General features: G+C 41.8%; 1 long non-coding RNA gene across 1 annotated transcript; it reads right to left on the minus strand.

The window, feature by feature from the left end:
- Positions 1-64,292: 64,292 nt before the first annotated feature.
- On the minus strand, positions 64,293-112,033 carry LOC106731979 (uncharacterized). The gene is made up of 3 exons (XR_001368216.4): positions 111,909-112,033; positions 70,322-70,465; positions 64,293-66,908 (listed from the first exon to the last, which is right to left on the minus strand). It is a non-coding gene; the product is annotated as an uncharacterized LOC106731979 (long non-coding RNA).
- Between the last annotated feature and the right edge of the window lie 32,146 nt (positions 112,034-144,179).

The raw sequence follows: 144,179 nt of genomic DNA on the forward strand, positions 1-144,179 counted from the left end.
TGTAGTGGGACACCACTAAGGAGGCTGAGGTCATGGAAACACACAGCAGCGCTGCACACGGCACAGACTCATGCCTGCAGTTAGGTAGCATCAGCTCCCAGTCAAGAGCAGGGATGTAATAGAGATTGATCCCCTGCATGTGAACCTGCTGGGGGAGGAGGAGGTGAGGACCCCAATAGCACTCTCTCTGACAAACAACCTCTACAGCTCGCAGACACCTCCCCCAACAGCCCTTCCACTCCTGTGGGAAGGGATAGAAGTTCTCTGTCTACAGGATGCCGCTAGTGCTGGACCAGCCACGTGTGGGACATAGAAGGAGGTCGAGCTGCCCCATCCCCTCCTCCCACTCACAGGCTCCTGGCTTGGCCAGCACCTTCCAATGCCTGCTTTTCTCCAGGCCGTGGATGTAGCAATGTTCCCCTGGGACATCCATGTCAGTGCACGAAAGTTAAGGAAGGATGGCCTTGCTTGAAGCACATTGCCGTCATCTGAACGGAGACCTTTGGTGTTAGCTCAGAGATTAGGGCAAGGCTTTATACACAATGTCTCATGGGCTGACTGCTTTTGTAACTTTTCTTCACAGCTGGGCCAGCTGTGAGCATGGCACATCCACCACCTCCCATGCCATACTCCACAGGATCCACTGAAGGTAACACACCCAGGAAAACCTTCTGTGGGAGTGGATGTCCAGTCTGTTGTCTGGGGGGCTCAATGACAAGTGCCAGGATTGGTAGCTGGGAGGAGTGTCAGGCTGACTGGGAGCAGTGGAAGGCTACCTGGGACCAGCAGTCAAGCCAGCACTTGGCCATGTGCTCCCCCCTCACCTCAGTGATGGAGCATCTCAGTGATGGAGCACATGGCCTAGTACATGGAGTGAGACACTGGCCACCTCTCCACCCCCACCCATACCCCTGGGCTTCCCCTCATAGCCCCTCCAGGGACTGCCCAGCTCCCCTGAACATGGGATGGTAGGACTTCAACTGCAGTTAAAGCTTCACAAGCTGACCGAGGCAGGTGACAGTCTCAGCCCTATGCCTGAGCCCCTCCCCTCTCCACATCTCTCCTCCATTCCAGTTTCTTTCCCCTGTTTTATATTTGCCAAATAAAGAGACATGTTTGTTAACAAAAAAACCCTTTGTATTTGCTCTGCAGGGGAGGAGGAAGATGGAAAAGGAGGGCAGGGGAAGGGAGTGTGAGAAAGGAAAAGCACACAGGGGCAATGCAGTGATCCCTTGTGGAGAGACGTGGGGGAGAGTCTCACAGGTGGCCTTGTCTGAAACTCTTCCTCAAGGACTCCCAGATGAGCACTGCCACTTCATGTGCTCGTGGAATTGCAGTGGTGTCCGTCTGCTCATAAGCCCTGGCCAGCCATTCAGCCTTTGACCCACACCCTGGCAGGAAAGTCTCCCCCTTGCTTTCACATAGGTTGTGGAGCACACAGCAGACTGCCACCATGAAGGGGGTGTTGCACTTGCTGAGCTCCTGGTGGGTGAGAATGCACACTCCATGACCATGCGGCACCTGCTCAGCCTGGTATTGAAGTTTCCCTTGGTGGGTTCCAGGCTGCCCACATAGTCCAGGGCAACAATGGATAGGCTGCATCACTCAGGATGATGATTGGTATGTTCATGTCCCCAACCCAACAAAGAAGTGCTGACGTGCATCTTCTAGAACAGGCAGGAGTTTCGGAAGATGCACGTGTCATGCGCCTTCCCCAACCACCCGAACTTGATGTCCATGAACCAGCCCTTGTAGTCCACCAGGTCCTGCATCACCGAAAAGTACCCTTTCCTGTATATATAGTCTGAGGCATGGTGGTTGGGAGCCAAGATAGAGATATGAGTTCTGTCTATACCCCCCAACAGTTTGGGAAGTCCAGGGTGGCAAAGCCATCAACAATTGTGTCAATGATGCCCAGAATGGCTACCTGCAGAAACACAGCCCTGACTGTGGATTTTCCCATGCCAAACTGATTCCCAAAGGAGCGGTTGCTGTTCAGCATGGCGAGCTTTCACATGGCTATAGAGACATGCTTCTGCAGGGGGATGGCGGGTCACAGTCAGGTATCCTGTTACCTGAGGGCAGGGGTAAGCCATTTGCAGAACTCGAGGAAGGTGGCCTTCCACATGTGGAGGTTCTTTAGACACTGCTGATTGTCCCATTACTGCAAGATAATATGGTCCCACCAGTAAGAACTGGTCTCCCTCCACCAGAAGTGTCATTCCATGGTGTCCAGGAAATTGAGGGTCATTTGCAGCAGCAAGAGCACCAGGACCTGGGTGAAGAAGTCCTCTGGTTCAGGTTGCTCATTGTCATGCTAAAGTAGCATGCGGAAAGTTCAGATGAACGGCTCCATGAGGTGCAGCATAAGGCCTGTGAGCCTGGTGCTGATTTGCAGCATCTCTAGCTCCATGAATTAAGTGCTGTGGCATCCGCAGGGCACACAGTGAGTGTTTAGTGTCCCTCTAGGGGTTAGGCAGTGGAGGAGTGGTGTGTGATGTGGCCATAGAGAGGAGCCCCTGAAAGCATGTGTGTCAGCTTACCTGACTAAGCAGCCACAAAAAGTGCCTACCCTCCTAATTCTGACCTATTTCAATGGTCCCCCATAGTGTGAACACACTGTTTAAATTGTGTTATTTCAGGAGTTATTATTTCAATTTTACTTATTTTGAAATTATTTCCTAGTGTAGACATTCCCTACATCAGCTATCTAGGTCAATTTTGACAATGAGAGTTAAGTTCTTAAATCACCGAGGCATTTTTAAAAAAAATTCTCTAGATGACAACAGGATGCAAGTTTTAATACTGACAGCTATAACAACATGGCTTGATGGCTTTAATACGGCAACAAGGCATTCAAATATAACATGTCAAGAAATCTCAGTTGTTGATAGCTTCCCAAATGAAACCACTTTGGAGTGATACAAATATAATTATTCCAGATATAACCCACCCGTACAAACACTATTTGGCTATTCTCATAAAGGAACCCAGTGATTCTTGATTGCCCTGAACAATGTTTAGTCATTTTCATTATTGCAAAATGAGTTTGAAGTGATTTTAAAGTTTTATTTAACCACATTAGTACACATTTACATCCACTTTGCCATTACTTCATGTTGGTATAAATGAATACATAAGGGCTGTGTCTAGACTGCCAAGTTTTTCCGCAAAATCATCTGCTTTTGTGGAAAAACTTGCCAGCTATCTACACTAGCCGCTTGAATTTCCGCAAAAGCACTGACGATCTCATGTAAGATTGTCAGTGCTTTTGCGGAAATACTATGTTGCTCTCGTTCGGGCAAAAGTCTTTTTCTGAAAAACTTTTGCGCAAAAGGGCCAGTGTAGACAGCAGAGATTTGTTTTCTGCAAAAAAGCCCCGATTGCGAAAATGGCGATCAGGGCTTTTTTGTGGAAAAGCGTGTCTAGATTGACCATGGACGCTTTTCCGCAAAAAGTGCTTTTGCGGAAAAGCGTCCTGCGAATCTAGACGCGCTTTTCCGAAAATGCTTTTAACGGAAAACTTTTTCATGAAAAGCATTTCCGGAAAATCATGCCAGTGTAGACGTAGCCAAGGTGCAAGGTAATGAAAATTTGGGCCCTCAGTTTTAGTTCTAGGTGGTAGAAGCACGGGCTCATTTTGATAAAACAGTGATTACTTTACATGCTTTTACTTATTGTACATTGATATTGTATTATTGACAGCCTGGAACACCAAACGCTCTTTTTTTATTTTACACATGAATGTAAGTAGATAAGTTCAAATTTCTAAGATCCATCTAGCTCAGTATCCTCGCTATGACAGTGGGTAACACTACGTCTACATCTATACTGCGCTGTTTTGTGCAAGAAATATGCAAATGAGGTGAAGCGTGGAATATCGCCATGCCTCATTTGCATAATTAATGAGCGGCCACTTTTTGTGCATAAACCCCTCTATGCAAGAGCCATTCTTCCTGAAAAAAAGTGGAAGAACAGCTCTTATACAAAAGGGGTTTTTTGCACAAAATGGAGCCGTATAGACGGCTCCTTTTTGTGCAGAAGTCTCTTGCACAAAAAGTGGCCGCTCATTATTTATGCAAATGAGGCATGGTGATATTCCACGCTTCACCTCATTTGCATAGTTCTTGTGTAAAACAGCGCAGTATAGACGTAGCCTACATGTGTCAGAGGAAAGTATAAAAGTTTCATAGTAAATTGAGGCGAAGTAAACTGTCCTTCAGTGGTGGCTCTGGGCTGTTTTAAATTCACTAGAAACATGTTAAATGTGTTTCTTTCCATACCCACCAGCAAAAAAATAAAATATTAAAAAATATCCTTCAAATATTGTGATGGTCTTTCCACTTTGTGCACATCCTTCCTCAAAAGTCATCATAACGATGCCTCTCTGCTAGGATGGAGAGCACATCTAGATGGTCATGTAGCTCAGAGTAAATGAACATCACAAGAGATCATATTATACATCAGTCTCCTTGCACTCAGGGAAGTTGGATACACCTGTCCACCATTTTTACCAATAATCAAGGACAAACATATAAAATTCATAACAGACCACATATCATGCCCGTTTTATGTCAATTGGCAAAGAGAAGCAAGATTCACCCCATCCTGGATGCCAAGATTGAGTGTATATACACTGTATCTACTGAATCACATCTGTCCACATGTTTGTTGACTTCATCAAATAATTTTAATAGATTGGAGAGGCATGATTTCTCTTTACAAAAGCTGTTGACTCTTCCCCTACAAAGCATGTTTGTTTATGTGTCTGATAATTTTGTACTTGAAACTATAGTAAAAAAATGTGCCTGTTACCAAAAAGGGATGTAAATGGCCTTGATACCAACTAGACACTGAGCTGTTGATCACTACTTATTAAGCCCAACAATCTAGCCAGCTTTCTATCCTCTTTATAATCCATTGATCTAAGCCATACTTCTTTAACTTGCTGGCCAGAATATTGTGTTAATCTATATCAAAAGCCTTCCTAAAATCAAGGTGTATCATATCTACTACTTTCCCCATATCCACAGAACCAGTTATCTCACCATAGAAAGAAAAAGAAAATCTGATAATCTCAAACCAATGGACAAGATCTGTCTGTTTGTGTGACCTCAAATATATTTCACCAGTGACCTCAAATATAGCAGACTATATCTTAACATTAAAGTTCTAGGCTACCCTTATCACTATTAGGCTATGTCTACAATGAGGAGCCATTTCTGGATATCGGAAGTATCCCAGAATAGCTATTCCATATCTTTTGAGCGTGCTCATTATTTCAAAATATAATGGGCTCACTATTCCGACATCCCTGTAAACCTCGTGCCACAAGGGTTAAGGGACTTTTCAGAATAGCACTTTATTTAAAAATTACCTCAAAATAAGCTATGCAAATTGCGTAGCTTATTTCTAGGTAAGAGTGCAGTGCAGACACACCCTTTTAGTCCATCTAGCAGCCATCATGCCTTTCCATTCCCAAATAAAGTATTATTCCATTTTTGCCACCCTCTGATGATGAGATTTCTCATGGGGCTCTGAAATCTCTATCTGCCAGTCAAGTAGTTTATGGCAGTTTAGAATTGCATTCTGGTTCTTAAAAGCCTTATAAGACCAACCTGCTCATTTCTCCATATATTAATAAAAACTGCATTCCTGATGTCCATGATGTCACTGTGATATGTTGGGGAAATAAGGGGTCTTATGGCATGCATCCCTTTCTTAGTATTTTAAGGACAAGGCCACATTGCAACCTCATCCTACATTTTTACCTAAAGTTTCCCCCAAGTTCTATATTAACCAACCCATTCACCTACCAGTCTTCAACCCTAAACCTCACCTAGATAAATAATATGCACTGTGGCACCCCCAAGTGGTGGACCACACATCCCAAAGAACTACAGTTACTGAACAGAGATGAATGAACATTGCTATGTCTCTCCAATCAATCAGATGTGCAACAGGCTCAAGCGCACCGAAGTGGAGCACCAATAGGGACAAACATCTCAAAGGCATACTGTTACTACATAGGCTGAAAGTAATAATTTCTTCTACCATCTCATAGAGTTTACTCATAACAATAGGTAAAATAACTTTTCCTGGTGGAAATATACTTTGAATTTGTCCCTTTTTAAATACAGTCCTTGATGGGATGCCTTTTTACCTCTTTATCACTAATGGCTGAAGATATAAAAGGCAAGAAAATGAAGGAGCAGAAAAATCGGACTACAAATCATTGGGTAGAGAAAGGAGCAGATTATTGAAATTTACTATAGACAGTACTTGGTAAGAAGGCAACCCATTCTCACAAAAGGCAAGAGTCAGATATACTTATTCACACTGAGTAGTACCTTAACTGTGAAGCTGTCCCACTGAAATAATTTTACAGATCCTACTGAAGTCAATGGAAACATGATTTTATCCATAGTCCTTATTGGTTGTTAGACTGTGCTGAAGCTTTGGAAGGCAGACCATTGACTAGGCACTTACTATCTGATAGCAGCAAAGTACAAAAATGACATATATCAATGCAAATGTGCAAAACACTCAGGTATATATACCCTCACATGAAGACAATTTGACTTCTATTATGAAAGGATTTAAATCATATGCCAACATATAGATTCTTGTCCAAAACCACTACTGAGTACCATATGCTGCTTGCTTTATTCACCCATGTAATCCCTTTGACATAAGATACCTTCACATATAAGAGTATTTTCTACACAACTCTAAATTCTGGCTCACCCTCAACAACACTTACTTGTTTGCAATCCTGGTATTATTTTATGACAAAGGACAGAGTTGCAGAGTTGGATTTATTTGGGCAACATGAATTTGGTGAACTGATGGATTTGTTTAGTGAAGATGAGTGCTTTGTTGGAATATGGAAGTGATTGGTTTTGTTGGTGGAAAGTTGTAGATTTCTTTTGGTGAGGAGTTAGTGGTGATGAAGAACAAATGGATTTGTTGTAGCAGGGGTAGGTATCCTGTCTCTCTCTGTATATCTTGAGCTGTTGAACATTATATACATGGTGAATGCGTACTATGGTCTCCCCTGTACATTCACTATGATTGGTTATCCTGAGTTGTCATAAACAACGAGAAGTCCTGTAGCACATTATAAACTAAGAAATTTATTGGAACATAAATAAATCTCCTGAGTTGTCCTGTTCATCAACTTGCACCTTTTCACCTCTCACTTACATGCAACTTTTAATATGATTGCTTTTAGAATATCAAAGGCACTCAAATAAGATGATTTTAAGTATGGCATAACAGCATAGGAAATAGATAGGTAGATGGCTGACAGGAAGATGCAACAGACTGCACCTGGCCAGTGTAGGATCAAGTCCAATTTTTGTAAAATCAAACAAAGTATCAGTATGGTAAGGGCAAGAGGAGGTAATACTGAATATGAGATTTTTCAGAAGGAAACAGCGAGGGGGTGGGAGCAAACTTGACGAGATGTGAGGTCCCATAAGGTTGTGTTGCACTCTTGGAATGCAGCAAAATTACCTGAAAGTCATCCAATGTGGGCAGCAGAGGATTCCTCCAAGATGGGCCTGCCTTGTAGGCAAGATATATTTAATGGTGAGGTGGGGCTGACAAGGTGCAAGAAAGTGGCATTCTATGATATGGAAACAGGGTGACAGACTGGAGAGTGAAGAATGGAGAATAATGTACTCTTCCAATCCTTGGCTGGCATAGGAGTCCCAAGGATATTACTTTTCTATCCATGGTAATTTAGAACTGTTCTGTGGCTTCTCTAGCTTGTGCTGAAGGTTTCTTTGGGCCCCTATCTTCCTTGCTGGGGCAGGATTGCAGGTTTAAAGGCACCCTTGTCTCAGTGCAGCTAATGAGTTAAATTAAGTATATTTTAAACATTTGTTGGAATAAGGGACACTATATCTGATAAAAACTTATACAACTAACCTTAGTGTCTTGGAATTGTGTTCTGTTTCTGACTGTTTAAAATTTAGAGAAGCGAGGTGGGTTAGATAATATCTTTATTATATCTACTTCTGTTGGTGAAAGAAAAAGCATTCCAACTATACAGAGTTTTTCTTTAGGTCTGGGAAATGTACTCAGAGTTTCACAGCTAACTACAAAGTGGTACAGATTGTTTAGAAAGTTTGTATAGCTTCCACATAAACAAATGAAAGAAATCAAAAGACCAAGAAGAGAACTTTACAACTGACTCAGATTGCAGCTGAAGTCCCCTATTTATCATTCAGATGTTATAAAGTTTTCAAGGTTTGGAACCAAGAAGGAATTGGAAGATTCTAGACATAGATGACTGAGACTACAAGAAGTCTAAACGATCTGGCAAAAGGTGGGGACTGGAAAATATATTACTTTGTGTCCTAATTTGGCAATAAGTGACTAATTATGTATCATTTCCTAAAGTTCAGGAACTGGACTTGGAACTGCATGTGTGTCACAAGGAAGGACAAGTATTTGTATTTTCTAAGTTGGAAAGTTTATCATATAGATATGTGTACCAGACACTGTAAATGCAAAGACCAATTGATTATACATAATTTGATCTGATTGTTCTTACTATTAACTTGTTCTCAGTCATACAAATTTAAGGTATTGTATTCTCTAAATTGACATTAGCTCTTAATTAATAAAAGATATAGTGCCAGATGTTAAATACTATAAGTAAAACAAATGGATTACAGCTCAATACTCCAATGTGTTATATTACAGAAATCAGAGTTCGAACAAGCTATTTAGATCATATAGTCCAGGGATAGGCAATATTTTTTGCCCAGGGGCCACATCAAATATTTTTGAAGTAGCCCCAAACCACCTCGGAAGAGTCAGGACCTAAACGGGAAGGGGCAGGGCTACCCCCAGACCATGATTGGTCTGGGGGTGGGAGAGCCCCTTTGACCCCCCTTCCCACTAGGCACCCATGTGGGAGGCTGGAAGAGGCTTGGCACGCTCCCTCACCCCCAGGCCAATCAAGAGCCTGTGGTGCTTTGAAGTGCCGCAGGCTCCTTGTAGGGCAGGGCAGAGCAAAGGAAGTTTCATGCAGCTCCCCTGCCCCCAGGCCCTGATTGGCTTGGGGCAGGGGAGCACACGAAGCCTCCTCCACTTTCCCCCCCACCCTGAGAGCAGTGCATGGCACTTTGAAGAGCCACATGCTTCTGGCAGGGTGGGAGGAGGCTTTGGGCACTCCTCTGCCTCCAGGCCCTGATTGGCCTGGAGGTGGGGGAGCAGCAGGGCCTCCGCGGGCCAGATTCACCTGCTTGGTGGGCCGGATCCAGCCCACGGAGGCCCTTTTGTCCTCCCCTGATCTAATCTATCTCCATACAAATTCAGGAACATTCCCTAAAATATATTCTCTGGTGCTTTATTCTGTCTAGTATCAAAAGCCCCTAAGTGAAGGGCTTCTTGTACTTTCATTTGGAGACAATTCTACAACATAATACATACCACACTATCAAGGTTTTCTGATGGCCAACATGCATTTTATTTTTCTTAATTTCATCTCATTGATCCTGGTTATACAAAAGTGTCCTCCTTTACATAATAGTTCCCAATTCTTGGCATGGAAACCTATAAATATTTGTTGAGTCTTATCATATTCCCTTCTAGTCATCTCTTAGGCTACGTCTAGACTACAAGCCTCTTTCGAAAGAGGCTTTTTCAAAAGAATCTTTCAAAAAAGCTTCTTTAGAAAGAGAGTAGGTTGTTAAAAGCAGTCTGGATGCTCTCTTTCAAAAAAGCACTGTTTGCATTCAATAACACCTTTTTTCGAAAGAGCACTTAAAAAAAAGCGTTATTCCTCAAAAAACCTGTCACGTTCTTTCGATTTAATTTCAAAAGAACATGGCAGCAGTCTAGACGCAGGTGAAATTTTTTTGAAAAAATGCCATGTTTTTCGAAAAACCCCTGTAGTCTAGACACACCCACAATAATAGTATACATATTTAGCACTTAACATCTTTTCTTGCAAGGCTTTCTCTCCAACTCCCTTACCATTTTTGTTTTGTTTGCTAAGTTCTCTCCAGTTTATTGGGGTATTTCTGATAATGTAGGACTAAGGACTGAAGTTCATATACTTATGGCAAGAAATTCAAATAGAAAGGGCACAAGAAAGACGAAATGGTGTATCCTTAATCAGTATAATGTGAATTCGAAAGGTAAGTGAGAGAGTCACTCAGTAGAGTAGAAATATTCAATAGCAATTAAAAAGAGGAATATCCATGAGCATCCACATTTTTCTGGCATTCCAAACAATCAAGGCTCTTGAAAGGCTCTTCCAAAAGAGGAGATTTTTCCAAAATTTGGCCCAGTGTAGATGGGCCAAATTTAAAAAAAGCCTCTTCTGACAAAATTATCGGAAAAAGGTACGCAAATTGAGTGCAATTTGTGTACCTTTTTCCGATAAAAAGCAAAAGTCTATACATAGCCTTAATTCATGTCTCGGGCATAATTCTATCGAGTTTAGTGGGCACTGAATCTGAAATATAATGCTTATTTCCATGAATAGCCCCATAATCTTCATGCTTCCTACTGAAATATGGAATATAATAGGCTAAATTCTTCTTTGATAGAAGCAGTTCTGTAGGTCAAATATAAACATGAATCAGTCAGAAAACTAAGTCAAGTTGGTGAATTTCATATTCCACCTCCAACCTTTTTAAGGGATCTACTATGATTCTGTACTCATTCACAATCCTTCTGAGTGTTAACTGCTTCCTCTGTTTTTAGTCATATCTGAAAATTTAATGATCTTATGTGTTATACTAATTAATAGTGTTTTACAACTTCAAAATGCTGTACAAAAATTAACTAATTAATTCTCACAACATCCTGTGAAGTAAATAATTATTCCCATTTTTACAGAAGAAGGTAACTGAGACACAAGCATTTAGTAATTTGTTCTAGGTCAAGCCCAGTGATAGATAGAGGAGTGGCAATCAGGACTTCCTGGTATGCAGTTACTTCCTTGTTTGATTTTGACTGTGTAAGGTAAATTTAGAGATTGCGATAGTTTAAATTTTGTCCCACAGATATAGTAGGAAAATAATATAACAGTTTTGAAATAACGATAGCTCATGTAAGGGGTTGAACAGCACCAGTTCTGTAATGTATATTGTTGAACTGGAGATGATAGTTAATTTATCTAAAAGCACAATTTGTATTTTCACTGTTGTTAAAATCATCATTATTTACAGGTAACTAATCACTTTGAGTTCTCTCCTGGCAAGTCACCACATATAGGAAAGGTGTAGTAATTACTAAAAAACCCTCAAAAACTTTAAATACAGAACAACCATGAGATGGGAGCTTACTATAAAGTAGGAATACCAGAAAGAAGGTAGGTTTCCTTCAAGAAGGAGTGTGGGATTTTCAGTTTTAAATTCTGAACTCAATGTACAGTACAAATCAATAGACATGGGTATGCAAAATTTTATGGATATACTAAATAAATAGTATGGATATACTAAATAAAAAGCCTTGCAACCACTTTCTCCTGCAAAGCATCCTGTGTGGAAATTCAGTTCTTCAAAATGAGTGTCCTGGTGGGCACTTCACTGTAGATGTTTAGGCACCCCAACGTTTATAATCAGAACTTTTTAGTAGCGGTATTCCCCCGGGTTGCCGGCATGGCACCACCCACCAGCAAGCGTGCTGACATGCATGTGCCATCAACCATCCCCACAGTTCTTTCTCAACCACTCCTGGTTTGGTCGGAACACAGCTGCACTCCATGCTAGAATTCAGTTACAGTAGTGTTAGTAATTCGAGTTTAGAGTTTAAAATAGTTTATTCACAGTTTTCCCCCCTCCCCCCACCCTCTAGTGTTAGTTAAAAAAAAAGTTTTTTTCTCTTTAGTTACTATAGTATTTGGATAGGCATGTCAGGCTCACCAGGATTTAAACGGTGTATGATGTGAAGAATGTCTATACCCATTTCAGATGGGCATGCCCAGTGCGTTAGGTGCCTGGGCCAGGGCCATTCTCCAAAAAAAATTCATCATTGCAAAAATCTGTCAGGTAGGTTGTTAAAAGCAAGGGAGCTATGGCTCAAGCTCCTCACTATGGAGAATGTGGAGAGATCTGCCTCAGAACTGGCACCGACTGTGTCGCCCCTCCCATACCCTGTGGTCTGAAAAAGAAGAAGACTGCCTCTGTGCCATCTGTACTGAAGGCTCTGGCACTGAGGAAATCGGCACCCAAACCACCATCAGAGACTCTGGAGAAAGGGCAACCGGCACTGACCATACAACTACCCGCTCAATCTGTACCAATTGTATGCACCGAAGGTTCCCCAGTACCGATGACATTTAAGGCGTGTAATGAACCAGTGGCTTAGTGGTCACAGGCCTCCACACTGACGGTACCCATCCTTTTTTCCATCAAGACCACTTACCATGCAACAGGACTTAGTGGTCACGTCAGTACCGGGCACACCTGTCTTCAGCTCCAATGCTATGCCATCATCAGCGAGGCTGAGTAGATTGGCGATGCCTGTAAGTGCTGTACCTCACTTTTCCAGTGACAGTGAGGACAACCAGGAGATTCCCTTTTCACTATGCCACTCATCTCCAAAACCAACCTCCCAGTTGCTGCAGCAGCAACAGCTAGTGCAAACCCAGATATGGCAGCCCTTTCCATGGCTCCCTCCGATCCCATTCCCACAACCTTGGCTGGGATGGGATCCCTGGAGCACCATGAAGGCCCAGGTGCCATGACCAGTGATAGCGAGACCTCAACCATGGGCACCCACCCCACTTGCACCCACAGTATCAGAAGTGACACAGGACAACGCTGAAGACATGGACGATACCCAAGAGGGAGGATACATTACCTTTATCCCATATTTCTTTATTGTCCCTGGACAAATCCATAATGCCTCTGCCTCCTACTATGGGTGATGACTTTAAGTTCTTTCAGGACTTGTACAAGAAGGTGTCTGACTCCCCTGATACATCACTGGTCAAGGTCCCTAACACTCAACATAAACTAGCTGCTATATTACAAGCCTCGCCTTCAGTGAAAATAGCCCTGCCGGTCAATGAGGCCATACTTGACCCAGCAAAGATTTTGTGGCAGACTCCAGCTTCCATCACCCCCACCTCAACAAGGGCAGATTTTAGATTTAGAAGACGGAAACATTTAGTCCCAGCTAAAGGGGCTGAGTTCCTCTTTACATACCCTGTCCTGAATTTGCTGGTTGTCGACACTGCAAACAACAGGAGTAAGCAGACCCAGTTCAAATCTATCCTGTATGACAGAAATTGGAAAAAACGTGATCTCCTGGGTAGAAAATCCTACTCATCAGCATCCCTCCTCATCAGGATTGCAAACTATTCACCATTATTGGCCAAGCACACCTATAACCATTTTGAAAAAATGAGCCCATTTATTGAAAGATTACAAGACGAAGACAAGGCCACATTTAAATCAAACATAGAGGAGGGCATCCTTATACCGAAAACGGCACTGCAGGCATCCCTCGATATGACTGGAATGACTGCCAGATCCCTCACCACATCCTTAGTGATGCATCGTGTCTCCTGGCCGCACCTCTCTGGGTTTCCTAGGGAGGTACAGAGTACATTGGAGGACCTTCTCTTTGAAGGTCAGAAATTATTTTCTTCTACTACAGATGCATCCCTGCATTCCCTTAAAGACTCAAGGGCCACTTTAAAAACTCTGGTGATATATGTCCCTCAACCAATGAAAAAAATCAATCACGTGTACATGCCTCATGGCCAAGCAACATCCCCAAGATTTAAGACATCATCAGAGGCAGAACAAACACAAACAGCCTCAAGACCAGAAAGTAACCTCTCAATCCCCCAAAGGCAAGCAAATATTTTGAACCATTGGTTGATGGTTTGACGTCATTTCCACCAGCCACCCAATACAAATTCAGTCTGCAACCAGTCTACTATGCATGGTACAACATAACAAACAATAAATGTGCTCTAGATGTAATAGCAAAGGGCCTAGCAATATCATTCCTCACATTTTCCCTAACCCAACACCCTTCCACATCCTTCTTCAGGGACCCCTCTCATGAGTCCCTATTACAAGAAAAGATAAACAAGCTGTTACGCGTGGGAGCAATAGATATTGTCTCAGCATATCACAGGGGAAACGGGTTCTACTCCAGATACTTCCTCACGCCAAAAAGTCAGGAGGATAGAGACCATACTGGAACTGAGCAGACTGAGAAAATACCTAAAAAACCCAACAATTCATGGTAATGCTGGCAAAGATAATTCCTGCATTGGGAAAAGGAAACTGGATGTCATCCCTTGACCTGCAGGATGCATACTTTCACATAGCAATACAACCATTTCACAGAAAGTTCCTCAGGTTCACTCTAAAGGATCAACATTACTAGTACCAAGTCTTACTATTCAGCCTGTCAGCAGCACCCAGAGTTTTTTTTCCAAGGTTCTTGCAGTAGTAGTGGCCCATCTAAGAAAATCAGACATAGTGATCTTCCCTTACTTGGACGATTGCCTGATAGTGGCTCCAACAGAGCAACAGGCCAAATAATTCACTGAGGTCACAATCAGACTTTTTACAAGGCTGGGGATCCAAATAGACATGTACAAGTCAAATCTCACACTCCAGTCTCAAGAGCTAGAGTTCATAGGTGCCACTCTGGACTGCATATAAGCATAGGGTTGGCTACCTCTGCCAAGAGTTCATGCCCTAGCTATGCCAGCAAAAACAATCGTAAACAGCCCCATGGTATCTGCCAGGCAATGCCTGAAATTACCCTGACATGTCACCAGTGACATATATAGTTCCTCACACAAGGTTACACATTCAAACTCTCCTACACACGTGCTTTCACCCTCAAAGCCACCCATTGCACAGGATGCTCAGTCCTTCAAACAAGGTCAGGGAATCCCTCACATGGTGGCTACATAAAGACGACCTCTGCTAGGGGGTTTCTTTCCATCAGCCAAACCCATCTATTCACATAACGACTGACACTTCACTGGAGGGCTGGGGGGCACACACCTGTGGATACAGTATGCACGGAGGATGGTCTCCCATGTAGTCAAATCTACACATCAATGTTCTTGAGCTACAAGCTGTAAGAAGAGAGTCCAAACACTTTCTTCCCCTAATTCAAGGCAAAACAGTGAGAATATACACAAACAGTACCACCTGCATATTCTACAGAAATCTACAGGGCTGAGCCAGATCATAGCATCTTTGCAACGAGGCCTCATCACTATGGAGGTGGTGCATCCTCTATCACATCAACATATCAACGGTATATCTCCTAGGTGAGCAAAACATCGCTGTGGACAAATTGAACCACATATTTCACCAAAAACATGAATGGAAGATACATCTACAAGGCCTCATGCCATTTTCCTTAGATAGGGCTTTGTGGAAATAGACTTATTCACCACATCACTCAACATCAAGAGCCCCAGGTGTTATTTCAGGGCAGGTTTGGGCAAGGACTCCATGGGGGATGCCATGTTGAACAACTGGTCTCCCAACTTACTATACACCTTTCTGCCTCTTCCCTCTTTGGGAAAGTCATACACAAGATAAAACACAACTGGGCCAGGGTGATCATGATAGCATCCGCATGATTCAGACAAATCTGGTTCCCTTAGCTGTTGCAGATGTTGGTTGCTCCTCTTATTCCTCTTCCACGATGGCTAGACATAGTATATCAGGACCAGGGATGAGTTGTCCATCCAGGAGCACACAAGCTTCATATCATGTCATGGCTCCTTTAGGGTTAATAATGCAGCCTAAATCTGCTCAGAGGAAGTACAAAGGATAATCCTTAACTGTCACAAACAGAGCACAAGACTTACCTTTACAAGAATTGTGATGCTTCTCCAAGTGGGACAACCACAGAGCACCTCAACCTTGGTCAAAACAGCTGGCAACGGTCTTGGACTACCTCATTTCACTGAAAACACAAAATCGTTCTAATGTAGCCATTAAATTTCACTTGGTGGCTATATCAAGTGAACATGACACGGTGGATGGCCAAATTTTATGCTCTCACCTGACAACCAAGAAATTCCTGAAAGGTCTTAACACTACCTTCCCTCCAATAAAGCCAGTAGTCTCATCTTGGCATCTCAACCTAATCCTAAACACATTGACTTGTCCTCCATTTGAATCCATGGCAACATGCTCCTTGGCACACCTTTCCATGAAGGTAGCATTTTTTATAGCAATCATAATAGTCAGAAGGGTCAGTAACCAAGCAGCCCTCATGGACGACCCATCATTTACCATATTCCACAAAGATGAAGTCATACTAAGACCACATCCAAAGTTCCTTCCAAAAGTAGTCTCACATTTCACCTCGATGGACCAGTTTTTCATCAAAAGCCTCATCCGGATGCCAACATGGCAAGACTCCACTCCTTGGATGTTAAGCGTGCTGTTGCTTTTTTACCTAGATAGAAGAAAACAGTTTTAGGCAGTTACACAGGCTGTTCATTTCAATAGCAGACTGCTCTATAGGAGAGACAGTATCCAAACAAAGACTTTCAAAATGGATAGGAAACAGCATTCAAGAGTATTATGACATTAATAAAGTGGCACTGCCTACTTGCCTACGGGCACATTCCACTAGGGGATGGCCACATCTACAGCCTTCCTACACAATGTACCTATCAGGGACAATTATAGGACAGCAATATGGGCCTCCATGCATACCTTTGCAAAACATTACGCCATAGATACTTACCCTTCACAATGTACCACATTTGGTACTGTAGTCCTCTCAGTGGCCCGCCAGTGAGGTCTGAAGCCCCTCCTTCTGAAATCTCAGGGTACTGCTCCACGGTCACCTACAGTGGAGCGCCCACAGGGACACTCCTCAAAGAAGAAAAGGGAGGCTACTCACCTTGTGCAGTAACTGGTGTTCTTCGAGATGGGTGTCCCTGTGGGTGCCCCACAACCCACCCTCCTCCCCTCTGCTTTAGAGCTTTAACACCTCTCTGTGGTAGAGAAAGAACTGAGGGGATGGTTGATGGCATACACATGTTGGCACACTCGCTGCATTGCAGGTATTGATGCTTGTGTGTGCTCCATCCAGGGGAATACTGCAGCTAAAAAGTTCTGATTAAGCGCAGGAGCGCCTGCACGCCTACAGTGGAGCACCCACAGGGACACCTATGTTGAACACCAGTTACTGCACAAAGTGAGTAACCTCTCTTTTATTGTTCATTCTAACGTTAATACAATGCATTATTTTATTAAAAATAGAATGCGACTGCCAACTGGCAGTGCTCTTGGTATTGGGTATCCTCGTCCAGAAAAGTAGAAATAATGGTACATGGAAAACATCAATATAGATTAATCTGTGGGTCATGGAGTGGCCATTTATTAATTTGGTTTTAACATATATTAAAGTGAGATAAATTCATAATTCACATTTCATTGATTTAGCTAATTCCATTGAGAATTGTTATTGCTGTTCTGTATTTCTGTATCCCTATATTTGTAACTAGAAGCTTAATCAGTGTAAGCTTACATGGTCAATACAATCTGGTATGAAAGCTTGGATCTTAAATGCTGTACAAAAAGCCATGCTACTCGTCTAGAAAATTTGCTGCTGGCCAGGAAAAGAATTATGAGGAAAATTTTCAAAATGTCATCAAGCCATGTACATGGAAGATTACATACACACATATAAGTGGTGCCCATGGTATAATTTGTACACTGTAAATATTCTAATCCTCTGTGCGCCTTTTTAATAGCAAGACACTGTTATTAAACCAAATTGTCCCAGGCATTACAATTGCCTAATGCAAACATACAAAGGTACACACACAATATGACAAGTAAACTGGTGGGGGAAGCCACAGACTTTTTTCCCCTATTTTGCATTTTGCAAACTATAAAAATTATAGCAGACAGTATAGTAGTAATTCTTAATTGCCTTAAATCCCAAACTAAAAATGTTATAGTTAGGTCACCTTAGCTTTTTCACTATGTTTCTTACATTATAGTTCTGTGGTACTCAGACAATGGCTTACGAGCCCCAAGGGGCTTTTTCATGTGTCTCCTATGGTTCTTTGCAGCACATGAAAATATAACATTATGTTGTCCCCTTACCATAGGAGCCCGTGACTTTTACTGGGAGGATCCTTTGTGCTGCAATCTATCCCTAGAGACTACAACTCCCATGAGCCCTTGGAAAAAAAAGGAGGGGAAAACTCTGCTCTCTTCTGGGCATGGAGAAAGAGGGTTGCCGGGCTCCATTTTGGGGAGAGAAGCCAGATTGCTGGTGTGGAGCCTTTTCCAGTCCAGGAGCTGCTGCTGGAAGCTAGAGCCTGCTGGGGCATGGATCTAGCAGGCTGCTTCAGGGATTGTTGGTGATTGGAGGGAAGAGACTGGAGGGAAGAGACTTTGGCTGTTACTGTGACTGAGAAGGGCCTGCATAAACCTGCTGAGAAGGCACTGTGTGTAACTATGGCTGTTTGAGAAAGTGCTGCCTGGGACAGAGCACTGAAAACAGACTGACATCTGAGTCCAAAGAGAGGCAGCATGATCTACCCAGTGAACCAGAGCGGCTGGACTGCTTTGCCAGGACTGGCTGCTTAGCTTGTACTGACACACACACAGCCTGCACAGTACTGTCTCCACTGCAGCTGCAGACCTTCAAGCATGTCCATGCAAGTGTTTGGGACTTTGAATCCAGAGGAGTGCACACTCTGGGGTGGGATAAATGGTAGCAGGGATAAATGCCAGTTAGATAAGTTTCCTTTATTTTTGTGTACTTTGTTAATTGTTTTTATTAACTTTTAATCTGTTAAACCCTATTTCTTTAAGTTGTTAAGTAAAGGTGTGTTAATTCTAATTTAATTAATTAGATGTATATTATTTAAAATTGTTGTTTTGGAGTTAGATACTAGAATAATTTTATTCCTGCAGGATCCCAAGGCATACCATTAAGTGTGTACAAGGCCAGCCAGGTGCAGGCACCACCATTGAGTATTCCTTTAGGTACATCTACACAGCAGCATTATTTTGAAATAACTTAGTCTGCGACTACACAGCAGGCAGTTATTTTGATATAATGTCAAAGTACTGTCAAGATGGAGGACTTCTTACTCTGACTCCTGTAACCCTCATTGTACGAGGAGTAAGGGAAGTCAGAGGAAGTGTGCTCTATTTTGAAATAAATGCTGTGTAGATACTCCCAATTTTGAAATTGATGTAGCTCAATTTTTGTAACTTATTTTGAGCTAAGCCCTGCTGTGTAGATGCACCCTCAGGAGCAAGGGACTGCAGCATGGGGGTAGACAGGGAATCTCCAATTATACAACATCAACACTGGGATACTTGGGATCTCCTTTTATGTTAAAAACATCAAGCACCCAGGTGAGCATGGCCTGCTCCCAAGTAACCCAGGAAGGAAAGAGGGGTTACAATTGTGTAATTTAATTATTAGCTGTTCAGGATGGTATTATTGTGTAAGCTAATTGTATTTATTTTGCTGTGAAAATTATATCGACTATATATTTTAGAGAGTTTGTTTGTCTATCTGATCAAGAACTCCTCCTAAATGGTAAGAGCTAGGACCACCACATTTGGCATACCACTTTCTTTTATCTTAAGGTAAAGCAACATAAGAGTTTGGTTGTGCCAGGAAAACAACGTATGCCTAGAATGGAATTGCTTTTCATAAACACAAACAGAAAAGAGACAGAATTGTCAAATCACATACAGTCCTCAAAATTGACATAATTAGCAAATGTTGATAGAGACTGAACCAAGATGAGCCATAAAATAGGATAAATAAACCTCAATAAACCTCAATAAACCTTACAGAAAAGAGATACAGGTTGGGCTTCCCTGGTCCTGCACCCTCAGGACCTGACTGGTCCTGGATGAGGAATTTTGCTGAACCAGAGGAGGTCATTTATGGATCCCTGCCACTGCCCACCCTGACCAGATTGCTGGCCTCTCAGCCAGTGGCTTCTCTGGGCAGCTCAGTGCTGGGGCTACAGGCAGCCATGTGCACCGCATGCTGGGACTCTGTGCAGCCGTGTGTGCTGGGGCTCCCTGGGCAGTCCCACATTCCATGGCTTCCTAAGCAGCCATGTGTGCCATGCCAGGGCTCTGAGTCCCTTTGGGCAGCCACATGCTGAGTCTCCCAACCTCATTGGGCAGCTCCTTGTGGGCAGCCCACTGACCTGTTGCCTCCACAGGGATCCTTACTGATGGCCCTCCACCGGGAGTGTCTGGTCCTGCAACATCTGTGCCAGACCATGGATGTTGCCAGACCAAAGAATCCTGGTTAAGAGAGTTTCAACCTGTACCATAGATAAGTTTGAAGCAGTGCTTTGTTTTGGCATAGCTAAATCAATGCAGGCAAGTTGAAACTAGGAAATTATTTTGAAATAATTTATTTCAAAATAATAGCTCCCAAAATAACTATTTTGAAATAGCATGTCCACACTACAGGGAAGTCTTGAAATTAGTCCAAGCAGGCTCCCTTCATGTGGATGTTCTATCTTGACTTAGAGCCTTAATAGAGATGAAGACTCCCTACTATATCATGCCTTGATGCAAAAAGATGCTCTGGGGTTGAGTGTACACCGTAACAGGAACAGGGGGAAAAACCCTGCTACAGGAGGGAAATGGGTTTTGGGAGAAGGCTTGCAAGGAATCCATGAAATACAGGGTGATGGAAAGATTGCACAGAAATCTTGGGGTAGGCATTAGCGGAATGCAGCGTGCCCCTGGTGTGTGCACTGCACTTGGCCTACAGAGTAAATAAAACGTCTGACCCTATCACAGGGTACATCACTCACCTCTTATCTGACACCTCCTCCTGGTTACTCTGGAGATAAGCTTAAGGCTGGCACCCTCACAGGAGCAGTTTGTACACTCTGCCCAGTTGTGTGCTGCAGCCTCTCTCTCAGCCTCAGGAACCACAGTATCCTCTTCGTGGATTGGACCTTAAGCCATGTCACCATCCACAAGTTAGTTTTGCTGTTCAAATCCTGCCACTTCTCTTGGATGAGTGTGGGACTTAGTCCTGCCCATTACTCCAGGTTCTAGCCCATTATTCCAGGTTCCAGCCCAGTGACCCATACGGCATGTCTACACTGCAGGGCAAATGTCAAATTAAGATACACAACTTCAGCTACATCAATTGCATAGCTGAAGTTGAAATAGATTAATTACACTTTTGGCACTGTCTACGCAGCAGAAAGTTGTAGGAAGAAAACTCTTCCTTCAACTTCCCTTACTCCTCATGAAATGAGGGCTATAGAAGTCAGAGTAAGAAGTCCTCCATCTTGACATTATTTTGAAATAATGGCTTGCTGTGTAGATGCACACTTTGTTGTTCCAAAATAATGCTGCTGTGTAGACTACCCATAGATAGTAGCCTCTTGCTCCATCTCTAACCTCTTCCAGTGTTACTATTTCTCTCTGAGCTACTTTTCCATGGCCCCACCACCTTGTTCTTCCTAGTCTCAGGTTATACAATTAGCTATTTCCAGCAGCCAGCCACCTCATTCTTGCTCCATCTGTCCCAGTCAGCAATTGCTCTGTGCAAACGCTGCAGGATTCAGACTTCTAGAGGCAGTTCTCACTCCCTGAGCTCCCAGCAAGAACTGGTTCTACCCAGCCCTATACCTTTTCTTATCTGAGCTGACAGCTTGGATTGGTTGCTCTCTGCAACTCTTCTCTGATTAGCTACACCTCACAAAGACTCTCTGGGCTGCTCAGAGGACTAACCTCCACTGTTCCCTGCTAAAGTTAATGCTTTCTATTTCTGTGTGAGGCAGACACCCCATCACAGACCCTCTTGTTAATAAAGAATAACAATAATGTTAATGGGTTATTCACTCTGGTATTCACCAAACAGTTGAGCTTCAGATTAATAAATACTAAAATTAAATTAATGTGACACAATGTTGATCTTACAAAACATTCTTAGAACGGACTTTGATTCCATGAGTCAAGAAAACACAGCATATTTCTAAAATGAAGTTCTAAAATTGTATCAAATGGATTTCATTAGGAAATCCACGTGAGTATCCACCCACCATTACTTTAGGGTTTTTTTTCTTTTCTTTTGTTTTTGTTTCTTTAGTTAGATTTTCAGCTTTACTCTGGGTTTCAGCTAGTGCCCTTTTAAGGCTCTAGGAAGGACTTTTCCCACATCATAGAATGGCAGCTACTAGGGTGGAGTTTTCATCTTCCCCAGTGCACTCAGAGATTTTGCTTTGAGGGGCATTATGTTATAGTTATTTGTCTCAGCTGTGCAGCAGGTGTCCTGTTGGGTGAATTGAGGTAGCTGTAGGGTCAGAATGACTGTTGCAATTCCAGGCAATTTGAGTGGTTGGGTAGTATCTGGCGGGCCCCCTGGTTTTCACGGCATAGCGAAGGGAGAAAGAAGCAGCTATTTGGTGCAGAAAGAAGCAGCTCTCAGTTCATCCCAGAAAGGTAAAGTGGGGATCTGACAACTTCTTTGTCTTGATACCTAGGTGGATTTCACATGAAGGTGTTTGCAATGCCTTCCTCTTAAGGACTGCTCTGCTTTTACAACTACTTCTTGGAAACTGCATTAGGTTTATCCTGCCTGATGCCTTGCAAGTGCACAAGGCACCTGGCACATCTTCCAGTTCTTTTGTCTTAGTTAGCAAAAGTTGTACCTTTACTTTAGCTAAATCTCTCTGTGTTGTCTTACTCATGGTGCTTTCAGGACAATGAATCTGTATGAGCATCCCACTGACATTGACGTCAATGCCTCTACATGCAAGTGCAGTGGTATGACCCTATTGTAACATAAAGGCCCTTATGTGTTTTATTATGATCTGGGTTCTCAAACTTTCTTTTCCTCACAGGCCTCACTCTCAATGTATAAATATTGGCAGCTGACAGACTGTTTCATCCCATGCCTGAAAGTCATTGCAGTGAGTTAGCAAGATTTCCCAACCCAGCCTAGAGTTTGAATCTCTGGCAAATAATTGAAACTCTATTTAAAATACATGTTAAATAAACCCTGACTTGTAAGAATGGAATCCAAAGGGAAAGAGGAAAACAAACAAACATGGTGACGAAGCTTCCTGGACAAAGTAAAAGCAGATTTGATCCATGTGGGATCAAATCAAGACTATCACTAAGGATCACAAGAGATGGAGAATGACTGTGGAGGCCCGATGCTCCATTAGGAGTCCAAAGTACAAACAGATATTTAGAAATATGAATCTGCTTTTTTAAACACCTGGGGTCTTTATACCTTCAACTCTTTGCTAACTGTCCATGAATCAAAAATATCAAAGCATCGTGTATGGTATTCTTTTGTTTCTACATGTCCAATAAATTCTTATGATGCAAATTGTAAAAACACATGTGTTTACAATACCTAATTTTTATCAACGGCTCATGCTATGGCATTTTAGAACATCCAGTTCAACTTTCTGATATACAATATATTGCAAGCCATCATACAGTACCATTCAATTGAAATATGTGTCTGGGTTAAATTATATTGTTTATTATTTAATAGTGACATAAATGTACATGGCACCTCAAAAAAATAAACAAAGCAAGGAGCCCCAAATAATCTGACATTTCAATGTTTCAATATAATTTTAAAATATGAATATGGCAGAACAGTATGACAAATTATTTTTGTTGAATTCGTAATAAAATAAATAATATGACAGAGATATAATAAAATTATACTATTTTATAGGCATACCATAACTTTTATCCAAGGATCTCAAAACATTTTAAAATTTTAAGGACAAGATTAAAACAAATGGGAGCCTAAAGTTAGGTTCCTAAGTCCCGTTTAGAAACTTATATAAGTATCCTTATTTTATTTTCAGAATTCATGAGCATCAGTTGCATTTCTTGAATTTGATGGATCAGCAATTTTGAAAATTAGGTCACCTATTTTAGAATTAGAGAGTAAAATAAAACCTAAAGTATAACTTCTGCTTGCATGCATGGCTTCTACTAACTTTAATGAATACTCTTTGTAATTTGGCCCTAAGGATGAAAGACATCCCTGCCCTCCCAAAGTCAGAGAATTTTCCATCAGTTATATTAGAAAGGAGCCAATACCAGACTGTCAGGACTGCATTGTAGCCCTGCTAAGGGTACTATTTTAGGAACAGGGTCAAATACCCACGGCCTTCTCCCATTCCCCATCCCAAAATGAGGTTTGGGGGTAATGCATTTCTATGACCTTGAATCTAATGGAACTTTCCCAAGCTTGCCTCCCCTTCCCTCTACCTGCTCTAGACCTTCTGTTCCAAAGTCAATTTCAACATAAAGATGTGAGCGGATATAATAGTAAATTCATACACATGAACAACTGTTGCCAACTCTTAAAATTTTATTTCAAGTTACACAACATTTGGAGGTTTAATTAAAATCTTAGCTCATGGTCTCCTGTGAGTAATCATTGGGGAAAATAATTAGTTACCAGCCTTATAGGTATGGATAAAAGCTTGAAAACATGAATCCTAAATACTCAAAATCCAAAAAACAAAATAAAAAGAGATCACAGTTAATTATTTTCAAAATCTCATTATTTTTAAGCAAATCTCAGGATTTTGGGGATCTGAGTCACAATTTTTGAATATTTAGGGTTGTCAGTAGTTAAACACAGTGAAGGCTGAGAGCTATGATTTCCCTAATGTTACAACTGGGAATAATATTGACAGGATTAAGCAAACTCTAAATACTAGAAGAGGGACATTATATACCTCTTTTTGATGCTGGAGAGGAGTAGATAGTAAAGGGAGATAGGAGGGAGGCAACAGATGAGATGGCAAGATCTCTTCAGAGGAGGAAGGAAGGTTACCAGGAATGATGAGCAAAAAATTCTTGTTCCAAAACCTGCAATGATAGCCAATCATAGTGAATAGAATGCCAAGAACAGTCACAATTAGAGAAAGTGTACTGGGAAGGCAGGGACATAGAGGTGAAGAAAGCGAGGAGGAGGTGAGAGGAAAAATGGCTATCTGGCAACACCAGCTTCTACAAAGGTTATGTTGAGGGTTACAAAGGATAAGCTCTTTGTATATGGTAAAGAATGATTGTTTAGCTCCGTGTTTCTCAAAATGTGGGTCCCGACCCCCCGGAGGGTTGCAGCAACGTAGAGGGGGATCGTGAGCAACTTAGAGGGGGGTCACGGTATCACAAAGTTTGAGAACCCCTGGTTTAGCTAAAGGTACACTAGGCCTGAAGAATCTTAACAAGAGTTCCATGACAGCAGACTATGATGGGCATTTATGATTCCTCTAATTGCTATAGGAATGGAGGGTTGCTTATTTCCCCTGTAATTTGGCAGACATATTAGCCCAGAAAAAAGCTCCTGCTCAAGTATCAGATGTTGGTCAGGGTTATGTGTAACAGACAGAGAGACTGAGCCAACATTCAGTCACCAGTATAAAAAACACATAAATAATATTTACCTCAAAGAAAAAGGTTTCTCCAGGATGGGGTGGGCTAGTCACTGATTTTCATTAGATTACCACTAATTTAATTGCCAGAATTTTAACAGCTACAGTTAATCGGGTACAGTTGGTTCTGTTCTACTCATGTTCTAACAGAGGTGGTGCTGGGCCATGGGCAATCTAAGCAGGAGTATTTTGGGGAAGGGTTCCCCTATACAACATAAAGCAAACTGGAAGCCCTCTTGAACTTCACAAGTCCATAAATAACTGTTTAGCTTGTTTTTGTCTAGTGCTGGCTTCTATAAAGTACAATCACTCTGGCATACCAGCACTTTCACATTCTATTACATTATTGTACAGTAATTCCTCATTTAACACATGCCCACTTAACATGTTTTCGTGATAGCATGTTTTTTTTTTTTAGGGAACATTTTTAGAATTACATGACCTTCCCTGGAATAACATGATTTCCCCAGCTGGCTCATTGCCGGTGGCTGCGTGGGGCTTTTCCCCGCCGCCCTGCAAAGCAGTGGAGGGTTCGCCGCTTGCCACGCTGTTCCCTGGCAACCCCCCCTCACCAGACGCAGTGCGGGTCCCGGCAGACCCATCACAGGGGCATACTCCCAACCCAATCCCCCTCCCTTCTTCTCCCCTTCCCTTTCCCAGAGCCAAACACCTCCCCTCCCTGCTGTGACCCAGTCCCCTTACTCCCCCAGCCTTATTTCCCGGTCCCAACAGACACCACTGCTTGAAACACAACCCCCACCTTTTCCATTATATTCAGTGGGAAAATTGACCCTGCATAACACATTTTCACTTAATACGATCATTTTCTGAAACATATCTATAGTGTTAAATGAGGAATTACTGTACTGGGAATGGAACCCATAGCCTTTAGATTTGTTAATGAAGCACAGAGCAGTGCCTGTTTCTTATAAGTACTTAAGTAGAAGCTGTACTGTAATTGTTAAGATTAAGGGAGTTCCCTGTGTCGTCTTCCAGCTCATTGGTCTGTTAATTGCCAATGTTTGGTGTTAGGATGTGGGAGAACTCTCACAATAACTGTTATTCCCACCCATTCTCTTCCCTTGAGGATATGATAATAAAATATATATTTATTGGATTAAAATGTGGCTATTTTACCTTGTGGGACATTTTCTGGTAGCCGATGATGATATTTGTAATGAATCCTTATTTTGGTGGGCAGAAATTTAGAGCCTGATCTAAAGCCCACTGAAATCAGTGGATCAACACTTGACTTCAATGAGCTTTGGCTCACGAGCTTACTTTGTTCCTTTTTTATGAGGTTCTTTGATTTTTATCTTTAAGCTTTTAGGCTGTGAGCAACTGGGCTTGAGTTTCTTTTGTTGGGGACAAATAACAGGTCTGCTTCAGGCTTATTGATAACCTGGCCAGATTCTGGTACATAGAGGAATATCCAGGATTTTATTTTATGTGTGTTCTTTTAAACAGTCTGGTAAGTAATTTTGCTTTGTTTGTCCTTGCTGGACTTGGAAAAAAGGACTGTGAGCTATGAGCTGTCTTTAGTGGCCAGAGGTATAAGGGCTTTTGAGTTGTAGCATAAAGGATGAGGTGGGAGACGGGGGGCTTGAGGTTTTATGGTAGGGTATCCCTGTGTATTTTTGTATGTTTTTACCAACTTTTTAAGTTTAGCCTTGTGGGTTTCTGGTGGAGGGAATTCTAGAATCATAGACTCATAGAACACTAGAACTGGAAGGGACCTCGAGAGGTCATTGAGTCCAGTCCCCTGCCCTCATGTCAGGACCTAGTACTGTCTAGACCATCCCTAATAGATGTCTATTGAATCTGCTCTTATATATCTCCAAGGATGGAGATTTCACAACCTCCTTAGGCAACTTATTCTAGTGTTTGACCACCTTGACAGTTAAGAAGTTTTTCCTAATGTCCAACCTAAACCTCCCTTGCTTCAATTTAAGCCCATTGTTTCTTGTTCTATCCTCATAAGCCAAGATGAACAAGTTTTCTCCCTGCTCCTTATGACACCCTTTTAGATACCTGAAAACCGCTAGCATATCCCCTCTCAGTCTTCTCCTTTTCAAACTAAACAAGCCCAATTCTTTCAGCCTTCCTTCATAGGTCATGTTCTCTAGACTTTTAAACATTCTTGTTGCTCTTTTCTGGACCTTCTCCAATTTCTCCACATCTTTCTTGAAATATGGTGCCTAGAACTGGACACAATACTCCAACTGAGGCCTAATCAGCACAGAGTAGAGTGGAAGAATAACTTCTCGTGTCCTGCTCATAACACACCTGTTAATGCATTCCGGAATCATGTTGGCTTTTTTTGCAACAGTGTCACACTGCTGACTCATCTTTAGCTTATGGTCCACTATGAACCCTAGATCCTTTTCTGCAGCACTCCCTCCTAGACAGTCGCTTCCTATTCTGTATGTGTGAGACTGATTGTTTCTTCCTAAGTGAAGTACTTTGCATTTGTCTTCATTAAACTTCATTCTACTGGTGTCATAGTAGATCAATAAAAGATATCAATCCTGACCCTGAAGGGTGAGGGGATAGATCAAGATCCTGCCCTGTTTATTTCTTGGTCCCTATATTGTCTCCTAACAATGTCAATTAGAATGGAAGTTTTTCTCATATGGACAATTGTCACTTGGGTGCTGATTAATCATAAAGCACAGTTTAAAAAAAATTCTTCCCAGACTCAAATCTTTTCTTTCACTTTTGTGTATTTTATTCTTCTATTTAAAACAAGAGCAAATCATAATGTTGGTGATGGAGTGAAAGGTGGTACTTTCCTTGCAATGTTGATCTTAGCCTCCATTTTTATATTTTGTGTCTATGCTCAACAGACAGCTCTATCCTCCCCAGCTAGTGAATGTGTAGCCAGTTGTACAGGCATTGAAAAAGAGAAAATGTAAAATGGGTTTCCTCTTTTAGCAGTAAACAATGTTAACCTGTGCTTGGTAGCTAAATGCAGTACATGCCCCATCCCTAATGTCTGTGTTATCTAAAGGGAAAATGAAAAGGAGTTATTTAGAAAACCTCATTAGAAGTGATTTATTTACCAACCGATGAGTATATAAATGCCTTACTTCTAAAACTCAGCTCTACAAAGATTATTAGTTTAAAATTGTGTGTTTTGATGTAATATACCTAATAAGTTTTTTAGAAAAAGCTGCATTCTTAAAATAAACTACTTACATAATAAGGTCCAACAACTCTAACTCATGATTCTTCTAGCTTTTGTCCAGACAATAAGGTCTGATCTACACTAAAGGGGAAAGTTGACTTAAGATACACATCTCCATCTGCATTAATTACATAGCTGGAGTTGAAGTATCTTAAATCACATTTTGTCACCATCCACACAGTGGGAGGTTGATAGGAGCAAATACTCCCATTGGCTTCCCTTGCTCCTTGTGAGGAGCAGGACTATACTATACTCACTAATCTGAATCCCAGAAGACTAATTGCGGCAGCGTCGATCTTCCCCATAGTTTAGACAAGCCCTAAGTCAGCCTCATCCTATTTGGGCAAGGTATGCTTTCTTCATTAAACAAACTATTGCCATTTGAACAAAATAAGGATGAAAAGGAAATTCCTATTTCATATACCTGGAAGAGGACTCATTAAAAATGTTAACATTTTACCACCTGTTCTAACAATCATTAAAACACATAGACCCTTGCAAAACTGGAATGATTGGACTACAAAGCTATTTACAATAGTAGTTGTGATGCTGTGCCCCCACAACCTGTCACTGTTGTGTTCACAAAAATAATTAGACAAGTGACAGTTGGATAGTCAATTTTGCCTGCATGCGATCAAATCCAGCGTAAGTCACCTGAAGAACCAAGTTGGAATAGGATTATTCCTCCTGGCTCATAATGTAAAGCAAGTGTGTTCTTTGGAAAATATGTGCCCTGTGGAATCCTTGCGCAAATTCTGGGATGTACTTTGGCTGTTTTGCCAATATAAAGCAGCACTAAACTCCAAAGATCCAGTTGTTAGAGGATCCTCTCTGGACAGTAGCATCCTTAAGTGATGCAGAGCCATTGTACTGACACTTATGCTAGTCTGTCTCTGCTGCTACCTTAGGGGAGATGGTTGCGGTTCCCTGACACCTTTCTAATCCACAAAAGTCATTGTGGCCCTATAGGATAGTCAAACCTATGCTCGAGTATCAGCTTGGTATAAAGTTCTCCATAGATAAGGAATGTTCAAAACACAACTTTAGTGTACCTTCCTTCCTCACTTTTATATCTTGTGCCACAACTGAGGCCCTTCAAGATCAGCGTTTTCTGCCACTCTCTTTCTCCAGAACAAAGGTTAGCAACTGCAGACCTTTATTGCTGGTGAACTCAAACATGTAATTTTGGTTCATTTAGCAGCAGCAATATTTGTATGTTTTATTTTTCATTTACAATAATATGTAATTTCTAATACAAATTAGGTGCAGCTCTCCTGTTCCTGGCAGGTTGTCAATGTACCAATTGGTCTTTAAAGGCTTAGTCATCCTCTTTTAATTACAAATGTCTCTATTTTTAAAGTTGTTTGTTTTCAAAACTTCCAGACATTTGACTGCAGGAATCATGTGTATTATAGACTGACAAAGTAGAGCATATGTGGTATTTCTGCCTGTTTGCTTGGTGTTTAATATATGTGGATACTTTCCATTTTATTCTTGATTTCTAGAGCAAAAGTATGGAACTTCTGAAATATAGTTTACTCTATTTTTTCTAATGGGTCAGCTTTATTATTTTTATATAATATTCATGTTTGTAAATTACTATTTGTAAATTAGCTCTCCCTATAGCATATTAACAAAATGCAACATCATAGGACTTTAATACCAGTTCATACTCTTGAGACTTCTATGGGACTATTCACATGAGCAAATTAAGCAGAATCTGATCCTTATTTTGAATTGTGTCTTTCATAAAACTTTTTCATAATAATTTAGAGCTAAATATTATCAGTTGGAAAGAGTTATAGGCAAGGGAGAATATATAAGTTTTCGGGGAAGTTTTGAGAAGTAATATGAGAGTCAATGAGGTGAAGAGACAGAGAGTTTACTTCAAATGTCTGAAATTGCTTTCTCTCCAATTGGAGGGGGGAGGGGAGAGATGCAGCAGTCAGTGACAGGGTGAGGTAAGAAAATCTGCCTTATGCTTTGGGTTTTACCTAGCCAAGAGAGGCCAGGAGTGTGTGAAAAGGGAGGAGTCATTAAACTGCTTACAGAGATTTACAATTAAGCATTAGCAGCATAAAAGGGGTCAGCATAGTCACAAAAGTTAGGAACAGTTAGACAGAAAAGATCAGTGAGTTCTTAAAAAGGCTGAGATAGTAGAAAAGGAAACCCAGATAACTGGATCTCTATGGAAAACAAATCTTCTCACAGAGCAAGATCCATTGTTGACAAAGTGAACGTATGGATAAGTTAATAGGTAGGAGTAAAACTGGGTACAACTGGGACAAGAAGGCATTAATGTAGCTAGAAAAGAAGTGCAGAGAAGCAGAAGGAGGAAGTCACTAACTATAAAACTAACCCAGTCTGAAATTGGTCAAAAGTAATAGTGTAAGACAGGTGATTGGAATGGTTGAAGGAGGAAATTTTCTTGAGCATTTTGTTATGAGCTAAAGTTAAAAGTCTGTGAAGCGTGGTATTTGGAAAAGGTTCTTTTCTAATGGATCATTTTACGATGGTGCAGGGGAGCAATGAAAAGCAAGAAGGAAAAGAAAGAAGGTGCACAAGCAAGGAAAAAGAAGATAGCAGTCTGGAGACATTATCACAAATTAGAGAGGCCTTAGATTGAATGAGAGAAACTAAATTCTTTTCAACTGTACAAGAAAATACTAGGAAGCAAGAGTAAGCAGACTGGATGGAAAAGAGAATTACTGATATGGAAATAGAGCAATGGTTACCAGCACACTTAGAAGTAAGGAAGGAAAAGAAATTAGACTGAATTTGCAATGGTAGAGCATCCCTGTGGAGTTGCTGATGAGATTTACAGCTCTCCTAGCAGACAGAGATGGGACTGGAAAGGAGATGAATACCTGATTTGGATTCAATTTCTTCACAAATCTACTGATAATGAAGGGATTCAGAATTATTTGAATAATAATTTGGGAATGTCACAATGAAATGCCACTGTCTGTTAAGTCCTGTTACTAGCTTCTTTAGAGTTTAAAATTAGCCAATTAAGCTAGTTTTGGTACAAATTCCTCCCTTTTCAATTTATCCAGGATGCTGTGGAAAAAAAAGTGAAATACTGTCTTCTGAGAGTTATCCTTAGTTTGTGACTAGCTGAAAAACAGCCAACTCCAAAGGCAAGGGGCACAAAGCCATAATCTCTTGAGGCAATGCAATGTCAGACTACTCCATGTCAGATATGAGGAAACATGTAGAAATCAGTCACCTGGGGGAATGGCAAAATATTATATAGAGGGGCGGGGAGCATCATGTCTTTAGAATTGCCATCCAGCCTCAAGCAAACACAGGTCAGAGAACTATAGAATAATGTGCAGCTCATAGATGGCCTTGGGAAAACTGATTTCCCACAGGCAAAGAGAATTCACATTGCCCTACAGTAGGTGAGCTGATGGCTGTAAATAACCAGTTAATTTTACTATGTATGCTTTGGGCAGTTTCTGAAGCTACTGGAGTCTCATTACTGGCTCTTCTCTTGCAAATTCTTTGCTAACGGTGTTATCCCTGATACCCATGAAAAAATTCATCAGCAAATGAAATTTCTGGTAAAGACCATTACAAATTCTACAAATTATTAAGACTATGGAGGGCATAGAGGTACAAAAAAGAAAAACACCATCATGAGACATTGATTGTTTTCCAAGGTTCTGACATGTACAGTTGAAGGTCGTTAGACCAAGGAAAGCTTGAGGTATGGGAAATGGAATACTACAGGGATAGGCTGAAAGTAGTAGTTAGGACCAGTGCAAATAGGAGGAAGTTTTCTGAGGAGCAATGAAGAAGTGTTCAAACAGTCAGGAAGTGCTTGGTGATGATGAGATCAAGAACAGCACAGAAAATTTTGATGCTAGATTTAATGAAAGAATGGGAAGAATGCATTGAATAAAGAATGTTGCAATTGATTTAAATTCAATAGAATAAGTATGGGTGAGTCCTTTTCAAGTGCAAGAGGAACAGAGGTCCTGATTAATTTTTCCAAATGATATGGTCAAGTAGAGAAGTTACTCATCTTGTGCAATAATAGAAGTTCTTTGAGATGCGTCCCTATGTACATATGCCCTTGCACGTTGGATCAGAGATTTCTGCAAGCAATCCCCCTCCTTTTTACATGTGCATGCACTCTATACAGCCTCATGCCCCATTGAGAGGACATATAGGGCTGCACAAGTTACACCCCCTGCTCCTACTCTACATCAAAGCCCTGGTTAAAAGACAGGAAACAAAGGGTAGGAATAAATGGTACATTTTCAGAATGGAGAGGGGTAACTAGTGGTGTCCCCCAAGGGTCAGTCCTAGGACCAATCCTGTTCAACTTATTCATAAATGATCTGGAGAAAGGGGTAAGCAGTGAGGTGGTAAATTTTGCAGATGATACCAAACTGTTTAGGATAGTCAAGACAGAAGCAGACTGTGAGGGACTTCAAGAAGATCTCACCAAACTGAGTGACTGGGCAACAAAATGGCAAATGAAATTTAATGTGGATAAATGTAAAGTAATGCACATTGGGAAAACTAACCCCAACTATACGTACAATATGATGAGGGCTAATTTGGCTATGACAAATCAGGAAAGAGATCTTGGAGTTATCGTGGATAGTTCTCTGAAAACTTCCACACAGTATGCAGCGGCGGTCAAAAAGGCAAATAGGATGCTAGAAATGATTAAGAAAGGAATAGAAAATAAGACCCAGAATATCTTACTGCCCCCGTATAAAACTATGGTATGCCCACATAGACTTATAGACTCATAGGGTGTGTCTACACTGGGCCACTTATTCCGGAAAAGCAGCTGCTTTTCCGGAATAAGCTGCGAGCTGTCTACACTGGCCACTTGAATTTCCGGAAAAGCATCGACACTGTACTGTACAAAATCAGCCGCTTTTCCAGAAACGCTACGCTGCTCCCGCTCGGGCAAAAGTCCTTTTTTCCGGAAAAGCTTTTCCGGAAAAGGGCCAGTGTAGACAGCTTTTCCGGAAAAGCAGAAGAAATGGAAAAAAGCGGTTTGGACGGCAGGAGACCCCGTAGAAGCCGCGGACTTCTGGGTAAGCCGAGGTCTTAAAGAGCGCGGACGCTACTGGCCGCATGTGGCAGAAGCCCCCCGGAGACCACCCTTCCCAGCTCTGCCACGTGCCAACTGTGCTGCCCAGCCACCTCAGCGCAGGCATGGCAGCTCCAGGTGCTCGTCAGCCACCGTCACCCGGGGCAGGGGAGGAAGCCCCCAGGGGCCGCAAACGCAGGGCCCCATCCTGGACCCCCAGGGAGCTGGAGACCCTCCTGGACTTGTGGAAGGAGGAGCAGGGTCTCCATGACCTGCAGTCCCGCCGCCGGAACGCTGACGTCTACACCCGTCTGGCACGGAACCTGGCCCAGCAAGGACACCCTAGCCGCAATTGCGAGCAGGTGCGGTCCAAGGTGAAGGAGCTACGGCTGGGGTACGTGCGGGCCACGGAGGGGAGGGGAGCAGGACCTGATGCCTGCCCCTATTTTGAGAGGCTGCACTCTTTTCTGGGCGAGCCAGCCCCGCAAGCCCCAGCTGTCCCTGTGGACACCTGCCAGCACCCCCCCATCAACCGTTCCACCGAGCCGGAGGAGGGAGATGACAGTGGTGGCGAGTCAGGAGAGGAGGCCAGCATTGCCACCCAGCAGGCCCCCTCCAGCAGCTCCTCTGAGGCCGGGGAGGAACCCACTGGTGAGTCTTTGCAGGTTACACTCCCAAAGGGCGGGGGGCGGAGGGCGGGGGGGAGGGAGAGCCAGGTGCCCGGAGGGGCGAGGGGGAGAGCATGTCACTCAGGCCACACGAGCTGCACGCTGCGTAGCATGAGGCAGTTAGCAGCACGTGCAACCACATGCAGCCTGGTGACCGAGCGGCAGGTGGCCGTGGCAGGCAGCTGCAGGGCACGCCTGGGACCGTGCTCCTCGCACACGTTCGGCAGGACCAGGGGAAAGGGTGGATGCCGGCTGGAACCGGCCAGAGCCCCAGGAATCTGCCCAGCGTGGGCAGGTCCGCCCCCGGAGGGGCGCTCACAGGGGCCACCCATCACAGTAACTGCCCCCCCTCCGTCTCCCAGTTAAAGGTCCCCCCCGTTCCAGTTAAAGGTCCCCCCTATCCTTCTCCCAGTTAAAGGTCCCCCCCCCTCCTTTGTAAATAAAAAGTTCTGTTTTCACTTGAATCTTGTGTGGTTATTGTGTTCCTCTAGTAACTGTAAAGAAATTATGTGAGATGCCAATTAGGCACTTCAATTTAATAGGGTTACAAACTGAGGACAACAAATTCATGACTCTATCATCGGGGGGGGGGTCATTGGTTTGCGGCGCATAAAGAAATATTGAGACTTTTCAGTAAAGATGTAAACTACAAACTATATTTACATAGCAACAAACAAGCACAAATGGTTAAAAGATGCATAGTACAGATTCTAAAACATAGTCTAGGCGCAGGGAGGACGATTGTGGTGTTGCTGGCCACCTCAATCCTTTGGTCCTTCCGGGCCTCAGGAGAGGAAGAGCCAGGAGATCCCTCGACGGACAATGACAGTGAAGCTGGCCACCTCAATCCTTTGGTCCTTCCGGGCCTCAGGAGAGAAAGAGCCAGGAGATCCCTCGACGGACGATGACAGTGAAGCTGGCCACCTCAATCCTTTGGTCCTTCCGAGCCTCAGGAGAGAAAGAGCCAGGAGATCCCTCGACGGACGATGACAGTGAAGCTGGCCACCTCAATCCTTTGGTCCTTCTGGGCCTCAGGAGAGGAAGAGCCAGGAGATCCCTCGACGGACGATGACAGTGAAGCTGGCCACCTCAATCCTTGGATCCTTCCGGGCCTCAGGAGAGGAAGAGCCAGGAGATCCCTCGACGGACAATGACAGTGAAGCTGGCCATGTCAATCCTTTGGGCCTTCCAGGCCTCAGGAGAGGAAGAGCCAGGAGATCCCTCGACGGACGATGACAGCGAAGCTGGCCATGTCAATCCTTTGGGCCTTCCAGGCCTCAGGAGAGGAAGAGCCAGGAGATCCATTGAAGATGGCACTGACGTGAGCCTTCCGCACAAGTCCCAAATCCTGTTGGCTGTTCTTCAGGGCAGGCGATGGTGGCCTAAACCCTAGCCTAACTTAAAAGAAAAACCCTAATTACACCCGACGCACCCGATGAACAGACACGATGACGGCCGATGTGCTGTGACCCGACGCTTTACTATTGGGGGGGGGGTAAGGGGAGGAGGTGGGGAAGGGTAGGAGCTGGGATGGAGTAGTCTGGGGTGACCCAAGCGACCCTGCTACGGGGATTGGGCAAACATGTCCACCAGGGCCTCTCTAATGCGCACCGCCTCCTGGTGCGCCTGGCGGATGGCAGCTGTGTCGGACTGGTCCAAGGTCTGTGCCTCAGCTGCCACCCATGCAGGGAGGAAGGCCTCCCCACTGTGCTCCACAATATTGTGGAGCACGCAGCACGCGGCCAGCACTTCTGTTGCATTCTGCTCACCCATGTCGAGACGGGTGAGCAAACAACGGAAGCGGGCTTTTAAGCTTCCAAACGCCAGCTCCACTGGGTTTTGGGCCCGGTTGAGGCGGTCGTTGAACTGGGCCCGGTTCTGGTCCGGCTGCCTCGTGTAGGGCCGCATGAGCCAGGGCATCAGGGGGTAGGCCGCGTCCCCGACGATGTAGATGGGCATTGGCACATCCCCGACAGTCAAGTCCCGCCGGGGGAAGTAGGTGCCCGCCTCCAACCTCTGAAACAGTCCTGAGTTCCGGAGGATGTGGGTGTCGTGTGCCCGGCTGGATCAGCCGCTGTAGATGTCCAGGAAGCGGCCCTGGTGATCCACGAGGGCCTGCAGGATGATGGAGCAGTACCTCTTTCGGTTCATAAAGTGGGCTGCTCGATGTTACGGGGCCCGGATGGCGATGTGGGTGGTGTCCAGGGCTCCCCCGCAGTTGGGGAACCCGAGGGCAGCGAAGCCGGCCATGGTCTCATCGACGTCACGCAGGCGGATGATTCTCGGGAGCAGGATATCATTGATGGCGTGGACAACCTGCAGAAGGGTGCAGAGAAACACAAGGGAACACATTACATACAGCCAGGGGTGAGTGTGCGCTCCCTTGGGTCCCCCCCTTGATTCCTTCTGTCCACACACACACACACACACACACACACACACCCTCCCCCCCCGGGCCCTCCTCGCCCCACGCCCCCCCCCCACCAGCGGGCCTGTGCAAGGGAGGGACGGCCGAAACCCCTGGCCGACCCAGCCTGGAGTCTTGGGTGTCCCTGGGCCTGGAGTGGAGCACCCTCCCCCCATCCCACTCCCCCTGGGACTTACCTGGATGACAATAACTCCAACGGTGGATCTTCCCACCCCGAACTGGTGTGCCACTGAGCGGTAGCTGTCTGGTGTGGCCAGCTTCCACAGCGCGATGGCAACCCTCTTGTTCACGGGGATGGGTGCCCGCAGCCGGGGTGGCAGTTCTCTGCAGCGCGGGGGTGAGCCAGGTGCACAGCATCATGAAGGTCCGTTTCCTCATCCGAAAATTCCGGATCCACTGGTGGTCGTCCCATTGTCCGAGGATCACACGGTCCCACCAGTCGGTGCTCATCTCCAAAGTCCAGATGGGCCGGTCTATGGTCAGGTGCTGATGCCACACTGTGGCCAGGACCTCCCTGGTGAGGGAGTCCAAGGCAATCTCTGCCTCCTGGTACATGAATGCCAGGGCACCAGCCTGCAGCATGAGCTCCAGGCACCTGTACAGCTCCAACAGGGGCCCGAGCAGGTACATGACCACCCACGGCTCCATGGCAGATAGAGCAGGGCAGACAAAAGAAAACACCGGGAAAAGCAGTTGGGGGCCAAAGAGTGGTGTCCCCAAAACTCACAGGGCAACCACCACCCTGCGAAGGGTGCCAGTCCCTGGCAGAGGCCCCAAGGCATGGGAGCACGAGACCAATGGCTGCCTGGCGAGACCCCTTTAACCACGCGTCTGGACGGAGCTCCGGCCCCGCCCCCGGAAAGGTCTGGTGGCCTTTGCCCTCTTCAAAATGGTTCCGGGCTTTTGCTTTTCCGGAAAAGCGCACCGCCAATGTAGACTCGCTTTTCCGGAAAAGCACATCGTTATCACGGAAACTCCGCGGCCAATGTAGATGCTCCTTTTCTGGAAAAGTTAAAATGGAATAGTATTCCGTTTTAAGCATTTCTGGAAATTCATGCCAGTGTAGACGTAGCCATAGACTTTAAGTTCAGAAGGGACCATTATGATCATCTAGTCTGACCCCCTGCACAGTGCAGGCCACAGAATCTCACCCACCCCTCTTAGAATAATCCTCTCACCTATGTCTCAGATATTGAAGCCTTCAAATACTTTGAAGGCCCCAAGATGCAGAGAATCCTCCAGCTGTGATCTGTGCCCCATGCTACAAAGGAAGGCAAAAAACCTCCAGGGTCTCTGCCAATCTACCCTGGAGGAAAATTCCTTCCCGACCCCAAATATGGCGATCAGCTAAACCCTGAGCATGTGGGCAAGACTCACCAGCCAGACACCCAGAAAGTTCTCTATAGTAACTCCATTGACCTGTATCCCACTGATAATGAATGGTCAATTAGTTACCAAGATCATGTTCTTAAACCATCCCCTTATCATAGAACTGGAAGAGACATCAGAAGGTCATCAAGTCCAGCCCCCTGCTCTAGGCAGGACCAATCCCATCTAAATCAACCAGGCCAGGACTTTGTCAAGCCGGGACTTAAACACCTCTAGGGATGGAGACTCCACTACTTCCCTAGGTAACCAATTCCAGTGCTTCACCACTCTCCTAATGAAATAGTTTTTCCTAATATCCAACCTGGACCTCTCCTACCATAACTTGAGACCATTGCTTCTTGTTCTGCCATCTGTCACTACTGAGAACAGCCTCTCTCCATCCTCTTTGGAACCTCCCTTCAGGAAGTTGAAGGCTGCTATCATATCCCCCCTCACTCTTCGCTTCTCCAGACTAAAAAGACCCAACTCCCTCAGCCTCTCCTCATAAGTCATGCGCTCCAGCCCCCTAATCATTTTGGTTGCCCTCCGCTGGACCCTCTCCAATGCGTCCACATCCTTTTTGTAGTGGGGGGCCCAGAACTGGACACAATACTCCAGATGTGGCCTCACCAATGCTGAATAAAGGGGAATAATGACATCTCTGGATCTGCTGGCAATGCTCCTCTTAATGCAACCTAATATGCCATTAGCCTTCTTCGCTATAAGGGCACACTGTTGACTCATATCTAGCTTCTCATCCACTGTAACCCCCAGGTCCTTTTCTGCAGAAATACCACTTAGCTGGTTGGTCCCCAGGTTGTAACTATGCTTTGGATTCTTCCGTCCCAAGTGCAGAACTCTATAGTTGTCCTTGTTGAACCTCATCAGATTTCTTGTGGCCCAATCCTCCAATTTGTCTAAGTCACTCTGGACCCTATCTCTGCCCTTAAGCGTATCTACCTCTCCCCCCAGCTTAGTGTCATCCGCAAACTTGCTGAGGGTGCAATCCAACCCCTCATCCAGATCATTAATAAAGATATTGAACAAAACCGGTCCTAGAACCGAACCTTGGGGCACTCCACTAGAAACCGACCGCCATCCTGACATCGAGCCATTGATCACTACCCGCTGGGCCCGGCCTTCTAGCCATCTTTTTACCCATCTTACCATCCATTTATCCAATCCACATTCCCTTAACTTGCTGGCAAGAATATTGTGGGAGACCATATCAAAAGCCTTGCTAAAGTCAAGGTATAGAACATCCACTGACTTCCTCATGTCCACCGAGCCAGTTACCTCATCATAGAAGCTAATCAGATTGGTCAGGCACGACTTTCCCTTTGTGAATCCATGCTGACTATTCCTAATCACTTTCCTCTCATCCATCTCATCTTGAATACTGTGTACAGATGTGGTCTCCTCACCTCAAAAAAGATATTTTGGCCTTGGAAAGGGTTCAGAAAAGGGCAACTAAAATGATTAGGGGTTTGGAACGGGTCCCATATGAGGAGAGGTTAAAGAGACTGGGACTTTTCAGTTTAGAAAAGAGGAGGCTGAGGGGGGATATGATAGAGGTATATAAAATCATGAGTGGTGTAGAGAGGGCAGATAAAGAAAAGTTATTTATTAGTTTCCTAAATAGAAGAACTAGAGGACACCTGTGGAAGTCCTCGCCAGAGGAGGCTGTGAAAGCTAGGACTATAATAGAGTTTAAAGAGAAGCTAGATAATTTCATGGAGGTTAGGTCCATAAAAGGCAATTAGCCAGGGGATAAAATGGTGTCCTTGGCCTCTGTTTGTCAGAGGCTAGAGAGGGATGGCAGGAGACAAATCGCTTGATCATTATCTTCAGTCCACCCTCTCTGGGGCACTTGGTGCTGGCCACTGTCGGCAGATAGGATACTGGGCTAGATGTATCTTTGGTCTGACCCAGTACGGCCGTTCTTATGTTCTTATGCAGAGGAAGCTCCATAGCATAGGCTGGCCTTGAAGAACTCTAATTACTGCACAAGGTAAGTAGCCTTCTTCATTGAGTAGTGTCCTCAGAGGCATTGCACTTCTGGTGACTCCTGAGCAGTATCTCCACAGGGAGGTGGGATCTTGGATCTGAGTCTAATATTGAAGGCAACCCTGCATTGCTAACTTCAGCATCTGATTTAGGGGCATGAATCAACACATTGGGTACATCTAGACTACAGGGTTTTGTCGACAGAAGTTTTGTCGACAGAATCTGTCGACAAAACTTATGTCGACATAGAGCGTCCAGACTACATCGCTTTGTCGACAAAGTGATCAGCTTTGTCAACATAAGAGCGTCCAGACTGCAGGACGCTCTGTCAACAGAAGGAGGCACCCAGAAGTGCTTCTGAAAGGTCACAAGGGCAGCCATAAAGCCCTGGCACTGCTGCATGCTCTCTGCAGAGATGCGTGCTTAAAGGGATACTCCTGGAGAGCCGTTGCTCTGCTCCTGCTTCTAGCTTGCCAACCTTTACAGGGAAAGCAAAGCTGCTGCAGTTTTCTTGGCTCTGGTTGCCTTGCTTTGTCGGACACCACAGCTGTGTATTATCTGGTTTGTCTGTTTGTTTGTTTGTTTGTGTGTTTGTTTGCTTCTGTGTGTGTTTGCTGGTTTGTTTGCTTGGGTTTAGACTTTTTTGGTTTTTTTGTTTGTTTGTATTTTTGTTCTTGTGTGCATTTGTTTATTTTGGTCTTTTGTTTGTGTGTTATTTTGGCTTCCTTGGGCATGGAGCCTGAGCTGCCCCTGGGCAGGCGATGGCCCCACACCATGCTGCTGGAAGCTCTGCTTCATGCTCAGGAGAGCATGCTGACCTTTGCAGAAGAGCTGGATCCTGAGGCCAGCTTTGAGCCCCTCGCTCAGGATCCAGCTGCAGCCCTGCTGCCCTTGCCCCCCAACTTTTTCCTGGAGAGGCGGGTTTGGAGGCTGGACACCAGTTCGGACTGGTGGGACCGGCTAGTGCTGCAGCAGTGGGACGACGATCAGTGGCTCAGAAACTTCCGGATGCGGAAGGCCACCTTCCGGGAGCTCTGTACCTGGCTCGCCCCTGCCCTGCAACACCAGGACACCCACTTGCGGCCTGCCATCCTCCTGGAGAAGCGCGTTGCCATTGCGCTCTGGAAGCTGGCCACCCCCGACAGCTACCGCTCTGTGGGGCATCAGTTTGGTGTGGGGAAGTCTACCGTTGGGGCCGTCTTGATGGAGGTAAGTCACTCTCGGGGGACAGTCCAGGGGGCAGTCAGGACCAGGCACAGGGAATTGGGGATAGGGTGGCACAGGCAGAAGTCCTCTCAGCCTCCCCCTCCCATGGTGCAGGGCAAGGGAAGGGATTGTCTGGGGGACAAAGGGGGGAGCACTTCTCATCAGGGGAGCCAATCCCTCTAAAGTCCTGTGCTGTGTGTTTCTATTTCTCGCATTCTGCAGGTGGTGACGGCCATCAATGTGGAGCTGCTCCACAGGACTGTTCGCCTCGGAGACCTGCAGAACATCCTGGCTGGATTTGCGGGGCTGGGGTTCCCAAACTGCGGTGGAGCACTGGACGGGACGCACATCCCTATCCGTGCCCCACCCCATCGAGCAGCACAGTACATCAATAGGAAGGGCTACTTCTCTATGGTGCTGCAGGCTCTGGTCGACCACAGAGGACAGTTCACGGATGTTTGTGTCGGGTGGTCAGGCCGTGCACACGATGCCCGTGTGTTCAGGAACTCCTACCTGTACCGCAGGCTTCAGACTGGGGCATTCTTCCCAGAGATGAACCTGGCTGTCGGGGATGTGCAGATGCCTACGTGCATTGTGGCCGATGCAGCCTATCCCCTTATGCCCTGGCTCATGAAGCCCTACACCGGCCACCTGGATGCGAGCAGGGAATTGTTTAACTCCCGCCTGAATAGGGCTCGCTTCCAGGTGGAGTGCGCCTTCGGCCGTTTGAAGGGCAGGTTTAGGTGCCTGCTGACGTGGCTGGACATGGGGGAACACAACATCCCTGATGTGGTTGCAGCATGCTGTGTGCTGCACAACCTCGTAGAGAGGAAAGGGGAGGCCTTCCCCCCTGCGTGGAGGACACAGATGGAGATGGAGGGGAGGCAGTTTGGGCAGCCCCGGACAGCTGCCACCCAGCAAGCCCACCAGCTGGGCCTGTGCATTCGGGAAGCCCTGAGGGAGCAATTCTCACAGGGGGGCCCCTGATTGTTCCCAGGGCCTTCCACATGTGGGTTTGCCCCATACCCCTGGTGCCTTCCTCCCTGCAACCCCTCCCTGCCCCACATTCACCCATTCTACTCAGTCCCCACTCAGTGAGAATGGAGACAGGTGATGTTGAAAAATACAGTACACTTTATGTAACTGTTTTTTTGTAACAATTGAAAATAAATAACTCTTGGATTCAGAGACAAAATAAAAATGCTTGCTATAGAAAATAAAGTGCTTAAAAAAATGCTTCCCTCAGTTTGTGTCACTGGTGGGAAGGGGGAATGTGAATGTGGAAGGGGGGAGAGAGGTTCAGGGCTGAGGGGGCTGCCTGGAGGCCGAGCTCCTGCTGTTTGGACTCTGGCAGCCTTGTCGCGCCCGGCTGCGCGTGCGGGATGCCACAGAAGGGGGCTGAGCAGGAGGTGGGGCTGGGGCTGGGGCTGAGGAGGGGGCAAGCTGAGGAGGAGGGGCAGGAGAAGGCAAAGGACCAGGGAAGGCCATGGCCCGCTGGATGGCAGCGCAGATATCCCTGCACTGCTGCCTAAATTCTAGCAGCAACTGCCGGCGCCACTCGGCATCTGCCTCCAGCCTCCTTTCCATGGAGTCCTTCATCTTGTGAAGGACTCCAACGTGCTGGTGCACCAGCTCTAGATAGGTGCGCCAGTGCCTACGGGTGCCCTGCGGCCATCTGGGTGGTCGGGCAGGTGGGGTGCCCCCCTCCTGGTCAGCTGGTCCGGCTGTGGAGGACAAGAGGGAAAAGTCATCAGTCATGCATGCTCACCCTTTCCCTGAGAGGGCATGCCCTCCTTCTTTTCATCAGGCAGTGCCTGTGCTAGGGTCAGAGGCTGCTCTGTGTGTCTCAGTAAGGCATGGTGCGGCCTGGCCCAGGCAGTGTGCAGGCCACTGTCATACCCCCCCTCCCCCACGCATCCCCCATGGCTGAGCAACACGGATGAGTGTCGGGCCATGGTCAGGGTTCCCACTGAGTGCTGAGAGGCCTGCAGCTGTGAGGCTGTCCCAGCATCTCCAGCCCATGCCTGCATGTGACATCCCTGCCTGCAGGAACAAGCGGTGCCTAGCAGCCGTGTGGATGTAGGGGGGTAGCACGGTCCTCCCTGAGGGCAGCCATGGGTGTGCCCTCTCCCTCCCCCCTGCCCTTGCTCAGCATGACATGTTAGAGCACTGCACCATCCCCTTTGCTCCCGCCTGCCCTGCCCTGCCCTGTGTGTGTTGGACCCTCACAGCACTCACCTGATGTTCCCTCCCCGGGGTCCGAGGTGGTCTGTGAGGCCTCCTGTGTCTCGAGGCCTGGCTTCTGGGTGCTCTGGGTGCTGTCCTCCTCGTCTGCCTCCTCCTGGAGCTCATGGTCCCCCAGCAGGTGTTCCAGCTGCTGTACAACCGGGGTCTCGAGCCCAGACTCCACCAGTCTCTCAGGAGGCAGATGATCCCCTGCCCCCAGGATCCTGTCCAGGTCCTTGTAGTATTCACAAGAGTACGGCTTTTCCCCAGAGCGGGAGCTCTGCTCACGGACCCGGACATACCCCTGCCTCAGCTCCTTAACTTTCGCTCTAACCTGCTCCAGTGTGTGGGGATGGTGGCCTTATTTGGCCAGGTCTTCTGCCATTTTGGCAAAGATGTTGGCATTCAACCTCTTGGTAGAGTGCATGGCCTGGAGGGACTCCTCCTCAGCCCAGAGGCCCAGGAGGGCTTTTATCTCCGGCCCTGACCAGGAGGGTGCCCGGCGCTTCGAGCCCCGGGGTTCCCGGGGGGATGATTCCCTGGAAGGGCCGGAAGGGTTTGGGGGGGCTGGTCCCTCTGACATAGCTCACCCACAATTGAGCAGTACAGTTCTGATCTGCTCTGGAGCTCGCTTGCTGCCAGAGTGCTGCTCCTGGGTGCCTGTGCCTTTTAAAGATGGCTATGGGCAGGAACAATAGAGTTGCAAGCTGTGGCAGGAGTGTCCACCAGGGGTTCTCCCTGGAGGCCTTTTATGTCGACATAACTTTTCCCCTGCACCCACACTGCTGTTTTATCGACAGAACTACGTCGACAAAGGAGTTATTCCTCGTAGAATGAGGTTTACATACGTCGACAAAACTGCTGAGTTCTGTCGACGTTATGTCGACAGAACTCAGCGGTAGTGTGGACGCAGGTATAGTTTTGTCGACAAAAGTCCACTTTTGTCAACGAAACTCTGTAGTCTAGACACACCCATAGTGACTGTAGAGAGTATGTACTGAAGTCCAAACTGCAGCTCTGCAAATTGCAGCTACTGTTACCATCTTTGAGTAATGTCATAGAAGTAGACTGTGATCTAGGATGGGCTAAAACACCAGAAGCATATCGAATATAGGAAGAAACAGAACATGAAATAATATGCCCAGAAATCCATCCTGAAAGTCAGTAGTTCAAAATTATTGATTCCTTAGAGCAACTGAAACAGACTGAAAAATTTTCTAAATGGTTTTCTAAATGGTTTCTAATTAGAAAGTGAATGCCCTTTTGACATCCAGAATATGGCAGGCACATTTCTGACTAGTCTGATCTGGTTTCAGGGCAAAACACTATGCCATGAGTGATCTGATTAATATGAAATTCAGAAGACACTTCAGGTAGAATTTGGGATGTGATTGCAAAGATGCCTTTTCCTTGAAAAACACCATAAAAGGAAGGTCTGCCATTAAATACCTGCAGTTCTCTGATCCTATGGGCAGAAGTAGTGGCCACCAAGAAAAGTCTTTTAATGGATAGATGGAGCAGCAAGCATGAAGCTAATGACTCAAAGGGAGGTAGCATAAGATAGTTATGGACAAAATTCAAGTCCCATACTGGGGCTGGCTCCCTAATCTGTGGGAAAAGATTTATTAATACACTGAGAAATCTTGATGTTGTAGTGTGAGTAAAAATCCCCAAACCTTCCACAGATGAGTATAAGACTGTGACAGCTACAAAGTGAACCTCTATAGAATTCAGAGTGATATCTGATCTTTTAATCCCAACAGGTGGTCCAAGAAAATTGGGAGAGAAAATTGAACAGGATTGATGTGTCTTTCTGTTATCTAACAATATGTGTTATACCTCTGTTGGACAGGAAGTCTCCAGCCCCAAGAATAATCTAGGAACCATCACTAAAGTTGCAGAATTTCTAGGTTTGTGTAAAAAATCTGGTTGTGATTCAGACACAAAAGACAGGAAATGACAGGAAATCTTAGTGGTGCACAAGAAGCAAGTTGAATTAGATAAGGCCACCAAATTTACCTTGGACAAATAAAATGACCTCAGTCCAGTGTTGTTTGGACCTTTTTCAGTACCTTGCAGTGATGCTGAAGCTATTTTTAGCATGGAAGTGCTGCTCCCATTCATGCCCCATTCACCTCAACAACCCAGGCTACGGTCACAAATAGGGTTGCTTACTTTCCCAGAGAGGAGTCAAATGGCATCAAATGGTATTGGGTATGTTCGGTCGCAGAGAGTTGACAACCCTAGTCATAGCTGGAAGTGGCTGCAGAGCCGTGGGCCAGCAGTGGGACCCCAAGCCACAGTGGAGTCTCCAAGGCTGATCATGAATCCTAGGGGAGCCTGCGGGGCCAAAGGTGCCATTTTGTGAGACAAAGCAGGGTTCAGCCACACATACTGGATTGCTGCTTGCTCTTCTTCTCATTCCCCTCTCTGGAAGTGAGGGGAAAGTATACAGATTGCGTTAATTACTCACTTGTTCCCCTCTCCTCACCAGCCAAGAGTGAGAGGAATACGCTCAAACTGTGTACTTTCTCTTTGCTCCCTGATTGTGAGGGGAAGGGGAAATGGAAGAAAAGCAAGCAGCATCCCAGTACATGGGGCTGAAAACTCCTCTGCCCTCCTGAAATGGTGCCTTTGCCGAGGATGGTGTGCTGTAGGTCCCTGGGGGTAGTGGAGCTGGTGGGACCTGGAGCTGGTGGGCTGATGGAGGGTTGGTAGTAGGGATGTCTGCTGGGTATGGGGATGCCATGTGCAAAACCTGGGGCTGCTGCAGCACCTCCACTGCCTGTACTTATGTTACCTTAAAAAGTAATGATGTTGGTTGAAATGTGAAAAGAAGATTCTTATCTATGAAATAAATAGGGTCAAGCTGTGCTCTCAAGCAGCATTTCTGTGCACTTTGTATCAGTGGCAAATGGAAAGAAGTCCACTTCTGGAATCTTCTCCAGGTTGGAAATATGCGGCTGATGACTCATGAATCCAACAGCATTTATAATTCTGGGATAAGTGCCTGCTGAGGTCACCAGCTCTAGTGTTCTGTATGCCTGGAAGATAAGAAGCTTAGATGACAATCTTGTTGGCTATGCACCAATTCTGGAGTTTTATTGCTTCTTCATAAAGTGAGGGAAACTAGACCCTAACAGTCCTGATGATTGCTCTAGAACATGCAGTCCATGAGGGCCATCATAATCTTGAGAGATTTGGCTCTGAGCAGATGAAGGAAGAAAATGTAAGCATTCCTGACTGCTCCCAATTCCAAAAGATTCATATGAAGAAGATGTTCTTGGAATGATCATTTGGGCTGGCTTGTGCGCAACCTTAGATGCTTCCCCTTCGTCCCAAGAAGGATGCACTTGATGCTGTAATGATGGTAAGACGATCTTGGAGAAAAGGAACTCTTTCACAGACTTGGGAGGAATTTTCTACCAATTTAGTGACTACAGAAACAAATGGAGAACAGACACCTCCATTCTGGTAATGGTCATGGTAGCTCTCTGGGGACCAGTGGGGCCCCGCTGACTATTCTGCAGAACAGAAGGAATATGAAATGTGGACCCTTCACTACAAAGAAATCTAGTGGGGGGTGAAGGGGTGAGGAGGTGGGAAGGTGATATTAGCAATGATCATATCCCTTGGAAGAGACATTCTACCTTCTCTCAGCTCATTTTCATTGGGAAGGCAGGAGAGGGCTGTCTGTCAATATACCCTAACTAGCTCCATAATGGATTTGTTAATTGGCAGAGACCACCGATATCACACTGTCCACCAAATTGTGAGACTTTTTAACGTACCTCCTCTTTATGAATGTTGAGCACAGAGGCCATTCTTCTCAAAAGATCTCAGTGAGCTCTGTAGTCATCTGATAGTGGTGTATCACAGTCCAGATTCATAGCTTTAACTGGTGACGAGGAAGAGAATGCCACAGGCTTTTGAGGTGGTGACTGATCTGTCTCGTCATGAAGAAGTTGCCTGGGTGAATTCTTGTTGGTCAGTGACAACATCGTTTTTGGGAACTCTTGGTGCTGATGACCTCATAGCTCTCTTGAAGACAATGAATGAAACTGTTCAGAGGAAGTCTTAGCTAGTGAGGGGATGCTGCACTGTTTCCAAAACAGCCAAGTGACATGGACCTGGGACTCATTCTTGCCCTATCCCTTGGTCCTTAGAAGGAGTCCACTGCTGAAGTTGCTGCATGGCAAATGGTCCAAAAGATAATGATGGGGGATATGTTCCCTGTCCTCCATGGGATGCAGCTAACCTCACCACAAAGTAAGAAAAAGTGTCTGATACTTCTGATAAAGGAGGGGCACAACCAGATGGAAGTGGAGAGAGGTAGCCAGAGCCAGGGGATGGTTGTATCAGAGATACTATCAGAGGCTTGCCTCTCAACTGCACTAGATTTTGTGGATGCTTGGAAGATGTGGTAAGGTAGGAATTGCAGGCACTGGTTACCTTCTTGTACTGCCGGCAATACCAGTACAGGGAGACTAAGAAGGTTTCTGGCAACTGTGTATGTCTCTGCACTATCTGATGGCTCCACAAAGATCTTCCCAGGGACAGACTCAGTGGACTTGGCACAGGTTTCAGAGGCAGCAATTCCCAATTCCTTGGTGATGTGTGCTCCAAGGAGAGCCTCTCCTACAAATGGTTTGCAGAGTCTCTGCCTGCACTTGGCTTCAGTACTAACACACTTGATCAAAGCACCAAACCTGACCAAGGCCTAAATCTTTTCTTCAGTACTGATGAATGGGACCAAGAAACAGTTGTTACTAATATGGGCTTCCACCAAACATTTTAAGTAAGTTGGGTGTGGGTGGTTGCCTGGCAGAGTGTTAATGTATGTATGGCAGGACTGAAACTCCAGCAAGTGAAACATTCTTCCAAGTCTGGTAAAAAAAAAAAAAGAAAGTAGCAAAAAAAAAATATTAAACACAGCCGCAGCTGTAAAAATGAGCTAAAACTAACTAGAACTCATTTCTAGTAACAACAGAATATATATTGAAAAGAGTGAAGGAAGCACTTGATAGAAGAAGTCTGAAATTGCTTCAACAACTGTTGCTGGAGTTAAGAAGGAACTGCAAGGCATCAGGAGCAGCTCCGCCCACTTATATCAATACAAAGGCTAAGTCTAGATGGCACTGCTTTTCCGGGATACCTTTGGATAGTCCAAGAAACGCGTCCAAGAAATGCCACGTCCAAGAAACGCGTCCACTTTTTCAGAAACATTTTCGAAAAAGCAAATGCACTCTTTTGCCATCCCTGTAAACCTTGTTTTATGAGGAATAAGGGATATGTCAAAAGAGCACTATTTTTTCCAAAATTTGGTGCTGTGTAGATGCACCAAATTTTGGAGAAGCCTTTTTAGATAGTAAAGCGGATTTCAAATTGCGTTTCTTTTTCTGACTTACCATTGCAGCATAGACCTAATATTAGTGGTTTTGAGGGGATTCAATGACTACAGTACTTTTAATTTCAGAAAGAAATTCTGAATAAAGTTACATCAAATTAACATGACTGCTTAGGAAGTGTCACAGTAAATGTGTGTGTGTAATCCAGGTGCCTAACAGGGTGATATCTTTCTAAGAGACCAAATGTGGGAGGTAAAAGTGAGTTGTGTCTGGGTCATTGTTAGTAGGCAGATTTAGCACTCCACATTCAGAACCTTCTGGAACTGGGTATGGTCGCTTTGGGTCTGCTCTTATAAGTTCCATGTAGCTGGGGTCAAATTACATGAGGTCAAGTGGTCAGGGCACCCACTTTAAAAAAAGTCATGTGCACTGTGTGAGCTGGGAGAAGCAAAGCCAGGAGCAGAAAGCAAGCTGTTGTCCCTAAATGAAGCATTTTACGGCATATTAGTGATATTATTAACTCTCTAACAGGAAAGCATGGATCTATCATAGCAAGGGGAAATTGGGAGGCAAAAATAATTCCTTGTAGTAATGGCTTGCTTTGAATTTTTAATTTTAGCCAAACTATTTTAGTTAAATTGTCTCAACTAGTATTAGGGTGACCATATTTCCCTATGCCAAATATGGGACACCTGGTAAAATTGCATGGATGTGAGTTTAACATTTATCAATCAGAATTATGCAGTATAAACATCCAAAATAGCATTAATTTGATTGAGAACCCATTAAAAAGACATGCTACATTATTATCTATTTATATATTTTAGAAATGTGCATCTGTCTGTCCATCAGTCATTTGTTCAAGATCTCCTCCTAAACAATAAGAGTTAGGACCACCAAATTTGGTATGCCACTTCCTTTTATCCTAACTTAAAGCAAGGTCAGGGTTTGGTTCTGCCAGGAAAATGGAATATGCCTGGAATTTGATTATTTTCCACAACATGAAAAGGGAGAGGTCTGATTGGAGGAGAACTATACTGCAGGGTGACCACTGGGGTCAGCCACACCAGCAAGACAGTGGCCAGCTGTGGCTGAGGCTCACCATCTTGCTGGCCATCAGACCAGGTAAGTGGCTTTCCTGGACCAAATTCCATCCTGCCCGACCCTTGGACCACGGCCAGGACCATTCAGTGCTGTTCCAGTCCCATGAGATGCTGTGGGAGAAACTGTGGGGGACCAGAAACCCCAGCCTGGCCCTACCTCCTCTAAGGGAAAATGCCAGGGGGTCAGGGAACCACAGGCTCATCCCGGGAGATCCTAGGGAACCACAGGCTCTTGCATCCTGGCCACACTCCCATGCAAGAGACACCAGGAGGGCCAGGAAGCATGGCCTGTCCTACACTCCCACAGGAGTACCTTGGGGGGGGGGGATAGAAGCTGCAGCCCCCTCCTGGCCCTCCCATCAGTAGAGGCTGGGGTGGGTGGGAAATGCAACCTGATTTCCCCCCTCCCCCATGAGTAGAGGATGGGAGGGCTGGTCAGTCCAGCCCTAGTCCTGACTCCCTCACAAGTAGAAGCCAGGGAGGCAAACAGCCCTCCCTCCAGGAACCACTGGCTGGGGGAGGGGCAATGAATCTCCAGTCTCATGCGACAAGCTGCTGGCCCCTCCCACCCTTGCTGGAGGAGCTGCTAGAGTAGCATAACCCCAACCCTCTAGAAAGAGATGCACCTGGAGCAGTGCCCACCTTGCCACCATGGGTGGTCCTGGGCCCCCCTGCCCTGATTCATGCAACCCCAGTACCCTGAACTGCCACCTCCTACCTTGACTCCTGCTTCCCTTGCCCTGCCCTCAGCCCCACCCCCCGCACCTACCAGCCCCTACCCTGAATCCTCTGCCCTGCAGCCTCCAACCCTTTGCCCTGAATCCTGCACGTCCCAACCTCCTGCCCTGAGCCCCCACCCCCAACCTCACAGCCCCTACCCTGAGCCCTCACAAGGACCCAGGCAATACTGGGTAAATCCTCTAGCATCTAATAATAGGTAAAAAAAATAACAATATATACTTACAATTAAGTGGTTACTGCTCTTTAGAAGTGCCTTTCTTGTCCTCATCTTGCTTCTTCCACAGTGTGATGTTTCTTGTGGTCTGTATTTGTCACACAAAGCAATTTTTTGAAGGATTCGCTTGTTTTTCAGGAATGCAGTACTGTCTAGGGCAACATTCTCTCACACAGACAAAACAGCCTTCATGGTAGAAACACTGAGATATGATTTTTCAGGTGACCAAACTGCATTAATTACTGAAAAGACACATTCATTAGAGGTTGTGGCACCTGGCGAATACACTGCCTTTGCCAGATCTGAGTATTCTACTGCCTTTTTGTCCATCTCTTGAAAAATGTTCCACCATCTTTCAGAAATGGGGATTTTCTGTTCCAGTCAGACATGTGGCAGGATATTACTGGTTTTGCATTTGTCCATTCATCAAAAAGATGATTTTCATCTATCAAATGTGGGGTGAGAATTCTTGCATGGCAAAGGCAAAACTGCTTTGTATATTATCCCACACCAGCATGCTTCTCAACAGGAACCAATCAAGCTTTTCTCAGAGGCAGGTTTCCAGCGCTCCACATACATCAGGGATGTTGAATTCTCAACTACATTGTAAAATTCCTGTTCCTTAATTTCTATCCACCCCAACCAAAGACTGCAGCAGGGTCCTGGTGTGTGATGTGACAAATCTTTTTCTGAGACTCATGCTAAATTATTTTGAAGGATACGAACAATCTGTGCAACTTCCTGTCACTGATGAGTCATTTTTCTCAATTGCCTCTACTGTCTTCACCCTGCCTGAGAGATATTAGCCAAAGCAAGACACAGTTCTGTGCAAGAGTCACTGAAGACTTTCTTGAAAAGTGTTGGGCATGTGTCTTGAGAGAGAATATATACCTTTTGCCCATCAAAAAAAGCTCCCTTGCTCTAGCAATTTAAAGGTCAACAAATCAGCAAAAGTCTTTCTATTCTTCAACATGAACAGTGTAAATGTGAAACTATTTATAAACTTTTGTGGAAAAGGACTCCAAAACAATTAGAAGACAGTCAGCTGCTGCTTACAGATAGTTATAAACAATGTGAGCACCACAACCAAAGCCAAACATCTCTTCCCTTAGTTTGAGTTTCAGTTTTTCCGTAAATTGTTTTCCCCAGCATGTTTAGCAGCACCAGAGTTTGTATTGGCATTGTCTGCACACAATCCAACAAGCTTTTTACTAAGAGAATGCGTCCTAATCAATTGATATAGAAATCTGCACTGCGTATCAGAAGTTTCACATGGTAGAGAAAAAAACTGAATAACATTTGCGTTTACCCCATCAGAGGGAGCAGCTAGGGACTGTGTGAAGCCAGGTGGGTAGCTCCGTGGGCAGGGAGGAGGTAGCTAGGGACTGTGTGTGGCTGAGAAGTAGCTTGGGGGCAGAGAGGCAGTAGCTAGGGCTTGTGTGTGGCCAAGAAGTAGCTTAGAGGGCAGAGAGGCAGTAGCTAGGGCTTGTGTGTGGCTGGGGCAAACTAGGGGCTGTGTACAGACAGGAGTATACCTCAGGGTTCAGAGAAGGAGTATCTTGAGGCTTTATGCCAGGAGGACTTTGTGATCCCCCTGTTCCTTTAGGGCTCTGTCAGCCATGAAGCCACATTCCCCCACCCCTGCAGTTTTTACTGGCTGCATGGGAGCATGGGAGCAGTCTTCCCATGGCTTGGGCTCCTTCCTCTGACATGGCTGGGTCAGAAAGAGAAAGTTTTACCCCAGATCATGGTTTTCAGCCTGGAGGGTGCTGGGAATCCAGAGAGTCACTGCAGACAAGGGCTCATAATTCAGTGCACCAGCAATCAAGATTTCAGCCCCACAGCTTGAAAGGTCTGGCAGACTCCTCCCTGCTTTATGGTGCACATAGGGAGAAGTGACATACACCCTTCAGCCCCACACATCCTTACACTCTGTCACATACAGGTTGCCTCTCTTCCTACTGGTTTCCTGTCTTTCTGCACCCTGCCTGAGAACGCCACTTGCTGGCCACCACCTGCCACTTTCACCGGTTGTTGTGGCTGCACTGACATTGACTGATGGGCAGGAGGAGTGTCAGAGCAGAAGATTCAGGACAATTTCTGTTTTTTTAAAAAAAGTCAGGACATATGAAAAGGGGCTTAAATAAGGGACTGTCCTATTAAAAACAGAACTGATGGTCACCCTAACTAGTATAATTCACCAATTTTTCTTTAAATGTAGTAATGAGAAAAGAGTCATTTATATTTTGAAACAAAATACAGGACTATGTAGCACTTTAAAGACTAACAAGATGGTTTATTAGATGATGAGCTTTCGTGGGCCAGACCCACTTCCTCAGATCAAATAGTGGAAGAAAATAGTCACAACCATATATACCAAAGGATGCAATTAAAAAAATGAGCACATATGAAAAGGACAAATCACATTTCAGAACAGAAGAGGGATATGGGGGGGGAGGGAGGAAGGAAGGTGAATGCCTGTGAGTTAATGATATTAGAGGTGGGGAAGGGTAGATGTCTGTGAGTTAATGGTATTAGAGGTGATAATTGGGGAAGCTATCTTTGTAAAGGGTAAGGTAGTTGGGGTGTTTGTTCAGCCCCCTGCAGAGACTGTCGAAGTTTAGCATGAATGCCAGTTCAGAGGATTCCCTTTCAAGTGCAGATTTGAAAGTCTTCTGAAGTAGGATGCATGTGATTAGGTCATTAAGACAGTGTCCTTTCTGGTTGAAATGGCAAGAAACTGCTTTTTCTTTGTGATCCTGTCTAATGTCTGTTTGTGGGCATTGATTCTTTGGCGAAGTGTCTGAGACGTTTGTCCAATGTACACATTATTATGATAATATGATAATAATATGATAATGATAATATTGTTAACCTCTCCAGCTACAAACTCAATCCAGCAGAAGAGTCTGTCTTGTCCAACGGTCTCTCTTTCTTCCCCATGTCCCCCACAAACTGGATACAATTTTGTGGTGACCTTGAAGCTTTTTTTCGCCGCCTCCGCCTCCAAGAATATTTCCAAACCACCAATGAACACCAGTCTGACCTACCAGATCCCCCCTATCAACACAAAAGGAAGAATAATTCTATATGGACTCCCCCTGACGGTCGGAATTACAATCTGGATTTCTATATACAAAGCTTCCGCAACAACGCACAGACTGACATTATTCGCAAACAACAAGCGACACACAATCTCAGCCACGCTGAACAACATGCCGTCCAGAGTCTCAAAAACAACCTGGATATTATAATCAAACTAGCTGACAAAGGTGGTGCTGCGGTCATTATGAATAAGGCCGACTATAACCAAGAGGCAACCAGACAACTCTCCAACACCACATTTTACAAACCTCTCTCCTCTGATCCCACCTCGGAATACCAAAAGAAATTACTCTGTCTCCTTAAAAGCCTCCCTACAGCTACTCGGGAACAAATCCACACAGAAACACCTTCTGACCCCTGACCAGGATTTTTCTATCTGCTTCCCAAGATCCATAAACCAAGACACCCCGGATGCCCCATCATCTCTGGTATTGGCACACTTACTACTGGTCTATCAAGCTATGTAGACTCTCTCCTCAAACCCTATGCAACCAACACCCCCAGCTATCTCCGAGACACTACTGACTTCCTAAGGAAACTACAAAACATCGATAACCTCCCCAATGACACCATCCTTGCCACCATGGATGTAGAAGCACTATACACCAACATCCCACATGAAGACGGATTACAAGCTATTAGAAACACTATCCCAGAGGACACCACTGCCAACTGATAGCAGACCTATGTAACTTTGTTCTCACCCACAATTATTTCCAGTTTGAGAACAACTTATACCTCCAGATCAGCGACACAGCCATGGGTACATGCATGGCCCCACAGTATGCTAATATCTTTATGGCTGACCTAGAACAACGTTTCCTCAACTCCCGTCCCCTTTTAACCCTTCTCTACTTACGCTACATCGATGACATCTTTATGATCTGGACGCACGGCCAAGAAACACTGGAGACATTCCACAGAGATTTCAACAACCTCTACCCCACCATTAACCTCAGCCTGGACCATTCCACATGAGAGATCCATTTCCTGGACACCACGGTACAAATGAACACTGGAAAATTAGACACCACCCTCTACAGAAAACCCACTGACTCATACAGTTACCTACATGCTTCCAGCTCCCATCCAGCACATACCATACGATCCATCATCTATAGCCAAGTCCTTCGATACAACCGCATCTGCTCTAATCCCACTGACAGAGACCAGAAACTTCAGGATCTCTACCAAGCATTTATAAACCTCAACTACCCACCCGGAGAAATAAAAAAGCAAATTGAAAGAGCCAAACGAATACCTAGAAACCATCTACTACAAGACAGACCCAAGAAAACCAATAATAGAACACCACTTGTCATCACCTACAGCTCCCAACTTAAACCTGTCCAACACATTATCAATAAATTACAGCCTATACTGAAACAGGACACTAAACTCCAAGAAGTTCTGGGAGACAGACCCATAGTCTCCTATAGACAACCACCTAACCTCAAGATGTTTCTTACCAACAACCACAGAATATACCACACTAATACCAACACTGGTACTTTCCCTTGCAACAAACCCCGTTGCCAGCTTTGTCCACATATTCACTCTGCTGACACCATTATTGGGCCTAACCAAGTGAGTTATAAGATCAAGAACACATATTCCTGCGCATCCAGAAATATAATCTATGCTATCATGTGCCGAAAGTGTCCGTCTGCTATGTACATTGGACAAACGTCTCAGACACTTCGCCAAAGAATCAATGCCCACAAAACAGACATTAGACAGGATCACAAAGAAAAAACAGTTTCTTGCCATTTCAACCAGAAAGGACACTGTCTTAATGACCTAATCACATGCATCCTACTTCAGAAGACTTTCAAATCTGCACTTGAAAGGGAATCCTCTGAACTGGCATTCATGCTAAACTTCGACAGTCTCTGCAGGGTGCTGAACAAAGACCCCAACTACCTTACCCATTACAAAGATAGCTTCCCCAATTATCACCTCTAATACCATTAACTCACAGACATCTACCCTTCCCCACCTCTAATATCATTAACTCACAGGCATTCACCTTCCTTCCCCCCTCCCCCCCATCCCCCTTCTGTTCTGAAATGTGATTTGTCCTTTTCATATGTGTTCATTTCTTTTTTAATTGTATCCTTTGGTATATATGGTTGTGACTATTTTCTTCCACTATTTGATCTGAGGAAGAGTGTCTGGCCCACGAAAGCTCATCATCTAATAAACCATCTTGTTAGTCTTTAAAGTGCTACATAGTCCTGTATTTTGTTTCAGCTACACCAGAATAACACGGCTACATTTCTATCACTAATTTATATTTTGATATTCTGTTTTGTTTTTCCTTTTAACATTTTTTTAAATCTGTACACTTAAGTGAATGGCCAATTAGTTAGTTGTCTGCATGATTCCAACTGGAGATTCCTACAAGTAAGTGGAGGGAAGATGTTTCAGACACAGCAGACTGTATAGGTTTGGTTGTCAAAGAAACTAACTGAGACATAGGTGAACTCAACCTAAGCTTCTGGGATCTCTGTCACTTCTCACTGTGTGACTGTGGGGACTAAACTGTTAAGATTTTAATTTGTTTTCCTTATTTATGTTTATGTATAACTTGTGATAATATTATACAAATTATACAATAACAATGTAATTCTGTAAACATATATTTTACAAAGTTGTTTAATTAAATTCCTTTCTTTCATTCTGTTGAGAGTGGGGAGACTGACCCTGTGCAGTCCTTGCTGAAAATCCTTAAAAACTAAATTCTGGGTCTCCACCACAACTATTTTTCTGTGAGAAGTGGGTTTCTATTTTTGGGGTACTAGAGAAGGGCAAGGAAATAATCTTTAGCCTACCCAAAGATTACATGGGCATTATGCACACACAAATAATTGATGAATGAACAAGATTCATGTAAGGCCTATTAGTATATTTCCTTATATAACATTGTAATTCATTTATTCATAGTTTTAACCTTTGTAAGAACATCAGTTATTTAAATGAGTAGACAGGTAAACTACATCAACAAAACTGCAGTATTTAATGTTGAAGATAACTGACATGCATGAAGTCATTGTATTAAAATATTGTTTTTTCCTATTGTTTAGCACAGATGGTGCTGGTAATTAATATTGTGCTATTTTTTCATCAGGGGATTCCCTGATTACAAAATTCACACAGTAGGTATAAACTGCTACATTACACTTCATGAATACATTATTTATATATTTATTGATAAATCCATTATCCAAGATGCTAATTATGTAATGCTTTATAATTTTAGAAGTTGTATTATTCAAAATGCTTCTTTAATAAATTCCAGTTTGTGTAATATTGTACTATAAAATATGTTGTGTTGTTTACCTCTGTTTTTTCCAATGGTTCTGTTTAAGTGTTCTCTCATGGAAAGACAACTTCTTAATCAGAGAACGCTTCTATTTTAACAAGATCTTTTTCAAACAGAAATGCTACATGGTCTTATTTGCCATGTAAGGTATTGGAAATGGTTTCTGATAAATATTAGGCCAAGCTATTCAATAGGAAACTCAAGCAGGGCATGAAAATATCTTTGTTTTTCTGATACTTAGAAAAGGCATCATGGGCAGAGGGCATTATGGATAGAGAATTAAAGCAAAATTTCTCTTCCTTTACACTTCATGAGCTTAATTCAGGAGCATCAAAAGTGAACCATATGCCATCAAAAGATGATTTTATTCTATGGTTCTGTTTAAGTATCAGTTTACTTTCAAAATATTTCTTAAAAGTAAGATAAAAATTCTTAAAATGTTTCGTACTTTCTTAAAAGTAAGTTCTATTACTTATCTTCCAGACGAGCATTTCTAACTTTATGCCTCCAAGAAATCACCAAATGGCACACTAGGGGTACGTCTAAACTACATGCCTCTGTCAGCAAAGGCATGTAGATTTGTTTGTTCAGCAAAGGCAAATGAAGCCACGATTTAAATGATCGCGGCTTCATTTACATTTACATGGCTGCCGCGCTGAGCCGACAAACAGCTGATCAGCTATTTGTCGGCTCGCACGCTAGTCTGGACATTCCCCCTGTCGACATCAAAGCCCTTTGTCGGCAGCCCCGGTAAACCTCATTCCATGAGGAATAACGGGACTGCCGACAAAGGGCTTTGATGTCGACAGGGGGAACGTCCAGACTAGCGAGCGAGCCGACAAACAGCTGATCAGCTGTTTGTCGGCTCAGCGCGGCAGCCATGTAAATGTAAATGAAGCCGTGATCATTTAAATTGTGGCTTCATTTGCCTTTGCTGATCTGTCTAATCTACATGCCTCTGCCGACAGAGGCATGTAGTCTAGACACAGCCTAGTGGGCTGTATCTAGACCGGCATGATTTTGCGGAAATACTTTTAACGGAAAAACTTTTCCATTAAAAGTATTTCCGCAAAAGAGCGTCTAGATGGGCACAGATGCTTTTGCACAAAAAGTACTTTTGTGCAAAAGCGTCCGTGCCCAGTATAGATGCACTTTTGCACAAGAAAGCTCTGATGGCCATCGGGCTTTCTTGCGCAAAAAATGAAGGTGCCTGTCTAGACTGGCCCTCTTGCGCAAGAATTCTTGTGCAAGAGGGCTTATCCCTGAGCGGGAGCATCAAAGTATTTGCGCAAAGTATTTTGCGCAAAATCTTGCCAGTCTAGATGCACCCAGAGTGTATCTACATTACAGGATAAGGTCAAATTAAGATATGCAATTTCAGCTACATTCTTCTTCAAGGAGTGTCCCTCATCGGTGTTCTACCTTAAGGTGTGCTAGTACTGGCTCACTATTGATCAGAGACTTTTGATAGCAGTGCCCTTTGGTTGGCTGTGCACACGGAACGCTAGCGCACGACACTTGAAACGGCCATCCCGTGCGCACAGCCAACTGCCTCCTCAGTTCCTTTCTGACCTCTGCATGCTTCAGTTGCAGCAGAGCAATTGCCCTCAGTACAGAAGGCATTTGCAAAGCTGTCACATGGGGCTCAACCCACACATTCATGCAGCATACGCCATCCAGTTATTTGCAGACACAGTCACATGTTTTGGCTGGACTATACTTGCAGTTACCGAGTTAACACTACTGAAGTACCCACCACCAAGCATGAATACTGCTTTGTAGTCATCTTAAGGTGGAGCCCCCATGGGGACACTCCTTGAAGAAGAAGGGAAGGTTACTCACCTTGTGCAGTAACTGGAGTTCTTCAAGATGGTTGTCCCCAGGGGTGCTCCACCAGCCACCCTCCTCCTCTCTACTTCATACTTAACTACATCCAGTTGGCTGTGCATGCAGGATGGCATTTCAAGTGTTGTGTACTGGCATTCCACATGCACAACCAACCAACGGGCACTGCTACAAAAGTATCCGACCAATAGTGCAGTGGCGCTAGCACACCTTAAGTGGAGCACCCATGGGGACAACCATCTTGAAGAATTCCAGTTACTGCACAAGGTGAGTAGTCTTCCCTTAATTGCATAGCTGAAGTTGAAGTACCTTAACTTGACTTTCGGTACTGTCCACACTGCAGGAAGTTAAAGGGAGAACACTTTCCCTTTGACTTCCCTTACTCCTCGTGGAAGCAGGATTACTGGAATCGACCAGAATGCCCCTCTTAGTTTGAATACCCATGTTTTCGCTAGTGGCTCTTCTCTCCAAGCACTCTGTGATCTGGTCCAGGTACGCTGCCCATGAGGGCGTACATGCAGATCATTTGCACATGGAATATGGTCTCCTTTGTGCATTTTAACTTGTAAATCTGAGCTTTTTCTGTTCACCAGGAAGATCAGTAGAGATGGAAGTTCTGGTTAGAGCAGTCAGGGTGGGGAACTGTGGGAGGCCTCTCAGAAGCCAATAGCCTCAACTTTCTGGCAATGCTATATCTACACTACCATAAATTTGACTGTGCAAGCTTGGGAATAATGGTATTTCTGGTGAAAAGCAGGAGTAATAAAATTGACTTCCATAACCGTTAAAGTTGATGTAACAGTCTTGGTAGTGTGGATGCATCACTTAGAAAATCAACCATATGTGGATAAGTGTTAAAAGACAGGAAACAAAGGGTAGGAATAAATGGTAAATTTTCAGAATGGAGAGGGGTAACTAGTGGTGTCCCCCAAGGGTCAGTTCTGGGACCAGTCCTGTTCAACTTATTCATAAATGATCTAGAGAAAGGGGTAAGCAGTGAGGTGGTAAAGTTTGCAGATGATACTAACCTGTTTAGGATAGTCAAGACAGAAGCAAACTGTGAAGAACTTCAAAAAGATCTCACAAAACTGAGTGATTGGGCAACAAAATGGCAAATGAAATTTAATGTGGATAAGTGTAAAGTAATGCACGTTGGAAAAAATAACCCCAACTATACGTACAGTATGATGGGGGCTAATTTGGCTATGACAAATCAGGAAAGAGATCTTGGAGTTATCGTGGATAGTTCTCTGAAAACTTTCACGTAGTGTGCAGCGGCAGTCAAAAAGGCAAATAGGATGTTAGGAATTATTAAGAAAGGGATAGAAAATAAGACACAGAATATCTTACTGCCCCTGTATAAAACTGTGGTATGCCCACATCTTGAATACTGTGTATAGATGTGGTCTCCTCTCCTCAAAAAAAGATATTTTGGCCTTGGAAAGGGTTCAGAAAAGGTCAACTACAGTAAAACTCCGATGGTCCAGCATCTGACGGTCAGGCACTCCTGATGGTCCGGCACCATCAGGAACTCAGAAGTGTTCTGGGCAGCCGGACCATTGGAGCTGCTCTGCCCCCAGCTTCCCCTATTCAGCCGCTGCTAAAACTGACCAGCGGCTGACTCGGGGAAGCCGGAGGCAGAGCAACTGGGAAGCTGCCGGGTAGGTCCCCTAGCGCTGCCCCTCGGGGCTGTGGGACCAATTGGGCAGCACCCCAGGTGTCCCCGATTGAGCCACTGCTGAAACTGACCAGTGGCTGACTCCAGGAAGCCGGAGGCAGAGCTGCTCTGCCCCGGGCTTCCTGGAATCAGCCGCTGGTCAGTTTCAGCAGCAGCTGACTTGGGGACGCCTGGGGCAGAGCAGCTGTGGTGCTGCTGGGTTGGTCCAGTAGCACCGCACCTCGCCGCTGTGGGACCAACCCGGCAGCCCCCCAGCTGCTCTACCCCAGGTGTCCTGTTTCAGCCGCTGCTGAAACTGACTAGCGGCTGACTCCAGGAAGCCCGGGGCAGAGAAGCTCTGCCTCTGGCTTCCTGGAGTCAGCCACTGATCAGTATCAGCAGCGTCTGACTTGGGGACACGTGGGGCAGAGCAGCTGGGGTGCTGCCAGGTTGGTTCAGTAGCGCCGAGGAGTGGCGCTGCAGGACCAACCCAGCAGCACCCCAGCTGCTCTGCCCCAGGCGTCCCCAAGAGCAGCTGGGGTGCTGCCGGGTTGGTCTCGCCGCGCCAAGGGTCGGCGCTATTGGACCAGCCCAGCAGCATTACAGCTGCTCTGCCCCAGGCGTCTCCGATTCAGCCGCTGCTGGACAGTTTCAGCAGCGGCTGAATCAGGGACGCCTGGGGCAGAGCCGGACTATCGGAAGGGGGGGCTATGAGGGGTCTGAGCTAGCATCCCCCCCCACACCAGACTCCTCATAGCCCCCCCTTCCGATAGTCCGGCATATCTGATAATCCGGCACCCCCTGAGTCCCAAAGGTGCCGGATTATTGGAAGTTTACTGTAAAATGATTAGAGGTTTGGAACGGGTCCCCTATGAAGAGAGGCTAAAGCGACTGGAACTTTTCAGTTTAGAAAAGAGGAGACTAAGGAGGGATATGATAGAGGTATATAAAATCATAAATGGTGCGGAGAGGGTGAATAAAGAAAAGTTATTTATTAGTTCCCATAATAGAAGAACTAGAATGAAATTAATGGGTAGGAGGTTTAAAACCAATAAAAGAAGAAAAGTTCTTCTTCGCACAGCACATAGTCAACCTGTGGAACTCCTTGCCAGAGGAGGCTGTGAAGGCTAGAACTATAACAACATTTAAAGAGAAGCTAGATAATTTCATGGAGGTTAGGTCCATAAAAGGCTATTATTCAGGGGATAGAAATGATGTCCCTGGTCTCTGTTTATCAGAGGCTGGAGATGGATGGCTCGAGACAAATCGCTTGATCATTGTCTTCGGTTCACCTCCTTTGGAGCACCTGGTGCTGGCCACTGTTGGCAGACAGGCTACTGGGTTAGATGGACCTTTGGTCTGACCTAGTATGGCCAGTCTTATGTTCTTATGTTCTTATGATGTAAAGTCCTAGTGTAGACCAGACCTTAGAGCTCAATCTTGCAGGATGCCTCTCAGAATACTGACTACTGTGAGCACATCAGACCTGTTCTCTTTGCTGTGCTGGCTCTCCATAGGATTTCTAATCAGGTTTAAAGTCTCAGTCTTTAATTTCAACACACCCATTGGCTTGGGCCCAAGATATCTAAAATACCACAGAAACTCCAGAATGAAGACCATGGTTGATAAGTATGCTTTTCTGGCGCAACAAAACACTGAACATTAAGAGAGACAGTTCTTTCTTGAGAGCCAGTCTGAGACTGTGAACGAATTTCACAAGAAATAAGGACAACCACAAATATCACCATCATCTGATACAAAAGGAAGGCACATTTCATTGACCGTGTCTACGAAAAATACTTAATAACATATATTGTTTTTAACAATATTACCAAAACAGGACTCTCCACTGCTATGCTTCACATTGTGGAGAGAAGATGAGAGACATGATAATGGGTTGTCAAGTTGCTTAATACAGTACTGAAAGGTGCTCAGATATGATGATGATAGGCATTATGTAAAAGCCAATATAGAATAGAATATAAATCAGGCCCTTGCTTAAGTGCTTTTGATGGATCAGGGCTTTGGTAAAGTTCATTTAATGTCCTCAGCTGATGGCCATTTTCATAATCTCATATGCAATATAAGGATGAGATTTGGATGCAAAAGAACTAGACACTCTCCATAAGTAGATGGTAAGGCTGAAAATTGAAAATATAGTTTTTTATTCAGGTAAAAGGACATTTTTGTTTCCTGAATCAGGATTTGCTTGAGTCCTAAGAGGCAGTAACCTCCTAGTACTAGCAACCAACAGCTTCAGAAATATTATTTCTATTTGAATGTAGCTCATTCTTCCTGAATAATATCCTCATTACATTTGCTGCAGAAATAACAATTCAAATATTCACTGAATATTTCAAATACCAAGGGCAAAGTGTATTTTCAAAAATATGCTGAGTAGTTTTTTAGTCTCAAATGTTAATATACTTTTTAAAGATGTGAACATAGATGTGAAACAGATGAATATCCTAATTAATATTCACAATTAGTTAATAGAGCATTTGAATATAAATCCATACTTCTCCTAGTCATTTTTATATATCAATATATAATTTTGAAAATTAATATATGCAAACTAACAATACTTTCAGTACAAATTTCATCTAGAATTAGAGAATCTGTATAATATTTTAGTTTTGATCAGTCATTTCATGGATTTCTATCCAAGTTTCTATATTGATACCCATCAAAATAGCATCTGACAAAATAATGTGCTATTACTATAATATAACTTGTTTATGTATTTTACAATCTACAAGATTATTATAAAAGTTTTGGGCTCCCAGAACTGGTCTGTTGGTTTTTTTAGGCAAACTACAAATGCATTTTTGTTGGTTCCTTAAAGTTCCTTGATTTGTGAAACTATCATGGTATAAAATAGAGCATTGCAATGCAGCATGCGTATCTGCTTTATATTTTGGGGTTTAAAACAAATATTTCAAAACAGACCAATACTGATATAAGGTATTTATATTATGCTTCATGGAAAATAATAAGTTTTTAAAAGGGCCATTTATCATGAAGCAATTAATCCAGCTTGTTCACTTTTTAATGGAAAGATGTTACAAGAAGTGTAATGCTAGTTCCACTTGTAAACTATCTTGCAATTCTCAGCTTTCTATTAAATATTGTAATGTAAAATATTATATGTTTAAAATTTGCAACAGAACAATTTAAGAAAGAGCTAATAATTCCTGTAAATAAAGCAATAATAAAGCTCACAATGATCACTGAAATTCAGTTGCTAAAATGGAAAATAAATTTCTTAGGATTTGTGCTTTAAACAGAATTTTTCATTACTATTTTCTGTATGAAAAAATATACTTTAATGAATACAGGAGGTAAACATGTAAATATCTATTATAAAGCTAATGTATAATCTTTCAGAATCATATTTTTGAATACAATGTTGACTAGTTGCATAAAGAATATTAGGTAATATGATAAAGCATTTGTTTGTAAATCAAAGTACTACTTGAATCACATACAATTGAGTGCTTGATATATTTGTATATCAAGCTCTTTTTATTTTATAATAAAACTACAGGAATTTAAAATGTATACAATAGCAAACTTGCTAGTATAATATTTTCAGCCTCATGAGTTTCTGTTTTGCCTAACTGCATTATTCCTTAGTTGTTTATTGTTCCTTTAAGTATATGTACACTACCTGTATGTTCTTTGTGTCAATAAGGATTCAATGAAATATAGGTAAAAAGAAAAAAATCTTTATGAAAGTTGCTCAGGATTTGTGGTTCCCAACCACGAAGTCCTTTCTCAGGTGAAACTAATTTATGATTATTTGTTGGACATATTTTCAAACAAGTAAGGGGTACAACTGAGTACAAGGTGAGGCGTCCCTGCTATACGTTGCCCTGATGTACATCTGCTCCTCACTAAAGTTGTTGACACTTGTAGAAACTGATGCATTATAAGTCCTCCCAAACCTTGCTTTTAAACTGTGCAACCTCCCCCTCCCCCCAAACAAACCCAAACAAAACCCAATTTGCGCAAATGGAAGTCAGCCATGGGGGAAAACCAATTCCCTACTTTGTTTAGTTATAAATCCAAGTTTTTTAGAACGTATCTTGGACTTATAGAGATGACAGCCTGTACGCAAAATACCTCCCTTGTTTAGAAAACAATTGTGCAAATTGCTCTGCAAATCTTTGTATATGGATGGAGCTTTTTGTAGGAATAAAGTAATTAGCTAAGATAGCATATGAATTTAATTATGGCCAAAGGTAAATTACTGATCTAAGATGTAATCATTTGAAGCTACAAGTTAGGCACACAAATATGCTCATGCAATAGAAAAAATTAAAGCACAAATTGGGAACCTAACTTTTATAAAATTTGGCCAAGTATTACTGCAACATGTTTGCAGTTTAATAGTTTCAACGTATAATTGGTAATGTAAAGATCACACAAATGTTAAAAAATACCATACCTAATTCAAACTTAGTTTTTAGGTATTTTTTCATAGAACAGTAAATATGAAAGGTATGTTGCTTAAACATTATATATATTTGAAAACATGATCACATAAGCAGATACTGAATTTTTAAGGGTGAGCATGATAAACTGACGTTAATATCTGTCATTTCATTGTACCCGTTCAAACCACAATAACCCTTCCATCAAAGATGTTGCTTTGAGCATCATGGCTTCTTGCCTTTCTTTTTTTTAAATTGTAGGTTATAGTGTAATATAGTGTATTACAGTATAAAATAAATGAATTAGTTAAAAAGTGTATACTTTTTATTAATCTAGATATGTTTGAAAAATACAAGAAAAGAATATTATAATAAATCATAACTGAATGTTTATAAAGAACCAAGATGAAAGCTAGTGTTAAAGGTAAATGACTTGATTTTATGGGAATGATATGTTTAGCAATATTATTATATTTAGAATTGCACAGTTAAAATTTACTATATTGTATTTGATTCATGTTTATGTTTTATTCCTCTAAGTACCATACCTTGCGATCAACTGTAGCCTTCATTTATTTAATTAAATTGTTAAACAGTCAATATTCTGCAGCTGAAAAATACTGTATTTTGATGAAGTAACAACTTATGGAGACCTAGCATATATCCCTGTTAAAAAAAAACAGTAGTGGAATTGTTGGTAACATCCATATCAAAGTGAAGAGACTGTAACATGATCATGATTCAAAGTGAATATTTAACTGGTTTTCTACTGCAGTCACTATTGCTCTGTTAAGCTGATAGATTTCAGCTGTTAATTATGACTGTTACGGTATCAATGGCTAATATTTTTGTATGCCAAATTTTTTTACTCCATGTTTCTGTTTGAAGGGGCTGGAGCGGGGATCTAGGAGAGTATATGGCTTGATGTTCAGCTGAATGTCTGAGAACGTTCTTCCAGACACAGGTTTGGATTCTACAGTAATGAATAATTGAATGTTTGATATTTTTTTCTTTTCAATTCATATCCTGCTTTTCAAAAATCCAAAAAAGCACAGCTTGTGCAGTCTCCAGAAAAAAAAATAGGAATAATCTAATTTCCATAGAACTAGACCCATTTTTATGCTGACTAATGATGGTTTCCAAAACTGAATTTTTACTGGCAACCAAAGTCCTGAATATAGTGTCTTTCCAAATGCCTGCAGGAAATAATCCCATGTTTCAAATGGAAAAATAAAAATTATGCTCAGTTCTGGGTAGATTTTTTTACTTTTAGTTTGAGCTACAATGACACAAAGAAAATACTCTGAGTAGCTTTGGAGAATTTGATTCCCCCGTGTTAAATTTTGAAATTGCTTTGTTTCTTGTTAGTTGCATCAGATTCAAACAATTTAGGCTCCCCTTTCACTCTGTCACTAGGCAGAGAGACCAATTGTGATTTGTAAATTTTTGGCAATTCCTCAGTTGTCTCTGGCTCTGCCTTCTCTCTCTCCATTCTTCGTTTTGCCTCTCAGCAAATCTTCAATGAAAAGTTTCCCTCTAGTGGTTTGTGCTTCATTTTTTAAACATTTCTGTAAAGAAACAAGAATGTAATACAAATGTTAAATCTACAAAGAATCCATTGTTAGTTCATTTGTTTCACTTGCACAAAATAGTCAGTGACCCTGTCCAAGCCTATCACACTTCCTCATGGTACGGGAAACTTGCTTTAATCATTTTTTATTCATGTCATCTTGCTGTCTTCCTCTATGCTTCCTCTGAAGGTTGGAAAATTCTCCCTCTTCTTGTATGTTCATGAACCTCCTTGAAATAATCCTCTGGAAAGCACCTCAACCTGCACGGCATGATTTATATTCTTCAATCTTGTATTGTCACATCAACTAATGTATTTTATATTTCTGAATTGTGCTTTCATGGCCAAATTATATTGTTCCTTCAGTCAAGCTTTTATCATCATTATTATTATTATTTGGCATTCTACAAATACCAGAAATTCAAGGAGAATTTATAAAGCAGACAGCTTTTCTAGTTTTAATAAATCAAGCATTCCCTCTCTGTACACAAAATTAGGGTGCAGTGTGTTTGTGATTTTTCCTTGCAAAAAAACCCCTTGTGGGTGTATTCAAACTAGGAAAATGTGTAAGCATTTTCCTGCAGGAGAGCAGCTGAAGTAATATGTAGGATTAGCTGACACAGTGGTCAAAATATCTATGTCCTGTCCACACTCTTAACTTACACAACTGAAAGGTCTAGTGTCTGGTGTGAGCAAGGCTTTTGTAGTTTTGCCCCAGTTTTTGTGCTGAAAATCAATTGTACTTTCCAAATCAACATTTTACTACTCATTTCCTTCTCCTTAAAAGAGATTCTGGCATTCAATGAATGTTCTTTATAGAGTATATATGCTATCTTCGGTAGAGCTAAGAATTTAGAATAAGACACTTTATTCCTTCTCACTTCAGGTTGACAAAAAAGAGAAGAAAGCTTCTGGGATCTATAATTGTGAGATACAATGCTAACTGTTTTAAAAAGGTCACTCTGGCCACACACTAGTATCTGAAATTTATTTATTTTCATTCTCCATACAGGGAAAATACGTTTTATTTCACATTCAAATATGTGTTAACTACTGGCAAAAATATTGTTTTATAATGTTCAGGACAGCTCACTGTATGGAGTCGGGGTATTCACCATAAGTAGCTTATAGGGGTACATTTTCAGAGACTCTTTTTTGCATAATAAATGTACTAAGAATGCAATCTGATGAAAAGTAAAATAGATGACAAAATTTTACCCAGCAAGCTACTCCCAATACAGTAAGGCCATCTTGCTCTTGTTGTCATTGCCCAAAGAGAATTCTGAGTGTCCACAAATCCAGCAACTAATTCTAATCCAATTTTGTGTTCGGTCATTTGATTGGTTGCTTTCTGGGCCCTAAGACGGGCTGGTGGAGCTAGTCAAATCTTTCCTCTTAAGGGAGACTATAGAAGAGGCCCTTTAGGCTCTTGTTTCTTTCCATAGCATCTGCCTCCTTTCTGCTAGAGCAGAATGATAAGTTATAGTGGTTGGTTATATGGGCTACAAGCATTTCTTGTGTTGCTTTGATGTATGTTTGTTTTTACTAATGTAATGCATTTTCTTTTCCATATTATTTGGTAAATTGATATTGCAGTTACTTATTTTATTTACTGGAAATTTTCAAACTATTTATTTCAGGGAATATCTGCAAACCAATTGAAATTTTAAATTATTGTAAGGTGATCTTTGACTCCTACTTCGGTATTTGGGAATTGTGCTCACTCATGACAGTGAAAACTTCCAGCATCTAGTTTGTGTTTGCTTTTGGCTTCTGTACTAGGGAGCAGCATTTTATGGCTTATAGTCTAAGACCATTTTCCACGCCTTGGGAAATTGCACAGCCAAATAATATAAATACAGGCCAGAAGTGAATCTAGAAGTCTTCAGTTTATCATTTAGAACAAGTAGCAGTCCATGGTTCGGAGATCAGCTGAAGCCACTGCTTGATCCAAGAAACATTCTTCATTTTCACCATGCTGTTCAATAAAGTTGTGGCCTCTAGGCCTTTCTTGTCAATTACCTTGAGTGTCCTCATTACATTACCTTCAACTGGTGCATACCAAACATAAACAGCGATATTATTGGAAGTATTTTTCTTTCTGGACCAATGGGAGAAATTCTTAGTTTTTCTGTATAATAAGTTCTTTTTGCATGACTCTACAATGCAGCTTTTTTTAACTAGTACTCTCATATGAAATATATTGATTGAATATTTACTGGTCTCAACTATTTTAATAATTCCTAATATGGCATGTTAGTACATTTTCAAGTCTTACCCAAAGTAAAACCAGCATGGTAATAACTACATTGTAATTAATTAATAGCAGTTTTTTATTTTAATTGTTTAGTAAACTTAACATGTTTTGTGTGTGTAACACTTTTATATATGAATATAGTAATCCAAATTGTTTAAGTTTACAATATAACTTTCTTTGAAAATAATAGTACTTCCAGTGAATAAATGAGAGTTCAGACAGTAATTTAGTGTGAGCTGGCTTAAGTTCTATATTCATTTTATAGGTAAATCTTGGCACTACTGGAGTCAATGTAAGTTTTGCCATTGAGTTCTGTGGGGCCAGGATTTCAGCCTAGATGAGGGAGTTCTGTACATTTGGTACAAAATAAAGGTAAATTCTGTTCTCAGAAAGTGTTACAATATTGGAAATTAATTCTCAGGAACTTTGAAACTGTAGTTTTTAATTTACACATATAAGTGATAGATGTATGTGGAAAAAGCCATTGAAATTTTTTTATACATAATTTACAGGCATTTGTTGACTCTACATTTTCAAGTTTTAAATTTTATTCTTTAAATCTTGGTTTTAAGTTTTCAGCTAAACAGCTATTATGACTATATGTGAAAATAAGAATACTGATTCCAAAACAAATCTTTAAAATTCTGCTTAGCAAAAAGTATACTTTCAATATTGTAATGTAACCTCTAATATGTGCTAGTTTAGCAACACCTTATAATGCTCAGTCATTTGAAAGAGACTAAATTCTTTCTTTTCTTTTGCTGTTTTTCTTAAATTACTAACATTTCTCTGTGGTTAAGCTTATTGCCTGAAAACAACACAGAATACTGACATTTTAATTACTTAATAGCTACACAGATTTTCTCACAAATGCTGGTATTTTATGCTGAGATGGCCCATCAGTTATTAAAATCATTGTTTTGTAACTGAAGCAGATGTTTCCACAAATATCATTGTTTTGATGTTTCATTTATTGCCTTGGTATGTGTCTGCCTGTGTCTCTCATTTTTTGTAGTTCATTCTTACAGTATGTTTAAAACTGAACAGATCTGTTTAATAATGACAAAGATTTCAAAACAGCTAAATTTCCATTTGTAGTCAATCTCAATTGTAGCAAGTCCCCCCCCCCCCTTAACTGCGAATGTCAACATTACCTTCTACAACAGCATAAATTGCTGATTTCTAGCATATGGACATGGAATGCTAGATATGCTGTAGCTTAGCAGAGGCATTGAAAATCTCTCAGTCTTGCCGTATGCTGTTGCTTCCTGGGGTCAAGGAAATGAAGAATGTGACTGCTGCAGTAAAGAAACAAAAAAAAAAAAAAAGAGTAGAATATTTACGTTCTGGTAATATTTTGGGAGAAGATGGTACACAGCATCCTTTCCGCTAGCATTTGATATTCAAAATGTAATGCCAGCCTTCTATGATACAGCTGAATTCTCTCATAATGTAAGTAGGAGCTACACAAACTGTATCAAAACAACAAAACAAACTATATGTTACAAATGAGATGGACACAACATTTCTAAATGTAAAGTGAATCCTATGAAGTCATGGTTAACTGCGTAAATAATGATAATCTTATATTTTAAGGTGCATTGCCACTTTAAAAAATTCCATTGTAGACAAAGTCTAAATATATCCTACTAACTTTAGCTTGCATGAGTATACTAAATAAGAGCCTATGACACTGAGTACATTGTTTAAAGACTACTTCAGGATGGTTAAGAGGAGGATGATCTAATCTAAATATGTGATAAAAAGAGATTACTGGTACATATAATATTCCTCACTGGCAGGCATTCCTATCATGTCATATCAAAGTCTAGCAAAATGTTGAAAGTTAGAAATGTTATCAAGCATTAGCAGGCATTTAAAGAACGTCACTTGAATATTTCTAGCATAAAAAGTATTTCATGTGATGTAAATGAATGGTAATTTTCTGACTTTAAAAGAGAGCTGTGCCAGTACATTTCAACATTCTGGACCCAATTCTGCAAGCATGGAGATGCTTTCAATTTGCTCTGCCTGCCTTCCCGCCTTAGATGGCTGCGATTACAGCGAAATTAATCCATTTAAAAATCTGCGGCTTAAACTTAAGGATTTTCAGTTTTTTCTCCTTCTCTCTTTTTTTTCTTAGAATATCAATAAGTTCCAATTGAAGAGCGGATTCTTTTGCAATTCAGGCATGTGCCGGCGATAACGGGCGAGTTGGCATGAAGAGAGGCAGAGATGGATTAATTATGCAGAGAACATGGAAATTCTGCTTATCATCGGCTAGCAAAGGAGCCCAGCTCACATAATCAGCAAACGAAGGGAGAGAAAAAAATAACAATGCAATGGCACCTTCCAGCCCATCATCAGGATTTTTTCTACCCCCTTGTAATTAAAAAATAACATACACTTATAGCCCTATCTCCTCGGCAGGCAAGGAGTGGATGTCCACAAAATAATTGCACTGGGATATTAGAGCTGGGAACAAGAGCTGTCCATTCCTACTATCCCTTACTCCCTTTCCCCTGTCTCTCACTCCTGGCCTCCACAAGGCATCTCCTTTCTGTCTGCAATCAAAATCAGATGGATGTCTCAGGTGACATCCTAAGTCTGTGTCCATAAGTGCCAAACCTCACCCGTATGATTTAAGCAAACATGTATATGGTAAATATTGAAGTTCTGACACTGTGGGGTTTTATCCTGATCACCTGTGAGATAGCTGCAGAAAATAGCTTTGATGAAGTCTTTCCACATGGTCCTTCCAGTTCCCAAACAGGCTGCTTAAGAGGCATTTCATTGGTACTGATGTTTTCACTTTTGCCCACAAAGATCATGTTCTTTACAAGTTTTTTCTTTTTTTTTCTTCCATTTTAATGTATTTTAAAACCCAATGTAAAAATATGATGGCTTCATTGTTTAGATTAAAGTTTGATTGTTAATATGATTCAGGAGCAACATTTCTGCAAAAAGCATGCAGACACACTGTAATAAAAAGAAAAAAATCTAATTTATTGTCAAAATAGATTGATCCTCTCTCTGTATTTATTTACTATTGGTATTGATATCTTTGTCAGATAGAATGCAAATACCTATATTATACAGTGAACCTCCATAAACACAATGCATTACAAATATATGTTGCTGTCTTTCTTTCTATTTTGTACCTATTCTTGGTCATGAGGAATAGCTTGGCGTTTCTGAGACTCTAGCCTTCCCCATACATTTGCTGATGTGCAAGAGAAATAGAACGAACAAGACGAAGCCCCAAAATGAGAAAATTTATGCAACTAGAGAGAGAGAGAGCTGTTTTTCCAAGAGCAGTAGGCCAGGATTACAAAGCTGGCAGTCTCTAGAAATTTAATTTATTCATAGAGTTCCTCCAAAGCAGGGGACCAGTGCGGGGCGCAGTTTGCACACTAGTAACAGAGCTCCTGCTGACTTGGACGATAAAAACTGATTCTCTACTAAGTTTAAATCCTCCTCCCCCCAATATTTAATATGCCCATTTGGAAATAGTGATGAAACTGAAAAGAGAAATCTGATTCCACTTTACAGTTACACATAACAAATCAGTATTAAGTTTTCATCAGTTTCTTGAAGAAAGGGCACTGACAAAACAGGTATTTTTGAGGCAAGAAACTGTCCAGAATTCTATACTCAGATGCATTGGTGAAAATCCAAAATAATTTGTTTTTAACCAATACAATTATATAAATCAATCAGTGCAATTATAACATGTATGTGTATTTGAAACATGTTCTGTTTCAAGATATGACCCATCATAATGAAAAATCCTGCTTAACAGAAAATCTCCCTTGCTAAAACTATTATAAATTGTTTGAGCAGTTTGTTTGTTTTTATTGAAATTGTAATGAATTTCATGAAAGGTGACACCTATACACTGATGTACTTTATCCCCTATCCTGGATAGTAGGGGTACATCTACAGAGCAGTGTTATTTTGGAATAACTGACGTTATTTAAAAATAAGAAAGTGCGCGTCTACACAGCAAGCCATTATTTTGAAATAATTTTACTCAGCCTTTTGTAACCCTAATTTCATGAGGAGTAAGGGAAAGCAAAGGAAGAGTGTTTTTCCTTTGACTTCCTGCTGTTTAGACAGAGCCAAATGCTTAATTACGCTATTTCGATTTTAGCTCCGCAATTGATGTAGCTGAAGTTGTGTATCTTATTTTTACTTTTGTCCTGCAGGGCAGTCATGCCCCTAGCAATGCATGCCCTGGAAGGACTTCTAAGAATGAGAAATGTGACCAGTTTCTGAGCCCATTCAGTCTGTGACCTTCTGCCACTGCCAGCAAAGATGCTAGGTAGGAACATTTGTGGTGAGTGCATTTTTTTTTTTTTGCTTTAAATTGACTAGGAAATGGATAAAGACTTTCATTTAATTTAAGTCAGGCCACTAGATTGCAATGATTGTTGGACACTATTAGACCTGGGCCAGATCATGCACGTAGATGTGAAAGGTTATTGGCAATCCCATTACCAATCTATTATTACTATTAATTTATATTACAGTAGAGCCTAGAGGTCCAAACCAAGATAAGGTAGTGTAAACAAATAATATGACTAATTGTTTTTTTACAGTCCTAACAGTCAAAAGAAGGGTAGGGAAACAGAAGCACACAGAGGTGAACTCATAGATTTTAAGGTCAGAAGGGACCATCATGATCCTTGAGTCTGACCTGCAAATTGTAGGCCACAGAACCACCCACTCTTGTAAAATAGTAATAGAGATGTAGCTGTGTTAGTCTGGTCTTGCTGAAAAAAAAGACAGGACTATGCAGCACTTTAAAGACTAAGAAGATGGTTTATACGGTGATGAGCTTTCATGAGCCAGACCCACTTCCTCAGATCAAATTGTGGAAGAAAATTGGCATGACCATATAATGTATCCCTTTGATATATATGGTCATGCCAATTTTCTTTCACAATTTGATCTGAGGAAGTGGGTTTGGCCCACAAAAGCTCATCACTTAATAAACCATCTTGTTAGTCTTTAAAGTGCTACATAGTCCTGTCTTTTGTTCCACTCCTGTAACACACCCATAACCTGTGGCTGAGATACTGAAGTCCTTAAATCATGATTTAAAGACTTCAAATTACAGCAACTCCCCATTTACTCTAATTCAAACCAGAATGTGCCCCATGTGGCACAGAAAGGTGAACCCTCCTCCTCCCCTCATTAGAGGTCTCTGCCACTCTAATCTGGGGAAAATTTCCTGCCAACCTCAAATATGTTGATCAGTTACCATCCCTCTATAAACCTATCAAGAACAGTCATGTTTGTCATTCTCACTAGTTCTTGGAAGGCCATTCCAGAACTTTATTCCCCTGCTGGTTAGAAACCTTTGTCTATTTTGAAGCTTAAACTTATTGATGGCCAGTTTATAGCCATTTGTTCTTGTGCCAGCATTGGTCCTAACTTAAAATAAAATAATAACTTTTCTACCTCCGTGGGATGTACCCCTCTGATATATTTATAAGAAGCAATCATATTCCCTTCAGCCTTCCTTTGGTTAGGTTAAACAAGCCACACTCCTAAAGTCTCCTCTCATAAGGTAGATTCTCTATTCCTCAATCCCCCAGTGCACCTTTTCCAGTTTGAATTAGTCTTTTTTAAATATGGGAGACCAGAACAGAACACTGTGTTCCAGAGAAGGTCTCAATTGTGCCTTGTATAATGGTAATAACACTGCCTTATTTCAACTGGAATTACCTTGCCTGATGAATCCTAGGATTGCATTACACTTTTTCACAACCGCCTAACAGTGGCAGCTCATAGTTATCTTGTGATGTCTGTAAGGTCACACAGAAGGTAATTGATAGTACCAGGAATAGTACTCAGCGGTGCTGAGTACCACCCTAATTTCCTAGGCACTATTCCTCTCAAATAACTATTAACATCTTTGCTGAGGAAACAGAATTTTTCAATCAGTATCAAAATCTGACAGTGCTAGGTACAGTACAAACACATAAGAAGCTATGGTACATGCTCAGATAACTTACATTTTTAGTCCTAGATCCTGTAACTAGATGTGTACAAGATGATACTTGTTCATGCAGAGCCACTTGTAGGAACTCAGAAAAAATAATCTTATAAACCTCATATTTCACAGTTCTAGGTATTATTCAAGTTCTTGGTGTGTTGTGCAAGAAACTTTATATGGACAGTATATCTTTGTAATCTTTTACATTTCCAGAAAATAAGTTATAACATCTTTCACAACAGCAGTTAGATAATAGAATTCTCAGTACCCGTAACAGTAAATGGATTTCTAATATAGCCACAATTAAAATATTTTCATCATGAAGCAGAATTCTCATTATTGTTGCCATTTTAATATTATCAACTATGAAGTGTCTTAATGATGGATATTATAGACAGTGAAACCGTATATTATGGAAATTATATTTAAAATGAATCCACCATCATTATGTGTCTCAGTATAGCACCTGATTACTCAAAACAATTATCTCCTGGTGATACCTAACGGCACACACTACTTTGAACTGGCTAAAGGAATTGTTCAGGGTCAAAAAGTTGAGGGAAAATGTTCTCAATGTTTCTCAAAACAAAGAAGGTACGAAATCCTCAAAGAAGTTCAGTACAATTAAGTCCTGAATTCTGGGTCCTTTAAACAGAATTTATAGAGAAAAATGCACATAGAAACCCAATAATCAGGAATATGTACTTCTCCTCTCGTGTGTGTGTGTGAGTGCATGAATGTGAAAAGAGAGAGAGAGAGAGAGAGTGAGAATTCTGGTTAACCTGTATTTTGTTTTGTTTTATGAAAAAAAATCAGGAAACGTGAGCAGGAAATGATTTTTTTTCAAGTGAAATTTGAAAGGTACAGTAGAAAGCTCTCTTAAATTAGAGCTAGCCTGTGGATTAATAGCTCTTCAAAGCAGTCCATGTCTGGAAATGTTAAACTCTGCAAATATATTTTACAAAAATATTTGCTCATGTTTTTCATATAAGAAGATTTTATAGGGACAGGAGCTTCCCAACCAGAAGAACATTTATACCTTTTATCCCCTTAATCTTTAGCTTTTTTTAAAGTACATTTTACCACTGTCTGCTATTACAAGATACTTTTTTCATTTTGGAGAAATTTTAGTACAAAAAATTCTTTAGTATCTCAGTTCATTTGCAGATTTCACTAGGCTTGCAAAAGCACACCTGTTGTGCTGTCTGGATTTCCTTTTCTGATCATAGGCTTCTGACAAAGAGGGGGGAAAAGAAAGATTTTTATCAAACACTCTTCACCGGACAATGAATTTTCTTCACCATTTGAATGTATCTGTGGAATGCCTGAGTGATTCATTACAGCAGATTCTGAAGTATGACAATGGGCCGCAGAAATGACTGATGGTATCTTTTTCCTGATTTCATTTCCCTGATCCTCTTCATCCCTTGGCCTGTGTACCTCGATTAATTAGAAACCAGGGATTTTCACTCATCAGCTGATGGGTTTCATGCTCCACTCTGTCACAAATCTGCTGCTTGCACTATCTCTCTTACAGCTGGTGGCTGCTTTAAAAACTTTCTTTTTTTCTTTTTTCTTTTTTTCCCCCTTTTTTGAAGCAGTGCTTTGTGACTACAGGTTTAGGCCTTTTTAAGATTCAGACATATTTTTAAAAAGAGATTAAAAATTAAAGAAAAGAAGATTCAAAATCTCTGATTAAGTTAATCCCTATCCAAATGATACTTGTCCAAAAATGAACTTTTTGAAGAGATAATAACGTAAATGTTTCATAGCTCTCAGCTTTCCAAGTTCATTTTTCAAGATATAATAATTGAAGTATTATGCAAAGGATGAAAGTACAGTATATAAATATAATTTTTTGTGCAAAAGGCACATATGCTCAGTTCACATGCATTTTAGTGCTGCCTATACTCTACTGTTAAGCCAATTGCATTTCAGATTTCACTTGTATGAGGCACCTTATAATAAGATCCTGCAATAAATCATTGAACCGTTATTGTTTCTGGAGGAAATATTTCATAATTGAAAATATGCTGCCCTTAAGGGTATATACCAAATTAAAATCCCATGGTGATATAATCCCTAAGGAAACAAACCATAATTAAATTGTATTTAAAAAGACAGAATATTTTGAAATAAATTTCACCCACAGAAACTTAAAGTAATGTGTGAATGACAGACAACAAACATATCAAGTATATCTACCATGGAAAATGTAACCACTGCTAGTTTACGTTTTTTATCATTATCTCTTTGCCCTTCTGCATCCACAATAGTTTAATTTCTGTGTGCAATAAATTGTCTGTCTTAGGAAAGAACCCCTCCATTTTCCTAAGCCAGGTTCAGAAGAGAATGTTAGATTTTGTAAAGTCCCTGTGTTGCTGAAAAAAGGATAATGAGTTACCATGATTATTCAAGTCTTTTGGTTCTAAAGAATAAAGTCTATTACTTTTGAAGTTTGACACAATGGCTGTGTCTACATTGGCACCCTTTTCCGGAAAAGGGATGCTAATGAGACCAGTTGGAATTGCAAATGCCGCGTGGGATTTAAATATCCCCCGTGGCATTTGCATGAACATGGCTGCCGCTTTTTTCCAGCTCAGGGTTTTGCCGGAGAAAAGCGCCAGTCTAGATGGGATCTTGCGGAAAATAAACCCTTTTCCGGACGATCCCTTATTCCTACTTTCAAGTAAAGAAAGTAAGATCCCGTCTAGTCTGGCGCTTTTCTCCGGCAAAACCCCGAGCCGGAAAAAAGCGGCAGCCATGTTCATGCAAATGCCGCCGGGGATATTTAAATCCCCGCGGCATTTGCAATTCCAACTGGTCTCATTAACATCCCTTTTCCAGAAAAGGGTGCCAATGTAGACACAGCCATTGTGTATGTACTTTTTGATACTGTTTTCTTTTTTCTGGTTAATGGCTCACTAGTAGAATAAATACATACACGCACTGTGCACATGTATATGACTATGTACATATGCATATACGCATACACATGACACAGTCCCGCATGCTAGTCTCATAAGCAAATTAGGGAAATGTGGTCTAGATGAAACTACAACTCATCAAAAGATTGTACTTTGGCGCTGCGGTCCAACCCGGAAGCACTCCAGCTGCTCTGCCCCAGGCGTCCCCAAGAGCAGCTGGGGTACTGCCGGGTTGGTCCCGCAGCTCTGAGGGGAAGCGCTACGGGACCAACCGGGCAGTACCCCAGCTGCTCTGTCCCAGGCATCCCCAAGAGCAGCTGGAGTGCTGCTGGGTTGGTGCCGTAGCGCCGCCCCTCGGCGCTGCGGGACCAACCCAGCAGTACCCCAGCTGCTCTATTGCAGGCATCCCTGATTCAGCCACTGCTGAAACTGACCAGCAGCGGCTGAATCAGGGACACCTGAGGCAGAGCCGGACTATCATAAGGGGGGGCTATGAGGGGTCTGGGGTGGCATCCCCTCCCACACCACTCCAGACCCCTCATAGCCCCCCCTTCTGATAGTCCGACATAGCTGATAATCCGGCACCCCCTGGGTCCTAAAGGTGCCGGATTATCGGAAGTTTACTGTATTAAGGGATATTATCAGGAGTATTGAAAATAAGACATGGGAGGGAACTGTCCTGTTCTACTCAGCACTGGTAACACGTCAGGTGTAGAACTATGTCCTATTCTAGGAGCCACACTAAGAAAAATGTAGACATATTGGAAAGAGTCCAGAGGAGGCCAAAAAATGGCAAAAGGTTAGAAAAACTAATCTATGAACAAAGGTTAAAAAACCAGACACGTTTATTCTTGAAGAAAAGAAGACTTGACGGGGAGACCCCATAAGCCTTAATATATGTTAAGGGTTATGTTAAGGGCTGTTATGAAGAAGATAGTGACCAATTGTTCTCCATGTCTGCTGAAGGTAGGACAAGAGGAACAGATTTAATCTGTATCAATTGAGATTAATGTTAGTTATTCAGGAAAAGCTTTCTAACTATAGGAATAGTCAAATTCTGGAGTAAGCTTAAATTGTGGAATCTTCAACACTGGAGTTTTTTAACAACAGATTAGACAAAATACCTGTCATTGATGGTCTCAGTTTATTCGGTCCTGCCTCAGCACAAGGGGCTGGGAGTACATGACCTCTTGAAGGCCCTTTCAGTTCTATGATTTTATGACTACGTTCACACAAGCACATGATAGATTCTTCAGTCAGGCAACACTTTGAACAATAATTTTTGAATTAATCTTTTCCCTCTTATTTTCTTTGCATAAATATAAAAAGGGTTTTCGGCACTTAAAGATGGAGAAGTAAATTGGAAAAACAAGCATTTCCATCTTTGGTCAATTAAAAACTAGTAAAAACATTAAAATATACTACTTTAATCCACTTATTTGCATGCTTCGTTTGTACTTCTAATTACTGTAGTACTAGGCTAAGCAAACAGAGTACATTTATCCTAGCAACTCCTATGTGGTACTGGAGATAGTCTGAGATACAGAGGATTTTATTGTCGCTGCAGTAATCTATATCATAAGGCATGTGTGGCAGGGTACAATCTGGATGGTTGAACACATGGGTCTCAATTTTCCAATCTGGAGTACCATTTACACTGCCTCATTATCAGAATATCTACTCCAGGCCTGTTCTCACACAACCTTTACCAGGTACAAATCTTTCCCAGATATGTTAGGGGAATGTGCTACCAGCCATTTATGAATTACATACAGAATGACACCAGCAAACTTCCAGTCCCATCCTTATCTAGCAGCAATGTGCATCTTTTACTGCTTAGTACCTTGCAGAACAGAGCAAACTCATAGAAAGTCCATCATTTCTTCAAAAGAAAATGATATGAACCAGACTTATCACAGATGGAGTTTTCCTTACATCTTAACCAAACATATTGGTTATGATAAAACAAATAAGGTAAGTATATTAATTACAGAAAAATAGATTTTAAGTGATGCGTAAAAGTCAGGTCTGGTTGCAAAAGAAAATGAGAAGGTAAAACACAAGCTAATACCTAACATAACAAGCTAAGTGAACTTTAAAACAAAAAGATTTCTCTCCCTATAAACTTACAGTCTGTACCCTTGCAGTTTTTCAAAGAGACAGTTTTAAGGACACAAGAGCAAACTATTCCATTATGTAGGAAAGATAGGAAATATGGCAAGAGACCATCCTGGCTTAACCTGGAGATCTTGAATGATCTAAAAATCAAAAGAGAGTCCTACAAAAAGTGGAAACTAAGTGAAATTACAAAAGATGAATACAGCCTCTCCCCGAGTTACGAACGAGTAAAGGACCAAACACTTGGCCGTCACTCGAGCTGTTCGTAACTCGGACCCCATTGAGTTATACGTGACCGCGCTGTACGTAAGCGCGGATCACGTTCGTAACTCGGGGACCTCCTTTACAACCGCTCCATGGGAGCTTTGGTCATAAGTGCTAACGGTCATAACTTGACCGTTCACAATTCGGGGAGTGGCTGTATAGGCAAATAACACAAGTATGTCGGGGCAAAATTAGAAAGGCCAAGGCACAAATTGAGTTCAATTTAACTACAAACATAAAGGATAACAAGAAAACATCTTACAGATATGTTAGAAGCAAAAAGAAAAAGGACAGAATAGTGTCATGCCTTAATGAAGAGGGAAAAGAAATATAAAATGTGGAAGTGGCAGAGGTGCTTAATGACTTCTTTGTTTTGGTTTTTACCATGAAGTATGATGGTGATTGGAAAATAGGATAGGTTCAGAAGTTATAATAGGGAAAGAAAGAGTTAAAAATTTCTTAGACACATCCAACATTTTCAAGTCACCAGGGCCTGATGAAATGCATCCTAGAATGCCCAAGGAGCTGACTGAGGAGATATCTGAGCCATTAGCTATTATCTTTCAAAGGTCATGAAATTAAGGAGAGATTCCAGAAGTTTGGAATAGGGCAAACATAGTACCCATCCATTAAAAGGGACATAAGGGTAGTCCAGGAAATTATAGAGCAATCAGCTTAACTTCTGTATCAGAAAAGATAAAGGAGCAAATAATTAAGGAATCCATTTGCAAACACCAGGAAAATAATAAGGTGATAAGTAACAGCATGGATTTGTCAAGAGCAAATATTGTCAAATTAATCTGATAGCTGGCAGGGTAATAAGCCTTGTGGATAGGGGGAAAGTGGTAGATGTGGTGTATCTATTCATTAGTAAGGCATTTGATACAGTCTCACATGAACTTCTCATTGACAAACGAGGGAAATACAACCTAGATGGAGCTATAGGTGGATTCATAACTGCTTAGGTAACCATTCCCAGGGAATTGTTATAAATGGTGAATAGTCATGCTGGAAAGGCATAATGAGGGGTTCCACAGGGATCAGTTCTGGGTCCAGTTCTGTTCATTATCTTCATGAGTGATTTAGATAATGGCACAGAGAGTATACTTCTAAAGTTTGTGGAAGATGCCAAGCTGGGTAGGGCTAGAAGTACTTTAGAGGATAGGATTATAATTCAAAATGATCTGGACAAACTGGAGAAACGGTCTGAGGTAAATAGGATGAAGTTGAAGAGGGACAAATGCAAAGTACTCCATTTAAGAAGGAACAATCAGTTTCATACATGCAAAATGAGAAATAACTGCCTAGGAAGGAGTACTGCAGAAAGGAGTCTAGGGGTCATTGCAGATATGAGCTAAATATGAGTCAATAATGTAGTTCTATAGCAAAAAAGTGAACATAATTCTGAAATGTATTAGCAGAAATGTTGAAAGCAAGACATGACAAGTAATTCTTCCACTTTATTCCATGCTGATTAGGCCTCAACTGGAGTATTGTATCCAGTTTGGGAAACCACATTTCAGGAAATATATGAAAAAATTGGAAAAAGTTCAGCGAATAGCAACAAAAATGATTAAAGGTCTAGAAAACATGTCCTATCAGGGAGGATTGAAAAAACTGGGTTTGTTTAGTTTGGAACAGAGAAGACTGAGAGGGGAAATGATAACAGCTTTCAAGTACCTCAAAGGTTTTTACAAGGAAGAGGGAGAAAAATTAATTCTCTGTAACTCCTGATGATAGGAAAAGAAGCAATGGACTTAAATTGCAGGAAGGGAAAGGTTAGGTTGGACATTAGGAAAAACATCATGTGAGGATGGAATAAATTGACTAGGGAGATTGTGAAATCTACATAACTGAATATTTTTAAGAGCAGGTTAGACAAACAGCTGATAGGTATGTTCTACATGGTGCTTGGTCCTGCTATGAGTGCGGAGGACTGGGCTTGATGACATCTCAATGTTCCTTGCAGTTCTATTCTTCTTGGCAATTTATTCCAGGGTGGTCAAATATTGGAATAAATTGCCAAGGGAGGTGGTGGAATCTCCCTCTTTGGAGATATTTAAGAACAGGTTAGATAGACATCTGTCAGGGATGGTGTAGGTGGAGCTTGGTCCTGCCTTGAGGGTGGGGGGCTGGACTCGATGACCTCTCGAGGTCCCTTCCAGTCCTATGATTCTATGATTCTATGATTATTCTGATACAGATTAGGAAGTAGAGGCAATATGAAGACTCAAAGTACTATAAATTCCATAGGCCAGATTCTCATTTGAACTAAAGCCTTTTTACACTACTCTGCAGCATAAAGAGGTATACAGTTGGGAACAACATTGCTAGAGTAGTGTCAAATGGTGTAAGTAAGAATCAGCCTTGCATTCACTGTGTTCTGCAATTGGAAAAATCAGGGTCATTTTTATTTTCAATACCCATAAATGGTTTCTGCATTGAAACAAGCCATCGCATATACTAGGCACCCTGAAAATATACAGCTAGAGAAATCCACTCCCATCCAGTGTATTCAAAATTCAACTGTCAAAACACATTTTGACATTTTTCTTACTCATCAATCTGCATAACTCCCACTCTCCTTTTGAATCCTTCATTGGCTTCCCTTATTTCACCAAGCTTTATGTCCTCACCTCCATGGCACTTCTCAATTCTGCCTCTCATACTATCTACCAATTCCACAGAGCTTGCTTCTGCACCATAGCGTGAATGCTTCTCTCCCATTCATGTCAACTGGAGTTGAGGGCACTTAGGGTGCCTCTACACTGCACCCTTACCTCAAAATAAGCTGTGCAATTTTCGCAATGCAAATTGTGTAGCTTATTTTGAGGTTTGGCGCTGGCTACACAGGGCCAAATTTCAAAATAAAGTGCTATTCTGAAAAGTCCCTTCACACGCATGGAACGAGGGTTACAGCGAGTGTGAAGGAATGCAGGAATAGTGAGCCCATTATTTGGAAATCTATTTTGAAGTAACAGGCACGCTCAAAAGGTGTGGAATACCTATTTTCAGATATTTCCAGTATCCTGAAATAGTGCCGCAGTTTAGATGTAGCCTCAGTGTCCCTTACATTATCAAGCCCTTATCATTTCATCCTGACTTTTTCTGCTATTCAGTGATGCCAACCTAGTGTAGGCTTCTGTCAGCATTTCTCACTAATAACTCTACATCTAATTCCACACTACCCGTTAGACATGTAATATCTGTCTGAACTGATTCATGAAGACATTATTACCGTTTCCACCTATAGCTGGATTAAAGAATTGCTGGATTTTAACATAATCTGCTCTTACTTCTTCTATTCAGTTATTCTTGATGCTCTTGCATATTTGATGGTATCCCTCTCCCATCCACGCCCTTTATTTTATAGGGCTCTACACTTGTTAGGGCAGGAAAAATATCTTCATGTGTGTACCTAGTGCAACGGGGCCCTGAGTGCAACCAGGGCTTTTCTGCAATGCAAATATGAAATAACCAGCCAATTAGTCCGTCATAAGATGGGATTTTCAGGTCTCTCCTCCATGTCGGTCTTTTCTCCTGAGCCTCCAGTCTCTCACTCCGTGTCTCTTTCTCTCTCTCTCCTCCTCCTACTGCCTCCCCCCCCCCTCAGCTCTCCTCCGCCTTCTGCCTATCTCTCCATCTCTCTCTTTCTCTTCTCCCCCTCCTGCCTCTCACTGTCTCTCCGCTCCCCTCTGTCTCCATCAAGGATGCATCTTGTCCAGGCCCCGCCCTCTGGCCATGTACGTCGCCGCCCCATCCCCCTTTGCCTCCTGCCGTGGCGCTCGGCTGACTTCTGTGCCACTCAGCCAGGCTTTTGCAGAGGAGGAAGCAGAGCAAGCAGCCATTTGGGCTCCCCCGCGGTGGCCCAGCTAGACATCGCAGAAGTCAGCCGAGCGCCATGGCAGGAGGTGAAGGTAGATGTGAAGGGGGGTGGGGCGGTGACATACACAGCCAGGCCCAGCCCCCTGGCCGTGTATGTCACCGCCCTGCCCCCTTCCCCTCCCACTATGGCACTCAGCTGACTTCTCCGCCATTCAGTCGGGCTGCCACGGGGGAACAAGCAGTGGAAGCAGCCATTTGGGCCCTGCGCTCCCCATGTATTCTAAGTATCTGCTGAAAACAATATCCCTCACTCTTGCACCAAGAAATTTTAAAAAATCACAAAATAGTCACAGTTTATGCCATAATTCTATTTTGCTCTGCTACTGCAGTGGTTGAAAGAGAGATGGAATCAGGATTTGCCTTCCAATTGGCAAGGTCTCATGCTGCTAGAGGAGGAGATTGATCTGTGCTGTCTCTGCCTCTGGTCTCACTACTAGGAGAAAAGATCAAGCAATGAATTGCTTCTTCAGGTCCACTGCTAATGGGAAGATCAGGTTTAAACTGCCTCTGACACCAGTTCTGCTCAAAAGAGGCATCAAGGGACCATATAATACCAAGTCTATGCAGGGCTCTGAACATAAGTTGTTTCCATTTCTTATGTGTAAGAGTGGCACTGGCTAGAATGAGGAGCACAATGGGTTTGATTTTAATTGAAGACTGGTATTGTATAGGAGTTAATTTCTTCAATACTGTATAATTCTGATAATCTGAGAGAGAGCTGTAGGATTCTGGTGAAAATGTTTGTGAAATTGTATACAATTGTAGCACCAGAATTGGAATTTTGTAACTAGTAAGTCAGTTACAATAAATGTATGTTATAGCAAAAGGTTTTGATTAAACTTAAATACAAGATGTAGACCTCAGACAGACCAAGCAGCTTTGTTAACTTAGCTCTAGCTCTGTTGGATGTTAGTGTATTAAAGTGAAGAGATGGAATATTGTAATACATAGTGATGCTAATATTAGACAAGGCCCTGTAGTAGATAGAAAGAAGTTTCATGTTGGAAAACTATGTAACTTTGTTAAAGTGACTAGAAGTAGCCCTTTGTTCCATGCTGCAATTCTGTAAATGTACTGTGTGTGTGAATGAGAGAGAGAATGTTTTAGGAGAGAGAAGTGTGAAAGCCACTGCATTCTCAAATGGTCAGAGGAGGGGCTGGAAGCTACGGGTACATCTAGAATACAAGTCTCTTTCAAAAGAGAGCATCTAGACTATAGCCAGTACTTTTGAAAAAGTGAGCCGCTTTTTCGAAAGAGAGTACCCAGGCAGTCTGGTTGTTCTATTTCGAAAAAAAACACAGTTTGTATTACATAGCACCTTTTTTTGAAAGAGCACTTTTGAAAAAAGGCATTATTCCTTGTAAAATGAGATTTTCTGCTGTCGAAAAAACTACCATGTTCTTTCAACTTACTTTAGAAAAACCCAGCAGCAGTCTAGATGCAGGGGACGTTTTTTAGAAAAAAGGCCACCTTTTTTGAAAAAACCCTGTAGTCTTAACACACCCTCAGAAGCACCAAATAATTATCAAATAAGTGAAAGCACACTGAAGATGCAGACTACTGGGGGAAAAATAACAAACCCCGAAATTAGTGGCAAGCACCCCTTGATAGGGAATCAATAACAACTTTTGCCGGAAGGATAACACCCCCGAAGGATCATCAGCATATGATTATCAAAGGACTCTGAGAACAACTTCTTCCCACTAAGTATATGTCGTAGGAAGATTGATTGTGATACCAAGTGACTGATCAAGGCCTAATGAGGCAACATGCATAAACTTGCAGGGAAGGAAAACCCTATAAAGAATGGGGTGTCTTATATGGTTCTTTGGGTTCTGTTCTGCTAAGACCAAGTGGAGCATCAGTCCAGACTGACAAGAACCCGGCTCCTTCCTCACACTCAACCTATCTGGCCAGTAGGTCAGGCTGAGCAACAGACTGGTAACTCTTCCATCAGTAGGGTGTGTGTGTGTGTGTGTGTGTGTTATATTATCAATAAATGTGGCATATTGCCTTATCCCTCTGAAAAAGGTCCTGTGTGCTTCTTATAAGCATAATACAATGATTGTCAGTATTTCATTGTATGTAGTTTTGCACCCATGACAATTTCAAATTCAAATATGCAAAGGTTTTAAATTTCAAAACCAGTTTTAATTTGGAAGATATCCACTTTTGCTCAGCAATAGATTTATTTTCACTTGAAAAAAGGGAATTTTTGAGAGAATATTTTACTAAAATTTGATGAAGTGTTAGTTTGTCACTAGACATATGCTTCAGTCTATGGGCATAAGGGAGCACGAGATTATACCCCGCTTCCTCTACTTATAGCACATCTAACATTATGGGGGAGAGTAACCTCCATGGTCCATTACTCACTTTCCTGCACAAGTGAACATGAAGTGGACAGAGCAGAGCCCTGAGCAAGGCATAAGCTGCACAGACCTTGAATTTAAGAAGACATAGGGGCTACGTCTACATTGGCATCCCTTTCCGGAAAAGGGATGCTAATGAGACGAGTCGAAATTGCAATCCGCGGGGGATTTAAATATCCCCCACGGCATTTGCATTTACATGGCTGCCGCTTTTTTCTGGCTTGGGGATAAGCCGGAGAAAAGCGCCAGTCTAGATGTGATTCTCTGGAAAATAAGCCCTTTTCCGGAGGATTTCTTATTTCTACTTTCAAGAATAAGAAATCCTCCAGAAAAGGGCTTATTTTCCGGAGAATTGCATCTAGACTGGTGCTTTTCTCCAGCTTATCCCCAAGCCGGAAAAAAGTGGCAGCCATGTAAATACAAATGCCGTGGGGGATATTTAAATCCCCCGCAGATTTGCAATTCCGACTCATCACATTAGCATTCCTTTTCCAGAAAGGGATGCCAATGTAGATGTAGCCTCAATGTTTCTTACAGAATAAAGGCTATTGAAAAGGTACATCCTTTGTAATAACCTAAAATAATCCAATGTTTGTAACAGAAGCTACTATTAATTTTGTACATTTATTAGCTATATCATTTTACTTCATTCTGCATGAAAATGAGTATTGTGAGTAATTTGGGAAAAACACAACATTTCCCAACAATTTTATTATTTTGGTATACAGTACCAAACATGACAAGACATATCATGGTACATGTAACAGCCCTATCTGATGCCAAGTCTCCCAACCCAGAGTTTGGGTGGTGACCCAGTGACCCCACTGCCTTATGACCCCAAAAAATCCGATAGTTATGTGCTCCCCAGTCCCTCTAAAGTTCAGTAATTTTTGTATGTTAGTTATCGTGGCAATGCACTGAGCAATCTGATCGGCTACTCTGCGGGGGTGGGGAAGGGGGAAGGGGGACCCAGGCCCTCCCTCTCCACTAGGTCCCAGCCCAAGGCCCTAAGGTGTAGGGGTTAGCAACTCTCTACCCAACTGACGGGGCATTTCCCCGAAACTCGTTAGTCCACGGGCACCAATATGGCCCTGCACCAGGCTGTTTCCTCTCCCTCCCGAGGTCTGGCGCTCCCAGCTCTCTGACCCCCTTTCCTACCAAGATCCTCACCAAATTTTCCTCCTTGTGTCTGCCGGTGCCTCCCTGGAGCCTTCTGCATCTCAGGCCTGTTCCGGCCTGACACAAACCTGCATCAGGATGCCAGGGAGGCGCAGCTTCAGGAGGGCACAAGAGCCAGTGGGCCCATTCAAAAGGGCACTAGATCATCAGGGAGAGGGGGTCCAGGGTTAGGGAATCCTCCCTAAAGGGCAGCTGGAGAGCACTTTGGAATAGGCAAATCCGCGGGGGATTTAAATGTCCCCCGCGGTATTTGCATTAACATGGCTGCAGCTTTTTTCCGGCTTGGAGATAAGCCGGAGAAAAGCGCCAGTCTAGACGTGATTCTCCGGAAAATAAAGCCTTTTCCGGAGGATCTCTTATTCCTACTTGAAATAGGCTTTATTTTCCGGAGAATCAAGTAGGAATAAGAGATCCTCCGGAAAAGGCTTTATTTTCCGGAGAATCACGTCTAGACTGGCGCTTTTCTCCGGCTTATCTCCAAGCCAGAAAAAAGCGGCAGCCATGTTAATGCAAATACCGCGGGGGATATTTAAATCCCCCGCGGATTTGCCTATTCCAAAGTGCTACATTAGCATCCCTTTTCCGGAAGGGATGTCAGTGTAGACACAGCCATTCTGGGAAACATTAAAAGAAGTATTGTTTGCTAGACACATGAAGTAATTATTCTGTTCGGATTGGTACTGGTGATGCCTCACTTGTAGTGTTGTATCCAATTACGGGCACCATATTTTAAGGAGGATGTGGACAAATTGGAGAGATTCTAGAGGAAAGAAATACGTTAGAAAAAAAGCTTTAAAAAGTTCACCTATGAGGAAAAGTTTAAAAAACTGTGCAACCTTAATCATTAGAAAAGAAAACAGAAGGGTTAAGGGTTGTTAAAAAGAGAACGAAGATGAATTGCTCTCCATGATTACTAAGGTAGGATAGGAAGGAATACATTTAACCCATTAGGTTAGATATTAGAAAAAACTAACTATAAGCATAGTTAATTTCTACAGTAGGTTTCTGTGGGAGGTTGTAGAATTTATTATTGGCGTTTTCTAAGAAGAGTTTGGACAAACACCTGTTATAGACGGACTAAATTTACTTGTACTAAGTAATATTGTACCTAGCAAGTAGATCCATTGAAATTATCTTTTCATAGAGTACTGGTTACTGCTACTATTAATAGCGCTACTACTATGCCTCATGGTACTTAGTCAACATGAGTAAATGTGGCCTTTGATCACTGCAAGTCAGATTTTCCCTTGCCCTTAAATGGTTGTTCAGTGTGGGTAGGGGTAATGTCAGCCTTCTCCACCCCCCCCCCCCCCCCCCGCATGGTTTGCATGAAGGCTAAACATTTTTGCTCCCTCTCTACTCTCCAGGGGCTCCCAATGGTCCAAATGGGTGGCAAAATGGTAAGATCATATCACTTTTTGCCTTCCTGCTCCGGCCTACAGGACAGGTCTGTCGATAAGAATAAGCTATACCCACACAGTGTGTATTAGCAGACCCACTTCCCTTGTACCCATAGAATTCATCCTCAGGATAGTGAGTGATTCCAGTGCAGGTCATATGGAGTGTCACAGCTCTAGAGGGAATACCCAGAATTCCCGAACATGTAAAGGCAATGCCTCCCTGACTACATTCAACAGGCCTCGTTATCTCCCTATACCAGTCTTATACCAGAGTAAGTCTATTGAATGAGATTACTCCTGATTTATACCAGTGTGAGATTTTACATTAATAGCAGAATGTGTCCAAACATACTTCCAATTTACAGGAATCTATTTAAATGGAGATGCCTTTTTATGGAGAATAAGATACCAGCATTATAAATTAAGCATCAGTTTATTTCCATTAAATATAGCTTATGTTTTTATTCCTTATCAGTTTTCAATTTTTTCCTTAATATTTGGGCCTTCTTATGTTGGCTTCACTAGTCTCTCAGGCTCTTTCAAAAGAAAAGAAATTTCATTGAGATTCACTGGTAGATGACAGATGGATTCTGCCTTATTGCCTGAGGCATGAAATTGCAGGTGACACATGATATATGATAATAAAAGAGCACCATCAAGCAATCAGGCCCTGTCCTTTATTTCTGTGATGTCATCAGAATGCAGGTGGCTTACCTCTGAATCTTTAAGATTCTGAATAAAATGGTGTGCATTGTCTAGAGTTTATACAGAGAACTTTTATCTCTCCAACTGTGTGGTCTCTGTTATGATAATTTTGGAGTGAGGCCACCTCTGCTACTCTGTGCTTAGCAGGAAGTTATCAGAGATTGGCTGCAAACCTTTACATACTCTATTTCTTTCCTAAAGATCCTAGTTTTTTTTAAACTTTTTATCAATACTCGAACAAATCCTGGTCCATGACAAAGAGGATGTCAGAAGCATAAGGCAGCTCTGCTGACCAACCCTCAAAAACAGGGAACACGCCAATTTCCATCCTGGTGTTTTCCCACCATATGCATATGATATTTACAGATGTTTGCTTAGAAGCCTTCTCCTCCCCCAATTTCCTAATGGTTTGGGATTTGGTGATTGGAGACAATGTCAGTGTCTTATTGAAAGCACACCGGTGAACTGTTTGTTTCAGAAGTGTCAACTGAGCATGAGCGTATGATTACCGTAGTCACTGGTGGGGGAGGGGACAGGAGACTTCGTACGCTCCCCCACCCCCAGGCTAATCTGGGCCTGGGGATGAGGGAGAGTACCAAGTGTCTTGCCCTCTGGGTCACCTACGCCAGGGGCAAACCTTGCTGTTCAAAACAGCTGGCAGCTCCATGTAGGCGCTGTATATCCCTACCCAGGGAGGGGTGGGGGTGGGAGGAAGAAGGGGAGGGAGCTGCCAGCTGTTTTGAACAGCCTCAGGGTCTAGGGAGGGTGGGCTGTGGGCCAGATCAAATGCTTGGTGAGCCAAGTCCAGCCTGTGGGCCGGATCTTGCCCACCTCTGAACTAGAAACACATGCATCCAACTAGAACATAAGAAACAATGCAATGTCCCTTGTGTGACATACCGATTAAGCAAAACAGCTCAAATAGCAAGCCACAGAGGAAACAAAATTCACAGAAATTTCAATAAATAGTTTTGAACAAATGTATTTCAGAAAAATCAACATTTATTCACAAGTCCCCCTTGAACAAATAGGGAGTCAGTATGTGTCTACAAAATTATTCATTATTAATTACTTGTTCAGAGCTAGTTAACATTATTGAAAGAGGTATATTAGGTTTCATTTTCTAAACTGTCTCCAGAATGCTGACACTGATTTGATGCCAAAATGATGGACAACTGAATCTTATATTCCTGAGAGAATCTTTTCTGATCGTCCTTAAACCTCTGATAAACAAAGACGTCAACACAGTTGGAGTGAAATCCTGGCCTCATTGAACTCAAAGAGAGCTTTGCAATTGAGTTCAATGAGACCAGTATTTCACTCACGTGAAGTTATGGACTTAGTATCATAAGCTTTCGTGGGCATGGGAAGTGTGTTTTGCCCATTGAAGCTCATGATATTTTGTATTCATAACAATGAAAGGATTCACACATTGATCTGACCCTCTGTTATTTAGGTTGCCCAACACTTTCCATAAAGAAGCCTTCTTTTCAGTTGCTTTTAACTTAGCCAAACTTTAACTGTTTGTGGGCTGAAATTTCAATGCTGGGTATATGCCTCACTTTTTTTCCTGGAAAATTTCACTGGAACGGTTTAGTCATTTCCAAGAAAAGGAAAATAAGTTGATTGATAATGTTAAAAATTCTGGTGGCTTTTTCTGTGAACAGGTCTAGCATCTCTATACTTTGGAGCAGGGACTTGAAATTTGTCAGAGGTGGTATTTGTGTCAGGGATGAGTCCTTTACTGTCTTCATGAAAATCAACCCAAATTTGGCCAAAATAATAATGCTGTGAATAATTCCAGTTGCACATCTGCAACAGAGACATCTTAGGGTGCATCTAGACAGCACCCTCCTGTCGGAATAAGCTATGCTCTTTGCGCTATGCAAGTTGCATAGCTTTTTCAGAGCCTAAGTTGAAAGAGCTTATTTTGAAATTTGGCACTGTGTAAACAGCGCCAAATTTCAAAATAAGGCACTATTCTGACAAATCCCTAATGGAACGAGAGTTACAGGGACGTCGGAATAGCACTCCCGCTAATTTGGGAAATAGAGGAAGCGTTTAAAGATGCGACGTTGCTATTTTGGGATACTTCTGGTTCCTGAAATAGTACCGCAGTCTAGACATACCCTCAGAGGACAACTCAGCATGCCCCAGCCCAAGCTGAGCTGGACTTTCCCTGCAATTCCTGCTTGTCTGCTGTGTGCAGGGAGCTGAAGGAGTAAGATGGAAAGGCTGTGGGGAGACTAGCACTATCTGGGCAAATAAAATGGGTCTAGAAGCCAGTTAGGAAAAGGGGATTGGGAGACAAGACAGATCTGTTGAGAAGCTGGGTGCAGAAGGAGCAGGTGGAAATGCTGGGCAAAGAGTTTGAGACAAGGAACTGGATGTGGGGGCTATGGGTTGGACAAATAGCTTGGGGATGGAGTGGAGTGGGGAACTGGACAGGAACCAACCTAAAAGGAGTCCAGAGGTGGGAAGGAAAAAGGGAGAATAGCTGAGGAGCCATTAGGGATGGAATTGGGTCTGAATGAGCAAGAATGGAAGGGGAATGGGAGTTGGAAGGAGACTGGGACTGGGAGGATGAATATGGAAGGCTAGAACTGGTGGGACAAAGAGACTGGGGCTGGGGTGATAAGCCAGAAGATCATAGGACAGGACTGAATATATGAGAAGAATGGAACAGGGCAAGGGCGAGAAAGGGACAAGTTGGGAAGGTCAGGACAGAATGGGTCAAGTTTCAAGGGGAATTAGGCAAAAGTGTCTAACCAGTACCAAACTCTTCCCCAAAGCTGGAATGGAATTTGAGATTCCAGAGTATGTGATCCTGCAATTAAAAACTCAGAGAGGGATAGCTGTGTTAATTCATAATTTTAAAAATGAGTAGTCCTATAGCACCTTAGAAACTAACAAAGATAGATGTGTGTATGAGTCATGTATATACACACACACACACATACTCACACAGAGTATCATGAGCTTTCGTGGGCAAAATACACTTCCTCAGATGAGCAAAGTAGGGTGCTACAAGACTATTTATTGTTAATTAGTGACTATAATACATATCTAGAAAGAAGCTGAATTAAGGTTACAAAAGCAACTTTACCTCAGGCATTTTGTACCTTCTGAATGCTTGAATTTGAAACTTTAATACTGTTTTCCCAAAAAAATGTTTGTGTGTGTAATTTACACATACAGTAAACTGTCCCTCTGATAGATGTGTGTACTGCATACAACTTCACAATGATTTCCTTGGTTCTGGACAATGTCTTTAACTTTGAAACACATCTATTTAATATTGAACTACCGCTCTCCTTTTCAGGCAGCTACAGAAAATGTAATTCAGTGAGTCCAAGGCTAGCTCTACAAGTCCAATACTATGTGTCCATGACAAAATCTAATAATAGTTTAAATCAAAAAATATAAAATGTTATTTTGATTCAATGTCATAATCCCTCCATGATCAGCTATGCTGATTCAAAGATGTATCACCCATCAAGCAAGCTCTCTCTCTCCATTTTTAATGTGCGGACCAACAGGCTCTTTTCCTAGTGAATTTTTGCTTTTTCAAATTACTGGTTAAAACTGTAATAGCAAAGATAAACTTAATTAAATAGATTAAATACTAAAATGTAATTATGTTTTAAATTAAATGTAAATGTTTAAATGTATAAAAACTTTGTAAATGTGTTTTTGCATTTTGCGCTGAAAGCCCATATATATATATATATATATATATATATATATATATATGGAGCAATTGACCACACATAGAACTGTCTTGCAAATTTCAGAGTAATAGTTTGTGTAATTATATTGAATCAGAGGGGTCCTAATACTTTGTTCATAGCTGGGGAAAAAAGCACAAGTAATACTGAAATGAAATGTTATTACAGTCCCACTTGCTCATTCTTTGAATTGACTTAGTGATTACTTTAACATCGACATCAGTGAAAAACATTTGACATCTGGCCTAGAAAATCAGACAGCAGACCGCAGAGACTTTGATTAAAAAAAACTTCATGTAATTTTCTCCAATCAGTAAGTTGGCCTATTCTTTATCAGAATGTAGGTTTCTCTCATCACCTGCAAATTTTAGGAAGGCCTTAAAGGAATTAAAAAAAAAAAAAAAAAAAGAACGCTCAGCAGCTTTCAGATATGTATCTCCTCTCCTGTATGAAATTCAACCAAATAACCTGATTATTAGTTTTACTGATGATTTGATTTCTTTTGTTAGCAAAGAGTCTGCTGTTTTATTTCCCTACTTACTTTTATTCAATCCTTCATTGGAGTTTCTGTTTTATTCTTTCTGTGTGATAATTTAGCAATGCTCCTGTACACAACACACACTTGTGAAAAGTGAGATTGCAAAATACATTTTTCATACCAATCGCACATCACTGATCCCAAGTTAACATAATGTAAGCACCTTAAATTCTGTATTTGTATATCCTCCTCTAGTACACTGCTACTCTTCATTGGAAAAGAATAAATGTTAGCACAATATTACAACAGAAATACTGAAATGAACTGCACTATGGTATCATCATGAATTAAAGTCACAGGTTCAGACTCCAGCTCATGACACAATACAACAGGGCATCAATGAACTCATGCAAGAAACACTGCAGTAATGAGCCATCATGCTGGCTTTTCTTTGTGAAGCAAATTCATATGAGGAAATTTGATAATTAACTTATGTCCAACAAACTAATTTCAATATATCTGTTTTCAGGTCAGAGAAAGTTGCTGAAGCCACTGCAAATACTTCTTTCCCATCTTCCTCTTCTGTGACAAGGACAAAGTCTCTGCTAATATAATGTCACAGTAAATTTGCTTATCTCTTATGAACAATGAGGTGTGCTGTAAAATACGTTAGTACTATTAAAACATTCATAATCAAATCCTAATAAAATTACAAAGTTGGAATGAAAGGAAACTACAGTGTAACCTTAAATCATGTGTCACAATGTTGCCCTCAGAAAGGCTAATGCATAAAAAAAAGTCCTCTACGTATACATTCTTTTTTGCTGGCTTACTTTTAGAAAGGAGAGGGAAGAATCTGGTACACCAGAAAGAGAAGGGGAATTTATATTTTCTGCATAAAGTGACAACAGAAAGGGTTTGTCTTAAGCCTAACGATATGGTACATTTCAAAGGTGCTGACCCAAATGGGTCAGTCAATCCAGAATGTTTCACTGGGGAAGGAGATGACTTCTCTTGCTTCTTTTGATTGTGCTGCATTTTGATAGTGGCACCTATGAGTGTTCCTTTTTTTACAATGCAGCATTTGTGTCATACAACAAGAAAAATAACACTGCTACTGCTACATGAAGCAGCACTAATAAACAAAAGTGATAATAATATATTGCCTTTCAAGTTTCAGTTCTACCATTTCATAACAAATTTGACCACATAATCATAGTATACTTCTTGGGGCAGAGATTATGTCCTTCTGTAGAGGTACGTTTAGACTGCACGCATCTTTCAAAAGACACTTTTTCTAAAGTTTCTTTCAAAAAAGTGTCTTTCGAAAAAGAGTGTCTAGATTACATTTTGTGGATTGGAAAATGGATCCGCTTTTTCGAAAAAAAGCGTCCTGACTGCTGGACGCTCTTTTGAAAGAAAAAGCCACCCGGAACCACTTCTGCCAGGGCATGGGGGCAGCATTTCCTTCCGGGTGCTGCTGCCCGCCCTTTGCAGAGACGCGTGGTTAAAGGAACCCCTCTGAACACCCATTGTTCTGCCCCTGCAGCTGCCTTTGTTGGCCCTCTAGGAGGTAAGCAAGGTATTGCAGTGCTTGATTTGAGTGTCCAGCTTCCTGGGAAAGCACAGCAGATTTTTTTGTTTGGAGGTTTTCCTGATTTGGATCCCTTTTTTTTGCCATGGAGCCAGAGCTGCCCCTGTGCAGAAAATGGCCCCACACCATCCTACTGCAAGTTTCGCTGCATCTGCATGACAGTCATGAGACTACTTCCCCATCTGGACCCAGACCAGAGGTATGAAAGGTTCGCCTGTCATGCAGCCCCACTGCCCGTGCCTCCAAACTTCTTCATGGAGAGGCGTTTTTGGAGGCTTGACACCAGCTCCGACTGGTGGGACTGGCTCGTTATGGAGTTGTGGGATGACCAGCAGTGGCTCTGCAACTTCTGGATGCGGAAGGCCACTTTCCAGGAGCTGTGTACCTGGCTCACCCTGCTCTGCAACAGCAGGACACCTGCGGCCCGCCATCCCCCTGGAAAAGAGGGTTGCTATTGCCCTCTGGAAGCTGGCCACCCCCGACACCCACTGCTCCGTGGGACACCAGTTTGGAGTGGGAAGGTTTACTGTCAGGTCCATCCTGATAGAGGTAAGTCATTGTAGGGGGACAGGCACAGTTGGGGGGGAAAGGGGGTAAAAAAGGGAGACTGTCAGGAAAGGGCAAGGTGGAGTGGGGGATGGGGTGGAGTGGAAGTGGGAGGGAGCTGCTGGGGAGGGGGAGGGGAAGGGAGAGTTCTGAGGAGGTGATTCCCAGGGTGTTTGAGAGAGAAGGTGAGTGGTGGGTTCTCCTCCCAAGAGATCAGGCACCCCTTCTAAAATTTTGTTGTCTGATTATTTGTCTCTTTCTGCAGGTGGTGAGGGCCATCAATTCTGAGCTGCTGAACAGGCTCGTCTGTCTAGCAGACCTGGACAACGTCGTGGCCGGCTTTGCTGCCTTTGGCTTCCCAAACTGTGGAGGAGCACTCGATGTGACACACATTCCAATCCGTGCACCGCCCCATCGAGCAACCCAATTCATTAACAGGAGGGGCTACTTTTCAATGGTTCTCCAGGCCCTGGTCAACCATCGTGGCCAGTTTACTGACATTTGTGTTGGGTGGTCAGGGCTGGCACATAATGTCCGCATCTTCAGGAACTCCTACCTCTACCGGAGGCTGCAGGCAGGAACATTTTTCCCGCATCGTGACTTTGCGCTTCGGGACATGCACATGCCGGTGTGTATAGTGGTTGATGCTGCCTACTCCCTGATGCGGTGGCTGATGAAGCCCTACACCAGCCACCTGGATGCAAGCAAGGAACAGTTTCATGCTCATCTTAACCAGGCTCGCAACCAGGTGGAATGTGTGTTTGGATGTTTAAAAGGGAGATTCCAGTGCTTGCTCACATGGCTAGAAATAGGGGAAAGCAACATTCCTGAGGTGGTGGCCGCGTGTTGCATTCTCCATAACCTGGTGGAGAGGAAAGGGGAGGCCTTCCTACTAGGGTGGGGTACAGGTGCTGATGGTCAGGAGAGGCACTTTGATGAGCCCCGGACAGCTGCCATCTGCCAGGCTCACCAGTCTGGTGTTCGCATCCAGGAGGCCCTATGGGAGTGATTCTCTAATGGAGTCCACTGACTCTCCTGAGGGCCTCCTGTCTGGGGGGTTGGTTCCCTCCTAAACCCTCACCCTGATCCTGTTTGTAGAAATAATAAACACCAGGTTTTGTCTGAAAAGAATAACGTCTGTTTTATTGTTATAAATAACAATAACTGAAAGAATGTTGAAATGTTGCAAACATGTACAATCTTTTGTTTAGTGTACATAGTTTTTTCTCAAAGCATACTTTCTGCATCAAAAATAAACATTTTCTTAAATACCCAATATTGTGTTTAACTGGGGTGGTGTGGGTGCTTAAAACCTGGAGGAGGGGAAGGGGACTTGAAACCTGGAGAGGGGAAGGGGATCAGGTTGGACGGTGCTTGCCTGCTTGCAGACTCCTGCCGCCTCATGTTCGGGGTCAACCATGGTCTCGGGATTGAGTGGGGCGATTGACTATTGGCTGGACAAGAGAGGATAGGAGCACTTGGGTCTGGGAGGCTTGGGAGAGAGGAAGGCCAGGGAGATGGGGGGCACTGAGGAACTGGGAGGGGTTAGGAGGGGATGGGGGAGGGGGGGGATGGGGGACTGAGAGGGCTGGGGGAGAGGGAGGTACAAGGGGGGAGGGGATGGTGCGGTGGAAGGGGGGTTTGGTGTGCTGGAGGAGCAGGACCAGGCACAGGAGCAGGCAAGCCACAGACCTCCCTGAGGGTATGTCTACACTACCCCCCTAGTTCGAACTAGGGGGGGTAATGTAGTCATACGGAGTTGCAAATGAAGCCCGGGATTTGAATTTCCTGGGCTTCATTTGCATAAAGCCAGCTGGCGCCATTTTTAAATGCCGGCTAGTTCGGACTGCGTGCCACGTGGCTACACGTGGCACGAACTAGCTACTTCGGATTAGGAAGCTACTTCGGATTAGGAAGCTAGGAAGCCTAATCCGAAGTAGCTAGTTCGTGCCACGTGTAGCCACGTGGCACGCAGTCCGAACTAGCCGGCATTTAAAAATGGCGCCAGCTGGCTTTATGCAAATGAAGCCCAGGAAATTCAAATCCCGGGCTTCATTTGCAACTCCGTATGACTACATTACCCCCCCTAGTTCGAACTAGCGGGGTAGTGTAGACATACCCTGAGAGTGGCACACAGGGACATGCACTGCTGGACATGCTCCTCCATCAGCCGATCATGCCACCGAGCCTCTGCCTCTGTCCTCTCTCGCAGGATGGTGTTGAGCTCCTGACGGGCCACCACATGCTGCCTCAGGATGTCTGCATAGACACACCTGTGACTGCGGCTCCCATGACCCCGGGATGGAGGTGGGGCTGGGGTGCTGTGGCCCTCTTGCACGGCTGGTCTGGCTGTGGAGGAAAAGAGGAAGACACAATCAGTCATGTGTGCAACAGCTGTCCAAAAGGGCATGCCCTCTCCTTCAGACAGGGGACTCAGACGTTCTGAAGGTAACACCATGTGTGACCTGGGCATCGGCCTGAGCATCACAGGGGTCCCGAAGTGCCAATGACAACCCACCTGGGTGTGTTCTGGACATGGTTTATGCCACCACATGGTGCGCCCCCATGTGTCACACTCTACCGCTGGACATGTTGGCACACGCACAGCCAGTTGCATGATGTCCAGGGTGAGCATTACAGGTTTCCCTTGTGCATCACCCACTGTGCACCCACCTCCCCCACCCTGTGTGTTACACGACTTCACTGCACTCACCTGCTGCTTCATCTCTGGCATCAGATGACACCTGGGAGGCCTCTGGGGTCTGGATGACTGGTTCCAGAGTGAGGGTCACCGTCTTCTCGCTCTCTTCCTCCTCCGGCACCATCTCCCCATCTCTAGACTCCCTGGACTGCTCTAGTTCCTGCTCTGGCGCGTTCACCACAGGGTCCCCCAAGCCAGACTGGACGAGATGCCGTGGTGTGCCCACCACCAAGGATCTGGGCCAGCTCAGAATAATAAGGGCAGTAGTAGGGGGCTTTCCCAGAATGGGAGCTCTCCTCCCTGGCCTTAACATAGCCCTGGCACAGCTCTTTCACTTTATAGCGCACCTGGTCCTGGGTGCGGGGGTGATGCCCTCTCTTGGCCAGGGCCTCTGCCATTCGACCAAAAATGTACACATTTCGCCGCCTTGTGTTCAGGGCTTGTAGGGCCTCCTCCTCCAACCAGAGCTCAAGAAGGGTCTTGAGCTCTGGCCCAGACCATGCCGGTGCCTGGCGTTTGGAGCCCCTGGTTGGGTCCCCAGAAGGCTGCCTGGTAAGGCCAGGAGGGTCTGGGACTGGGACATGGCTGCACTGGAAGAGCCATGTGCTCTGGCTGCTTTGCTGCCACAACTGGCTGTGAGGTGACTGTCCCTTTAAAAGATGGCTGCAGACAGGAACCAGAGAGATGCAAGGCATGCCCCGGACTGTCCATCAGGGCTTCTTCCTGGAGGCCCTTTTTTTCAAAAAAACCTGGCTCCTCATGTCCACACACTTTTTTTTTTGATGGATCTCCATCGAAAAAGGCGTTCTTCCTCGTGAAATGAAGAGTACCGCCATCGAAAGAAAAGCCACATTCTTTCAATTTAATTTCAAAAGTATGAGGCTGTAGTTTAGACGCAGGTGAAGTTTTTTTTGAAAAAAGGCTACTTTTTTTTAAAAAACCCTGCAACTTAGACACAGCCTAGATAGCAGCTATCCCCTTGTGGGTATTACCACAATACAAATAGTCATGCTAATTGCTTTATTCTTTATATCTCGCTTTTGAAAATCACTCTAATAAATCTAAACTATTTTCAAAGGGGGCATTACCACTTAACTATGAATTATCATAGTATAACTATAACAAATAAATTATTATGATGAAGGTTGGGTGACATTTTGTTGAAGTTAGTGGGTATGACAGATGCCCTTCATTTATGAGACAAAAAGCAGTTAAGCTCTTTTTTGGAGTCAGACAACTCCAATAGAAACCACCACCCAAAACATATACAAGGATGGTCAGAAGCTAAGCTACATAGGCAAATACAGAGGGCTATGTATTGTTTGGTGAAGCTTTATGAGTACATGTATGTCTATTACCAGTAGCATCCAAAAGTAGCCAGAGACCAGGTAAGAAATGGAGTAAAAAAGCCAAACAGAAAAGAGAAGCACTTGCAGCATGGTCCTGAGAGAAAGCTAAGAGGAATGGGCAGAACTGTGATTGGAAAGAGACTTGGACCTGTGCACAAAGAAACTGTCTCCTGTTGTTTGATTCCTACTGTGTCCAGGTAAACAAGACTTTGTGAATATTCTTTCTAAATAAAAAGGACCTCATACCATGCTCAATGTTTCTTCCCAAGCAAACCACCTGCAAGGCCCCCAATATTGGCTGTTTGGATCAAAAGGGATATTGGTATCTTTTATACAAATTGTGATAGTCTTGCATACACAAAATTCTGATTATCCATTTTCCCTCATGATTATGTTTTTAAACAATATGAGATGTTCATTCCACTACCCCATTTGACTTTGGCACTTGATCTCTATATATCTGCTCAAACCCCAAGGGTACGTCTAAACTACATTGCTCCATCGACGGAGCCTGTAGATTTGTTGTTTTGTCAAAGGTAAATGAAGCCGTGATTTAAATGATCGAGGCTTCATTTACATTTACATGGCTGCCGCGCTGAGCCGACAAACGGCTGATGAGCTGTTTGTCCGCTCAGCGCGCTAGTCTGGACGCTCCCCTGCCGACATCAAAGTCCTTTGTCGGCAGCCCCGGTAAACCTCGTCCCACAAGGAATAACGAGGCTGCCGGCAAAGGGCTTTGATGTCGTCAGGGGAGCATCCAGACTAGAGTGCTGAGCGGACAAACAGCTGATCAGCTGTTTGTCGGCTCAGCGCGGCAGCCATGTAAATGTAAATGAAGCCGCGATCATTTAAATCACGGCTTCATTTACCTTTGCCTATGTGTCTAATCTACATGCCTCTGACGACAGAGGCATGTAGTCTAGGCACAGCCCAAATGTTCACCAAAAAGCTTTGAATTTTTTACTACGTTATGAACCACACTCTGAAATCCTTTGATTTAAATATGTACTGTGGAGATAGTGATTCTTTACATTAACTCTATTTTATGCAATGTATCTTACAGAAGTCTAAACTCAAAATATCTTGAACATGACTCATCTAACATTGAATATTCTTTGTCTTCAAAAGACAAGGTGAGTGAGGTAATATCCTTTATCGGTCCAACCTCTATAGGTGAAAGAGACAAGCTTCTAAGCCACACAGAACTCTCCTTCAGATCTGTCTTCAAAGTAAGACACAAATATATATGAGAAGTTCTACCTGGTATTTGCTAGGGGAGGCAATGATCCTCAATGAAATATTGATAAATATATTTGGTGGCATGCTAACATTTTTCTAACCATATCAGCAAGTTTTGTACTAATACTGGGCCAGTAAGAAGGTCTTTCTAATCATAATTCCCCATGCAAATGCATAATATAAATAAATGACACAGCATTTCTTTCCATAATATTTTTTCTCCTTAAATAATTACAATATTAATGCTAACTCATCACAAATAGAGCAAAAATATGATTTCATTATTTATCTCACACCAGCTCTCAAATACCATTGACTTGAGCATCCGTTGTTCTGCATTATATTGAAAGAAAAAACATCATACTTTAAATTTTTTATGTAAAACATAAACAGTTAACTAGTTCATTTTAAACTAAATAGCAGATTTGATTAAATATTTATTTAAATTCTCCATCAAAACAAAAATTAACTCTCAAGAAAAAATATCATTCTCCTACTTTCCCTTCTTTGTGTCTTGTATAGTACATATGAACTGCCATACCAGGTGAGAGCAAAGTTCCACCTATTACAGTATCTTGTCTTCCAAGAGTGGCCAGTGCCAGGTGCCCCAGAGGGAATCAACAGAAAAGGTAATCATCAAGTGATCCACACCTTGTCGCCCATTCCCAGCTTAAAGGTAACAGAGGCTAGGGACTCCATCCCTGCCTATCCTGGCTAATAGCCATTGATGGACCTATCCTCCATGAATTTATCTAGTTCTTTTTTGAATCCGGTTATAGTTTTGGCCTTCATAGTATCCTCTGGCAAAGAGTTTTATAGGTTGATTATTCATTGTGTGAAGAAATACTTCCTTTTGTTAGTTTTAAATCTGCTGCCTATTAATTTCATTTGGTGACTCCTAGTTCTTGTGTTATGTGAAGGAGTAGATAGAACTTCCTTATCTACTTTCTTTACACCAGTCATGATTTTATAGACCTCAATCTTATCCCTCCCCCTTTAGTCACCTCTTTTCCAAGCTGAAAAGTTCCCGTCATTAAAATCTCCTCATATGAAAACAATCCATACCCTTAATCTTTTTTCTTGCCCTTTTCTGATATATATTTTTGTTGCCCTATTCCAATATATATTTTTTCAGATGGGACAACTATATCTTCACACAGTATTCAAGATGTGGGCATACCATTGATTTATATAGAGACAATATGATATTTTCTGTCTTATTATCTATCCCTTTTTTTAATAATTCCCAACATGCTGGGTTTTTTTTTAAACTGCTGATACATGTTGAGTGGATGTTCTCAGAAAATTTTTCACAATGACACCAAGATCTCTTTCTTGAGTGTTAAAAGCTAATTTAGACCCCATTATTTTATATGTATAATTGGAATTGTTTTCCAATGGGCAGTACTTTGCATTTATCTACATTAAAATTCATCTGCCATTTTTTTGGCCCAGTCACCCACTTTTATGAGATCCTTTTGTATCTCTTCATACTCTGCCTACAATTTAATTATCTTGAGTAGTTTTGTATCTTCTGCAAATTTTAATTTCTATTTGCCCCTTTTAGCAGGTCATTTATGAATATGTTGAATAGGACTGGTCCAAGAACAGGCCCTTGGGGAACACAAACAACTATTTACTTCTCTCCATTTAACCAGTTACCAATCCGTAAAAAGACCTTTCTTCTTCTTCTCATGGCATCTTACTTTGCTTAAGAGCCCTTGTTGAGGGGCCTAGTCAAAAAATCTTTCTGAAAATCTAGGTACACTATAACCATGGGACCCCCATTGTGCACATGCTTGTTGATTCTGTGGAAGAAAACAAGCCTTCACTCTGCGTTGTCTTTAAGCAACAATTCCTTCAGAGAATTCTATTTGGTGGTGAGGCATGATTTCCCTTTATCAATAAATTATGTGATATGACAATATTGTTCTTCACTATTGTTTCAACCAGTTTTCCTGATACTGAAATTAGGCTTACCAACTGGTAATTACTAAAATAATCTCTGGAGCCCTTTTTAAAAATTGGCATCAGATTAGCTATATTCCAGTCATTTGATACAGCAAGTGATTTAAATGATAGATTCCAGACTAGAGTTAATAGTTTTTCAGTTTCACATTCGAGTTCCTTCAGAAATCTTTGGTGAACACCATCTGGTTCTGGTGACTTTATTACTGTTTATCGGTTTGCTCCAAAACTGCCTCTAATAACAGGTCAATCTGGGACAGTTCTTCAGGTTTGTAACCTACAAAGAATGACTCAGGTTTGAGAAAATCTCTCATGTCCTCAGCTGTGAAGACCAATGCAAAAAATTCATTAACTTCCTCCACAATGGCCTTATCTTCCTTGAGTGATTCTTTAGCATCTTGATTGTCCAGTGGCTCCACTGGTGTTTAGCAGACTTTCTGCTTCTAATGTACTTAAAATATTTTTGGCTTTTACTTTGAATCCTTGGCAAGCTGTTCTTCAAATTCTTTTTTGGCCTTGTTAACTTCATTTTTATACTTCATTTGCCAGAGTTTATGCTGCATTCTATTTTCCTTACTAGGATTTAACTTTCACTTTTTAAATGAAGCCTTTTTGCCTCTCAATGAATCTTTTACTTTGTTGTTTAGCCACAATGGCACTTTTAAAGTTCTCTTTTTATGTATTTTTTTTTAGTTTGGGGCATATATTTAAGTTGAGCCTCTCATAGTGTTTTCAAAAAGTTTCCATGCAGCTTGCAGAGATTTCACTTCTAGCATTGTGCCTTTTAATGCCTGTTTAACTAACTTTTTCATTTTGTCTAGTTCCCCTTTCTAAAATGAAATGCTATGCTCTTGGGCAGCTGTGGCATTTTTCCTGCCACAGGTATGTTAAATATATTATGGTTACCATTATCAAGCAGTCTAGTTATATTTACTGCTTGGACCATTTAAGACTAAATGGTCTTAAATGGGCTCCATTTAAGACTAAATCAAGAATTGCCTCTTCTCTTGTGGGTTCCAGGATCAGCTGCTCCAAGAAGCAGTCATTTAGAGGGTCAAGAAACTTTATCTCTGTATTGCATCCAGAGGTGACATGCTCCCACCCAGTCAATAGTGAAATCCCCCATTATTACTGAACTTTTTTTTTAAAATGTTAATAGCATCTCTAATCTCCCTGAGCATTTCACAGTCACTATCACCCGGTGGGTCAGGTGATTGGTAATACATCCCTATTGCTATATTTTTATTATTAGAGCATGGAATTACTATCCATAGAGATTTCATGGTACAGTTTGGTCAATTAAAGATTTTTATTTCATTTGATTCTACACTGTCTTTCAGATATACCGGCAGTCCCCGGGTTACGTACAAGATAGGGACTCTAGGTTTGTTCTTAAGTTGAATCTGTATGTAAGTCGGAACTGGCGTCCAGATTCAGCCACTGCTGAAACTGACCGCCAGTTCTGACTTACATACAGATTCAACTTAAGAACCCCAGGTGTCCCCAAGTCAGCCGCTGCTGAAACTGATCAGCGGCTGATTCCAGGAAGCCCCGGGGCAGAGCAACTCTGCCTCGGGCTTCCTCTAGTCAGCGCTGGTCAGTTTCAGCAGCGGCTGACTTGGGGACGCCTGGGGCAGAGCACCTGGGGTGCTGCTGGGTTGCTCCAGTAGCGCCGCTCCTCGGTGCTACTGGACCAACCCAGCAGCACCCCAGGTGCTCTGCCCCAGGCGTCCTGGTTCAGCCGCTGCTGAAACTGACCAGCAGCGGCTGAATCAGGACGCCTGGGGCAGAGCTGCTGGGGTGCTGCCGGGTTGGCTCAGTAGCGCCCAGAGCGGCGCTGTGGGACCAACCGGCAGTGCCCCAGCTGCTCTGCCACAGGCGTCCGGAGAAAAGCCTGGTCTGCTGGGGGGGGGGGGGGGCGTACTAGCTGCCCCCCCTCCCCCAGCAGACCAGGGAGACGCACCGCGGTCCCGCTGCCCGGGTCCTCCGCGGCTTTGCTCCCCGTCTCCCTGGTCTGTTGGTGACTAGGGGTAGCTCGGGGACTGCCTGTATTGTCATGCCCCATCAGCACAACCTGTTTTGTCCTTCTGATATATTTTATATCTTGGTATTACTGTGTCCTATTGGTTATCCTTATTCAATCAAGCTTCTGTGGTGCCTATTATATCAATATCCTCATTCAATACAAGGCACTTTAGTTCACTCACTTTATTATTCTACTTCAAGCCTGGGTATATAACCATGTTGCAAACTTGCCACTTTTTAGTTATCTGCCATTTCATGATGTAATCAAATAAAATTTTTTTTCATTTGACTGTTTCTGATCAGATCCTGCCTGTATTTTACCATTTCTATCCTCTCCTCCTTATTTGGACATAGAGAATCTCCATTAATATATCCTTCCCTCAGCAATATCTCTGTCTAAATCATGTGCTTTTCTATTTTTTCTATTTTAATACCACAAACATTGATTTGATACCTAAGAGTTTCTATCTCTAGATCAAAAAATTTTCCCTGGTAATATTCTTACAGTTTTTATTGTTTATATAATGAAGAAACTTGTGCACTGTGTTAATTCCAACCAGTTATTCAATCCATTACATTTCCTTTGCATTAAAAATCATAATCCTGAAATCTTTTGCACTACGGATCCAGGCTTCTATTACTATATTAAGGCACCAATAGAATCTGCAGTGACTCAGAGGAAAGAATGTCACCTAGGCTATGTCTAGACTGCAGGCTTCTTTCGAAAGAGCATCTTTCGAAAGATCGAGTCTAGACTGCAGGCGGATCTTTCGATAGAGGAAATCCGCTTTTTCGAAAGAGAGCACCCAGCGAGTCTGGATGCTCTCTTTCGAAGACGGCCTCTTTACATTGAAGAACGCCTTCCTTCGAAAGAGGAACTTTCGAAGGAAGGCGTTCTTCCTCGTGAAACGAGGTTTACCGCCATCGAAAGAAAAGCCGCGTTCTTTCGAAATAATTTCGAAAGAACGCGGCTTGAGTCTGGACGCAGGGGAAGTTTTTTCGGGAAAAGGCTACTTTTCCCGAAAAAACCCCTGAGTCTGGACACGGCCCTACTGATTTACGAATACCATTTTAGGCAGTACCTTCTGTTTTTCTTGTAGGTCTGTGACCCAAATACTGACCATACCCAACTCTGTTTAATATTATTATAGGCAACACATGAAGGGTAGCTAAAATAGGGAACAAATTGTCAAACTAAGTTATAGAAACAAGAAGCACAAGTACATTTTGGAACAGACCCATTTTTGGGGAAAGGATTTAGAAATAAGAATTATGAAGGAGATTTATGAGGTGAAAATGATGAAAATTACAATAAACCCAGTACAGATTTCTCAGGGTTAGAAAGATATTGATGACACATAGCCTCCTTCTAGTCTTTTAAATTGGGTAGTGGTCAGGACAATGACTACAAAAAGGGGTCCTTTTTAGATTTTGTATTTTTTACCCTTTGTATTATAGACTTGAAGGCCAGCAGGGACAATCATGATAATCCACTCTGACCTCCTGTACATTGGAGGCCAAGAACCTCACCCACCCAATCCTGTAACAGGCCCATAATCTCTGCTTGAGATACTGAAGTTCTGAAATCTTGATTTCAGTATTTGAAGCTACAGAAAATCCATCATTTAGTTTAGTTCAAACCAGCAAGTGATCTGTGCCACCTGCTGCAGAGGAAGATGAAAAAAACCTAGGATCTGTGCCATTTGACCTGAGGGGAAAATTCCTTCCTGTCCCTAAATATGGCGATCCATTACCATGTGGGTAAGACTCAGCAGCCAGACACCCGGGAAACAATTCTCTGTTGTAACTCAGAGCCTTCCCCACCTACCGTGCCATGTTTGGCCATTGGATAGGCCATTGGATGTTTGCTGTTAGCAGATGCTGGTGAACCATATGGCATCTTTCAGACGATAAATGTTTAGTGACAATATTTTAAAGAGTGTCAGATTTGCAGTCAGTGCAGCTGTGGAAAGAGCTGTGGTCTACCCTATCTCATGCATCATCAACAAACTTGCCAGCTAAGTTCTGATTCCAGAATCTTTATTATTGGTGATGATGTATGAACCAGAAAGAATACAGCACAGTTTATAAATATCATTCTGAGTTTGTAGCGCTGACAGGTATAATTTATATTAGATTTAATTTGCAAGCTGAGCAAGTTTTATATTGAAATAATTAACAGAGCATAAATATTAAACTATAAAGGGCCAATTCCTGACCTGATTTACACTCCATATCAGTGCAATTTACATAGAATTGTATTAAGTCTAAGCAGAATTTGGCCTTCAATGGTATTTTCACAATGCTATTTTTCTCATAACCACCACTCTTTTGTTGTTCTATTATTCTACATATTCTTAACTGCATATTGGCGCTATAGCCAGCCATGTTCACTTGGGCTTAAGGACAAGATTATTATTTCTAAGGTCAGGCCAGCATTCTGGGTGTAACTTGAAATGACCTGTGCTACACTCACATTTTTTTATACAGCAATGACACTCAAAGGAAGAAACAGTGAAAATCGCTGCAGCTTTCAAATTAAGTAGATAATGGCAATAACATCTGCTGGGTAAAACAAAAGGAGAGCACAACTCTCAGTTTCATTTAAAAAAAAATTAGGTCACATAATAGGAGAATGAAAACAAGCTCTAAATGATACATCTGAGTAGAACAGTCCTTTTCCTCATACTATAGTCATTCGAGATAATTTAGAATGAGTAGAACTTTATTTGTCATTTAAATATGCACATTAATGTTGTATGCCACAAAGAAAGCTGTATCCACATTCCACTCTAGAGCAGAAATATTATCCTATAATTCATATGGAAATTTATAACTGAAAACAACTGCAAATCAGACAGTCTAAAACCCTTTTTTGTCAAGGCTTATATTATACACAAAAATAAACTTCCCATTAGTTCATTTTTACTTTCCATAAACAACCAAGTAGCAGCTATCATTTAAAATGAATGTTTAAAATGTTTAGATACTGTAAATAATATGAAATATGGTCAAGAATAGCAATGAGAGAGTGCCTTCATTTTGAACAACTGCTAGGCATTTCAAGGCTACTTAGAGTAATCAATCATTGGAATGAAAAAATGTGTGTGTTAGGGTGTTAGTTTAGCATGTCACAGAAGAGGGCACCAAGCTGTAAAACCACATGTGGTGGTGTGTAAAATATAGTACAATCAGATGGTGACATCTCACAGCTTGTTAGTTAGTGAACATTTTTAATCAGCTGAGAATCATCAGGCAGTTGAAACTATGTGAAATGAGTCTACAGAACACAACAAATTAGTAGTTTCAGCAAAGAAGCTAAGTTTGGAGTGGATCTGAAACATGAACTACAGTATCTGGTCATCCTGAAAGGTCATGTCAGCACTGACACTCTTTAGTGCATGGGTTCCGAAATTGGGGGCTGTGCCCCCGTGGCGGGGCGTGAAGAAATTCCAGGGGGGGCTCAAGGTGACATAGCCCCTCCCCCTCCGCGTCAATACCCCCCCGCCCAAGTTTTGCTGCTATTTTTGTTTTTCAGCCCCAGTCAGGTTTTTTTTTTCTCAACAACTGTTGCTGCTATTTGGGGGGAGGGGGGGGAGGGGGAGGGAGAAGTAGGGTAAGGGTTTCTCAAAAATCAAAAAGGGGGCATGATGCCGAAAAGTTTGGGAACCACTGTTTTAGTGGGACAAGAGGGCAATGCTTACCCACTGCTGTTTTGTGAATAACAGGTACAGGCTATTGTTATGCTCTATGTGTTCTATAAAGGCTCTAGGGTTGTCAATCTATCACCCTTAATAAGCACTTAATTCTCACCTGTATACACCAAACAAAAGAGGAGAATAATATAATGTTTTAGGGACTTGTGTTTAATTTGTAGATGCTGGATGGCCTAAAAGAATGAACATGAAGGTGATTAGGAAGTCCTGAAAGTAGCTGCAATTCAAAATCTGCAATTTTTGCTTGCAGTAGTTAAATGTATCATAAAATTTTCAGAATCTCCCATAACAGAGTTCTACAGACACTACAATAAAGTCATAGTCACAAGTTGTTTTTTCTCTTAACACACTGTGAAGTCAAATCCAGTTCTGCCACTCATGCAGGAACTTAGCGTCTGTAAAATGGGGATAACAATATTTATATACTTCACAGACTTGTTGTGACTAAAGCTGTTTGAATTATTTTCTATCTTTATATTTTTGACAAATATAGTACTTTATCAACTGACAAATTATTTAGATGCATACTGAATTTTACCAATTTATTCCTTGCTCACAATTGTTTAATAAACACTGTATACATACATTATCAGCCACAGGATTGTTTGCAAATGATTTCTTTTGACTTTTCATTGTTTGGAGCGGGTGACTCGTCACCTAAGTCACACAGCATTCTTTTTGCTCACTTAGAGTGAGTTTACACAGCAGCGTTATTACGGAATAACTGATGTTATTCTGAAGTAACAAAGAGCTTGCCTATGCAGCAAGCCATTATTTCAAAATAATGGTGAGCTGGAGGACTTCTTATTTCACAAGGAGTAAGGGAAGTCCAAGGAAGAGTGCTCTTCCTTTGACCGCCTGCTGTGTAAACAATGCCAAAAGCCGAATTAAGCTACTTTCACTTCTGTTATGCAATTGATGTAGCTGAAGTTGAATTGCTTAATTTGACTTTTGCCCTGGTGTGTAGACATGCCCTCCTTGAATAAAAAAATGTGAACAGAAAAATAATAGATACTAAAAAATGAACGCTAAGAACTGACATGCTTTTTCATGCTCTAACCCCCTTGTTCACATTCATGTGTGTGTCAATGTGGTATGGAATTTATTGAAATACAAAAGGCCAGCATAAGCCATACACCATACTTAAGTCCCACTCAAAATAGCATTACAATGAGATTTTGAAGTGAAGCATGGGCCTTGAGTGGGCCCCCAAGTAGCAGTGAATTCCACTACCAATAAATAAAAACCCTGTTGTCATCAGCTGAAGGAAAGAAAAGAGTGTGCATCATGCAGAACCAAATAGCCACTTGCAAATTTAAACTGATGTTTATGAACAATGTTTGAGCCACATTAGCTGTGTCTGTGAGGACTAAAGAACATTTACAGAGTATACTGAAGATGCACGTTACTATACATTACTAAATATTTTTGAATTCATGTTTTTATTCTTGAACATATTTCCCATAACTTAACAAAATAAAATATACCTATTATGAACAAGACTAATGTAATCTTCCTGAGCAATAAAGCATGACACAGTAAACACTGTTGTTCAATAACATAATCTAGTAATGCAAGCGTTATGGCCTGGTGTCTTCCACTGTCAATGTATGTAATTATGAGGTGTTACAGAGCAAGAGGATGATTCTCCCCAGCCACAGCCTAGAAAAATCTTATATTTCCCTTTCAGAAAATATGCTGAAACTTTGTATTGATAATTTATTTACCAAACACATTTCTCTCCTCTGCAGGCCACACCCTTCCTTGGCTTTACTCTCCATCCAATAATGTTCCACATACATGGAAAAATCTGAGAATACAGCAGCACAGAACTTCCAAACTTCTATCAAGCAAAACACTACAACAAATACCTCTCACTCTTTTCTCGTTATGGTTTGTTGAATCTTCCTTTGTCTTGTTGTATAATAGGAATAATGTTCATGGCACTGGAGTATACACACAATAAATGGCTTCTGTGGTTATCAAACACCTCAGCTTCACTTCAGCATTTAATCACCCACAAAAGCTATTTCTTTGCCTTGTATACTTCTCAGTCACAAACATTATCCCAAGGCTAACACACACCCTGGAGTGCCAGACCTTCATTTTGCCCTGTGAAAGCAAATCTATAAGAATGAAAAACCCCACTATGAATTCTTTTAAATCAAAAAGTTAAGCATGGGCCTGACTTTCAAAATAGTCACAGGCAACAGTGTAATGTCAGGGAAAGGATATGGTGTATGAACATTGTAAAGATCCCAGAATTTTAAATGGTCTCTCAAACAAAGAGTACCTGATAGAAGTGCTCCAGAAAAAAACCCACGCAGCCATGATAGACACACACAGAAGATTATAACTTTATTCTGGGAAAGGGTTATGGGGAGACTTAATTTTGCTCTCAGTTTCTATATAACCCCTGAAACTTAAACTGCTCTGGATAAGCAACTGCTAGAACTTTCTAACAATAAGTATAAGGAGTTCAGACAAGCCTCTTTGACAGCCAAAATGATATTTACAGCATGAAAGGACAAAAAGAAACTTACTATAGTACTGTTACTTGTAAAGTTCTTTCTCCCCTCCAATAGCCAGATTAGCCAGTAGGCAGTACTCAGGAGCTGTGTTTACCCCATGGCTACATTGTGTCTCCTTCCACCAATACATACTCACACCTTGCAGGAAATGCTCTCTCTCCTTCCTGCTCTGTTTAGGTCAGTGACCTCTAAATCCATGAGGGGCATGGGGGGAGCTGAGCTTGTGGAAGCCCTAGAGAAAGACAATGAAAATTGGTTCTAGCACAGAAAAATCAGAAGCTGAGGAGAAGCGAGAACAAGAATCAAAGACATGGGGTGGGGGGAGAAAACACGGTGGAGAGGGGAGTGAGCTTGGTAAGGAGTAAAGAGAGTGCATAGGGAAGAGACAGAGAACAAAACAAGGTGCCTCAGAGGGAGGACAGAAAGAATTAGGGATTGAAGGAAGGCAAAGAATGGAGTTTGGTCCAGTGAGGAGGAAATAATTTGGGGCTGGTTGGGACTGGAAACTAAGACTGGAAACCATTAAGGGGATAGGTTACACCAGGATCTAGATTGGGGGGCACTGGGAGTGGAGAAAAGGGGATGACACTGCAAGTAGGAGCAGAGATTCCCTGTGCAACCTTAATTTGGTGCCCTTGTGTGCATTACTTTTATTTCTTACATTATAATTGTATTTATTAGTTTGTAATGTATCCATGACAGACTATATGGCACTAAGTAGTTCCTTTCTGGCTCTGCTTGTGTAAGGGGATTGTTAGCCCCTTATTGAAACTCTGTGGGAGTTTTTTGGTTTGCCAGCTCCCAGTATCAAAAGGGAAAGGGTCCATGAGACTGACAGACCCCAGAGACAACGGAAAGCAGCCAACACTCCAGCTCAGCCTGATTGACAAGTTGGACAGGCCAGTGAGAAAAGCAAGAGGCCAGGACCCATCCTCCGTCTGGGTCTCTCTGAGCAAGGAGAGAGCTGAGAGACTGCTAAGAGGAGTGCAAGCTGTGCTGAGGGGCAGTTTTTGCAGCAGCAGAGCCAGACACACACGGCTCAAGGAGCACAGACCCTGTGTTGAGCAGCAGACTGGCAGTGCTCAGAGAGCCAAAAGGGACACAGAAGCAATGCAAGGAGCTAGAGATGGGCCAAGCAGCCTGCAGCTGGATGTGGTGAGCAGCTGGGAACTGCAAAGTGTGGGGAGAGGCTCTGGACTGGGAGAGGGGTCTGGCCACTTAGAGCTTGAGGCTGTGTGGTCACTGCCAGAGCAAGTGTGTCCAGCCTGCAGCACCCTGCAGCACATCCAAGGCCTCTAAGGAAGAGACTGTGAACTGTCCTTACACCCTGCAGACTGCTGTTTTGATGTCCCTGTGCTACAGAGCAGGGCTGTGTGTTCTCATTTAACCATTCTCATTTTTTTTATTCCTTTCTCTTTAATCAGTTGATGTTTAATAAATTGTATTTGCTTTGAACCTGATGAAATGATCACTGGGCCAAGAAAGCATGCAGTGTAAAGAGAGCACCTCGGAGTGGGAACACCCTAACTCCTGCCCCTAGTGACTGCAAGGTCAGGGATTAAGCCCCAGGAAACCTGGGCCCAGCCTTGTTGGGGTTTCGAGGACTCTGCTACTCAGGAGAGTAGAAGGGGAGCCCTCAGGATCAGGGGAGCTGTGGGGTAAAGGAAGTGGGAGCGGGGACTCAGATCCTTTCGCTGGTCCATTTCACCGGGGCGTATAGAAGCCAGGAAAGTTCCCCACAATAGCGGGACCATTCCCCCGCTTACACTTGCTAGGAGGACCTGAACACCAAAGGTCACCTCAAAGCCCCAACCACCAAAACATGAAGCAAATATGAAAGTAAGGCACTTGGACCAAATTTATCACTGGTCACCTCCATCATATCAGTAGTATTATACCTGGCTTAGATCTGACTCCCAGATTTTTAAATCTATGTAAAATTTACAACATAGAGGTTCTCAGATACAGTGCAGGGCATCACAACTTCACTAATATAATTATCATTGATCACAACATCACCTACTCAATGTAATCTAGCATAACATAAGGGACTTCAAGCTGATGTAATGAACTCAAAGTAGTCAGCCTAGCATAAGATTAAAAAAAATAGAAATTGTATAGTAACAGAACTGAAAAATTAGTGAAATTATACTTCTTAATTCATATTTTGGATTAAACCCTGCTCCGGTTACTCATGTTAGAGCAATCCTCTACTTGCATAAAGCCAGCAGGATTTGGCCCTTAATCTTGACTGGGATTATTGTGATTAATGTGTTGGATCTTTGGAAAAACCATGTAAGATATCACAGTTAAACAGGAAACAGATGGCCTTTAACTGGGCATGCAGGTGAGGAAACACTGCTTCCTAATTTCACTATGAGACAGCAAAACAAGAAGAAATGTAATATCTTGTTTGTTCTTTTCAGCCTCAGTCCACTTAGTATTACTGTTAAATGTGTGTTAATTTAGTCATATAGAATCACATTTATAACAGGATTATAATATGACAAAATATTCAGGGAGATGTAGTTTATTTTTAATGACAATTATTGCTAGACGCTCAAACCATTCCCAGATACTGAAACACATACATAGTAGGCATTAGGGCAAACAAGAGAAATCTTTGCCAAGTTAACCATTTGCAAGTCATGGTACATGTTGAGAGAATCCACAATAATTTATAGAATGTATTAAAGCAGGTTTGCAAGGCAATTTATGATAGGCAGTCACACAATATTAAAAGAAAACAAAGATTAATTAACATAAAAATTCTAGCTGTCATATATCTGTAAGTAGAAATAATTGCAAAGCAATTTTATTTCACTGACTGAGCCTCCAAACAGGTCCAGAGTAAAGTCAAAATGAAAATGAAAGTCACCTTTAGGCCAGTAAAAGAATAGGACACAAAGTATCTGGCTGAACTGGCAGAATAATATAATTATTTTGCAAAATGCAACAAAAAATTATTGCCTAGCAGCAGGAAAAGGCTGAAAGAAAATGGGAAATTCAGGCATTAGAAACTGTAAAGGACTTTTTTAAAAGTCTTTCCTAACTCTGATGGAAAACTGTGATAAAATGTAATATCCACCCAAAATGCAAATTTGAAAAAGTAAAATGATGGAAGAAAATAAATGGCCTCGTAACAAACTAAGAAGAGAAAAAAATGGAAACAGAATATTTTCCAGTGATAACCAAAGAATATTTCTTCCCAACATGTACAATTAAGGTTATAACTGTGCTCAAGAGATAGTAACATGTGTATGAACACGATGGGCTAGGTCATCAGTGCAATTCATAGAGTTCTTTAGGTGTCAGAACTATATCAACTTTCACCTGCTGAGGATCTGTCCCTACAAGTTTGAGTCTCCTCTCACATGTAGGGCTGTAAACCTGGACTTATTCTGGTTGAGTCAGTTTAGCTGAATCTCTGTAAGAATGGGTTAAAGAAGAAATCAGTAAATCCCTGCACCTTGTTTAGAAAATAAAAGCTGGAAAACTAGATGCCATTTAGTGTATACACATCTGCAAAACACATGCTTGGTGTTACATATGCTACTGAGATTATATCAGTTATTGCTTACTCCACTGAAGAGACACTGGAGTGTCCTGTCAAATTTCATAGAGAAACCTTGTGACTAGACATGTGCTAAATTTATCCCTGAATACTTTAGCAGGCTGCCACAGAATGTGGCTTCCATTGGTTTGCAAACACTGTGGACTCTGACCTATTTGCTCTGCTTTCATCCACTCTAATTAAAAGGAATCAGATACATTTTTCATCAAAATTGATAGCTGGTGGCAGATCCAAATGAATTTTCATATTTTACTGATAAGGTGTGGTATAATTCTGTTGCTTGTGCAGCATCATGCTATAAGGCACTGGCAAAGTTACAAAGGAAAATAGGAGCAATTTTAGTAGCATTTCTTTCAGATTGGATACTAGGTGTCTGATCTAAATATTAGTTAGTTTCAATTCAAGTACCTGTCTGTGGAAACTGATGGTTTAAATACCTCAGAATATTTTAAATCTGCAGACATCTTAGTATTTTAGTATTACTTCATTTCTAGTGAATATAATGAATTTCAAAACTAAGAATTGCTGATTTTTTAAAGAATATATATATGGATGAGTAAGGGTGCCTCTACACTGCTCCATTATTTCGAGATAACAAGCGTTATTTTGAAATAACAATGTGAGCATCTTCACAGCCATTCTGTTATTTCGAAATAATTTTGAAATAACGGACGCCTTATTCAGAAGTTTGTAAACCTCATTCTATGGTTACGTTTAGACTACAGGCTTTTTGCGCAAGAAGCTTTTGTTGGAAGAGATCTTTTGCAAAAACTTCTTGCGCAAGAGCGCGTCCACACTGCAAAAGCGCATCAAAAAAGCGAGGCTCTTTTGTGAAAGAGAGCATCTAGACTGCATGGATGCTTTCTCGAAAGTAAGAACTGATTGGTATCCACAGAATGGCCACCGGGGCACCTGTACTTTTTTCTCTTTCCTCTTTTTGAGGAAAAAAGTCTCTTTCCCATCCACACACACCCTTTTGTGAAAGAACTCTTTCTCAAAAAGGTGTTCTTCCTTGTAGAAAAAGGAATACCAATTGTGTAAAACCCCCTCTGTTTATTCTAGTCTCTTGCACAAAACTGCGTTTGAGGTGTGGATGCTCTGTGAGTATTTGCGGAAAAAGGGCCGTTCTTCCACAAAAACTCTGTAGTGTAGACATAGCCTAGGAGGAATAACACCTATTCCAAAATAGCTATTTTGAAATAAGGCATGTGTAGATACTGTACTCCATTGCTGCTATTTCAGAATAAGCCTTCACCAGGCCCATTCTAAGTTATTCCTCCCCAGTCCCTCCTGGGGTTCTAAATCGAGATAGCACGTCTACATTAGGGAAGCCTGCCTTCGATTAATTTTGAGGCTTCCCTGCAGTGTAGACATGCTATTTTGAAATAAGCTATTGAAGAATAGCTTATTTCGAAATAAGTGTGCAGTGTAGACGTACCCTAAGTGTCCTTAAAGCCTTTGGATATTTAGTTATATTTCCAATATAAGTTATACTTATTTTCCTTTTTGATCAAATGAAATTGCAGAGTTATTTATTTAGATATGAATTCTAAGATAAATGTATTTCTCCTGTTTTGTATTATACAGGCAGTCCCCGACTTACGTCGGATCCGAACTTACGTCGGATCTGCACTTACGAACCGGGCTTTTCTTGCCCCGGAGCTCATGGGCGGCTTTGCTGGATCCCCCCAGCAGACCAAGGGGACAGGAGCAAAGCCGCCCAGACGGCGGGGGTCCCGCTGCCTGGGCGGCTTTGCTCCCGGGCAAATGAGTAAAGCCGCCCAGGCGGTGGCTTTGCTCGGGTGTCCCTGGTCTGCTGGGGGGGTCCAGCGGCTTTGCTGGACCTCCCCAGCAGACCAGGGAGACAGGAGCAAAGCCGCACGGGCAGCGGGGTCCCTCCGCCTGTGCGGCTTTGCTCGGATCTCCCTGGTCTGCTGGGGGGGGGGGGGGGAGCGGACGCAGCAAGTGCGCCCCCCCCCCCAGCAGACCAGGATTTTGTTGCAGGACACCTCGGGTAGAGCAGCTGGGGTGCTGCCGGGTTGGTCCTGTGGAAACCTACTGGGCAGCGCCCCAGCTGTTCTGTCTCAGGCTCCAGATTCAGCAGCTGTTGAAACTGATCAGGCTGATTCCAGGAAGCTGGGGGCAGAGCAACTCTGCCTCCGGCTTCCTGTAGTCAGCCCCTGTCATTTTCAGTGGCAGCAGCTGAATCTGGAGCCAGTTCCGCCTTACATACAAATTCAACTTAAGAACAAACCTATAGTCCCTATCTTGTACGTAACCCGGGGACTGCCTGTATTCAATATTAGAGCTAGGAAATCCAAATGAATTTAAAATCCTGATTCTATTCATTGTATAACTTTATCATCAACTGTGATTTATATCATTTAATGATAAGTATTGTAATTGGATTACAGTTTCTCTCATTTTCACTTAAATCTTTGCTTTTTTATAGTTTCCTTTACCCTGAATATGTTTTAAATAGTAATACTACAAATGCAGGTTGGCGAGGAGTGAGGACAACTGGTTAGATCAGGAGACATGACTTATGGGTTACATTTAGGGCTGTCAAGGGATTAAAAAATTAAAAGCAGTTAATCATGTGATTTTTTTAAAAAAAATTCATTTACTGCACTTGAATAATAATAAAACAAAATTTATAAATATTTTTGATGTTTTCAGTTTCAAATATATTGATTTTAATTTCAATGCAAAATATAAAGTACACAGTACTCACTTTATATTTTTTAGAAATATATGCACTATAAAAATAAAACAGTATTTTTAAATTCACTTAATACAAGTACTTAAGTGCAAATATATTTATCATGAACTTACAAATGTAGAATTATGTAAAAAATATGCATTCAAAAAGAAAATATAGAACTAAAGAGACAAAGTCCACTCAGTCCTACTACTTGTTCAGCCAATTACTCATACTAACAAATTTGGTTACCTTTGCAGGACATAATGCTGCCCACTTCTTTTTTATAACATGACCTCAAAGTAACACATTACTTTTACTAAGCACCTTCTGCATGGAAGTATGTCCTCTGGACTTATGTCCGAAGCATAAAGGAGTTTACAAATGTTTACAATATTTAGTACATAACTACTTTGCAATGCCAGCTACAAAAATGCCACATGAACATCTGTTCTCATTTTCAGGTAACATTGTAAATAAGAAGCTGGAAGCATTAACTCCTGAAACTTTTTTCTCATAGTGATTCGCTGACCAAGAAGCAGGACTGAATTTATTATAGTCTCTAAAGTTTTATATTGTTTTGTTTTTAAGTGCATTTGTAAGGTATGCTTTCATGACTAAGGCTGCATCTCCATGGAACCCTAAACTCAAAATAAGATCTTATTTCGATTGTATTTTGAAATTGCTTATTTTGAAATTTGGCATATCTACATAGCGTCAAATTTTGAAATAATGCACTATTTTGACACATCCCTTAACGTTTGTGAAACAAGGGATACAGGGATGCCGAAATAGCACACCTGTTATTTTGAAAAATATTTCAAAATAATGGGCGTGTTTTAAAAGACATGGGGTAGCTATTTCAGGATACCGCTGGTATCCCAAAATAGCTCTACTGTCTAGATGTATCCCAAGAGTTTACACTTCACTACTTGTATGAGGTGAACAGAAAAATATTTTTTTAACATTTTTATGATACAAGTATTTTAATATAAATAGAGTACTGTATACTTTGTACTTTGTGTTGTAATCAAACTCAATATATTTGACAAAGTAGAAACATATAAAATATGTAATAAATTTCAATTGATATTATATTATTTAACAGTTCCATTAAAACTGTGATTAATTGTTTTATCATGATTAATATTCTTAAGTTAATCACCAGTTAACTGATTAAGTGACAGCTCTACTAAGATTATATTCTTGTTATAGATGGTCACTAGGGGGAGAAAAGACCCTTCACCCCCTATATTGCTGTGTAAACCCTCCTGGCATATTAGGTCCTGATCTGATGTAGACCACATTCCCTGCATTCTAGATAGTGAATGAAGAAGGGCTGGAGATTATGAAGAGCTATTACTCTAGCTTCCAATGCACAAGCTAGCAGTACAGATTTAATACTGGGCTTGGGGAAAAAGCCTTCCCTTTTGAAAGAACCGGTCTAGACCGCAGTGGAAAAATCATGAATTTCCATTTTTCATTGCACACACTGTTACATGATGATCATTTTTGTTTAGTTTTATGTTAACTACCACATTCCATCAATTGTCCAAACTGTGTCACAACCTTCAGCATCTAGACCACGGTTTTACTTTCAAAATAGAGCTTTTTTGAAAGAGCGCCATTAAGTGATTATGCAAATGAAGCACAGAAAATTCAAATCCTGGCTTCATTTGCAATTTTGAAGTGCTTAATTTATATCCCTCTGTCGAAAGAGAGAAGTAATCTAGACAGCCTACTGTGGTGTCTAGTCTCACATGAAGGCTGGTATTAGAAGTCCCAAGTATTAATTATTAATAACTATTGTTTTAGTTATCCATCTGTAATGAATGTTTTTGGTGCTACATGGTAAAATAAATCAATGGATCTGTAGCATCAATAGAACTGCTATTGTAAGACATTCTTAGTCAAAAATAGGATGCTGAATGTTGTGACACAGCTCAGACAATTGATGGAATGTGGTAGTTAACATAAAACTAAGCAAAAATGATCATCATGTAACAGTGCATGCAATGGAAAAATTCACGATTTCAGATAAATAAGGAACTTGAACCATGGAAATATAGAGAAATCTGAATGGAAAAATTAGCATCAGAATCATATATTATATGTGCTACACTGATAGAAAATTGAAGTTTAAAAAAACCACACCACAGTCTCCTAATAAATATATAGCATGAACTAAATGTATGCCTCTTCCTGAATGGATCTGCTCGAATGGAGAGAAGACTAAAAGCCTTTTCAGCCCTTAGCTTGCTCACACATGGAGCACACAGAGTGTAAGCATGAGGAATGCTAGTGCTTCTGCCAGAAGGGATGTCCCTGGAGAGGCACTGGTGGCAACCCCACATAACTCTCTCATCAGCATGACTGCCCTGGGGAAAGGAGACACTGGCGACACATTACATGGCTGTTGTAATAAGTGAGGTGGATCCCCAGTTACTCAGCTTTAACTGAGCGATGCTGACCACATTTTTTAGAGGTCAATTTTCAACTGCTCCTTTTACATCCCCTCTGTAAATGGCCAGATGTTTTGCATGTGTAGGAGCTGGGCTCTTTGGAAAATTTGATTTGAGAGTGCATGTCATTCAAATACACCAAATGTGGCATACTGACAAAATTTCAAATAATTAAAAAAAAATTAACAGGCTTGATTCTCTGTTATCCTGGTCCATATATAGTCATTTCCACCAGTGGGTAAGTACAAGTAAAGTAAGTATGCACGCTATCGGATCTGAATAGTAGATTTTTTTAAACCTGCTTTGCACTGATGGAATAACTACACAAGCTACAGGGAAACAGAGAATCATATTCAATACAATATATTTACTAGCAGCAGGAAATTCTGCCCACCCATCTATGATTACAAATGCTCCCTTGGGAGTGGAAATAGAGTGTATTGATTGTGGGAGAGGATACACAAAAGCTATGCAAGTTGTGTGCTTCACAGAACTCAATGCTGCACAAGCTCCTTGAAATAGAGCAACACCAGGTTTTCAGAAGCGAGAGGGGGTATGATTAGTCAAAAGACAAAGAGCATTCCATGAAATGGTTATTAGGAAGGGGAAAGAGTTAAGTGACACAATCTTTTAAGCTAGTAAATCGGGGTAGGTGGACAGGGAGAGAGGGAAGAGTTCTTTGTGAGTTCTAGAACTACAATGCCATCAATATCTTAAGCCAGCGTTTCCCAATTTTATTTGGCCACAGAACCCTTTTAAACTCGAAAGAATTTTGCAGAACCCATAATAACAGTCTAATACATGGAGCTGAAAAAATAGACCACAAATAAGTAAGGTTAATAATAAACAAATGCTAAACAAGGTCATGAGATCAACATTTAGTTTAATTGTGCAAATTTAAAAACAAAAACAACATACTATTAATTATTAATCATTATTATTTTATTGTAATGATAAAATATTATTGTAATGGAAGTTTCTCGCGGAACCCTTATTTTCTCTTTATGGATTCCATGGAACACCATTTGGGAAATACTGCCTTAAACAATAAACTAAACATGCTTGTCCATCTGCAATGCCTAAACTCATTGTGAATACGCATAAATTATTTTTGGCCACTGCTTGTAAGGCCTCCAGTTTTTGGTTGCAATAGCAATATATAAAGTACTGGATGCAGCTGAAGCTTTCACTTCTCCATACTATTGAGGGTGCCTCTCAATTGTCTTTGCTCAGCAATCTTTTTAAGCCTTGTAGAAACGAATTTCTGGAAATGATGTTCATCACCTTGCTAAGAGTATATTAATATTCACAATGAACTGATACAAATTACATTATTATTATGAAGATAGACAGACACTAAATACTTGTAGTCCTCAAAGCAATAATACTCCTTGATCATTCTGCTACATCATTTGCCTTGTTTGATTTTTATATTTGTGACTTTGTGAAATAAAGACAACAGCTTAGCAGATGCGCGAAAGATGCAGATTAAGCCAAATTTAAATGCAATGATTAATACTTACATATGATTTTAAAATGACAAAACTATGCTTTTGATCTTTGTTGAAGAATCAGTGAATGATCTCCAATCATTAGCACTGTAATTTTGGAAATAAATAAGTAAATATCATGAATATAGCAAAATAAAAATGTCTAAATATATTACTTGGAAATTTTTCCTCACAAAGCAGTACATAAACTTTACTAATAAATTATAAATTGCAATGAGTAATTCAGGTACATTATGGATTATTAAAATAGCAACAGCAGCAGCACATGCTGTATTTGACCGTGTTATCTTTTAGGACTGTGCTATCAAAGTCCAATACAAACACAGTATGCTTTACCTAGATGTTCACCTATGATGAATGTCAGCAAAAGCAGACACAAGAATGACCCGATTGCTACACTTCAAAATCTTGCCAAAGAAATGTATTCCCATATTGTCATAAACAATCTATTTGGCTTCATTGTCTACTGATAAACATTTCCTATCCATTCCTTTGAAGCACATATTATTGACATACTGTGAGATAACAATAGGTAGTCTAAAATAAAACCCATTTGAGTTAACCCTTGTGTACAAAGTCTTCCATCTTAAAAAACAGAGCAATTTTTAACTGTCATGTGTAATCATCAAACCTTGTGAAAAGCATTAGGCCACATGACTTTTGATGCACCACTGTGTAAAAGCAGCACTATCCTTTCCAAATTTTCTGACATAGAATTGACACTTGTAAATTGGCAGTGCAATCTAAAAACCCAAGAAACACTGTTTCATCAAAAAAAGTCATAGGATTATTTTTTTAATTTACCTGTTAGCAATCAAGCCAGAGCCTTCTGCCAGTTATCAGGAAGCTACTGATCCATAGGCTCCTAGAATCCTGTATCTCTGAGCATATTTGTCAATCAATTTGCCTACTTTGTATTAACAGCTGCTGCACTGGCCAATGTTTACAATGCCAGAAATATTTACTGAATTAAGCAAAGTTGTCAGGCTGATAATACTATTGTACCATTGGTATTAATATTTACTTATCATAGCGCCAAAACATGCTTTTAATAAATTACATCTCACCTTAGGAAAACAGAACATACTGCAAAGTTGCTTCAAATACAGAAGAACCCTGTTGTGCTACATCATACAGAAGTTTATGTGTATAGGCTGAACGTCTCTAGTCCAGCACTCTCTGGTCCAGCAACATCTATGGTCTGGCATGATTTTAGTTAGCCAGATGTCCGCTGATTGTGGGTGTGGCCAAGTTTACTGCAGTCCAAGAAATTTGTTTACGGACACCAGTCCTGGCTCTCAGTTTTCTGTGCTATTATTTAGCTCTAGTTTACCTCTAAATGTCTTTTAAGAGGCTAGTAGGAAATGGACGTGTTGGTAATGATTCTCCCATGGTTTGGAAAATTCTCTGGTTCGGCACCGGTCAGGTCCTGAGCATGCCAGAGTAGAAAAGTTCAACTAGCTAGCCGTACTAGCTGTTTAGGAGAGATTTGAACCACACACATTGGACTTTTACTTCAGTGCAAAATTAAACTGTTGGATGCTGATTCCTGCTGTGACCTCACAAGACCACAGTATGCAATTGGTGTTAAAAGGCACAACATTGGCCATAGAAAAGTTTTACATTCTTTTGACACATTCTGTGTCTTGTCAGTGATTTTTCCCTTTTCATTGAATATCTGCATTGGATGGCTTAGGGTACTCAAAAATCAGGCAACCTATTTAACAACAATATGGTCAATTTTCTTAGGGAAAGATGGGGAAAGTGGATGGAAGCTTCTTTCACATCTAGACATAAGCATATATGGCCTGTTTTGAAGAGATATTGAGTAACTGCACACCCAATGACATCAGCTGTGATTTGTGTAGTTCAGCACTACTAGAAATCAGGCTAATAATTAGTTTAATGCTTTTTGTGCTTTCCAGGCAGGACTCAAGTCTCACCCAATGTCTATGAGGTAGCTATTGTTATACCCATTTTATACACGAAAACTGAGTCGCAGAAAGCAGTCGAATCATTGGCACAAGGCTACACAGCAAGTCACAGTTGTAAAGTCAGGAATATAACCAAGGAGCCTCGCCTCCCAGTCCACATCCACAGCTGGTCTAACTGCTAGACCACACTCACAACAATCTCTGAATCATCTTGTTGAAATAAAGATCCCAATTGCAATGAAAAAGGAATGATGGAGAGATTGATAATGTGTTTTCAGCATTACAGGGAGAAGGGGGGAAAAGGGCAGAAAGAAAGGAAAGAAACAAAGAAGCGATTATCAATATTTCTAAGCCCCTCCATTTTGTCTGATACTATGTAAGATAGTCATTCTAAACCACTAAGTCTCTAAGACATACCTCTGAGTAATTGATATCTACATTTTACACTATATTCCTAAATAAATACTCAAAACTTTAGCACCTGTTGCTCAAAGTCTGTAAGGAAATAAATTTTCTGGGTAAGGAAGGTAAAAATCTCTCTGGCAGTATCTCCTGAGAATTGGCAAGATGTCGGGAAGAGCATGTTATTTTCTCACCAATAATCTGTACTTTTATCTTACATGAAACAATTTTTCACAAAAAGTATGTGCTCCCTTGTATTTGATAAAGAAAAAGAATTAGAAATAGGTCCAATTTCCTTCTAAAAAGCAGGCTTCTTCAGCTTTTGGTTGGCCTCTCTCATGACCCTCCATACAAGAAGACAGATAATAAATATAATGATTTGTGCTGAAAAGAGAACTGTAAGGATAATGGCCCAAACAGTGTAGTCTTTTATAATGTTACCATAGTAAATAATAGCAGCACTATTCACATGGTTATAGTTAAGGGTGTATCAGTGTTTCCATTATAAATCCTGTTTTTGTAAGTTTATAATTTCATTTTAATAATTTTTTCCAAGCTGGAACTTCACAGGCAATGTTTCAATAAAGAAGAATTTTCCTTTAATATTTTAAAATAATTGTTTTGGTTATAAGTAAGATGAGCAAGAAGTTAATAAAAATAGCGATTTATTTGTTCATGAAAATGTTTTGCACCGTGTAGCAAAAAAACAGCTTCAATGAAACTGGGTATTTGGTGGCCTATGGTAAGGTGTAATCTCTCAAAATTTGGGTTATTAAAACAAATGAAAAAGTTATTTTGCCTGTTAACTTGTTTACTACACGTATAATACAATAATACCTGCTCTGAGTCCCAGTTCTGAAACTAATCACTTGTGTAATCCTCTCCTGAACAGGGATGTTTTCCAGAATTGGGTCCCTAAAAGTTTATACTTAATTTTATGATAGCAACCTGGAGATAAGTCATTGCTATCCAAACAATGTCTGATTTTACATACATATTGCAATGGCTATAGCAGCTAGAGTAGGTAAAGATTTGTGTATTAATGAGGATACATTGCTCTCTGTCCATCCACACATTTGCCAGTTATCTCCATGTGCATTTTCTAGAAATCAAGGGGAAAAAATGGCTTTAAAAATCTAGCTTGAACTCCCAGTGCTTCTGCACACAAAACTCATTGACTTCAGTGAGAGTTACAGACTTATTGAACACCAAGTTGCACTGTACGATCAGGATAGTATGGTTTTCATAGTGCATTTCCTTGTTTTGTCTGTGTCATGCCTTGTTATTACTGAAATGCACAGACATGTATGGGTTAGTGGGGAATATTACTCTCATTAAAATATACTTGCTGATTTCTCTTTTATTACATAGCAGCTAGTTACATATTAGTGACGTACTTGACAAACCTATATTGCTTAAACTATTGATATCACAATTACTAAATATCAGAGGTGGATGCAAGCTGTAAAATGTCCACCTGGATGCCAGAACCCCAGACTGAAGAGATGTTCAGATCCAGGGGTTTGGTTTGGGCACATGTCTACTACATACAAGCTGTGCCATCTCTAAAAGAAGGGCAGTATGTTCTCTCTGCACCTAGGCAGCTGCGTGGATTGGTGCAAAGAGGAGATAGGACTCCACCTTTCAGTGTGTATAGCAGTGTTAACAGCACTATCTAGAACCTATCTATGCACTCAAGTACCCAACTGTGATTGCTCCTACCATCACAGTACCAGCAATATTCTGGATCTAAATTAAGAACATAAGCATAGCCATACTGGGTTAGACCAACAGTCCATCTAGCCCTGTATCCTGTCTGCCAACAGTAGCCTATACCCAATGCTCCAGTGAAAGGGAATACAACAGGTAGTCCTCATGTGATCCCTCTCCTTGTCATCCATTTCCAGACAAACAAAGGCTAGGGACACCATTCCTACCCATCCTAGGTAATAGCCATTGATGGACCTATCATCCGTTAATCTATCTAGCTCTTTTTTGAACCCTGTTAAAGTCCTAGTCTTCACCACATCCTCTGGCAAGGAGTTCCAGAGTCTGACAATGCGCTGAGTGAAGAAAAACTTCCTTTTGTTTGTTTTAAACTTGTTGCCTATTAATTTCATTTAGTGACCCCTGGTTATTATATTGTGAGAATAAAGTAAATAACTTATCCTTATTCACTTTTTCCACACCAGTCATGATTGTATATACTTCTATATTCAATTAAGATTGAATCTTTAGTATATTTACAGTGCATCACAATTTAAAAGAAAATGTTATTAATACAGCACCAAAATACTCCCAATTGCTTAAAGGAAAAACAGTATGTATGAAACGCTCTTCCACCAATAAAATTGTTCTTGTTCATTTCTCCTCTGTTACACAGTGCACATTGCTGAACATGGCTTGAACATTTAGAGAGAATACATTTGTTTTTTATATTTCCTAGGGACATACATTTTACTAATATGAAATATTTTGCTTGTATGGCCTGAGCTCCAATAGTTTAACATAAACCATGGAAGAAATCCAGGCTGTGTTGACATATTTTATGAATGTTATGGGATGCCAGATTGGAGGTGTACATCTGTGTGGGTTGGCCAGTCATCCCACTGCCGTCTGTGTATCTGTATGCTTAAATGAATTAGCTATTATAAAAACACTGCATAAACAAATTTAATATTGCACACTTTCCGTTCCCGGGTATTAACGTATCTGAGTCGATATAAATCAAGAAAAAAGAATGATCATCAGTTGCTCTTTGTTTTATAAGTAGAGCTAAGCTCCATTTTCTCTCTCTTTTTTATTCAGTCACCTCTATATTACTTGGCAGCAGACTTCTTGAAACCCATAATGGCAGAAAGCACCATTTTACATTCCCATAGGCCAAGCCATTCTCCCGTGATATGGAGTAACAATTTCATAATGCAAGGTGCCTCAAGGTCACCCAAATGCCATTTTTTGCAAAAGTGACTATCTTCCCAAACTGGTGCCCTGATTGCTGGAAAACAGCCTCTACATTTCTCAAATCAACCATCAGTACTACAGAAGTCATGAGCTGAAGATAGCTCAGTGGTTCCTTTTAGCATATGGTGCAACCATACTGGTTACCAGAACACACTAGACAGAGATAAACGGAGTCATTCATGTGTGTGTATGAAAATGCTCCACAGTCATGGATGTACAATAAACCCTCAGAGCTTGCTGCTGCTGCTTTATATTTTCTAAATAAATATAAACACAATGACAATAAAAGCTTATAGTTAATACATTTCCATATATTTCTAGCATTTAATTTATTAAAGGTGCTGAGATTTGCTAATTGTCACTCACATCAACTAGGAGCGTAGCTGTTTGTTTCTCCCCAGCAGTGCAAGCAGCTTTTTTATTTCAGTGCCTAACTATGGATTTAGGCTTCCTAACTTTGGGCAACCAGGTCTGAAATTTTTTACCACAAGTAAAAAAATTAGATTAGGAGAAAGTGTGTGGGTTAACTCACATACTGTGATGATTTGTTTAGATTACAAACAATATAACAATTTCAACTTATTTTTAAGCTAACAGTTTGTGTGCTAATTTAGACTTTGAATTCAGGCCAAGCATGATAGCTTAAATTTGCCCCAGATGGACTTTCAGTTCTGTTCAAATTGCTTGACAGCAACATAACAGCCATTTGTAACTCAGTCTGCAGAAATGGGCTGGCACTTGCAGTCTACTAGCATGCTGATCTTTTAGTATGGGAACAGCACCCATAAATCACAGTGCATAAAAAAGGCACAGACATCCCAACCAAATATCATGGAGAATCCATTGTCCTGTAGATAAGTATACAAATAAGTGCAAAAACATTACTGAAGTTTTATATAAGGCACATATTTTTTGGAAGGCAACCAATGTAGTTCCACATGCTGTACTTTTTCTAATCTGACTGACTCACAGTCTTGTGATACTGCGATAAGCTAGGAAGGCAAATTTTTACAGAGTTGCAATTACTGAAATTGTCATTACGCTGCTCACTGTAAAATAAATATAGATAGTAGTGAAATTATGCACAGGCTAGAAGTAGAAAGTGTTTTGCTTCTGTTTGCTAAATTAATCTCTTCCTAAATGGCTGCAGGCCAGGTAGGTTAGCATTTGTGGTTTCAAAGGTTTTCAGCGCTTGCAATGAGCCATGAAATTACTGCATGCTGCTGAAAATGGCAGCTGATGAAAGGAAAAGAGCGAATCCCAAAGGCAGAAAGACAGGAGGAAGCAAAATTACAGGCAGAAAGTCTGATTTTTGATGTTGCTCATTGTGAAATGTACACCCAAACTTTTAATAAAACATAAAACATTAATAAACCTGCTAACAATTCCTTACAATTTCTTTTGAAGTCTCAGTATAATTTTTGAATACTTATTAAAGCAGGCAATGATTCAGTGGTTGCTGAGCATTTGTGTCTCTTGGATATGGTATATTGGTATACTTTACTCACGACTTTTGAAATTAGATGTTTATTGATGTTTTTAATTGAATTATACAAAGGATTGATGTTTTCTGTTAACAAAGTGACCTTAAACTCTTGAATTGTTGTTCACGTTTAGCTAATATTAATTTGGATACTGAATAGTAAAATACACTTGTGATCAATGCTGCTTTGCCATTCCAGATCACCAAAACTTTCGTTGGAAAAGAAACTTGGCTTCAGATCATCATGTTTCTGATAGCCACAGGAATGTGTATGCCATGGGAATTTTGACATTACTCCTGGGGAAGAATGAACTAATGCTTTTTTGCCCCTGTAGAAATGTATTAAAGTGATAGAACATAAGAAATGGACACAGTACCAGTAGGGATACATTAAGTTTGTTCCATTTAAGGACACATCTATCCATACAATCCCCTTTGGAAAATGCAAGACATCAATATGTAGGTCCAAATTTCACCTGGATTTCAAACACACATTATATGTTAGGGATCTCGGTAATTAATCACTATAAATATTCCATTTGTTGCCAAAAATGCCAAAAAATAGTGATATGTTCTTGAAAATTATTATATAACCATGCTCAGAGTAAACATAAGATTTATGGTTCTCAGTCTTCTGATCTAGCTGCAGCTTACAAAACACACATAACTTGGTATCTTATAAATCAAGAATTTCACTTTAGAAACCAGTGTGGGTCAGATTTGTTTGGGATCTAGGGAGAATGACTCTGATATCTATGTATAATACAATACAAGGTGGCAGTAGCTGAATTTGATGTCCCAGAAAGGAAGCAAAAATTAGAAAGCATGGCTGAGTTCATTATGACAGAGGTAAAATGGGTTTAAAAAGCAATAATGAGAACATTTTAAATATATATGGCATTTTTCATCCTGCAGTGCTTCATAAGCTGTATACCTATACATAACAGTAACACTGGAATGCTCTGGTGTTAAGTTAGGCATGTAGTATACCAGGACAGAGAACATAGTGGGGGGCGGGGGGCAAGGAGGGGAGAAGGGAGGAAAGAAACCATTTCATCTGAGGAATTTATGCAAAACAACTTTGTTTGAAAAAAGTGTCATAGGGTCTTAATGTCTATGCAGAATACTATTTTATGTACTTGGGTAAAGATAAGGGTGATTTGAATTGGAACATGGAAAAAGGCTTGCACTCATTAAATAGCCTACCAAATTCTGAACTCATCCTAAGCAGAAAAAGTGCAATGGAGGAAGGAGTGGAGGAGTTGCTGAAAAGTGAATACGACATTCAAGTGAAACTATAGACACGTGCCACATAGAATCATAGAATCATAGGACTGGAAGGGACCTCGAGAGGTCATCGACTCCAGCCCCCCCCCCCCTCAAGGCAGGACCAAGCTCTGTCTACACCATCCTTGACAGATGTCTATCTAACCTGTTCTTAAATATCTCCAGAGAGGGAGATTCCACTACCTCCCTTGGCAATTTATTCCAATATTTGACCTCCCTGACAGTTAGGAATTTTTTCCTAATGTCCAATCTAAACCTCCTTTGCTGCACTTTAAGACCATTACTCCTTGTCCTGTCCTCAGAAACCAAGAGGAACAAATTTTCTCCCTCCTTGTGACGCCCTTTTAGATATTTGAAAACCGCTATCATGTCCCCCCTTAATCTTCTTTTTTCCAAACTGAACAAGCCCAGTTCATGAAGCCTGGCTTCATAGGTCATGTTCTCTAAACCTTTAATCATTCTTGTCACTCTTCTCTGTACCCTTTCCAATTTCTCCACATCTTTCTTGAAATGTGGCGCCCAGAACTGGACACAGTACTCCTGCTGAGGCCTAACTAGTGCAGAGTAGAGCGGCAGAATGACTTCACGAGTTTTGCTTACAACACACCTGTTGATACAACCTAGAATCATATTTGCTTTTTTTGCAACAGCATCACACTGTTGACTCATATTCAACTTGTGGTCCACTATGACCCCTAGATCCCTTTCCGCCATGCTCCTTCCTAGACAGTCGCTTCCCATCTTGTATGTATGGAACTGATTGTTCCTTCCTAAGTGGAGCACTTTGCATTTCTCTTTATTAAACCTCATCCTGTTTACCTCTGACCATTTCTCTAACTTGCTAAGGTCATTTTGAATTATGTCCCTATCCTCCAAAGAAGTCGCAACCCCACCCAGTTTGGTATCATCTGCAAACTTAATAAGTGTACTCTCTATCCCAATATCTACATCATTGATGAAGATATTGAACAGTACGGGTCCCAAAACAGACCCTTGCGGAACTCCACTTGTTATCCCTTTCCAGCAGGATTTAGCACCATTAACAACAACTCTCTGACTACGGTTATCCAGCCAATTATGCACCCACCTTATTGTGGTCCTATCTAAGTTATATTTGCCTAGTTTATCAATAAGAATATCATGCGAGACCGTATCAAATGCCTTACTAAAGTCTAGATATATGACATCCACCGCTTCTCCCTTATCCACAAGGCTCGTTATCCTATCAAAGAAAGCTATCAGATTAGTTTGGCATGACTTGTTCTTCACATACCCATGCTGGCTATTCCCTATCACTTTATTACCTTCCAAGTGTTTGCATATGATTTCCTTAATTACTTGCTCCATTATCTTCCCTGGGACAGACGTTAAACTGACCCGTCTGTAGTTTCCTGGGTTGTTCTTATTCCCCTTTTTTTGGATGGGCACAATATTTGCCCTTTTCCAGTCTTCTGGAATCTCCCCTGTCTTCCATGATTTTTCAAAGATCATAGCTAAAGGCTCAGATACCTCCTCTATCAGCTCCTTGAGTATCCTGGGATGCATTTCATCAGGACCTGGTGACTTGCTGACATCTAACTTTCCTAAGTAATTTTTAACTTGTTCTTTGTGTATCCTATCTTCTAAACTTACCCTCTCTCTGCTTGTATTCACTACGTTAGGCACACCTCCAGACTTCTCGGTGAAGACCGAAACAAAGATGTCATTGAGCATCTCCGCCATTTCCAAGTTTCCTGTTACTGCTTCTCCCTCCTCACTGAGCAGTGGGCCTACCCTGTCCTTGGTCTTCCTCTTGCTTTTAATGTATTTATAAAAGGTCTTCTTGTTTTCCTTTATGCCTGTAGCTAGTTTAATCTCATTTTGTGCCTTTGCCTTTCTAATTTTGCCCCTGCATTTCCGTGTTGCTTGCCTATATTCATCCTTTGTTATTTGTCTTAGTTTCCATTTTTATATGACTCCTTTTTTATTTTGAGATCATGCAAGATCTCCTTGTTAAGCCAAGCTGGTCTTTTGCCATATTTTCTATCTTTCCTACACAGCAGAATTGTTTGCTTTTGGGCCCTTAACAACGTCCCTTTGAAATACTTCCAACTCTCCTCAGTTGTTTTTCCCTTCAGTCTTGCTTCCCATGGGACCTTACCTACAAGTTCTCTGAGCTTATCAAAATCTGCCTTCCTGAAATCTATTACCTCAATTGTGCTGGTCTCCCTTCTACCTTTCCTTAAGATCATGAACTCTATTATTTCATGATCACTGTCCCCCATACATGTATGAAGGAAAAACTCCACCATACTCATCTGAAATCATGGTCATATACACACATGGGTATGTGTGTGTATAAGTTATGTGATGCTAATGCATGTGCAAAATTACGTATTCCTATCCATCTATTCATTCATACCAAACAAATCACTGATGGAGCACCTAATTTTGAAGAGTTTGCCACTATAAATATTTCATTATCCATACAAAAATCAGAGGTGGTAACTGAGCACAAACTGTGCCCTAAGGAAAATAAAGCAAATTGTGCAACATAATAAAAGACAGATACAGAAACCATTGCCTGCACATAATTCATATTCATACTGAGAAGTCACATATTATAACTAGTGCAATCACATTATTCTTGATACATTGTAAAGAAATAGGCAATATGTACTACATACATTGTGGGATAAGAACCAAGTTTTTTAATTACATTTTTATTGAAACTTTTAAAAATAAGGAGCATACATAAAACATTCATATATCTGTGTTTGACAGGAAGAATTTACTTCTGCTTTATGGTCAAAGATAAGACAGTGCATGTCCTGTCTTTAAAAACAAAACAAAACAAAACAAAAAAAACCCCATGTATTCTCTTTCCAATCTGTAGTCTTACTCACTGGAATGAAAGGAATATATAAGGATGTGATACAAGGCAAACAAGGCAAACATATACTACCTCATATGTGCATAAAATTAGCATAAGGCTTAATGCAAAAATACAATGAACTACAAGCTGCATTCAAGTACTGGAAAGATAGTTCATTTTGAAGCTGACTTCAGAAACCAAAGATACACTTTCTGTGTTTGTAATCCTTATAGCCAAGCATTTAAAAATGTGTGAAAAATATCATGGGACTAAAGGGATGATTTAAGATTTGTGTGAAAAAACATTGAATGTGGAACTGCAGAAATGCCTCTTGTAAAAGCACTTATATTATTGGTCTGAATTCTGAAATCTCCATTTAAAATGACAGAAAGAACGAATGAACTCCTATGAATAAGACAAACCACATACCAGGTTCGTTCGTTCGTTCGTTCTTTCTGTCATTTTAAATGGAGATTTCAGACTAGCACAGTCCTATCCATTCAATCCATGTAATAAAGGTGGAAAGAACATTTTTTGTGTAATCTTACTGAGGAAACAGTTCTATAAAAAGGTAAATATTTATTGTTGTATACTGTATTACAGGCACTAAACACCTGTGTATTTACTGTACAAAGGTGAATCTATATTTAGAGTAAATGGATTTCTGTATGCAATGTATTCAGTTTATAGTACAATGTCAATGTCTTACTATGAAGTGTTGTTTCTGTTTTGGCATATATTTTTGCAAACCGATTCACGGGGGCATTATTCAGCATATGGACCCATTCACCTCAACAGAAGAATCTGAAGGTAGAATTTGTCGCTATGGCTGTGTCTACACCACATCTATAGCTCAAGTCAATTTCAAAATAGCTTATTTCGTAATTTGGCTCTGTCTCCATAGAGCCCAATTTCGAAGTAACCCACTATTCCGAAACATCCCTTACTCCTCGTGGAACGAGGTTTACAGGGACATCAGACTAGCAAGCACCTTATATTTCAATATAATGGGTGCGTTGTTAAGATGCAAGATAGCTATTTCAGGATACTTCCGGCATCCCAAAATAGCGCTGCAGTATACACATAGCCTACGTGTCTTGCTATTAATGATTTAATTCTGACTTCATACCTTCTCAACATGAATATGTAAAGCAATATACTGTGAGTCAAATTTTGCACTGTTTAATCACGTGCAACTCCAGAGATTTTAACAGAGCTGCACAGCGTGTAAATCAGTTCAGAATTTGGTTCTGTATACCGAACATACTACTATTCTCCACTGAAAAATTGCAATAGTTCTACAATCTCTGTCTTCCAACATACTAGGAGATACACCTCAAAACATGGTTCTTTTGACAGGTCTCCAGAATGAAGTGGCTTGAATAGGAGTGAAAGGTTTTAATATTACATACTAGTCATTTGGAAGCAGGTGTTCCAATCTTTGTAAGACACAGCAGGTTCTATTCATATAGTTTCATGTGATGGGGCATCCATCCCACATTGGTATATCAGGGGTGAATACAGCCCTAGCAAGGCCATGTGGGAAGTGGCCAATAGGAGAGAGGCTGTGAGAAGCAGCCAGTCCAGGCTCAGTGGACCACATAAGAAGAATTGCAGAGCAGAGCATGGTAAGTGCCTGCTGAGGACTTGAGAAGAGAAGGCTGGGTCCCTAGTAAGCTGCAACCCTGATGCACTTTGGACAAATCAGTTCAGGCAGTAGAGAAGAAGCTCCAAATGGGCTGCTGGGATTGACTAGGGTGCTGTGGCTACAGGGAAGCCACCCAGGGAAATGCAGCTGAAGTTGAAGTAAAGGAACACAGTAAGTAACTGCGGTTCAGAGAGACCCTGGGTCGGAGCTTGGAGTACTGGACAGACCAGGGTCTCCCCACTTCCCACGTGGAAAGTGACTGGAGAGTTGGGCAGCTGTACTAAGCCCTCAGAAGGAGGAAACATATGGTGACAAGACTGTAGGGCCAAGAAAATGCTGTGATTCCTAGAACTACGCAGATCAGAGAGCAGATGATACGTCATTGGGAGACACAGTAATGATCTGTGGAGCTAATCTCCAGGATAATTAGCAGGAGGCACAAGCACGGTGAGTGGACACCTATTGTAGTTCATTTGAATTTTCACCTGTTGACACCTTGATTTATGCATTAGAATTCAACTCAAAATAAATCTCTACAAAACTGACATGGTTTATATAACTTTCACCTGCAGCACTCTCCTTTGTTGAATCCCCTTCCACCACTAGGTGCTTTGATTTGCTTCTGGCCATTAGCCCTGCAAAATCTCTCTCAGGAAAACATTGCAGTTATTTCCATTATTATGGTTAAATACTGGAATACATTGCCAAGGGGGGTTGTGGAATCTCTATCATTGGAGATTTATGAGCAGGTTAGACAAACACCTGTCAAGGATGGTCTAGATCAGGGGTTGGCAACCCTTGCCATGCATGCCACAGGCAGCATTGTGATTACTGCATCGCCGCAGAACCAGCTCCGTGAGGCAGGCGGGGAGGCTGCTGATTGGCCTGTGGGAACTGCTGGTACACAGCCACAGCACCATTTCCAGGGCTGAGAGGCTTCAGACTGGGTTGTGTGCCGGCCAGTGCTCTCCCCCTTCACTCTCCACCCAACTCCATTAGGGTATGTCTACACTACAAAGTTAATTCGAAATAACAGCAGTTATTTTGAATTAACTTTAATAGCATCCACACAGACAAACCGCTATTTTGAAATAAATTCAAAATGGTGGAGCCCTTATTTCAAATTTGGTAAACCTCATTCTATGAGGAGTAACACCAAATTTGAAATAGCTATTTCCAATTAAGTGCTCTGTAGACGCTTAATTTGAAATTGGGGACCTCCAGCCCTTCACAGGGAGCCCTTGTGACCGCTCTGGACACAACCAGGAAAACTTACTCTCCTCTTCCTCAGTCCTGGAGCCATTAAAGGGGTAGACCCTGGCCACAGTGCCTGCGCCAGCTCCAAGCCTGCCAGCCCAGAGCCAGAAGAGGCCACCAGGGCCCCTAACCCAGTGGTCCCAAAACATGAGCCAGCAAGCCACTGGCAGCCAGCCCTCCACCACTCCCCAGGAGCAGTCTGCCAGCTCCCAGGAGCCTGACAGGGGCTAGAGAAGGCGGGCGCCTTCCTGGTCCAGAGTGGAGATCATGTACCTTATTCAGGTTTGGGGGGGATGCGGCCGTCTATGGCAGGATAGCTACCAGCCTGGCCACCAAAGGCCACATGAGAACCCAGGAGCAGGTTAGCATGAAAGTCAAGTTGGTTTGGCGAGACCCCCAACCCTGATCCCTGAGCTTCCCCTCCCTCTTCTTCCCCTTGCTTCCCCCTTCCAGCTCCCTTCTCCCAGATTTCCCCCTCCCCTCTCCCATCCTCTCTCTTCCCCTCTCCCACCTCCTTTTCCCAGTCTCCCCAGAGGTTCATCCCCCCCCCAGTTTTTTTCAATAAACCCAGTTTCTATTTTTGAACATACGTGTCTTTTATTTGACATCAGAAAGGGGGGGTTAAGAAGGGGTAAGTGGAAGGATGTGAGGGAGGAATGGGCCACAAGCCCCCGGCGGGGAGGACCAGGAAGGCTCTGAGGGCTTCTCGGGGTGAATGCTCTCCCTCAGGGCCTCCTGGATCCTGACAGTCCCCCGATGGACCTCCCCGGATGGCAGCCTGCAGCAAGTGCAGCCAGGCTGATGGCAACAACCCCACAAGACACACTGGCATGTCCAGGGACAGCTCTGGCTCCATGTGGCTGAGTGCTGTGGTGTCCCGAGTTCGGGCACCCAGGGCACTCCAAGATAGGACTGCTTTGCTGTCCCTCATCGAGGTAGACAAGCAAGCGGGAAACCCTGAGAACTGTCTGTCCAGGATGGGGTTAGGGTCCCTTTAAGCATGGAGGTCAGTTAGCCTCAGGCAGCATCGCCACACACTAAGTCCTAACCTGATGCCCTGCCGGCACTGGTTCCTGCCAGCCTTAACTTTGGTTCAGAGTCCACTCAATGTGGACGTGCTATTTCAAAATAGTTTTTGTGTTTCGATGCATTAATTCGAAATAGCTTAATTCAAATTAACTATTTCGAATTAAGTTAATTCAAAATAGCGCTGTAGTGTAGACATACCCTTATAGAAGTGATCCAGTGGAAGCAGCATGAGCTGGTGAAAAAGAGGTGAGCTGGTGCTGCTGTTGGTGCATGTGGGCTTAGCTGGGCAAGCTCCGGTGGCTGGGGCTTGGGCCACATGGGCTGTCCTTTGGCAATGGGGCCAAGACCAGGATGGGGGGTTGCTCCTGGGCAGCCGAGTCCAGGGCCTGGGCCATGTGGCTGCTCCTCCAGCAATGGAGCCAGATAGTGGGGCAGAGGCAGCCTGGCAACCCAGCTGGGGAAGGGGGCAGCATGTGTGTGACTGCTTGGGAGGTTTGGGGGAAGTGAAGGTGGGTGGGTATTGGCATTGGGGTGAAGTAGAGGCAGGGAGGTAGTTTGTGCTATGAGATGGGGAAGGTGTGCATAATTTGTTTGCGCTTTAGCTTGGAACCTGCTGCAGATTCCACAGAGGGGGAGGGGAAGATAGAGGGGGTGCCTAGGTGCTGGCATCTTTGTGGTGAGATGGAAGCAAGGGACGATTTATTTGGGGTGTCTGACTGAACACTCAGAGGCTTATGTGCTGCTTAAAAGTATCAAACTACGAGCCCAAGATCGGGGAACTCAGCAAGGCAATGCAAGGCCAAGGATCACACTAAATGGTAAGATCTACATCTTGATTTATTTTGTAATGAAGCTGCCGTAAGTAGGGCTGTTACTGACTTTAAACAGTATTACCGGCACTCAGACCTGTTCATACAGGTGAATAAGTTAAATCTCAGCACTTCACTTCTGAAAGGATGTAGACCCTGGTCTAGATGGTGCTAGGTACTGCCAGACCTATCATTCTATGATTATGGGCCACCTCTGCTTCAGCCACTCTTACTGACTGGCTCCATCTGCTTTTTGTAGGAGATCTTGGGGAAAGGGTATTCTACAACACAAATAATAAATAAAGCGAATAGAAATATTATGAGATGAGCTCATCTCATGTGACTTTTGCCAATCTGAACCAGTCTCAAATTATTTTGAAACCAATGCATACCAATCTGAAAGTGAAGCTTAGCCCTCATTTTGCCTCAACAATAGCAAACCCGTGCCTAAAGTTAAAATGGGTATCATTCCAAACATGACTTCTTCACCAATCTTTGCTCATGAATATCAAGAGAAGTAGGGAAGTACCACTGCACACACAGCATTATGGAGACTGTTGACGGAAATACTATGTAGTGTAGTCCAATGTTTATTCTTTAAAGAAAAGGAAGTTGGTAAATGGGAAAACTTTCAGAACGAGCTACAAGAATGATTCAATGTCTGGAAACCTGCTTTATAGTGAGACACATAAGAAGCTCAGTTTATTTGGCTTATCCAAAAGAGAGTTAAGCAGTAACTCAGTCATTGTTTGTAAGAATTTGTGCTGGGACAGATTTCTGAATCAAGGGCTCTTTAATCCAGGAGGGTATATCTACACTACCACCCTAGTTGGAACTAGGGTGGTTAATATAGGCAACCGGAATTGCAAATGAAGCCCAGGATTTGAATTTCCAGGGCTTCATTTGCATATTGCCGGGTGCCGCCATTTTTAAATGTCCGCTAGTTCAGACTCCGTGCCCGCGGCTACACGCGGCTCGAACTAGGTAGTTCGGATTAGGCTTCCTATTCCAAACTACCGGTACACCTCGTTCCATGAGGAGTAACGGTAGTTCGGAATAGGAAGCCTAATCTGAACTACCTAGTTCGAGACGCGTGTAGCCGCGGGCACGGAGTCCGAACTAGCGGACATTTAAAAATGGCGGAGCCTGGCAATATGCAAATGAAGCTCGGGAAAGTCAAATCCCGGGCTTCATTTGCAACTCCGGTTGCCTACATTAGCCACCCTAGTTCGAAGTAGGGTGGTAGTGTAGACATACCCCGAGTTAGAGGCATAACAAAATCCAATGTCCGGAAAATGAAGCTGAGCAAATTCAGATGAGAAAAAAGGGGCTATTTTTTAATATTGAAGTTATTAGCCATTAGAATAACTAACCTGAGGATATGGTATATTTTCCTTCAGTAGAAGTCTTGAAATCAATACTGGATGACTTTCTAAGAGATATTTGAGAGATGAAATAGAAATTATGGATTTGATTCAGGAAACACAATGAAATTATATGACCTGTGCTATGCAGGAAGTCAGGATTAGAGTATATCTACCTAGAACTAGATACTTGTCACTGGCTCATGCCAGCTAACTTGTGGGGCTTGGGCTGTAGGGCTGTTTCATTTCTTTGCAAACTTCCAGAGTCAGCCTGGAGCCTGGGTTGTAGGGCTGAGAGGTCCCAGATCTCCTGCATCCTCAGACCTGCATACTGAGCCCTGGAAGCCCAAGACAGATGGCATGGGCCACTCATGGGTGTTTAGATGCTGTGCAGACATATCCTCAATTATCATAATGCTCCCTTCTGGCTTTGAAAACAATGAAATTACAGAAAAATGTAAGACACAAAGTAGGGAAGAAAAAGGAAAAAGCACAGGCCGATTCTTTATTAATACCTCTGTTTTTAGTACCTCTTTTATTATTCAGATTGCTTTGTTCTCATTTAAAATTTGACAAATCACTCAAGATCACAAAGTCACCTTCAATTTTTCCATTCTTAAATATTAGACATTGGGCTCATAAGTTAACCTTAGTAAAGAAAAAATAATGTGGAGAATTTCTTAGATTGTAAACTGTTCAGGGCAAGGGATTGCATGTTTTTTTCTGTGTTTGTACACTGCCTGTTACAATGGAGTCCTGGTCTACAATTGGGATCCAGGTGGATAATAAAATAATAATAATAATAATAAATACTACTGTTTAGTAATAAATTGACAAAGTCACATCATCTGGAAATTTTTTACTCAACTGGAAAATTATTGTCCAAAATCACTTTGAATCTACATATGACCAACGAAAATGCAAACATGAGGACGCTCTTACAACATGTGAAGCAAAAAGAATGATATGCAGAATTCACTGGACTTCATCAAGCATGTGAGAAAAGGAATAGTGACGACAGTATATAAAATATATTTATGTACAAACACACATGATAATACTGCTTTACTTGTGACAAGGTGCAGAACCACAACATAGTCCTTAGTGCACATTTTACTATTCCACAGGTGTTCAAGGGAAAGTTTATGAGGACTGTTGGAGAGACAGAAAAAAGGGAATGCTTGGCGTCCGCTGATTCCAGCCTAGGGAAGATTTTGTTACTATGACTGATTGTGTTTTTAAAATATTTCCTCCTGATGAATAGACATTACTGCGTCTTGCTGTGCTTGTTTCTCCTCAGTCATCTTGCCAATTTACATTATTATGCTAATCTATTATATGTCCCACAAATAGACAGTGCCTTCTAGAAAAAACAACCAGAGAGGGTCACATACTTTAAAAACAAAACCCCCACACCACGTAAGTGGAAAGCCAGACACAGGTATATTTCTAAGTTTAATATTTAGTACCTTTGTTTATATACAGTTTTGAAAACTCTGTCCAAAGCTCAGCTCTGTCAAAATGAACAATGCTAGAAACAGTATAAATTGTAATCTACTTTTATGGCCTTAATTGTTCTTTAAACTAGTGTGAGGACAGTATAATCCATTTGGTGGTACACTACTTTGAAATTAGTCAGGCACTCACAGACATACCTAAGTATTTAGTTGAGTATCCAAGAGGAGGTGTCCACCTTAGAGCTTTCATCAATGTAGTTAAGGCACTCACCTAGGATATAACGGCATGTCTACACAGTAGGTTAAAGCCAAAATAAGCTACACAACTTGAGCTATGTCAATTGCATAGCTTAAGTCAAAATAGCTTCTTTTGACTTATGGTGCTGTCTAAACAGCAGGAAGTCCGAATTAGAGTTTAGACGCGGACTATGTTATTTCAGAATAGTCTGAGTTATTTTGAACTAACGCTGCTGTGTAGACTTAGCCCAAGAGACCTGTCTTCAAATCCTGTTCCACTTCCCCTTCCTCCATTTTGTGAACTGTTAGATAAATTTGTGTCATATTTATGACTCGTTTTGGGTCAACTGAAATTGCATTTCTCAGGGAATAAACTATTAGGAGAAAAAAAATTCACCATGCTCTGCACCTAAGTCTTCCAATTATTAATTTCTTTACATGGAAAGATGAGGCCTGAGCTCATGTGTAATGATCTTATGACCAGTAAAGCTAATGGCAAACTGCCTACTAATTGTAGTGATCCAAGATCAGGTGCATAGCATACAAGATGTTACTGTATGCAGTGTGTGTGTCAACAGATTAAGTTAATGCCACTAAGTGGCAGAGTTCCATTTAACATTTCCTCTGATGTTTTCAGTTTTTAGAATAAAAAATGTAAACAAATTATTCAGCTCACAAGTCACAACTGCAGAACACAGAAAATCTTCTTGTCAAAAGGATCAACAGAGATCAATTTGCCAAATCCTGGAAACACATTCAAGGCATTTCGAAAGACTATAAAGATGTTTTATGGAGACGGGGGCAGGGGAAGAACCTCTCATGAGCAGACAGGGAGTTCAATTTAGAATTTCAAATTAACTTATTGTATGATGCATTATTTAATAAATGTTACCATTAATTTTTAAAGAGTTCAATTTGCATACTATTACTGAGCCAAATGGTTGATGAGGATCACAATTAAAAAAAGATGCACCATTCATTTTGTTGAAAAAGAAAAATCAAATGAAGTCAAATCTTCATCATTACACAGAATAAAGGTGGCCTATACCTGCCAAAAATATAGATCTCCCTGACAGATGTATTGAAACTTCTGTTATTATTTAAATCAAACCCCTTTTTTTCTGACCCTAAGCAAGCTGAAGATTCTCTTCTAGATTCAATTAAACTATTTTTTTGAAAAAACAACAAAGCTAATGGTTTGGGGGGGGGGGGCAAATCCTTTCTAATTACAGGAAAGGCAAAATAGAGAGTTTTTCTAAGAATAAGGCTGAATTAAGATTTCATCATTTTACCTATGAACTATTTTCTGATTTTCAAAAGATATAATAGAAATAATACATCACACAAAAGATGTTCATGTTACGTTAAAATAGTTACTGTCTACAATATACCAAGGAAGGTGACAGTTACAAAAAACAAAACAAACTCCAAAGCACTTAAAAGTACAGAAATGAACAGAAAATGGATGGTATATCTTACACCTTCAAATATTATAAGGACAGAAGAGACCATTCTGATTGCATAGTCTGACCTCTTGCATAATATAGGCAATAGGATTTTCTTGAAAAACTAGAGCATATTTAATACACGCAATGTTTATATGGTACAATTTCTTACCTTGCCCCGCCCTCCCCACTTTTTACCCTGGGATCCTGACTCATTGTACTGCAGTCTGTCCTGTAAACCTCATACGAAAAAGCCTTTTTTTAAAGAAGAAAATTGCAATTGTTCTTTTTAAGATTTCACACCAAAAGCTTTCACGACAAAAATATTAAGCTTTTCAATTAATTTTCAAAAAATGTTTTAAATTAAAAAATAAATTGTTATTTGGGCCTTTTTAGTACATTTTGTAATAGACCTGTGTAGGACTTATGTATCTCAGAAGATTATCAATATCCCTCCACAATACACCTATATAAGTATATCACAACACATGGGCTATTTTAAGAGGGATAAGGGATCTTTCGGAAAAGGCTTTATTTTCTGAAAGATCCGCGTCTAGATTGGTGCTTTTTTCCAGCAAAGCTCCGAGCCGGAAAAAAGCGGCAGCCATTTTTATGCTAATGAAGCAGGGGGATTTAAATCCCCGCCTCATTTGCAATTGCGATATGTCTAATTTACATCCCTTTTATGGAAAAGGTATGAAGTCTAGACACAGCCATGGTGTTCCTCCTCCAGCACATCAAATGTTTTCATAATATTTGAACCAAACAATTAATTCAGTCTCAAATTAACACACACAGAAAAGGTATAAAAAGACAAAAGCATTGTATCATGAATGGGTGGATCACTTTTTAACAAAATGATCACTCAATATTTAATCTTTTCATCCTCATTCTCAAAAGAAACTTGCATGAAACTTTGAAGAGATGAGCTTGGGAGCTCAATTTCACAACCTTGTTAGGAGTTAGGTCTCATTACCACAATTTATACCCACAAACTCACCCATGTCCTATGCATGCAGAAATGTTAAATTACCCACTTAGTTTTGAATAGTTTCTTGCAACACATATTAACTTTTTATGCGTAACCATTTGTCCCACCTTGTATTTAGCCGCGAAACAGAGCACCTTTCCCTGAAAGAGCATTATGTAAGATCAAAAGCTTGTCTCTTTCAACAACAGAAGTTGGTCAAATAAAATATATTCTTTTTCCCATCTTATCTCTCAAATATGCTATAGACTAAGTCTTCTAGGAAGTGCAAACAATGCCATACATCTATTCGTTTTTCAATGTCACCAATATTTCACTCAGCGGCAAGGGCACAAGTGACAAAAAGATGTAGATGATTTTATTTAGAACTCTCTATGCTGACTCCTGGTGGTCTTTTTGATGTGCCACCACTTAGGTGCCCATGCAACTGGACCAAATCTGCCTCTCGCAGCCAACAAAAAACATATTGCACATGTGCCATTTGGAACAGAGCCTTACTGGCTGTGGCTTTCCATTTGCCATGGGATGAATCTAATTGGGCGGGAAAGATGTCAATGGAGAGGCAGGATGAGGAATACACCTATAAGAGGGCACACATATGAGCATGTGGTGGCATCTGCTGTGCTCCCAACCTTGGCAGTGGAAATAGCAAAAATTCTGGCTTTTTTAAACAAACTGTTGGATGATTTTCAGGCATTTGACAAAGAAGGTCCAGCATCAAGGTTGGTAACACTGTGCATGCTCTCTTGTAGTATTTCAGTTTTCAGTTTCTCTTGTGATACACTGGCTGTGACATTCTGGAGCCAGAAACAAAGAAGCCCAGGACATGGCGGTCACAGGCTGAAGTTATGCAGAGTAGTACACAGTTTATTTCCTT

This window comes from Pelodiscus sinensis, chromosome 2, assembly GCF_052426305.1.
Source record: "Pelodiscus sinensis isolate ZL-2025 chromosome 2, ASM5242630v1, whole genome shotgun sequence".
In the NCBI taxonomy this organism is placed as follows: domain Eukaryota; kingdom Metazoa; phylum Chordata; order Testudines; family Trionychidae; genus Pelodiscus; species Pelodiscus sinensis.